The following is a 124,407-nucleotide window of genomic DNA, read 5'->3' on the forward strand; positions in this document are numbered from 1 at the left end:
TTATGTTGTAAAAACTATAGTGACAATAGCAATAGGCTACAAATACTGTGAAGTGAAGATTGTCATATGCTAATATTAATTAGTGAACTGTCATACATGGTCGCTTTATGTTCCCCTCTTAGTTATTAGGAAAAATGAGTATCACTTATTTATTATCGAGAGTGTAATTCACCTATGGTTTGAAAATGAACTATCACGTGTCGGGTAATGAACAAATGATAATTGTTTGATTTATATATCGATTTAGTGCGATTGAATGTTATTTAAATTTATTATAAATAAAATTATTATTTAGTTAATAAATAATTGGATGCTTTTTTAGTATGACGATCATGATTCAAGATTAAAAAAAAAAAGTGTGACATATTTTTTATTGTACCACATCTTTTTCCCTAAGATAATTCAAATTTATAGATTAAATCCTTTAATGCAATCACTAAATTTTTATTCCCTATCAAAAAAGGAAAAAAAAAAGGGAGAAAAGAAACATAAAACTCTAATTTACTTGACATAATCTACGGATGTGAAAAAAGAAAAGAAAGTACTTTTATACTGTTTACTTGTTTCATAGATATTCACATCTTCCAACAAATTGCATGCAAGAAATCAAATGAGCGAAAACAGTGGATTGGTTTTGGATGCTAAGAGATCAGAAAGGGGCTTTGCTCATTCATTCTTAGATCTTTGGCTGTCGGTGTGTTGCTCAGGCGGAGGGAGGTCAGCTTGATCACGGGACCCGAAGAGCAGCTCCTCCGCCGCTGCGATGTCGGCGTTTACTTGTGGCTCATATGTCCGGAGATTGATGGACCAGATGGTGACGGCAAGCACCCCGACGCCGAGCAGGAGGGGCACGAAGAACAGCAGAGTCCTCCGAAGAAGGATTACCAGAGATATCAGCCCTTCGAAAATAGCTGACAGAATCATCTCTGTGTCTGTACTCTCTCTCTCTCTTCTGTGAGGTGGGGATGGTGCAGGGAGACGACGGTGGTGGCTCGGCTGGGTTATGAACTGATCGAGGGAAGCTTTTGGTTTGCCTTTCTCGTGGGTTGCCGGTCATGGACTGCGTGACGTCACGAGAGTTGGAGGTGCAGTTTGTTTTTGGAGCAGTGCATGATCGGCACCCCACTGGAAAGGCAAAGCAAAAACTTCCCTTAGTCCGTTCATAACCCGGCTGAGCTACCACCGTTCCCATCCACCATCGTCTCTTTACACATTCCTCACCTCGTAAAACAGAGAAAGCAGAGTGAGTAAGAGACACACAGGCGTTGATATCTCTGGTAATTCATCTTCGGAGGATTTTGTTGTTGTTCGTGCCCCTCGGTGCTCGGTGTCGCTGTGCTTGCCGTCTGGGCCATCAATCGTCGGAACTATGAGCGACAAGTAAACTCTGACATCCAACGGCGTAGGAGCTGCTTTTTGGGTAACGTGATCGGGCTGAACTCCCTTTGCGTCCGAATGCATGTGCCCAATACCCAACCTGGTCGGCTGGTCGCGTTAGAATGGTTCATTGAAATTGCTGTGGCTCAACTTATGGAGAGCACCGGGATGCTTAGCCTAGAAGATTGAGCAAGAGATAGCTCACGTGAATCCTGAGAAGGAAGCTTGTGAGATGTGACTCGCTTGATTCAAAAGTGGATGGGATGTGACTCTCAAGTGGAAAGCTAATGGAATTTATGGGAAGGGAAACGTAATAGCGGTGATGCCCACCAATGCCCTCTTTGTTTTTACCTAATTTTTAATCTCTCATATTTTTCTTTTGAGTAAAAAATGATAGTATAAATATTGGTAATTCTAGATCAACTTGATTTGATTTAAAATTACCTACGTAAGAAATCCAATTTAGCCAAAAGAGAGGCTCGACGCTTGCTCAAAGGGTTGAGATCGACTCGACGCTTGCTCAAAGGGTCAGACCTATGTACAAATTAAAATCAAATAGATTTTTTTGACGTGATCACGTAAGTCAGTAGCCAACAAGGATAGTATAAATATATTGAACAATAATTGATCTTGTTTATCATAATCCAAGTATTTTTTTATCTAGAGTTAATAAGAAGATTATTATACAATATAGATAAAATATTCCAAGAGTATCAATGGTATGCAAATTGCTTGATTGTTGACGATGCTACCACACTTCAAGCTATCAACTTGATGTATTGGAAATTGCTCTAGCTCAACTCGAGGAGAATGCATCAGTCACTTTTGCAATGCTTAGATTGAGAATGACACATTAGACTCTCTTTGAATGTTTAACCCATATTGAATGTATTGGACGCTTTTGGTATGCTTAACTTGAAAAGAGCACATTGGACACTTTTATGATGCTTAGCTGAACAAGGGTCTATTAGATATTTCTTGGATGCTTAGCGTGAGAAGGGCATATCAAGTGCTTTTGGGATGCTTAGCCCAAAAGAGATGCATTAGATACTTTTGTAATACTTAGCTCAATAAAAGCATATTAGATGCTCTTGCGATACTTAGTTCGAGAAAGGTACATGATGTGCTTTTGCGTTGCTTAGCTCAAGAAAGATGTATCAGACACTTTTGTGATACTTAGCTCAAGAAGGGTGCATCGAGCGCTTTTGTAATTCTTAGTTCAAGAATATTAAGTGAGAGACAACTCACGTGACTCTTGCGTAGGATTTGCTAGGACATGACTCATGAATAGGAGGCTGATGTGATATAACTCATGAGCAAGAAGTTGATGAGACATGACTCCTGAACGAGAAGCTGATGGCATGTATGAGAGTTAAGGCGATGGCTCCATGTTGTATATTATGTCTTTGTGATGGTGAGACTTACTTTTCACCTTGAGCCCCTTTTAAGTGCCTTCTCTTTTTATCCCTATTTTCCAACTTCTCATATCTCTAAATTATATTCTCTTTCTTTTAATACCAAACTGATGGTATGAATATCAAGAATACCTAGATCAACCTGAATCGATTTAAGGTCACGTACGTGAGAAGTCTAATGTGACAAAAAGAGAGACTCAAACACTCACTCTAAGGTTAAGGTGGACTCGGGTGCTATTCCATGGCCAACCTGCACAAAGATTTAGGTCAAGTGAGTTTTCCAAAGTAATCTCTTTAACTTTCAAGTTACTAATAAATAAGAATGGAGTATTTTAGTGAATAGCGATCGACCTTGATTACTATGCCTAAGGTTACTTTTTATAGTGGGTCAATTAGGAAGAATATTCTATGGTGCAAATGAAATATTTTATAAATTATTATTTTAGATTGGCGTCTACATCGCCTGATTGTTGATCCGAGTCTTGCTAATAATACTACCATGTGTTGAATTATGATTAGAGGAGAATATTTCTCTTATCAAAATCTTTTATTTATCATATGACATCACATATTTGTATTATTTCAATACAAACATGTGATATCATGGATGGAGAGTTTGAAGAGCGCAAACGTTGGTTTTGGAGACGATAAGCCTTGAACCTAATCCTATGGATGTAGAGTTTTCAAACCCTCTTAGAGGTTGTCAGTCGTTCCCATCTTGGTATAATTACTTGGGCTTTCCCATTGAATTTAGGAAGCCTGGTATCCTATTCCAAATCGCTGTCATTGAATTTAGGAGGATCTGCACGAACCATGGATAATAGTCTAGAAAAGAAGTAAGCCCAAGATCAAGGTGCCTAATCCTAGCCCAACCTAAGCCAAGGTGACTAATTCTAAAGTAGCTTAGACTAAGATGACCCTAACCCCTAATGATCATGATGAAACCATACTTAATCCACCCTTATGCATTGGATCGAAGGGAATGGATTGCACTTGACCTAGCAAAGGTCAAAATTTGCATGCCAAGACTAGAAGCAAAGGAATGCAAGCTGCAATTAATGCTTGATGGGCTAACAGCCCATGGTGGGCTTTATCAGCCCACAGCCCACAACCCACACCTCTTTGACTTAACCCTAGATCAATATTAGGGGGGGTGTGGTGGTTGCGTTTTGAGACAAGGTGGTTGCATTTTTTGGGGAGAAAAACTACAGTAACGTTAAGAGATTGCAGTAGCAACTTGATTCCAAAATTAAGAGAAAAGGGTAGGAAAACAAGAAAAAGAAGGGGAAGAAAATAAGGACAACGTAGAGAGATTGTTCTCGCAGTGTTCTCATCTCAAGTTAGATCACATCTGCAGTATATTCTTGCTGTGATTACTTGAGGAGAATTTAGATATTGTGCACAGTGGCATGATCCTTGTATCCTAGTTCTTTTCTTATGATTGTTGCTAGGGTTTTGGGCAAGAGATTGAGATTTATATATTCATTATTCTTATAGTGGATTATCTCTAGTTTGCCCCATGGTTTTTACCCTTCACATTAGAGGGATTTTCTACGTATATCTTGGTATTTTATTTGATTGTGATTTTATTTAATTCCGCTTCGTGTTATGGCCTGCTAGTATTTGTTCATATACAAAAGTTATTTCTCTTTATATGCTAACTAGGTTTCAATGTCCTTTAAGGTGATGAAAATTATAATATGACTAAAGACCAACATGCAAGCTATCCCCGAATTAATTGTGCGATAGACTCACACCTTGAGTTCGAGTCGCACTCAAAACAATGGGTATGACAAAAGCTTGGCCTAGATAGGTACACAGTTAAGTTTTTTCGTCCAATTCTAGGAGCATTTTAAGCTTCCTATCGTGTTATTTTTTTAGTGAGTTTCATATATTGATTGTGATTCTTGATAGTTGGGAGGAAACTAATTTGGTGTTCATTTTAAAGGATAGCCATATCAAAATCAATTATTTTCATCTTACAACCTAATGTAATATTTTATGTAATGTCACTAATTAGGAGCAATCTATTTTTATCCTTAGTAGATGTATTCATGATAATATTATTATTACCCAGAGCTAACTCATTCTATGTTTAACTCTCATGGTAAAAATCCCATTATCTTGATCAAGATCGATTTGCAAAAATACTTTGATTCTCTTTCTTAGTCTGCTTTATCTAGAATCCTTAGCAAAATAAATTTTCTCAAACTTTATTGATTTGATATTAACTTGTGTTGCTTCTGCCAAGTTTAATTATATAGTAAACAATTACAACTCTAGTTGGTTTAGAAGTCATTGAGGCATCCATCAAGGGGATCCGATATCTCCTTTCTTGTTTGACATCATTTAACAGCTTCTATATACCCTTTTGAATGTTAATGTTGAGTACAATATAATCAAGTTGTTTACTATTATAAGCATCAAGATTTCCCATCTTATCTTTGCGGATGATATCTTAATTTTTATAGGAGCTACCCCAACTCTTGTAAGCATTTGTTTAATACCTTGAAACTATATTCTTCCTTAACCAACCTCAATATTAATAGAAATAAATCTATTGTGTTCTTCCTTAAATATTGTCTATCAGATGTCAAGCTTCCTTGATATCAATCACTAAAGTCACTTGGCCTATTCCCTATTTCTATTATACAATAGGATACCACCCATTGTCCCAAATCAAATCAGATCCCTCGATAGAATCAATTGCTAGCAATAGCATTTTTTGTCTAAAGCTGAAAAAGCGACTGATAACTCTATTCTCAAATCTATCCCCTTCATTCCATTGTTAATTTTTGGACCACTAACAAATTTACATATTTTCAAACATAGCAAATCGTTTTCTTATGATGTAACTTTTTTTTTTCATAAAAAGACTAAACTATTCATTTGAGACCATATCACTATATTAAAAGAATACGATGAGCTAGGTTGTATGATATTAGCCTAATCAAGTATGATATAAATGTTTTGACATATTTAGATTATTCTTAACAACTCTAATTCATTTTGGGTTTGAATCTCAATTGCCAAGTATGTCAACCCTGACACCCTAGGTCCTAGGCTATAGAAAGATTTTTTCAATTTAGAAAGATATCACGGGCGCTATACACTATATTAGAGAGGGACTTAGGAGGATCATCAAGTCTAAGTAGCACATTAGGTTATTAGATGATCCTTAGCTTTCCAACTTACCCCTAAGCAAATGGCCCACTTTCTTCAATCGTGACAAGGTTACTGACTTACTAAAGACGAACTTGTGAATAGTACTTGAAATCTTTAGCTTTCATAGGATATCTTTCATCCCTTCTTGGTCGGTAATATTCACTTAGCTCTTGGGTCCTACGATGACAGCTAGGTTTAGAGTTATCACCCCTAGGGGTTTGGATTTCTAAGAGCATTTACATATTCTTGAGGGATAGATAGGGAGGGATTGGGATGATCGTAAGATTATCTGGAGTCTAAATGTTTTTCCTTTTAAAAATCATTTTGTGGAAACTTGTCAAATGTCATTCATGGTTAAATCAATCAACATTATATTTGCAATAATGGGATTGACTTAGCTAAGCATATTCTCTTTTCTTGTAGCTTTGCTAGATCCTATTGAGATCTGCACCAATCAAAACTGGGTTTCAATTTCTCTTGCATGAATGAGTGGCCTAATGGTGATTGGTTATAGGAAGGGGAACACCAGGGTGGATCAACTTCATCAAGTATTGTTTCTGCTAGTTCCCTCTGGTTTATTTAGAAGAAGAGGAATGATTCAAGTTCAGTTGATTACCAATTCTAGCTACCCAAGGACATGTTCCTCTTAAACCCTCATCTCTTCAACACATATGTGCTCCTAACTCTAGAACTGCTCTATGTATAGAACCTGCTCCTAACTTGGTCCTTAATGCAGGTGAAGGCAGCTACTATACTGATGGGGATGGCATCAATGTGGCTGATTTAAACTTCAAGCTGAGTGTTTTTACAACTCTTAGACAGTTTTTTGTGATGGCTCCTTCTCAAGTTTGGATGCAAATGTAGAAATTATTTTTTTACTTTGTGGATGTGAATGATACTATTACCATTGAAGAAATCAATACACATCAAGCCGAATGTTGGTATATTTTGAGATGCTCTTTCTAAATACCACTATTAAGTCTGATTCTTTAGAGGCTGTGATAATTGAAATATCTGTAAAGATATTCTTACGCTGGTGGATTTTGTGGATGTCTTATATGTTAACAGGATGGATAATTTTGTACTCCATACCTTAAGGTAATTGGAATTTGATGATCGAGTTCTTTAAGGGAGAGGAATTCAATCTCCAGACTTTTATTACATACTTTCTAAATTTAAAATTTTATATTTAAAGTTTTATTCGTTACATGTATGACCTAACTAGCAAATTTGACTTGCCTTATATGTTCGGCATTTCAAGAGTAAGATAAAAATTATTTATTAACTATTACTTCTAAGAATTAAAATTATTTTTTTCTTTCCAATCATCCCTCCTCTCCTATTTAAAGTTTAATACATCCCCTCTCCCGTTCATCAAGAGTGGTCTTGAAGGGCCTATTAGCAATAGATATCGAGTGGGAGAAGGATAGTCCTTCTTTAAATTCAGATTTATGATATTTCATCATATATTGTAGATTTAGAATTTATATTTTGTGTTTTAAAACAATTGTATTGTTCTTAGTTTGAATCTTACATTTAGATATTGTATTTCCTATTTATAATTGCATATCTTAAATTTCTAAAGTAATTCAATTTAACATTTCTTTTAAAATATATTGAAATTGACTTGAGGGAGATTGAGTCTTACCCGAGTCATATCGATTGTGGTGCAACCAACCTCTTGTGGTGCATCCACCGACATGATCCTTCGTAACCTGACCATACGAAGATGACTTTGGTCAATTCAGATTGGTCAAAGATGACTTTGGATGGACTCCAATTGGTTCAAGTCGATTTAGGCAACTTTGAACTATTTCACATCCAATTAGGCTAGTTTTGAGTGATTTCATGAGTGTTTTAAACCAATTTAAATTTGGCTCAAATGATTTTTAGTTGAGAGGAAGATTAATTTAGCATATATTAGATTAGAGATTAATTTAACTAAAAGCTTAAGCTTTTAGATTATGATTCAAAACCTATTATATACAATATGACTTTTTCAAGTGATATGAGACTATCCTCCTAGTCTTCATATGTTATTTATTTATTTTCTCATTATTTTTTCGTTCTGAGATTATCCTCTTAGTCTATTTATTTTCTCTTCATATTCTCTTAGTCTATTGTATCTTTTCTCATGATCTCGTTCTGAGATCATGGCTCAATTTTTTTTTCAATTCATTCATAACTCAATCTTATTTTTTGAAAATTTTGACATTTAATTCAAATTTTATCTACTTAGCTCTCATACCACATTACAAATTAATCAATAATGAGTCTAAGTCAAATTGGTAAATGTTAATATATATTTGATTAGACACCAATTTAATTTAAAATATCATATATATATATATATATATATATATATATATATATATATATATATATAATGTAATCATGTAACATCATCAAAATGATCATGCCTTCAAAATTGTCAAAACGTCAAGATGATTATATCATTTCAAGATGATTGTTTCCGAACTTCAAGACTATCACATCCTTATGATGACCACTACATCATTAAAATAATTGTGCTTTCAAGATAAACAAATCATTCCCACTTAAGTCGATTATATTGTCAAGGCTATAGTGGCAATAGAAATAAGCTACAAGTACCGTGAAGGGAGGATTGTCACAAAGCATGCCAATATTAAATAACGAATTATCATACATGGTCGCTCGATGATTCCTCTTTTCATTATTAGGAAAAAGGAGTACTACTCTTATATTATCGAGAGTGCAAGAGTTCTCTTCATCTATTATTAGGAGAACAAAGAACCCATATCCTAAATTCACATTGCATCAAGTCTCAATCCACCTATGGTTTGAAAATGAATTATCATGTGTGATTTATACATCGATTTAATGTGATTTTATGTTATTTAAATTTATTATAAATAAAACTATCATTTAGTTAATAAATAATTGGATGCTTATTAGTATGACGAACATGATTTAGGATTACAAAAAACAAAAAAGTGCGACATATTTTTTATTGTATTTGGCTAACTAGAAAATATAAGGATCAGTACCACATCTTTTTCCCTAAGATAATTCAAATTTATAGATTAAATCCTTTAATGCAATCACTAAATTTTTATTCCCTATCAAAAAAGGAAAAAAAAGGGAGAAAAGAAACATAAAACTCTAATTTACTTGACATAATCTACGGATGTGAAAAAAGAAAAGAAAGTACTTTTATACTGTATGCTTGTTTCATAGATATTCACATCTTCCAACAAATTGCATGCAAGAAATCAAATGAGTGAAAACAGTGGATTGGTTTTGGATGCTAAGAGATCAGAAAGAGGCTTTGCTCATTCATTCTTAGATCTTTGGCTGTCGGTGCGTTGCTCAGGCGGAGGGAGGTCAGCCTGATCACGAGACCCGAAGAGCAGCTCCTCTGCCGCTGTGATGTCGGCGTTTACTTGTGGCTCATATTTCCGGAGATTGATGGAGTAGATGGTGACGGCAAGCACCCCGACGCCGAGCAGGAGGGGCACGAAGAACAGCAGAATCCTCCGAAGAAGGATTACCAGAGATAACAGCCCGTCGAAAATAGCCGACAGAATCATCTCTGTGTCTGTTACTCTCTCTCTCTTTCTTTGTCTCTTCTGTGAGGTGGGGATGGTGCAGGGAGACGACGGTGGTGGCTCGGCTGCGGGGTTATGAACTGATCGAGGGAAGCTTTTGGTTTGTCTTTCTCGTGGGTTGCCGGTCATGCACTGCGTGACGCCACGAGAGTTGGAGGTGCAGTTTCTTTTTTGAACAGTGCATGATCGGCATCCCACGGGAAAGGCAAAGCAAAAGCTTCCCTTGGTCAGTTCACAACCCGGCTGAGCCACCACCGTTCCCATCCACCATCGTCTCTCTACACATTCCTCACCTCGCAAAAGAGAGAAAGCAGAGAGAGTAAGAGAAACATAAATGGTTCTGTCAGCTATTTTTGAGGGGTTGACATCTCTGGTAATTCTTCTTTGGAGGATTTTGTTGTTAGTGAGATGTGACTCATGAGTGAGAAGTGGCTGGGATGTGACTCACTTTTCACCTTGAGCCCCTATTTTCTAACCTTCTCTCTTTGTCCCTATTTTCTAACCTCTCAGATCTCATAATTTCATTCTCCTTCTTCTAATATCAAAACGATAGTATGAATAACAAGAATGCCTGGATTAGCCTAAATCGATTTAAGGTCACGTATATGAGAAGTGAGATTCAAACACTCACTCTAGGGTTAAGGTGGACTTGGGTGCTATTCCACGATATTTAGGTCAAGTGAGTTTTCCAAAGTAATCATTTTGACTTTTAAGTTAGTAATCGATAAGAGTAGAGTATTTTAGTGAATAGTGATCAACCTTGATTACTATGCCTAAGGTGACTTTTTATAGTAGGTTAACGAGGAAGAATATTCTACGGTGCAAATAAAATATTTTAAATTTTTTTTATTTTGGACTGGCGTCTACGAGAATATTTCTCTTATCAATATCTTTTGTTTACCGTATGATATCACATATTTGTATTATTTCAATATAAATATGTGATATCATGGATAAAGAGTTTGGAGAGGGCAGGCCTTGGTTTTGGAGAGGGTAGGCCTTGAACCTAATCTCATGGATGGGGAGTTTTCAAACCCTCTCAGAGGTTGTTTTGTTTCTATCTAGGTATAATTACTTGGGGTTTCTCTTTGAATTCATGAAGCCTAACATCATATTCCAAATCATTGTCATGATCAATAAACTTCAAAAAGTGGATGAAATCACATCTAATGGAGAGGGGAAAGATCACCATAGTTGTTAATTTTTCCTCTCCTCTCCCTCAAGATGTGTGGATTATAGTGAAAAATATTTTTTTTCTCCTAGAATGTTGCTTATGGAAACTTGTCTAGTTTTGTGTTTTCTGAGTAGGGCATAAGAACGAGGGTTGTCTTGAAAAATCGTTGACAATGTAATCTGGTGAAAAACCGATGCCTAAATCTAGTAAGCTTTTGGTGAGTGGTCTCAATCCACAAGTGAGAGGAGGAGGAGGATATGTACAAACCATGGATAATAGTCTAGAAAAGAAGTAAGCCCAAGATCAAGGTGCCTAATCCCAAGCCAAGGTGACTAATTCTAAAGCAACCTAAACTAAGGTGACCCTAACCCCTAATGACTATGATGAAACCAGACATAATCCATCCTTATGCATTGGATCAGAGGGAACGGATTCTTCTTGACCTAGCAAAGGTCAAAATTTGCATGTCAAGACTAGAAGCAAAGGAATGGTGGTTGCAATTAATGCTAACTAGGTTTCAAGATCCTCTAAGGTGGTGAAAATTACAATGTGCCTAAAGATCAACATGCAAGCTATCATCTAAGGTGGTGAACTCACACCTTGAGTTCGAGTCGCACTCAAAACAATGGATATGGGCAAAAGCCCTAAGCCTAGATGAGTGCACAATTGAGTTTTTTCATCCGCTTTTAGGAGCTTTTTAAGCTTCATATCGTGTCATCCTTTAGTGAGTTCCATATATTAATTATGATTCTTGATAGTTGGGAGGAGGAAACTAATTTGGTGTTCATTCTAAATGATAGCCATCTTAAAATCAATGATTTTCGTCCTATAACCTTATGTAATGTCATATACAAAATTTTCTCGAGAGTACTTGTTAATCGTCGGGTCTAGGTAGCACATTAGGTTATTAGATGATCCTTACCTTTCCAACTTACCCCTAAGCAAATGGCCCACTTTCTTCAATTGTGACGAGGTTAATGACTTACATTGTGTTAAAGACCAACTTATGAATAGTGCTTGGAATCTAAAACTTTTGTAGGATATCTTGCTAGTCATATGTACCCTGCAAGGCAATCACGTGTGACTTGACACGGAGTATTTTTGTTTATTATATTTTTGTATTTATCACTTTATATTACTTGTTGCATATATATATATATATATATATATATATATATTGTGATGTCCTTGGATCTGTGCAATAAGAATCGGATTGTGATGAGATCATGATAATGAAACCGATTCGCCTTTAAACATAGATATTAAATAATCCCGATCATAGGTTACTCGAGAGGGACATCGAGATAACCGGACAGACTGATATATTATATATCCATCCATATAATGGATATAGCTAGTCTCATAGCTACTCGTGTGGGGACACTAGGGATACAATACAGGTGCTCATTGGATGAGTTCATTGATTGATCCGTTTACGAAATGCTGAATGGTTGATGATGTCTTATTGTCGGACAACGATTCTGTAGTCCTAGTGGTGTATCTAGTTCTTAGACTTGAGATACAAATGATGTCTTGTATGAGTGCTTCATTCTTTGATACCGGACTTATAGGTTTGGATGTCCTAGATCTAACACAACCAGTCATCGGAGTGGTAGTCAATCTTACGAGGGCTATTGAGTATCGATAGAGGGTCATCCACTCTCGGTGTCATGAAAGGAATATCTCATATATTCTTACTTAGATAAATCTCTGTTAGGGTCATTCAGATTGAGAGAGAAATAGTACTATAGGAGAATCCGATTAGAGCGAGACTCGAGTAGAAACCGTATAGATTTAACAACACCATACCCGGTATACGATCTCTGAGATATTAGATAGATAAGGGACTATAGGTATATGGTAACTGAGGACAGACATGTCCAATAAATTGGATTCCCTTGTATCGTTTGAGGACCACGACAATTGATAATAATTCACTGAGCTAGAAGGAGTTTCGATAGATATGACTTACGACCAGCTCGATATTGGACCAAGAGGGTCATACACATATGGTAGGCATTGCGATGAGTAGAGGTTCGGATATGAGATATCCGTCGGAGCTCCTATCTTATTAGATATCCAATAAGCCTCTGAATTATTGTATCATATATATGAGATCTAATAAGAGCCCATGAGATATTATTCGATAGAGATTCACTAATCTAAGAGGTTTGGGTAGTTGGATGGAGATCCAATACCCAATAGGGGAGGATCGATTAAGGTTAAGTTAACAAGGGAAAGGGATTCGGTGGTTCATAGGCTAGAGTCTTTTTTGCTTCCTCTCCTATTTTCCTCCCCCTCTCTATCTCAAAGTAGGCTTGAAGTTTTGAGGAGCATCGTCGTAGCCCTGCTATATGAATTATCGCTAGAGAGGAGGGCACTTGACCTCCTTCACCCTCTCCTAAAGATCTGTAGGGATTCTGGGATATACGATCTCCCTAGGTAAAACAATCTATCTCACACGTGATTTTTTGTTTTATGGATTTTGCGTACGAATCTTCGCATGACGACGAACATATATTTGGGAATTGAAGATTTTATTTTTCCGCTGCGCATATGATGTCATGATGTTGCCCCCAAAAATTTTCAACATATCTTTCATCCCTTCTTCTTGGTCGATAATATTCACTTAGCCCTTAGGTCCTATGATGACAGCTTGGTTTAGAGTCACCACCCCTAGGTGTTTGGACTTCTAAGAGCATTTTACATATTCTCGAGGGATAGATAGATTAACTATGGGAGGGATTGGGATGATTATAAGATTATCTGGAATCTTATGGAATGTCATTTGTCGTTAAGTCGACCAACGTTGTATTTGCAAGCTTTGCTGGATCCTATTGAGATCTGCACCAATCAAAACTGGGTTTCAATTTCTCTTACATGAATGAGTGGCCTAATGGTGATTGGTTACAGAAAGGGGAACACCAGGGTGGATTAGCTTCTTCCGGTATTGCTACTTCTCTCTAGTTTATTTGGAAGAAGAGGAATTGATTACCAATTCCAGCTATCCGAGGACATGTTCCTCTTAAACCCTCATCTCTTCAACACAGATGTGATCCTAACTCTGGAACTGCTCTATGTATAGAACCTGCTCCTAACTTGGTCCTTAATACAGGTAAAGGCAGCTACTCTACTAATTGGGATGGCATCAATGTGGCTGATTTAAAACTTCAAGCTGAGTGCATTCACAACTCTTAGACAGTTTTTTGTGATGGCTCCTTCTCAAGTTCAGATGCAAATGTAGGAACTGTTTTTCGACTTTGTGGATGGGAATGACACTATTACATTGAAGAAATCAATACACATCAAGCCTCATCCCCACTCCAAGCTGAATGTTGGTATATTTTGAGATGCTCTTTCTAAATACCACTGTTATGTCTGATTCTTTAGAGGCTATGATAATTGAAATATCTTTAAAGATATTCTTATGCTGGTAGATTTTGTGGATGTCTTACATGTTAACAGGATGGATAATTTTGTACTTGATACCTAAGGTAATTGGAATTTGATGATTGAGTTCTTTAAGGGAGAGGAATTCAATCTCTATAATTTTATTAAATATTTCCTGAATTAAAAATTTTATATTTAAAGTTTTATTCGTTGCATGTATGACCTAACTAGTGAATCTAACTTGCCTTATATGTTCGGGCATCTTAGGAGTAAGATAAAAATTATTTATTAACTATTACTCCTAAGAATCAAAATTATTTTTTCACACTCCCTCCTCTCCTATTTAAAGTTTAATACACCCCTTCTCCCGTTCATCAAGAGTGGCCTCGAAGAGCTTGTTAGCAATAGATATTGATCACACTCCCTCCTCTTCTATTTAAAGTTTAATACATCCCTTCTCCCGCTCATCAAGAGTAGCCTCGAAGAGCTTGTTAGCTCGACGAAAAGAATAGAAGATAAGAATAATTATTGAAGAAGCTTTATTGAAGAAGAGAAGAAGCTTTATTGAAGAAATAAAAGTGTTTCGATGCTCTTATCTTCTATCATGCCCCCCCGCAAGATGATGCTCCTAATAAAGATACCAATCTTGGATCGATGCAAAGAATGGTTTATAAGCGAGAGACTTCGTGAGTAGGGCAAGAGCAGATCGCTGCTATTGTTGCGATTGCTGTTGCTGTGAGAGCACAGGCGTTCCCTTCGTTCTCCTTAAGTTCGCCCTTCATTCTCCTTAAGTTCGCCTTTCGTTCTCCTTAAATTCGCCCTTCGTTCTCCTTAAGTCCGCCGACTATTGGCAGATTAGCAAAGATAGCAAAAGCTACCGCAATGAGGAAGATGATGATTGGTTATGGAGCCTCTTAGGAATGTGGCTGCAGCGGCGTTGGTCGCTCGCTGGCCGAAGACAAGGGCGAAGCTTCACTTTTCTTAACGACGTTGGTCGTTGGCCAAAGGCAAGAGCGAAACTTCGCTTTTCTCATTGCTCTGGCTCTGATACTATGATGAAAAGAATAGAATGTAAGAATAATTATTGAAGAAGCTTTATTGAAGAAGAGAAAAAGCTTTATTGAAGAAATGAAAATATTTCAGTAGGGAAATCTTATCTTCCTTTCTCTTAGCAAGAGGTAGAAGATTCTCCGTTAAATTCATATTTATGATATTTCATCATATATTATAGATTTAGAATTTCTATTTTGTGTTTTAAAATGATTGCATTATTCTTAGTTTGATTCTTACATTTAGATATTGTATTTCCTGTTTATAACTGCATGTCTTAAATTTCTAAGATAATTTAATTTAAGATATCTTTAAAAAATATATTGAAATTGACTTGAGGGAGTCATTCGATTGTTAGAGTTGCGTAGCTCATGATGTTTTCAGCTTATGATGTTTAGATTGAAAAGACATTTGAAGTTCTAATTATTGAATAAGATGTATCAGTTGTTATCTTTGTTGAATGTCTTGAAAGATGATCACATATTTTTATGTGTGGCTTGAGTAAGGAAAGATTACTCATGGACTTGTGTAGAAAGCCATCCTCAAATGAGAGAGATGGCACATTTACATGTTCTAAATTCGATTAATAGATCATCTGATCTTTCTTTAATCTCTAGTATGAATCAAAGAGAAAAAGGAAGGCTTTGTTAGTGTTCCATTCGGAGAAGGTAGAAAAAGTGGCTTTTGTTCCTTACAAACGTTTCTTGGAATCCATTTACTCGTTTCTTTTCAGCCGATCGAACAGTCTCCCTGCGCAGGTACACCGGAAGCTTTTGGTTTGCCTTTCTCGTGGGTCGCCGGTCATGCACTGCGTGACGCCACGAGAGTAGGAGGTGCAATCTTCCTTTCGGAGCGCAGTCTCGTGTCCCTGCAGAAGACAACCGAAAGGTTCAGACGTAATGTTTCTTGGAATCCATTAACGTTTCTGAGCCTTTTGGTTGTCTTCTGCAGGGACACGAGACTGCGCTCCACAGAGAAGATTGTACCTCCTACTCTCGTGGCGTCACGCAGTGCATGACCGGCAACCCACGAGAAAGGCAAACCAAAAGCTTCCCTTGATCCGTTCATAACCCAGCTGAGCCACCACCGTCGTCTCTCTACACCACCTTCACCTCACAGAAGCGAGAAAGAGAGAGAGAAAGGGACACAGAGATGGATCTGTCGGCTATTTTTGAGGGGCTTGTACCTCTGGTAATCCTTCTTTGGAGGATTCTGCTCTTCTTCGTGCCCCTCCTGCTCGGCGTGGGGGTGCTTGCCGTCACCATCTGGTCCATCAATCTCCGGAAATATGAGCCACAAGTGAACGCCGACATCGCAACGGCGGCGGAACTGCTCTTCTTTGGGTCCCGTGATCTGGCCGACCTGCCTCCGCCTGGGCAACACACTGACGGCCAAAAATCCAAGAATGACTGACCAATGCCTCTTTCCGATCTCTTGGCATCCAAAACCAATCAACTGTTATCACTCATTCGATTTCTTGCATTGGAAGAACTCAGATGATGGGGATGCCAATATGTATGAAACAAGCATATAGTGAAACAGCACTTTCTTTTCTATTTCAAGTAAATTAGAGCTTTTATGTTTCTTTTCTCCTTCTTTTTTTTTCCTTTTTTTTTCTTTTTTTTGGAATCCTTTATATGTGTCATATACTATGATGTTATGAGGCAAAGTTGTAAGCATCAATTTATCCAAAAAAAATTTAGAGCATATAATGTAATTTCATGAATTTAAGAACTTGATAAATTTCATAAAATACTTTATTTGTGGAATATTTCCTAACATACGTGAGAGTTGGGGATTTGTCTATGATTTTTTATGATCATAGCTGATGCGGACTGCACCTGTTTAAGCCGTGGCCTTGGGGGCCGACGCGGCTTGGTTCGGGTCCGGAAGGCGGGGATCTCCCTAGGGGCGCTCCTCGGAGTCTCCCGGCGGTCGTGCACGGTGGTTCGAGTCGGCAGCTCGGGTCGGCAGGTCGGTTCGGCAGGTCGGGTTGGGAGGAAACTCCGCCGTAGCGCCGGGAAGAGGCGACACCGTCTCGCACCTGCACACAGGTCGGGCCGAGGCGCTCGGCCCGACCCCTCCGACGGCCAAGTGACGCGGACCGCACCTGTGTAAGCCGTGGCCTTGGGGGCCGACGCGGCTCATATTAGTAAGTGCTCGGTTCATAAGCCCGAGTCGCTCCAGTTCGACCAACCGACTTGCGACTCGCCGGCTCGGCCCATCACCCGAGACACGCCTACGCGGCCTACCCGCTTGATCGTGCTCCTTGCCCGCACGTTGTCCAAGGCCACGACCTCTGCTCGGCTTCCCGATTGAGATGTGCTCATCGGTCGCACGTCGCCCATAACCCGAGACACGCCCACGCGGCCTGCCTGCCTGTCGTGCTCGGTTCATAAGCCCGAGTCGCTCCAGTTTGACCACCGACTTGCGACTCGTCGGCTTGGCTCATAGCCCGAGTCACTCCAGTTCGACCTCCGACTTGCGACTCGCCGGCTCGGCCCATCACCCGAGACACGCCTACGCGGCCTGCCCGCTTGATCGTGCTCCTCGCCCACACGTTGTCCAAGACCATGACCTCTGCTCGGCTTCCCGATTGAGATGTGCTCATCGGTCGCACGTCGCCCATAACCCGAGACACACCCGCGCGGCCTCCCCGCCTGCGTCGTGCTACTCGGCCGCATGGCCCTCGCGAACACGCCCACGCGGCCTGCCCGCCTGCGCCGTGTTCCTTGGCCCCATGTTCCCGAGACAGACCTGCGCGGCCTGCCCGCCTGCGTCGTGTTCCTTGGCCCCATGTTCCCGAGACATACCTGCGCGGCCTGCCCGCCTGCGTCGTGCTCATTAGCACCATGTTCCCGAGACGCGCCTGTGCGGTCGGCCCTCCTGCGCCGAACCCCTCGGCCACACGATGTCGAGCTCCCCTCAGAACGGCCTGCCCGCCTGAGCGGTGTCACTCAGTCGCAGCCTACCTGCGCCGAGCTTCTCGGCCCCACACCGCCGAGTTCACCTCAGCGTGGCCTGCCCGCCAGAATCGAGTTGCCGTCCCAGTTCATTTCCCGACTTGCGGCTCGACGATCTAGTCATATTACGAGTCGCTCCAGTTCGGTCTCTGACTTGCGGCTCGTCAGTTCGATCATATCCCGAGCCACCCCAGTTCATTTCCCGACTTGCGGCTCGGCGATCCAGTCATGTTACGAGTCGCTCCAGTTCGGTCTCCGACTTGCAGCTCGTCAGTTCGATCATATCCCGAGCCGCCCCAGTTCATTTCCCGACTTCCGGCTCGGGGATCCAGTCATATTACGAGTCGCTCCAGTTCGGTCTCCGACTTGCGGCTCGTCAGTTCGATCATATCCCGAGCCGCCCCAGTTCATTTCCCGACTTGCGGCTCGGTCTATGGTCGAACTGACGAGCCGCAAGTCGGAGACTAGGCTGGTATTAATGGTGCCTCGGTCAGCGTGTTGGCCAGTTTGACCAGGTGCTGAGGCGTGATGGGATAGGTGACGTCAGCCAGTCTTGTTGCCATTATTTCCCTCAGCATATTCCCTCTCGCTCATTAGAAGAGCGGAAACTCACATTAGTATGAGCCGACGCTGCTCATATCCCGAGCCGCCCCAGTTCATTTCCCGACTTGCGGCTCGACGATCCAGTCATATTACGAGTCGCTCCAGTTCGGTCTCCGACTTGCGGCTCGTCAGTTCGATCATATCCCGAGCCGCCCTAGTTCATTTCCCGACTTGCGGCTCAACGATCCAGTCATGTTACGAGTTGCTCCAGTTCGGTCTCCGACTTGCGGCTCGTCAGTTCGATCATATCCCGAGCCGCCCCAGTTCATTTCCCGACTTGCGGCTCGACGATCCAATCATGATTACGAGTCGCTCCAGTTCGGTCTCCGACTTGCGGCTCGTCAGTTCGACCATAGCTCGAGTCGCTCCAGTTCGATCTCCGACTTGCGACTCGCCGGCCCAACCTGTCCAACAGCCTTATGCTCCTCGGCTCCATTCTCCCCGAAATTGCGTCTGCACGGCCAGCCCACTTGAAGACAGAAGCCATGCATCAAACTCCCCTTGCGTGACAACCGACGCATAGCTCCTTTCGGAGGGGGGGAATATGATGAGGAAAATAATGGCAACAAGACTGGCTGACGTCACCTGTCCCGTCACGCCTCAGCACCTGGTCAAACTGGCCAACACGCTGACCGAGGCACCATTAATACCAGCCTGTCCCCTGCCAAAAGTCAAGTCTAACACGTTGACCGAGGCACATTAATGCCGACCTGCCCCCTACAAGTGGGCAGCTTAGGAAGCAGATTGCTTCCCTATAAATACCCTCTCGCTCATTAGAAGAGCGGAAACTCACACAGAAACACTTCCTCTTCAACCACCCTCTCATTCATGGGAGACCTATAGGAGGCACACTCACACTCCATACTTGTATGGAGGCATCTCCTCCTCCAAAACCCCCTCCACATCGCTAACTTGGCCATCGGAGGGGTCGGGCCGAGCGCCTCAGCCCGACCTGTGTGCAGGTGCGAGACGGTGTCACCTCTTCCCGACGCTGCGGTGGAGTTTCCTCCCGACCCGACCTGCCGAACCGAGCTGCCGACCCGAACCACCGTGCACGGCCACCGGGAGAATCCGAGGAGCGCCCCCAAGGAGATCCCCGCCTTCCGGACCCGAACCAAGTCGCGTCGGCCCCCAAGGCCACGGCTTAAACAGGTGCGGTCCGCATCAATAGCTTGGAGCTATTAACTATACATTGTATTCTTTTTTTATAAAAAAAATTCTCATAGATCGAAGAAAAATGGAGTATGAGGTGAAAAGTAAAATGGATTTTATATAAAAAAATGAAATAAAGAAAAAGTTAAGTAAAAGAACATAAAGGACTTTGTTTTAAGGTTCTCTCTCTAGTGCTATTTGTATCATGATATTTACTACATGGACACAAGTCCAAAATAGTGATATAGGGAAATATCCTGCCCATATCGTGAAAATGACAAACGCGTGAAACATTTCACGTGTACAATAAAATATTTTCCCTAGTTTATCGATTATTAAAATTTATTTGGAACATAATGATCGAGGTTAGTTATGAATTTGCTAAAATTATTTCTCTTTCGTCGATTAATGATTTTAGCATAGGAGAGATCAGGTCGAGAAATCGATATTAATATTCGTGTAGGTCAACTATGGAGCAAGCATTGAGTCCATCCTTATCACCACTGTGTATTCAATCTTTTGACCACACCAAGCTTCCTACTTCCTATGCAAGTTGGCCTAAACCAAATCAAGTTAATCCAAGCATCATCAATATCATCACTATTCTTTTGGCGCTAAGAGGGTTTCATGTTGTAGGAATATGATCATATTGACCACTCAAGTGAGGTTGTTTTGCCCCAACCCGTAATACTTTCACCCATGATAAACAATAGTTGGCATTTCCCACCCATATGATAGTCCTTGTGGAGTCTTCTTGAACCTCACTCGGTAGGTTTAAAGACCGACTAAAATGATGTAGTCCGTCATCCCCTTCTCCTTAAATTAGCCTGATTGATGATGATGGACCTGACACCACAATAGTCAGCAACTCTACCAATGTTTGTCAAGGTCCCTCGATCGGTCGTGATGCCTATTGCCCCAAAAAGCGCCTAGTCAATCAATCATTTGACAACTGAAGTGTCATAATACTCAAGTTTGAGGTTTAATAAGTGGATTTCACATAATATGCTATTCGGGTGCAATTGTAATAGATGGACAAATACTTGGAAGACATACACCGAGAGTTCTACTTAGCAAAGAGAGATTCAATTGATATTGCTTGAAATACAGACCCTAGAAAGCTTATAATCAATCAATCATATGGCAGATAGAGTGCCACAATGCTCAAGTTCGAGATCCATATTTCACATAATATACTCTTCAAGTATAGTTGTAATAGATGGACCGAGCTTGGAAGACATACACTGAGAGTTTCATTTGGGAGAGGAGGATTCAACCGATGTCACTTTAATCCTCCATCTAGAGGGGGAACCTAAGCCCTATCTCTAGGTTATTGGTGTATATACAAAGGTACCTACACATCAAGTTGATGAGGTATTATTTGGGCCGAGGTACTTCCATCTCATACTCAACTAAAATGAAGTATCAAACATACAAGCGGTTTGGATTCTCTAGGGTTAAAATAGAATCGTAATTATAGAAAATCTACATGGTATAAAGGTCACTTAGGATCTTAGGATCTATTGTTGCTAGCCCCCTTGAGTAGAAAGTTAAGACCCCTCCCAACCTTAGACTATTCGAGGATAGGATTTTAATTCCCTCAACTATTACTTGGCTAATGGATTGGGATTTAAAAAACAACGAGGATGATATTTTTCTCAACTAAGGTTTGAGGTGAAATAAAAAAAATGCTTTAGAGGTATGAGATGCTAAAAGTTTGGGAAGGGCTTAAGATGTAAAGTGAGTCCTACCATCATAAAGATAAGATTAATATCTTGGGACCACCTCTTTAACTTCCAAAAGTCCCATCAATAGTTTTTCACTCAACAGTATGTTAATTATCTCTTGCTCAACCTTCCCGCTCAATCGATGAGACTTTTTCACTCATCAAATGTTGAGCCAAACTATGATGTGTCCATCTTAGGTTAAGCATCTAAGTGCAGATGTGTTAGTCTTAGGCTAAGCATCTAAAAGCACTCAATGCATCCTTCTCGGGTTAAGTATTCAAAAGCACTAAATGTGTCTTTCTTGAGCTAAGTATCCAAGAACGACTATTGTGTTCTTTTTGGGCTAAGCATATAAGAGTGCTTGTTGCACCATTTTTAAATGAGGTATTTATGATTGCCCAGTTAGGCACCAAGGGCTCCTCTGTGCAACTTCCTCAAATCGAGACACTCATTCCTAACACACCAATGTTGATGTGTGTGTTGAGTCACCACTTGGGTTGCACTTCATAAGTATTCTATAATAGTTCTCGAAGTATGCCTTTAGACAAATGATGAGAGAAATATTAATTCCTACTTATAACTTACCACATGGTAACACAATCAATAGTAGAAAGATATGATCCGGTCAACAAATGGACCACATGGACACCTGTCTAAAATAGCAGTCCGGGAGAATATATTGCTTGTATTATAGAATTTTTTCTGATTTATCCACTATAAAAATTTATCTAAGGCACAATAATGGAGGTCAGTTACGATTTGTTAAAATTACTCCGTTTTTTCGATCATAGATTTAAACATTAAAGAGATTATATATATATATATATATATATATATATATATATATATATATATATATATATATATATACTAGCCAAAGATAATGATCATATAAAGTGCGGAAAGATTGTCTTTTTTCCGGCACAAATAAAGCAATGAGAAAACAAGGAAAATAAAATCTTGTAATCGATAAAAAAAGAAAACAAAATTAGTCGACTTAATATTTTTAAAAAGACTATGGTTTTCTTTGAAACATAGTCACGTAAGTAATTGTTTTATCCCGTTAGTTGTCCAAAACTTTTATTACCAATAAATAAATAATGATAAAAAATGATTAACCTATTAAAAATAGCATGGATAAAAGATAAAATACAATGAACCAAAAACAATTATTTAAGAACTAATCAATGGAAGAAAATAAAGAGGAAAAGAAAAAGGAAATGGGAAAAAGTATGACGCAAAATATTATGTGATTTCTCTCTTTGGCACATCAAAGCAACAATAAAACGAGGAAAATAATTTTCAAAATTGGTTAAGAAAATAAGAAAGAAATAGTCGTTTTAGTATTTTTAAGGAGACGAAGATCTCTTTATTAATTAATTGCTTAGTAGCCAAAAAAAATTTATTGCCAATATACCAATAAATAAAAAATTAGCCTTTTAAAATTAGCCATCAAAATGATCAAATACAATAAACAAAAAAAAAACAACTATGTTGAAAACACATAAATGTAAGAAATAACAAGGAAAAAAGAAAAAAAAAATCTAAAGAATTTGTTCTTCTCTCTTTCTCTCTCTCTCTCTCTCTCTCTCTCTCTCTCTCTCTCTCTCTCTCTAACACATGCAATTTACACTGAATCAGTGTGTAATAGAAGACATATACAAATGAGTTCTACAACAATAAAAGTCTCTCACGAAGTTACCAATTCAACCCAACGAGTAAAGCATTTCACTATGATATCATCTTATATTTTTTTGTTGTTATTAGATAAGACATCATCTTAATTTCTATTTGATATGAGAGACATATCATCTCCACCTAATCGATTACGATCTCATTTAATCGGCACATCATATAGGGGTCTGACCCTACATGACGATGACATGACGCCGGATGTTGACTTGGTGAGATCATCACGTAGCATCACATCGTATGTATCAACGTGTTGTCTGTGCAAGTATGTGCAGCTATTGATCTCAGATTTGTCCATCCCTTACATAGCTTCTGCGCAGACTGGTAGCATGAAGGCGACGCACAAAGATGATCCTTCCTGACACAACCATCGACGACGAGGACCTCAAGGTGTTTGCTTGTATGCGTCGCGTTGCATCGCCTTCCGAAGGATGATGAGCCGCAGAAAGGCGACGCACAAAGATGATCCTTCCGCGACACAACCATCGACGACGACGACCTCAAGGTGTTTGCTTGTATGCGTCGCGTTGCATCGCCTTCCGAAGGATGATGAGCCGCAGAAAGGCGACGCACAAAGATGATCCTTCCGCGACACAACCATCGACGACGACGACCTCAAGGTGTTTGCTTGTATGCGTCGCGTTGCATCGCCTTCCGAAGGATGATGAGCCGCAGAAAGGCGACGCACAAAGATGATCCTTCCGCGACACAACAACCATCGACGGCGAGGACCTCAAGGTGTTTGCTTGTATGTGTCGCGTTGCATCGCCTTCCGAAGGATGAGCCGCAGATAACGGAGCCATGTGCACGCAATAACTCGGCTCCCGGTGGTTCGTAGAACGCTGTCTGTACTTCGCGGGGCAGACGATAAGTCCCCGCCGCGTTCATGTTGCAGACAAAGCATTTGTTGCACTCAATGATCCACCGATGATGTCGTGCTTGCGTGAGATAGATCACATCATGAGCTCATCTAATTCTATCAACCGATTGGATTCATTTGTCAGAATCCGATCCGATAACATATTTAATTAAAATAATAATTATTTTAATTCTGACTTACCGATGTCGAAAGACACATGGCTTGCACCCTGGAAACTGTTCGTGCATGAGGTACCACGTGGCACAGCGTTAATGGGCCCAAATAGTCGCGCTGGGACCCATGAGATAGACCGATCGCCGGGGCAGCTCGATGCATTTACTACCTCACGCGACATGCGCACGCGGAGGGGGAAAACAAGGGGGCGGTATGGGGATGCCGATCGGGCGGCGAGAGAAGAGAAGGGGGAAGAGGAAAAGGACAAGACCTTGTGGAGGAGAGAGACCGTGGGCAAGATGAAAGAGCGGGGCGTCGCGCTTGTGGTCGGCAGCGAGTCGCCCGTCCTCTCACGCCATTAAATGCTGGGGTGTGCAGCCAACCGATCTCCATCGAGGAGGAGTGTTGCCACTACGCCTATGGCAGCAGCGGCGGTGCCATAAAGATCACGCGGAAGGGAACAAGAAAAAAAGCCGGAGCTTTAGTTGTTTTTTGTTGTTGCCGTGACTTCGTGCTTTCTTGAGATATATTCTGGTCTCTTTTTTCACACATTTCATCGAACTTTTGGTTGGCGACGGTGGGAGAGAAGGGGATGGAAGGCAGCGCGATGTCGATGGAAGAGGAAGGGAGCGGGGGAGAGGTCGCCGCGCCAGCTCGCGAGGTCCTCCTCATCTCCGCCGGCGCCAGCCATTCCGTCGCTCTTCTCTGTGAGTTGAAATCTCTTTTCTTGATGTCGATTATGTCGCTGTCGCTCAGCTATAACTTGTACGGATTTTGAGTTTTTCTATCGATTTGGGGCTGGGTTGCGTTGAATTGCTTGCGTTTTTGGGTGATCGGGAAGAAGCAGTTTCCGCTGTTTGATTTGAGTTGTAGACATAGTTGTTCATGCAAGGCTATCGGATTTGTGAGACGCTATAACTAGCGGAACCCGCTATCGGGTACATCATGTCACAAAATGCTGCTAAAAAAATCTTCCATCAAATGCTATTGCCGTTGTGTTGAAAGTTCGCCTTTACTTGGAAAGATCGCACTTAGTTGAGTGCTGCTGAATGTGCACAACACACTATTGGAGCATTTGAGGCTGACATTTTGGCAGCATAGCTTGCATGCTGTTTTTCTTCTTAATTTAGTTTTTTTTTTTCTGATTTGTGGGATTTGTTTCGGCCATGGTTTTTTACTGTTTTCTCTGATAAATTTATATTTCTGCAACATTATTCATTTTCTCACTTCCATGAAAATATGGTCATAATCATGATCTAGCACAATAATTTTACCCTAAATTGTTCATTCTACCATGGAAATGCCTGACAGTTTCAAGTTTTTGACACATGACCTATGATCAAACTCAAGTTGAGTGCTTACAAACAGCAGGCAGTATAGATTCAGCTGGAAAGTTTGTTTGAACAACGAAATAGTTGCTGACTGTCTGGATCTTTTAGTCGTCGAATAGTGACATCATTATGACATCACTACTCTAACTTTTTGTTATTTTTTAAAAGCTGGCAATGCTATGTGCTCCTGGGGAAGGGGTGAAGATGGACAGCTGGGCCATGGAGATGCTGAAGACCGGCTTTTTCCAACGATACTGAGTGCGCTGGACAGCCAAGGCATAGTGTCTGTCACTTGTGGAGCTGATCATACGACAGCATATTCTCAATCAGATGATCAAGTTTATAGTTGGGGATGGTATGCTTGGTCTCCATTTTATTCTGTCATTGTACTTCTACATCTTCCTGTCAATTTGATGTAGGACAAGTCGGAAAAATATATTTTATTTATTTGGGATTAGAGTTAAAGAACAAGAGAGAAGAAAAGGATAATAATAATAATAATGAAGATAATAAAAAAAATGTTATTCTTTGACAATTTTCAACAGAGCCGAGCATACTTGTTTGTCCTTCATATGTTCTTTGTGGACTATTACTTTCCAATACATGTCTTAATTTTGAAGGAGACTGTGCTTACTCTCTTTCAGATATATCCACTGGATATCATTACTCATTAGTTTGACTGTTTTTGGAATTCAGGGGTGACTTTGGAAGGTTGGGCCATGGAAACTCTAGTGATGTATTCAGTCCGCAGTCAATTAAGGCACTGCAAGGCTTGAAGATTAAACAAATTGCTTGTGGGGATAGCCACTGTTTGGCTGTGACTATGGACGGAGAAGTACAAAGGTTAGTCATATCTTGAGTTGATTCTGCAGATCTTATAATGTTTCTCCTTTGCTGATTTAGACTTTAGCTTTAGCTGTCTGCTACATTTTGACTGTTGATGATTTTAGTTATTATTTGACTTGTTTGTTTCTAAAAGCTTGATTAATGACATTTTGAAAATGATATTATAGAATTTGCAAGATTAAGTGGTTCCCAATTTGGTCCTAAAACTACAAAAGAACCATGGGGACCATAACTTATGATTTTGGCTGGGATCGAATGAATACTCAAGAAACTATGTCTTAGTAATACAAAGAATCCTCCAAAATTTTTTATGAATGCATAATTATTTTTCAGACTTCTGTGACCTGAATAAATTACATTTACCAATAACTATGAAATATTCACAAACAATTTATTTGCGAACTTTTGTTACCAGAACGAGTTACATTTACCACGTGTAAAAGATATGCAGACAAGTTATGTGGGCTTTCAAAAGTTTACCTTTAAGATATTGTGAAATGAAGTAGACTGGATATGTAAGGAGATGCAATAGCCTCATGCAAGAGATTATAATTTCTGGCATTATCTATATCCAAGATTCATATGTTTGTTGATCATATTTTAATCTCTCCAGAGAAGGCAGTTGTCATGAAGCACTGCCCCAGCAAGGACTACATCTTAATAAACCATTTCCCTTATTTTCAAACTAAGCCCTTTAACTTTTAAGGAGTAAGCTACCGTAGTTATCACTGTATTCTGCTTTCTTGATTTGACATAAAATATGCAGCTCTTCTTTTTTCTACTGAGACAGCTTAGTTAACCTCTACCCATTTGTTTTGAAAGGTAGACTTGATGTGAAAGGAGCAATTGAGAAACAACTACTTCATGTGTATTACCAAGTAAAGCATAGGAAATAGACAGCAAGGATATTAATTTCGAATAATACCGCCCGTACCGGATGGTACCATCGATTGGGGCTGCTTTCGCTCCGTTACCACCCTAAATCGGTCAGTGATGGTCGATTTTGACCGTCGTTGCCCGCTATCGGGTGGTATTAGCTAAGGGAGAGCTGAGGGAGAAGAAAGAAGAGGGAGAAGAAAAGGGAGAACCTAGAGATCCGACGCCGCTCTCCCTCGACGATCTTGATCTGTCACCGCCCTCTCTCGCCGGATGCCACAGATGAGATGTCGCCTCCTCGTCTGAGGCGATGAGGCTTCGGTGTCGTCGGCGCTTCTCCTCATCCGTGTGGGGAGAAGAAGCCTCGACGACGTCGCGAGAAGAAACGAAGCATCGTCGAGGTGACGTTTCTTCTCCCCACGCGAGCAGAAGAAACGGGGCGATGAGGCGGCAATGTTGTCTTGTTGCCTCTTTTTTTTAACACACACACACACACACACACACACACACAGACATATATATATATATATATATATATATATATATATCGAGCTACTCTTGAAACTCCGATACGGTACGAAATTACGATCCTTGATAGATAGAAGCCCTGATATCAAACAATCCAACCGAATTAGCATGCAGTATAACTCAAATTCAGGTGCAAATCCATTAACCTTTATAAGAAAATAATACCAGTCTAATATTTACAGCACTTCTTTTCGTCTCTATCTTTAGTTGATTTTCCTAAATTTCAATTATTCTATCATTGCCATAAATAGCTAAGTAGCAATCACCAAGCCTAGTTATTCCCGATTCTAGTTTTACACATTGCCTTAAAGCTTTTGTACTGGCTTGGATTTATACCTAGTTAGAACTTACTCTAGTTCTGTTTTTAAAATTAAATCAAGCAGTTTAGTTTAGGTGTATTTTGGTTTTAATTATTTTCTCGGGTTTCAATTGGTTTGAAGTGATCTTGTAAACAAAAAGTAACTTAGTAGCCAATTTAGGACAGATGTACATGGTTTTGGCAAGTTATGCCAGTTTCAGCTGAAATGAAGTGATGTTGGCAGTAAACACCAAAATGGGAACTCTGGTTCAATCTAAACCAAATATAGATCCAATTTTGTTTTTCATCACTAGTTTAGACAGGTGTAGATTGTTTTTTGGCTAGTTTTGCTGGTTTCAGACAGTTTGAGGTGATTTTGGCAGAAAAGCCCAAAGAGGAACTCAGTGGTCTAATCTAAACTAAATCTGGATCCATGTCATGAAGCAATATCTAGAATATTGTCATTATCTCATCATACTGATTGAGTATAGGAGATATAGAAGTTAGAAACTTAGTTGATGGTATGTTTCACATTTTGAAAACCTGAACTTGAACCACTTCGATGGTGTGAATGGACATCGGTCATTGCTGAGCGTCATGATAACTTATAATATGCATCTTTTCCTATACATCCTAATAATCTTGCTATCGATGTCAGTTTCTTTTCTTTGTATGTGTTTTTTGTTATGTTTTGTACCATGTTGTGGAGTATGAAATTTTATTAAATTGATATGGATTTTCTACAATTTTTGCAACCCTGGTCTCTTGTTTTGAAATAGATCTTTTTTATCATCTTTATAAGACAGTAATCTAATAATATTTTATTTCTTGTATTCTCTAAAGTTGGGGTCGGAACCAAAACGGACAACTTGGTCTTGGCACAACAGAGGACTCTCTTATACCACAAAAGATTCAAGCATTTCTGGTACATCGAGAAGTTTGTAATTCTTATTGTAAGATACAATTACTTCTATATGATTGAATTCCAGAAAAACAAATTTCTCCAAGTAATTGAGACCATAAGATTATCTGACTGTCTGGACAGGTCTGTTTCCATGGAGACTATTAAATTATCTAACTAAATAAATAGTTCATTTTAATTTGCTACTTCTTTTTGCATTGTATAACATGATGATAATACACACTGAAATTTGTGTGCTGTGTCTCAGAAATTCAAATTTTCTCGCTGATTATATTTCCTGTGGTGATTCACTTGCACATAGTCGTAGGTGTTTTATCTCACATTAATAACATCTTGGCTTCTTATGGTCTCAGTTGCAAATATGAATCCTATTGTTTGTGGTATCAGCCAATTCCAGTTCAGTTTTTGTCAGATCCATATATGTATTGTCTAAGGCCGATCCAATTTTGGCTGATTTCTCAGCCTTATAGTTAGAAATCAGTTGTAGTTGGCTTGATCAATCAAATACTAGCAAAATAGACCAATTCCAGCCAATTTGATATATACAAAAGAAAAGAAAAAGGAGAGGAGCAAAGGAGAATAGGGGAGTGGAAATGAAAGAAATATAAATAAGCAACCTGTGATTATGTCTGTGAAATAGAGGAGAAGATGCTGCAACTATTGCGTTTGTGCTTTCTATCAATGGTACCTAATGTGTCTGTGCTTTCTATGAATGACAGTGAAGATCTCAGGTTGATACAATGAATGCTCACTTTATCTGTTGTGATAGCTTTTCGAGAACACTGCTTTAGTTGTCCTTTAGTTATCTTTGTCTTATTCCTTATTGTTGATTGAGCTACTGTCTGAAATTTATGTGCAATTCCTATATTTCATATATGTATTTATCCAGAAACCTTGGAGGACTGCTTCCTTGCTGCATCAGTTAAAACTTAAATAATTAAAACAATGATTTTTTTCTCTTCACATTAGACCAGCTTATGGAGACTGCCTTTCTTACCTAGATATTTAACCTGTGATTGAGTATCACTGAGCATGGGTTGATGTCTATTCAAATTTTATTAAATTGAAACAGGTAAGATGATAACTTTCTAATGGTCGAGGCATATCACAAATATGCATCATTGTGCTTCATTCTGATTTCTGAAAAGTATATTCCATTATGATGATATTTATGATCATGGATGAACTGAAGGCATATTAATTATTGACAAATTAATCCACTATTAGTTTATTTTCATTACTGATAAAATATATATGTATCTAGTTTCTGAATTTCGATTATCTTCTTTGGAGGTGTATGATGCTCCTGTATGGATGTTTTAATCTTTTTACACTGTTGGATAATCATCAGGGTATATGTGTCAAAATGATTGCTGCGGGTGCTGAACATACCGCTGCAGTTACAGAAGATGGTGATCTCTATGGTTGGGGTTGGGGTCGTTATGGAAATTTGGGTTTGGGTGACCGTAATGATCGCTTGATTCCAGAAAAGGTTGCTTCTATCAAGGTATAGTGTGCTTTCTTTAATGTTTGCTTTTTTGGAGGAAAAGAGATGTTTTACACTCTGAAATATGGTTACCTGAATTACAATTCAGTCCAATGTGAAAACTACCTTCACCATACAGTTTAATTTGTTAGTGTCTCACTTCTCAATGATAACTTCCCACCCAGGATTTTTCCTTTTCAGTCTGTACTGAGTTGTGGCTGATTGGCAATCAATATGATACATTGGCAGAGAACGAATTTTTTATCGGATATGAACATTGATGTGATTTTTAGGGTTAATGAGCAAAATTTTTAATTCTGAGGATCAGTTAAATATAAAAAGATGTAGATATAGATGGAATATTATGTAAAATCTCTGAAAGAAAATTGATTAATTAATGAATTGTGTGGTAAAGAGACTAGGTTGCATTTATTATGTTTTACTATATCTTTTTTCCAATCTCGGACCAAAGGTGTCAAAGACACTGATTTTCTGATTCAGATTCCAATGAAATACCAAAAGCCATTTCCCTTTTTAGTCATGAAATTCTCTTATGGTCTTCATAAGGATCATATTAAGCCTTTAACACATATAATTCATAAGGATCGTGAAATTCTCTTATCGTGAAAATTTTATATAATCTTATTAATTTAATACTTATGGTGATCCATTGTCACAGGTTCTCGGTATTGTACTTCTTATCTGGGAAATTGAATCTACTTTCAGAGAGACTGTCAATTAACCTTTATATTCATGTGATCTTTAGAGGTATTTGATATTCTCTTGTACTTCAATGACTATATGCAGGGAGAAAAGATGGTCCTCGTTGCATGTGGATGGCGTCATACTATTACTGTCTCATCCTCTGGGAATTTGTACACATATGGTTGGAGCAAATATGGTCAATTAGGACATGGAGACTTTGAGGATCACCTCAGTCCGCATTGGTTGGAAGCCCTAAAAGATAGTTGCATATCTCAGGTTCTAATAAGCATTTTTCCTAACATCATATATGTATCCCTTTGCAGAAGTGAATATCTTTTCTTTTTGCCTCTCAGTTATTGTTTCATTTATTTCATCATTCTTACCATTTATGTCTGAATTACCTTCTTCACTTAATGCTATGCTTGTGCTGAAAGGTTTTATACTGAAAGTTCTACAACATTGATAGTATGGCATAGATCTTATTCTTCTTCCGTAAAACATAAGGTCCTACATTTTGTTGAAAGCCTTGTCAATATCCTCTGGGCAGTTTTATTCAAGCTTCTTTTGGTCAGCTGAGTATCTTCATTGTGTTCTCAATCAAAACTGATAGACTGGAACTATTGCCATCTAGTCAGGGTAATGTGGAGTTGCCTAGTATCATTATAGGCAGTCTTTTCCTGATTGCTGATGATTTTAAGGTTGAACTATGTTGCATTATTCTGCTTTTTTTATAGTGCAATAAGTAGTCCATTTAACATAGCAACCAGGAATTTTGGATCTTCTGGAGCTTTATACTCCAACAATGATGATTCCATTTATTAGTGTTGGGTAACATACTTTAGCTTAGTTTAATAGTTCATTTCTCTATTTGCATAGTAGTCAATTTTATTAGCTTGCATTTACAAATTTGTCTTTTTCTTTTTCTTCAGATTTCAGGTGGCTGGAGACATACTATGGCACTCACATCTGATGGGAGACTATATGGTTGGGGGTGGAACAAGGTTTGCTTCTTTATTCTCAATCTCGAGCGCATTAAATTCCGTAATCATATGCTACTTCATATGTCATTCTTCATTTTGTTACTTTTTTAGTGAACTACCATAGCCAGAACAAGGTTTGTTATTTCAAGCCTATGTAAATGCCTATTAATCCATCTTGAAAGGGTAAGGAAGTCGTCTGTAATCTAATCTACAAAGTTAATCTCATCATACATACATACATACATACATTTGTGTGTGTGTATATCAGCTGATATTGGACAAAGCCTTAGTTGATATTAGACAGATACCTATCAAGTTTATTTCTATTCTACAGTTTCCATATTGCCAGGCAATTATGTGGAGATAACAGCATTGAATAGGTGCACCCTAGTCATTGTGATCTTCCAGGTTTCATATGAACCAGGTTGGATGCTGTAAGCCAGAGAGTTTAAAATTTGAAATCTTTGTTTTTTGGGGAAAATACTAAAAGGGATATAAAATTCTTCCATTATGGATACAAATGAATGTCAGAGTTAAAAGACACAATGCTGACTGGATCCAGAGGCAGCTTATATAACTCATCAATATTGAGGCAGCATGATGCCTACACTATCATATAATAATTTGCTAGTAAAGTAACAACTACCCCATCTTGTATCCATTGGATTCATATCTATCTCATTGTATTTTGAACTTTTTTAGCAACAATCATGTATTAGCAGCATTCTAAATCATGCTAAGTAAAAATGACAGAGCTATTCAGGAATTCATGAGATTGATGGTTAACTACATGTGTTTTGCTTCTTGTTGGTTCTAAAAATGCAATATGTGAAATTCCCGTATAACCTAATGTGTAAAAGAGATGCAGTTATAAATTGAGGTTTATCTTTGATCTAGAAGTTCTTGAACAGCTTAGATGTTGAATGGTTTTATTACAACATTCCAATTATTATGGTTCATGCTGTAGTGGAATAATTTTTCCTGTTCTTGCTGTGGTTCTTACATAATGTCTTTTATCTAGTTTGGTCAAGTTGGTATTGGCGATAATGATGATCACTGTTCTCCAGTACAAGTTAATTTTCCGGAGGAACAGGTACATCACTACTTTATATTTTCTTAAACGGCTAAACTTTGATAGTTGATGGATCATTGAACTCCTGGGAATGCTATCACCTTTTTCCTTGCATAACAAGACTGCAGCAGAAAAGGCTTTACAGATGCTGACTCATTCATCACAATTACAATCATCAGTTGTGGTTATATTTTGATAGAAATTATGCAGCATTGATCTCTATATCTTCTGATATATCTCTCAAATCAATTCACAGAAGGTGAAGCAAATTTCCTGTGGATGGAGACACACCCTTGCTCTTACAGAAAGAGGAAATGTTTTCTCTTGGGGCAGGGGCACAAGCGGACAGCTTGGCCATGGTGATATTGTTGACCGGTATGCTTGAAACTTGGCAAATTTAATCTGTTGATATGAATATAATTCTCTTAACAATATCAATCTTTTAACAATATAGGACTTTTTCCCTTCAGTTATGTCACCACATTTTCTGTACAATATGTTATTTTGTACAATAAGGACCTAATATACAAAAACCTTGTAGGAATGGCAAGTATTATCATCTGACATGGTTTGGCCAAGGCTTTAAATTTCGAAACGCAGTAGGGGGCGGAGGGATCGTGGCCACTGTGGTCAAGGAAGTCGCGGTCGACAAAGAAGGAAGGGATCTTGGCCTAAGTAGGACTGTTGCTTTCTCTTCTCGTTCTCACCGTCATCTTGGTCTTCTTCCTCACAGTCGCTGAGGGCGGCAGTAGTGGGGGAGCGGGAGATGAGCTCTCCTTGGGCCAGATCCTCACCGGATCTGGCTATCGCGAGAGCATTGCGGAGTGCCTCACGGGGGATGAGTTCAAGCTGGGGATAAAAGTGACGAGTTGCATCCTCGCTCGCTCCGCCATCACCCCCTTTCCGTCTCTCGAGATGGAAAGGGGATATTTTTGTAAATAATTTTTATAGTAATTATTACTCAATATATGTATATAAAAATACATATGTTTATGAGTAAACACACGTATATAAACATATTTTTATGTACATATGTATTTAAAAATATTTATATCGAGCGGTACACCAAGGCATACTGCTCAGTACGCTATACCATACTGTACCGAGCAAAACTCGATATATTGGTATGGTACGAAATTAAAAATCTTGGTTTAGACGTATGTGAATATAAATGTAGATCGTAAAAGATACTGTTGTGGTAACAGTGAATACAATTAAAAGAAAAAAGTGAAATATCTGGAAGATTTGAATCTGGATTTGAACAATATATTGTCATGGTCAAACCTTTTTACTGACTGGTGTCCTTGATGATGACAGCTTGTCTTTGTTCACTTCTATACAAACTGTTATAAGAATGCCTACATACGTATGTTTGTTTTCTGTGTGATTTCATGTGACTGTTAGGTTGCATCTTCCTTTTTCTGGCTCGTTGTTTTCAAAGAGGGAGGGAAGATTACAAATAGCTTGTTTTATGTCTATCAACCATGAACCACAACATATTACAAATAGCTTGTTTTCAAATAGATTTCATGTGATTTCATGTGACTAAATGTGTTTGCTAACTTCCTAAGGAATATTCCCAAGATGATAGAGGTGATAAGCAAGGATGGATTAGGCTGCAAGCAGATAGAATCCTCTAAATTTTTGCCTTCATCAGGTAACTATGCTTTATGAAACATGATTCTACAGATAACCTATGGCTACAGACTCTCATGCTGCTTTCTTATATTTCACAGGCAAAATCTGGGTTTCACCATCAGAAAGATACGCCATTGTTCCTGATGAGAATGTAAGTCTTGGAATATCTCGAAAAGAATTCATTAAATACTAATTATTTGGTCGGTTAATGATTCTGGGTTTTCTTTACAGATTGCAAAGCATTCGACAAACCCAATTAAGGGCAATGGAAGTGATGGAAACGTACCAGAGAATGATGTCAAGAGGATGCGAGTGTAGCTCTTCACTGTGCCCCATTGTGCTGAATATTATGCAGATGTAAAGCACCCTACCTTATTTTCCTTTCCTTGAATTCTAGGCGATCTTAATTACATTAAGATCTTACTATATGTCCATACTTATCTGTAAAATCTAGATCTCTAATTGCCCTTGTGGCAGTAGCACTCGTTATGTTCTTGAGATAAGTCCGATGAACAGATCGTGTTTGACCTTTGCTAATTTTTCATCTTTTCAGTACACAAACGTCAAAAATCTATTTTCACAAATACTACGATATGCACATTGACACCATTTAAAATATTATTTATGTAATTATTTTATATAATTATATTATTTAAGATTTATAATTTTGTATTGTACAGGAGTATTCAGCTCAGTACGGTGTGATATGAGTATATCGAACGATATATATATATATATATATTAAGTTATTTTTTAAGATGCAATTGACTGAAAAATAAAAAATATTATTTAAGAAAATCCAGGTGAAATTGGAAAGTTTCCAGGGGTGAATCAGCTAGGCTAAACAAAACGGTGTTCCTCGGCCACTAGGTCATCGCGGATCCTAATACCGGAGCTTATCGGGCCTACGACAACGGAGCTTGAGCCGACCCGTTATTTTGGCCCCCTGGCGCTTATACCAACAGATAACGACAGATTGCCGATTTCGATCGAATTAGGGTTTCGAGGAGAAAAAGAACGGCGAAAAAGAAAGGATTCGCTCCGTCACTCTTTCGTTCTCTTCCTTAGCGGTTGGAATCGCAGCAATGGCGGCAGAGAGCAGGAAAGAGCGCCTAGATCAGCCCTTGAAGCCCTCCTTCCCCGAGAGCCTTCTCGTGGACGGCAAGCCGACCGCGCGCGGGACACGAGGCCGCAAAGCCGCCGCCGCCACGAACGGAGACTCGGTAGTAAAACCCGTCATGGCTGCGGTCCCGCGAAGCCAAGTTCTCGGCAAAGTGAAGGACTTTTTGGGAGTGATCGCTGAGGCCAACGAGAAACTGGAGGTTGACGTGGGCGCGAGTTCTCGCGCGGACTATAACGTAGAAGTGCTCACTGGGAACGAGGAAGAGTACATCGAGATGGATTTGCTCCTGGGCATCACCGACCTGCACACTGCCGAAGCCGTGGAAGCAGCCGAGGCTGCCATGAGCGGCTTCCGGCCGTCGGCACCCTCCACTAGCAGCATCTCCTCTGACTCAGATGACGACAGTGATGACGACGCAGAGAAGCCTAAGGTGGGGAGCGATGAGTCTGTGCGCAGTGACACGCGAAGTAAGCGTCCAAAAATTGTTGTGCTTGATTCAAGTACGGATTAGAGTTGGTCAAGAGACAAACACTGCAGTGGTAATGGCCAAGAATCAGCATTATTTACATTATCTTTTATTGTTACTGGTCTCGTCATGTTCCTAATCACGCTTACAACCATTTGTTGCAGAAGATGGATCTTGGTGCATGTCGGGTTCGAACAATTATTCCTGGGGATCTTTTTACTTCATAGTGCAGCTGTTGGATGCAAGTGAGTATGTTTCTGCTCCCAACTTGCTGCATTACCCTAAGAGCCATTGTGTTTCAGATATCTAATTTTCTCTTCTGTCATTAAAAATTATCACTTGTAGACCATGCGAGTAGAGTTGAAGAATGATGTTTCGAATCGAATGTCATTGCTGGATAACTTTGCCTTGTCCTTTTCTTTAATATTGATAAGAAATGATGCAATCTCATGTATATAGAAAATTCACAGTGCCTTGATGTTGTCATTTGATATGATGCACAAGCAGCAATCTGTCGAACTTGTCTATGTAGAAATCATTTACTTGCATGAATTTTTGCACTAAGCTAAGTACAAATCATTAAAATGGCATTGGATCTCACTGGCTATTTTTTCTTTCCATTACACTGTCCTATATATTTTCGTTAGTGGCAATTTCATGCAAGCATCAACAAAGGAATACTAAGGCTTTAGTTTAATTGCTGATTTTATCTCAACTGATAGTTTACCCTACGATGATTCTGAAAAATGTAAGTAGGGCTGGATTCTTTAAGTTCATGTGGTCTTGACATGACTTGATCCTATAAGCATGAGATCCATTATGGAAACAAAATTCTTGCAGGGATAGAAGATTGAATGACTAACCAGAGGACACTGTTAATGGAAAATCTTTAGATAGTCTTCAAGATCATGTGGTATGCCAAGCCTAATAACCTGTTCTTGTGCATGAGATCCATGTTGATATCAAAATTTTGCAGTCTCATAGGGGTTGAATCTTAGAATGACTAATTACAGGACAGTGAGAAATTTTCTACAAGAAACTGTACCTTGTAAGTCTGCAAACTACATCATATAGTCCAGTGAATAACCTTGGTGTGTCCAATGAGTTTTAAGCCTGCATCTCAAATCTTGTATTTTCCCTTTCTGTCTAGCGCAAAACTCCCTTCTCCATCCCTCTGGTCTTTTTGCCACAAATAAGTGGAATTATTTTGTTACTTCTTAGGCAACCTACCTTGTGCTGCTTCTTTTGTTTATCTTTTCTACCCAGAAGATCTTGGTTTCACATCTTTCATCTATGTTATTGTCAACTGGAATGATAATAAATGAGGACATCAATGTCAGGATTAGATAGAATTCCACTTTTTAGTCGTAACAAGTTACACAGACAGCATGCTGATTTAATTTTTTTTTAGTATTACATAACATTGACAGAGACTTAGGGGACTCTTTCCGTTTCACATAGCTGTACCTGTTTGAAAGTATGATTTCCCCCTTTATGATCAACCCCCTGCATCACATCCTCCCTCTGATGACCTCCTCAAACACCTAATCCATCTGTGTCAAACCTTTGAAAACCTTGGTTTTGCTCAAATGACCTAGTCTTTGACTTCATCAAACCTCTCAGGAAACTCTGGTTGCTCTGTTTTTTTTTTTTACTACCCTGCCGCCTCACTCACCATTTCATGTGCAACCAGAGAAACTCCCAATGATCACTGAGCTGGAAGTCTGCTCATAATTAAAGGCGACTGACTGATTATGTAAGCATCTCGGTGAACAACCGCGGCATTGGCTGAAATAGGGGAGAGAATATTACTGAAACAAGGAGTAGTGACAAGATTTTGACAGTAGTTTTAGCAGCCAATATCACAATAGGCATACTCTTCTCAGCTCTTCCATTGCCTGTGTCTAAATCTTTCATTCAATACATTCAAAATTTCCTTGGATGCTTTCTGTCATCTTCCGAAATCAAATTTTGTTGTAGAAGTGTCATCTTCTCACGGTTAGTCTACTGCAAGGTCTACTCCACAGAAATCTAATAAATATGCATACTTATATATATATATATATATATATATATATATATATATATATAGAGAGAGAGAGAGAGAGAGAGAGAGGTGATGAATTGAAACTTGTGGATAGTGATGGTACGTAGTCTTAAATTGTGATGCAAAGAAAGGTGGGAGTGCTGTTGATGCCTAGTTCTAACTGAGAAAAGAAATGAGAAACAAACGAGAAGAAGACACCAAAACACTTGTTCAAGGACTTGTTGCATATTGCTCGCAATCCCAAGAGAGCATTGTTTATCCTGCTTTCTTGGTCGACCATTTTTTCCTCGTTCATCGTTCAAGGATATATTATAAGGATGAGATAACAAGAGCTGCACTATGATGGCCAAGAAACAATCTCGTTGGTTGGTCTCTGAGGAAAACATCCGTGATTTCTTAGAACAACAATATCATGACAGCAAATGAGTCATTTGTACTGTATTGCATTCATTGGATCATATGCAGTAACTTAAACAGTGGTAATGTCAAATATAATTCGTGTAATAAAACCAAGGCTGTTTGCTGCTGTTGCAACAAGTTCATGCCTAACCTTTAAGCAAAATCGCCCCCCACCCCCCAAACGATCCCGACAACGAGCTGGTAGAAATTGAATCACCTGCTTCTGTGGTTTTTGTTAGTGCTTTACAACATCAAAATTCTTGAAAACAAGCCCTGCAATCGGTGTGTTACTACTACTTTCCGTTGTTAACACCATCACCAGCCAATCAATGAACCAATCAATGAAATCTGTACATCTGTATACCGTTAACTATCCCGCAAGGTGATTCTTTGCAGTGCAGTGCAGTGCAGTTGATGATAGAGGCCTCAGTTGAAACAGGATAACACGGCCAGACAAATTCTTTGTTATGCCCCTCCGCTGTTGCTTGTTCTGATTTCACTGTAAACATGCAGTGTCTCTGCCGTAAAAGTTTCCAATTCTTGGACAATTGGAAGTAAACCACTTGGCAAAATGCTGGAAGCAGCATCTTGAAGTCGTCTTAACGTTTCCTTCTGAGTCGATCTCTTCTCATCCAATCTCTGTCTCGAGGTGTACAATGCCATTGAGGAATCATCTCCGTGCTTCGGACGGCCCTCATGGCGTGACAGAATCTCTAGATGCCCATTTGTCTGGTTTGCCTGCCTAGATCTTAGCCTTCTATCATAAACTTGCGACAGCCGCTCTTCTTCAAGTCTTTGCCGTCGTTCCTCCTCTTGACTCTTCCGTATCACGTGGATGATTTCTGCAAAAGCACGCATCCTATCAACAACCTTTTCCTCCGAGATACTCGCAATTGCATGGTGCCAATCGTTAGAGATGATAAATGCAGATGGAGCCCCGAGTCTGGTTGGGGAGAAAGGTGCGAGTCCATCAGGGGTTTGCTCTTGTTCCTGAGGAAGCCATTTCATTAGCCATTCATTGAGGACTTCAACGTAAGCTCTCTGGATTCTTATCCACTCGTCGAAACAGTTACACCAGTTTAGCAGCTCCAGCTCCAATTTCTTTGTCGCCTTTGCAGCAGTGCCTCTTGGGCTCGTGGTTTTCATCATCAAGCTATGGCTTTTGCACTTAGACACTGCACGCAACTGCTTCTGATGGCAATCCAGCAGAGACTTCCACATTCTTATAAATCTGCATGAAAGGAGATGGAAACTATGATCGTGTACTATAACATATATGACTAGCCAAAAAAAAAGAAGGGGAGATTGCAAAGGAATATATAATTAATCAAGTTTGTTTAATAATTAGATTTACAAGAATTGATATGCTAATAATATCCAAAAATTAACAGATCAGTCTCACAGTATTGAAGTTAATGTACCGGTAAATAATTATGCAAAATGCTCGCTTCTGTAGCACCAGATGACTAAATTTCTACTGACAATACCAAGTGATTTTGGGATATTTGCATTGTGGAACTGTGGTGTGTTCTTTAAATGTCTCGTTCATCAGATTACTGGATATCAACTACTTGATCCGAGAAACAATAAGCTTACACACTTCTATCTGAGTAAATACTAAGATATCAAATATCCAGTATACAATGAGGTTGGAACTTTCATACCCTTGGATGAGTTCGATAAGCAGGGGCTGCAACTCTTCATCTCGTATCTTGTGCATCCTGCTTGAGATAGCATTAGCTGATTTAATGATAATGCTTATTTTTGTACACAGCTTTCTTACGGATGCCCAGGTCAAGTCAATCTTGGAGTTCTCTGCCCCTCTATCGTCTAAAGCTTTGAGCCACTTGTGCTTCTTGTCATAGCTGACTCGTAGTTTTTCTTCATCCTAGAACAAGCACCTAAGCCATTTAACATACATGTCGATTCTTCAAAGAATTCAAGTACAAAGCAGTTATAAAATAACAAATCATGATCTTATGTTCTACTGTCACTCAATTTATCATAAAAATGCAATCACAAAAGCCTTAGAGTTAAGACCATGATCAACATTATGCGTTCAGCATCTGTAACCTAAGGTCAATAGATGGGTTTCAAATTTTACATATCAATACCTGGCACTTCTGATGTTGCAAAATTGTTGACAAGTCCAAATGATATCGCACAGAACCAACATAGCAGCTTGTAGTATGTCATCTTGAAACTACAAGCACAACTTTAGATATCCCCATTACAGTCCTTTAACCAAAAAAAGAAAAAAAAGAAGACGTGAACCAAATATATATGACGCAATAGCATTTTATTATTCACTATGAAGATCATTCAGTACTTGATGGTTTTGATTTGAAATATCTATGCAAGACTATCAAGAAATTCACATAAGCAACAGTCTAACGACATGGCTTTTTAATTCCACAAGCACTATGGAATTATTCCATCTGGTTATCTCAAATTTCATCCTGCTGTACATTCTATAAAGTAGATCCATACCTTTTCTTTTCCTTTCTCATGTCACACGGAAATTAAGTTTCAGTAGTTTTTCTATATCCACATGTATTTGTGATTGCATTGGAGTGGGATAGATACAAAGACTAAGTAGCATCCCTTCTCCTTTGGCCAGTCAATTGCAGAAGAGCTTTAATCCCTATATTATGAAAGCAGCCTGATTCCATGCTTAACAGTTTGGGAGAGTACAGAGATGATAACACTCATGTCATCTTTGTGACACTAGATAAGTCAGACCCTTGGCCATCAGCTCCCAATCATCCAATGAGGAAGCATATAAACCAGTTTGAACTGACCTCGATAATGTATGTGTGCAGCAGTTCGTATGACTATTACATTTATCTTAGTGAAGGCTGGTTTGGCATAACTGGATAAAAACACACATCCTTTTCCTTTACATAGAGACAAACAATTCGAGCTTTTGGCCCATAAATCCCAAACACATTTTATAAACTTAATATTTAAACATTATATACATCCCCCTTTTTGTTTTTCAGTAAGAGAACTTAATTTACATTCACAATTTTTATCTATGAATTGGACTAGTGAACTAAGCAACCTTATTCTATTCTAATAGCAATAAATTGCAGTCAGAAAATAGTTTAGGTTCGTTCTTGTAGATTAAGCATGTTCCAAAATGATACAACAAAGCAAAAAGGCTACCATATGAGATAATGACTAAATTTCTAATGCAAAACCGGAGAGCAGTATTTAGGTGGATTCTTGTAATAAGAGCTCTACCTTGACTTCGCTGTAGAGTTTCTTCTCCCATACATACAACTTCTCCAATGTTGATGAAAGGCTGCCAGACCTTGCAACAGTGCTGTTTCGAGCAACTGCATTGCCAGCTTTTCTCCTTATTGTGCTCTTACTTGAATGCCGTGACGGAGAAAGGCGTGAACGTATCAACAAAGGCAGAGCCATGCGATCCCAAATCCTGGAAGAGATGACTGGAACGAGATTTATAAGATTTACAAACTGTGTTCATTCTAGATTAATCAACCTCCCCAAACTAGAGATATTCTTCCATAGTTGTGTTACAATGATCATGCACTAAAATTTAGCTTCTTTAGAGTGCCAGTCTTGCAGAAAACAATTAAAGCACCTATATAATAAGGAAACAATGAGTGAAGAATATTATAAGAAATTTTAGAGTGCTCAGTACCACTATGGCATAATGTGATGCTTGAAACGAAAAAAAAAATTGATGAAAGCATGAAGATAGAAGTTGGCTCCAGCATCTGCAAAGAATTTTCCTAAAGATTCTAATGATCAAGAGCACAGCTGAAATCGGAGGATGAAGGTTAATTTATATTGAATTAACATAGGATCAACTAACAAAGGCATAAAAGTGGTGCGCTTCACACCAAAAAAACTCAAGTACTACAAAGTAGATAGCAGAGCAACTAGGAAAATGCAGTTGTTAAACATGCATATGGTTGAATGTATGTAATAATATGCTTTTCATAGTTTCTTTCAAGTTCAGTGGCAACAAAAGGCATCCAATGAAGTAAAACATAGGAGCCAAATTTGAACTCATGCCTCAAAAAATTAATATGTTCATTATGGAAACCAAAGAATTCAAACAGTGACTGCAAATAACAGGACAATTTAGATAAGCAAATAAGATATGAGATAATGTAAATGTAGAAAATTTCCTTTTTCTTAACTTGGATCCCTCATGCCTTTAGTAAGTGCACAACCCTGGTCCAGATAATGTAAATGTAGAAGTAACCCCACCCATCTAACCCTATGGCATCTCTTTCTCAGCTTCAGTTTGCAAACTTCTTCGACATGACTAGCACAGAACATGAAACCAGAAACAGATGAACCAAGCTAAATCTTACCTCTATGCATTTTACTTCTTGATCGGTATGGCAACTTGCCCAGCTCAAGCATCTGTGATATGTCTTCACCACAACCAGCAGCTGAACTGAAATGCGCCTCAATCTCCTGCACAACCTCCATCACATCCCTGGTACCTTGAACAGGCAATGGCTGATCATCATCACTGTAAGCAGACAACGGTTTCTCACTGCTGCGCACGCTCTCCTCAGTAACATATGAAACATCCTCAAATGTCACCCCTTTCTTCTTCCCATTGGATCCTGCATCCTCCCCACCACTTATCGTTTTACTCCCTGCTGAACTGCTCCTTCTCTCTTTCTCTTCCAACTCAATGCCAACCTTCTCATGCTTTCCTCCAATTTCACGACTGGGACCTGAATTTGAGCTTCTAGAGAAAGAATCCTTCTGTCTCAAATCATCATCAACTACGTTATTCTCAGTCATTTCCACATCTGCTTCCTCTTCAAGATCAGGAATTCCTTCCCGCTTACGCACCTCGCTCAAATCAGGACTGCTTATGGAGGAGCGTGAACCATACTTTCCTCCGGAATAATAGGGCAAGAACTCCTCGTAGTAATTGAAGGGGTCTAAGAAGTCCCAAGAAGAGGCTTCGTTAGGTGGTGGTTGAGGTGGAGTACCAGGGGCAACAGCCCGTGCCGAAGGACCTGCCCAATCCTCTCTTTCCTGCGGCGGAGATCCAATTGGAACACCATAGAAAGGATACCCATATCCATCATACGCAGAATTCGGCCAAGATGATGCGAACGGATCCTGGGAGACCATTGTGGGGATCGCCGTCGATGACCTGATGAACGAAGAATTAGGGCTGGTAGGCGAAAAGCGATGATGAGGGGAAGGTGGAATCTCTCCACCACTACTCCCGACCCTGCTGGCCTTTCCGTCGGCGAACGAAGTGGAGCCGCCTGCACCCCGCGGGCTCGCCTCGGACTCCGACCCCGAGGACAGAGGCAGGTGGGAGCCCTCCGGCGACAGGGAGTGCGAGAGTGGCGTCACAGAAGAGGAAGTTGACGAGGCAGCGGCGGCGGTAATGGCACTGCCTCGACCAGTCATGGCCTTCCTTTTGCCCTCGGATGAGGGGAGGACGAGGACGGAGGACCCCGGCGCCAGCTCCTCGTGGACGAAGTGGTGGAACGCGTCCCCGACGGCGGCGAGCGCCTGGAAGTAGGCCGCGTGGGCGGCAGCGAGGGCGTACCGAAGGTCTCTCGCCGCGCGGATCAGCTCCGTCCTCTCCCGGCAGAGTGCGACCAGCTTGGACTCCTCCGCCTTAGAGCTCCCGCATCCCATCTCCCACCGCCGCCGAGGAGGATAAGAACCTTAACCGCTCCGTCGCCAACCGTCATCGCGCTCCGACATATACGAAGGCCGGAGAACACGCACCCTAAACCCAGGTGGACCGGTTCCACACCGCCGCTTCGTCTCCATCCATGAGCGCGTGCGAACTCCTAAATAACGTAACGACTCGCTTGTAACAGTCCGATCGCGGGGTGAAGTCTACACGAGGCGGTCAACCGCTCCGTCGCCAACCGCCATCGCGCTCCGACATGGACGAAGGCCGGCGATCGCGAAACCCTAAACCCAGGTGGACCGCTTCCACACCGCCTCCTCGTCTCCATCCATGACCGCGTGCGAACTCCTAAATAACGTAACGACTCGCTTGTAGCATTCCAATCGCGGGATGAAGTCTACCCGAGGCGGAAGAGGAGGCGTCGGAATCGTGATCCCAGACGGAATCGGAAACGGCGAAGTGACAGCAGTTGCGATGAACAGCGAGGGTGGCAGGCGCGAACGGGGACACGCGAAGACGAGAGCGCCTGAAGAGCTCCGCTCCTCGATGAGACGCATGTGAACGTGTCACATCGGGGCGTTACACCCGGGAGCAAAAGTTTTCGGCCGTTATACCTGATCGCCAGCTCAACCGCGACTGGTCAGAGTTGGATGGTCCCATTCGATGTTCATCCAGTGACATCGAGGGTAGGGAAATTGAGTGAACGCGACGGGGAGGAATAAATCGTTCAGGCTGGCGAATTTTCCTAGAATTAACGAGTAGAAAGAGGCTTGACTATTGGAATGGTGACAATAGTCAAACTTGATGAGGTTAGATGTTTGACTGCACCGTTCAAGGTTTTATGACCACGTAATATAATATAAAATGCCGCGGCTTTGATCATTGAATACGGTCGACGCCATTTCCGCGTTGATAACATTTTGATTGGGTGATTGTTAATCCAAAATTTTAAGATTTCTTTAAATAATTTATACTAAATATATGTGAAATTAAACCCACATGGACTCAAATATAGTGCAACTTAATGAGTTTTAGGTTTTTAGATTCTGATATTATAATATCTCCATGTATAATAATATCAAATTAGCTAAAAACGAAAGATACTGATGAAAAAAAATCATATCTTAACAAAATGTTCAAGAGCTACATGACCTAATCAATTCATATTCCTACTGAGTTTTGTTTGATCGTTCTATAGTGATATCCAACCAAGAAAATGAATAGTTCATTATGTCTTGTCCAAATGTGTATCGTCTCTAAGATAACTAAATATGAAAGCTCTTATGCTGTTAGGATAGCCTGGCAAATCGAGTTAGACCAACCTCGTGTCCACCTGCACTGCTAGAACGCACGGGAAGGAGTTGGAGAGCTACGAATCGCCCTTTTGATGCACGCACATCGACGTAAATGCAAGTAGATCATCATGGGGAGGAAGAAGTTCCAGACTTGGGAGGCCTATCACAAGCCGCACGGACCCATCCGATCTGCTGCCTCTCGTTGTCGTAAACCACCGTGAGGTCTTGCAGAGAGATGTCTGCGAACACCCAACAAGCTCATCAAAGTCAATCGGACGAAGAACGTGGAGCTCATGATGGCATCCATGTTTACGAGTCATGTACCTCCGATGACATTGAGATTTCCGAGTCCGACTTCGGTGCCGTCGAGAATTCCCAAGCACGCATTGCCATGTTTCTGCGATCAAGAACAACAGAGTCCCGCAATTCAACCTTTCCTGTCTCGATTGTCCGGTTACAGAGAGAGGGTGAGAGAGGGTTGTGATGCTCACTGTGATGATGAGGTAGTTCTCTGGAGGTACTTCGAGCAACGTTCTCTTCGCATTCACAAAGCTCAGAGCTAATGTCTTGAAGTACTGCTTGACATCATTCACAGACTTGAATGGCTTCTGCCCTTTCCAGCACACCGAAAGAGATGGGTCGTCGGACACCTCCTTCAGCGGCGTCTTCGACAGGTCACTCTTCACCTGCAAGAGCTCAAACAGTTGATTTCCGGAACAACTTAGCCAAAGAACTGAAACGAGTTCCTACTTACAGCTGAGAGGAATGCTTGGTATGGCTGAAACCCAAAGTAGGTGTAGGTACTCCCGGTATCGAAAACCACCTCCTTTTGCTTCACTCCGAGAGATCGAGTCCCCCATTGGAGGTTTGCTGGCCCGGGCGAGTAATAATTCCTAATGCAAAACGAAGTTAGAGGACGGCAGATGAAATCCAAGAACTCCAGCAGAATGCAGCTCACCGGGATCCAATCCGAGACATGGGCGCCCAGGTCATCCGAGAGCTGGGCACCAAATCATCGCCGAAGAAAAGATAGCCGCCTCCCTTGGCGCTGAGACAGTGGCCGACGACGTTCTTGGTCACCCCTTGATCGCTTAGCTGAGACAGAACGCTAACCTTCCCGGTGCCGAGCCCGAGAACTCCGTCGGTGAGCGCTGGGGTGTTGGGGCTCGTAAGCTGCTGATTGTACCCACACCTGGACATGTCTCCATGACATTTTACTGAGCAGTCTACAGATCGGAAAGATGGAAGTTTTATGGAAACAACAGGGTGAGGTTGCTTACCCGAAGGCGAGGATGGGGCGGGCGAGGGTACGGCCGAGGGAGAAGGCGTCGGCGACGAGGACGCCGAGAGAGGAGCCGCTGTCTGCGTATTCGATCTCGTAGTCACATTGGCCGCAGTTCTGATCCTGGGCGGTGCCGGAGTGGAGGGCGGCGCAGAAGGGGTTTCTGCAGGGTACAAGATTGGTGCGCTTGGGCCGGTACCACGGGTGAGGTCCCTGAAGTTGACGAATCCAAAGGAAAAGGATCGGATTTTACTTGAGAAACTTACGAAGATTTTTGGGAAATTAGAGAGGAATTTGGGAACAAAGATTCGACCTTGGAACAGCGAACGCAGGGGGCGTCGCATTGGATCCAGGTGAGGTCGCTGCCGGTGTCAACGTCCAAGAAGTAGGGCTTCGGCGGATCGCCAATGTTCATCTCCACGTAGTACAGCCTGCGAATTCGACAAAGAATCAGGTACAATAATGCATAAATCTGCATAAACCCAGTTCTTGACATGTACCCGCGCGGGTAGACGTCGCCGTGGATAGGGAAGACAGCGGAGGAAGCGTCTAACGCCTTCGCCTTCTTCGGCGAGGGGGTAGTGACCGCGGCGGAGACGGAGGCGATCACAGCGGTGACGACCAACGAGGCGAATAGGAGCCCTCTTCGGGCGGCCTTCCAGCCACCCATCCTCCGCCGATTGAGATCGTGGAACGAATCGGAGATGAAGAAAGCGGCGTCGGATGGTCGAGTCCAATTCTCCGCCGTCGGCTCTGACGCAAAAGAGCGAATGGAGAGAGGTGGACGGGGAGGCTTCCGACGACTAGACTGCCAACTTGTACGCCTTCGCCTGGCGTGAGCATTGATCATACCTCAAATTGACCTTTTTTTGTTATTGTTATCTGCATCTATAATCCACATATTTGATCCTAATTATTATAATTATAACTATTTTATTTATTATAATTATCATTAACAAAACTAATCCATTTTTTCCCCTCAGCTTCGTCTGTGACTCAATCCGCGTAAAACGCGATGTGGGTCCCACATCCGACAGGGAAACCAACCCGACAAAGTGGTCGCTGGGGCCCACATGAAGCTCGCGGGAAAGCCCGCGTAACAGGAGTCAGTTCAAGGGAGGAGGTTTTGACTGGGACGCAAAACAACATTTTCCTGGAAGAACACAGACTATCGGAATAAAGAACGACGAGGAAGAAGACGAAACTAACGATGGTGTTGTTGACCAGAAGACTTGACCACTAAGTTGTGTTTAAGATGTGTCTGAAATAGAAGCGCATGATCAAGTTCTTCCTTGTTTTTGTTGTTGATCTTAATGTGCAGATATAAACCCTATTTCCAGATGTAAGACTATGTATATTATCAAATGCTTAGCTTGCATTGGATCAAGAAGGTTTGATCATAACATACACTACAGATGACAGAAAATGCAAGGGGGTTAAGCCTGCAAACCTGTTGCTACTGCAAAACCCAGAGGTTTGATGGCCTTAAGCACATCAGTGTATCCATGGCTACAACCACCAACTATTCAAGCAAAATTAAGTTCCTAAAAAGTTCATGATGTTACACGGTGTAGCAAAACGTAATTAATCAAAGCGCAACTCCTCTGGCATGTCGCAAAGAGCTCGTATCGTGTGACTGGCCACAGCCATTAGCTGCAGATACTCGTCCGCCCCATCGATTAAGCACTGCAAAGGTGTTAATTGTAATTAAATAATTATGAGTAATCAAGCATTTTAATCCTTCCATTTTATATCTATCCTATTATTATAGATCACTATGAGGGCCTATTTGAAGCTGGAGACGACAGAACTGCACGAAAGAACATTTATAACATGTAGAAAACTACTCGGATGATTACAAGAAAGAAACATATGATTAACTCTTGAGTCGGGCTGTGACTTTATGATCTATGGGGATGCCTGGAGGTTTTCCATAATTAGCTAGGTTATGACGTGGGTTTATATATGTGCAAAAACAACTGGTACACGACTAAGATTTATATAAACAAGACACTCAAAAGTTCCGTGTATCTACACATACTGTGTGAACAAGTATAGCCATTAAGCACTAGCACTCACATTGTATGCCTATATTCATTGAGGTCAAGTCATCATATAAGACCAATAGAACAGATGATTAGACAGAAGCATTAACGCTAACCTTGTCTGCTTCACCCAACTTCTTGCAGATTCTTGCCTTCTGTTCATCTGATATGTCATCGTTATTAACTATCACCTCTAGGAACTGGTAAACCATCTTGAATCAGTACCATATACAATAAGAATTATGATTGTACAGTGAAAGTAAGTTGTAGGCGAGATATAACCTGATATAACAGTTGAGAGACTGGATATCCCTCAGCAATTACATTATTAACCTCCTTGTTTGCAACATCAAAATCGCCAGATTTGCAAGCTGTGAATACTGCCTGAACTACTTCTTGAGGGATCACCTAAACAATCATGGTAGAAACAGTGGTCATAACAGAAGCACAAAAGATAAGCTACTAGTCAAACAAAAAAAATATTCTGCTTTAGGCATCCATCACATATTGTTGCTTTAAGACTCATGTAATAGTTGCATGGACAAGAACCAGTGTTCATATGAATAAAACAGTAATGTATAACGGTGCCCATAACCAAAAAGAGTTGGAAAAAATCAAGAGTGAGCTCGCCAATAGACCATTACAATCATCCACTAAACAATAATATATACAGCAACAAATCATCAAAGTCCTTTAACATAACCTACAAGCCTTATCCAGATACACCATCTGTCTCGAAGAACTTCATCCATCAAGGTTAGTATTTGAAAATACTTTAATAAACTATCCAACCAAACATTTGACCTAGAAGTGAGAGTCATGAAGTTTATGAACTAAAGGAAGACCTAGGACAACATTTAGTTCAAGAGAATGTTTGTTGGTCAAAACTCAAAAGTCAACCGTTGTCACTCTACCATTGAAGTTTTAGAGAATGACCTGGAATTTGGTTGTGATCAATTTTAACCAAGCTTAACCAACCAACATATTCATGGCACATTCACCTTGTTTGTACAACTAGATATTCATCATCAACTATTGAACCATAAAGGTTTAAGGATCGGGTTACTCGGTTTCAATCACATGAAATGAAATTGAATTCTATAAGTGAAAAGTGTTTGGTGTGCAAACCATTCTATATTTATTTGCCTTTTTAACATTTTCTCCGTTTGAAGGTTATCTGAAAGATGTAACAGTTACCATATACTTTATGTGTGGCTATGAAAAATAATTTGAAAATGATCCCTAAAGAGAGAAACTAATCCCAATCAAAGATTTGCTGATAGGAAGATTGTCTCACAAAATATAAATGAAAATAAAGATTCTCAAAATTGAAAAATCGGATGTGTCTGACCGGATTAATAATTGATTTGAGATCATTATTTATTTATTTGATCATTTGTTTAGCTTTTCTTCTACTTGTAATTGATAGACTATTAAAGGGGAAAAATTGGAAGCGATGGGAAGGTAGATCAGTGGAATGTATAAACAAAGAAGTCAGGCTCTCCCTGCTGGTGTAAGATCATTGACCATGGGAGGTGTGTCTAGTATGAGACTACGAATACCTAGGTCGATGACTGGGAATTGGAAAACATCTAAAAATCATGGATTATTTCTTCTCTTATTTCCTTCTGCATAATTTCTCTGTTTTCCACTCGTGCTTTTCTTTCTTTTTTAATAACCCATAGTTGCTTCCAATATAGAACAAAATGAATTGCCAATTTATGTCAATCCTGGTAAAATTACTTGGTTATAACTAGGATCACAAAAGTTTTTTTTTCTTTGACACACTGACTGAAAAACAGAGAGCTGCCAGATGCAATTTTCTAGAAGATACATGAAATAAAATGTTAAAAACAAGTGGGAGTAAAAGTACCCCAGAAACACTAATGAGGTCCTTGGATGTAATGGATGATCCAAACAAGCGAGCTGCACTCTGAAAAGAATTGAACAGAAAAATGGTTTTGAGACATCATAAAGTGTTGGTCTGTCGCTAAATTTCTGCATGACCAACTCCTCCAATCTTTCCTTCTCCTCAAAAGAGAAAAGTTACAACAAGAGTAGTAGATTAGGAGAACTTTAATGCCAAGATAAGCTTTATCAGTATGATCAAAGCAAGCAGAAAGTAAAGAAAAAAAAACCTGCAGGTATGTAATAGCACGGCGAAGATCTCCCTGAGAGATTGAGCTCAAAGTAGAAAGAGCCTAGTTGGTTTTTATAAACAAAAGTTAGTATTCAATCACAATTTGTGCATTGTGCAAATATCCTTACTTCCAAGGGAACTACTAGGTAACTGAAAAACACAATTCAATGGTCTGCATACCTCAGAATCCAGAGTCAGGCCTTCTTCACTACAAATGTGCAAGATGCGACTACTCATTATACCCTCAGAAAGAGGTTTAAACCTGAACTTCGCACACCTGGAAGCAAGTGGTTCTATGATCCTATACTCAGAAAAAGGATAAAACCGAAGGAAATTAGATTATCAACTATTTAAATGAAGAGGAAACAATTGTTATTTTACTGCAAAAATGAAATAAAATGAAGGGAAAATACCTGCTGATATAATTACATATAAAGAAGAACCTAGTTACTTTGGAGTAAGTCTCCATGGTACGTCTTAATGCATTCTGTTAGGATAACTTACATCAATTCAAGAACTCAAATGCGAGGTTTTATTGATATCAGAGGAAACCCAAGATAAAGAAAACTAATAAAATCATGGACCTGAGCATCTTCTGTCATTGAATCAGCTTCATCTAGAATGATGATCTTGTAAGGTGGACATGGATATCTGTTAGAACACAGTAAAGGATGAAGAAAATGGAAAAAGGGAGAATTTACAAAGTAAACAGACATTGTCCTTTTTTATCTTAATAAGCAGAAAGAATACAAACCCTTGACGAGATCCTGAACCCACAGCAACAGCTGCAAAATCTTTGATCTTTGTTCGCACAACATTAATCCCTCGATCATCACTAGCATTAAGTTCTAAAACTCTTGATCTATAGAGTTCTGGCCTGTTGACAAGGTGAAGGCAAAATAAATGACACTTTAAATAATTCATGTGATTGGAAGTTTATCAGATAGTGGTACTAAGGAATAAATAGACCTTAGAGCTTCAGATATAAATATTATTAAAACTAGAGAATAAACATTATATAGCCACATCTATTGGTCCAAAATCTTGCAACGTTTCAAATGATGGATCATGTAAAACAGTTGTGGATTAGATTCCCTAACTGATCTTTCTCTAGTTTAATGAAGAGAATAAGATTTTAGATAACATGTTAAGTATATGCATATTAGAACAAGCCTTTAGATAAGATGTTAAATATACACATATATCCACATTTTTATAATAAAAAATTATTAAAATGCTTTCAACAAATTACAGGTCACAGAAATTATTAAAATTTCTGGTTTTGACATGCTATCTTTTGACTCTTTTTTGATGCCTCTCCCTTCCTCCCTCCACCATGTTTCATGCCGCCTGTTGGTCACCACCACCAACCATAGCTAGCTGTTTGTACAGGTTTCGCATCAAAATTTTAAACCATAGCCATCATATGCAATTAGCATTCATTATAAGCATTACGCTCCTGACTAAATCCAAATTGCAACTTGACACAAAGAAAAAGAAGCTAGAATCTCAGTTCCACTTTGGTCACCCTGAGTAATTGATTAATCTCTTTACTAAATTCCTATGGAACTTTAGTATCTAAGACTAATACCTTGTCAATCATATCTTGGTGACTAGAATAACTCCCAGATGTGGATGAGAATAATTAAATATAGGGGGCAAGCCTTGGCATCATGGTGAGGTTGCTCCTTTTTGGGGGTAAGGCTGTGTAAATCAACCCTACCTAGACCACATTAAGAGCTCATGTGCTAATTCATTCTTTTTCAATCAGTCATAAATGTATCTCATACAGAAAATTGTAGTTGCCACTTTTTAGTTAAGTATAAATGTATCTCATTAGTAACAATAGAACTATGTTAGGACAGCATCTCCAACATGACAAGCAACAAGCAATAGCTAAATGGTTGTCCTATAATTAATTTATCTAATACAGAAGCATATAGCTTTAATAGGGCACCATCTCCTACGCAACAAGCAACAAGCATCGGATAAAAGGATAAATCAAGAAGTAATATTTCAAAATCGTTTTATAAACCTAGTGTCAATATAAAATATGAAGTCTAAACATTTTCTCCTCAGCACAGACTTACATGATGAGCATTACAGCGATATTAGACCAGCGAAATCAAGCAAGAAGCCACATCCATTCAGACACAAGTTGTTTGAAGTAAAGCAAGAAGAAAAGTTAATTAAACTCGGAGGCGATTAGTAACTACCCAAAGAGTTGGTGAGCAATGGCAAGGGCGGTCGTAGTCTTCCCTGTTCCGGGCGGCCCGTAAAAAAGCATGTGAGGGCACTGTAGAAACATCTCCAAATAAAAAAGAAAAGCCAAAAAACCTCTTTTTTTTTCCGATGAGAGACAAAAACAAAGAATAAATGGGAAGGAGAGGGAACTCTCACGTTGGCGGTCTCAAGGGTGTTGGTGAGGACTCGGATGACCTCGTCCTGGTGCGCCACATCCTTCACCTGCCTTGGTCGGCTGCGCCGTCGTCGTCGTAATGTTCCCAGAAGAGCCGACGAGGGATCAAAAACGGGACAGAGTTACCACCAAACCGAAAGAAATACCAGAATAGAAAGAGAGAGGAGCGACGAGAAAAGGAGAGGGAAATCGTACTATTTCTCCACCCACGGCTGGGAGCTCTGAACTACGGGCGCCATTGCCCTCTCGGCGGGGGCAATCGACGCAGCGCGGCGGAGGACGGGGAGCGGCCCGGGGGGGAGGGGTGGGGAGACGAGGTGATGGAATTTGAGGGCTTCAAGCAACAACAGGGCGCGACGAGCTTACCACATCACGGACCTAATTGGCTGGACCGGCCCATATGGATTCAATTTACGGCCCAACCAAACCGGACCGGTTCAAAACATTCCACCACACCAAATCATCTCTACGGTGATTCACTCAGCCTATAAAGCATTTTTCATATCGTACATTAGATTTAGGTGGAGAAATTTATGATTCGGGTGGATTCGGATGCATTCTAAAAGTGGCAATTAGAAAGAGGATTTTGTTATTTTTGTCATATTCTCGAGATATTACTTCTATCCAAAATCGATATGATAAAAGAATAAATTAATTAAGATGAGAAAAGCATGGAAGGAGAGAGTAGAAGACAAAAAAACATGACAATAGATTATATGATATTAAGTAGTGAGAAATCATGTTATATATTACATTATGAAATGTATCGTTTAAAGACCTATACCTAATTATCTCGTTGCCTATGATTCAAAGAAAAATTGAAATTTTCTAAAGCACCCAAAAAACACATTGAAGAATACACTAATGAAAAAAAAAATTATTTTTAAATTATTTATTTCATTATCCTACAATCATATAATAATATCGGATTAGTATCCATATTCAAATGCAGCTGTATCACTAAGTTCCTGTTTGATGTCCGCATCAAAATAAATATCACCAATTATTAATTGATATAAATACAAACCGTACCACTTTCTTTAAATAAACAACTTTCTTAAAATAAATTATTTATATATTCTCATTAATGGTATATATATATATATATATATATATATAAGAAAGGCGAAGCACAACCTGAGATATGCCATGCGACGCCGCTTTCCACTTTTCTTCAAACATGTATCTCGTTCACGAGTGCCACGTGGAAATATGAGAAAGGCCAAAATAATAACTCTGCCCGAACGACCACTACCCCGCAGACCGACCTGCGTCGTAATCGGATAAACGGCTAGCGCTTGGCGGGTCCCAAGCCAATTCTCTAATGGTAAGGCAGGTAGTTTCCGAGTAAGAAAAAATATGACTCCATAAAAGTAACACAACCGGTATAGTACACCAAGAAAGACGTTGAGCTAATGGTCCACGCTCAGTTCCCTCCTCGCCACGTTTCCAGCGAGGACACCACAAATGGGGATATACACAAAAAGTACAGACGGTACAGATGAAAGGTGAGAGTTTGATGGACGGTTTTCAAGAGCCTTTCATCAGCTTCCCATGCAATGCACCCCGCACGTGTTCGCGGTCGCATGACGTGTAAATTCCAAATTTACCCCTGTACAACTACATCCGGCGGGGGACATTGGGGCAAGGGTGGGCCCTGATAATAGTGTGGTGAAACGTCGGGTGCGTGGGGTGGGTACAAACAGCGTTTCTCCAGGCCACCAATTACGAGCCATGCCAGCGTGACGTCAGGTACGCGGAGCACCACACCGCAGCCGAGAAATTATAAGAATTAATAGACGCCCACCCGTCCCCCGAACGGCACCTCATTATCGCTTGATTCAGTCCCGTCTCTCTCGCGCTCTCTCTCGCTCGCCCCGAAAGAGGATTTCTGTGTCTCTTTCTTCGAGGGTTTTGCGCTGTCGGCTCTTATGATCTCTGCCAGTCGTATCGGGTAAGAGCAAAAAGCACCGGTCTCTTCAGATCGTGTGCCACAAGTCCGATTTCTTGTTTTCCTCATGTAATATCTCTAAGATTAGATTGTGTAATGGATTCTACTCTCGGAGTAGGGGATTTTGGACCTTACGATTGGAAGTTTGGTTGTGGGACTTTCGACATCGATTATTTCCTCGATTCGTAAGATCGTTCTTGTGAACGGTCGGGATTAGATGGGCTTTGGGTGGCAGGTGCATTGCCCGGGGAGCTAGTCGGGCGTGTGATTCCCTTTAGGTCGGCAATTAGATCGAATCGCCTTTGGTTTTATGATAGATCTCCTGCACCGCCTCTAAGTTAGAGTTTGTGTTAGTATCAGATATTGGAGCCTCTTTTTTGGCTCTATGCATACGGGAAGTGATCTAATCCGTCAGAAACTAGGGCTTCTGCTTCAGTTGAAGTATGACTCGATTTATGAAAATAAGGAACTTTATGCATTTATACCAATATACTATAGATCCTAACTAAAATTAACGTTAAAAATATGTTCTTGATACAAGGTAGCCTGTCTCAAATTTTAAGCAAGTACCTACTATATAATGGTTAAGCTTCTAGTGCTTCAAGTTTATACTGCATTTTGTGCTAGTCTGGATGGGCAATAAGATGAATTGTGATGTCAATCTCAAAGCTTGTGGTCCCGGGATGTAGTATCTGTATGTGCCTCCTATTGATGCATCACCAGAACATATAAGAATATTATTGTTTCACTTGTGGCATGCTTACTGGGTGGTAATTATTTTAACCTTGAATGGCAAATTTTTTCTTATCCTGGAAGTTTTTTCACGGCGTTGGAAGGTTTACCATTTTGATAATTTTGTTCTTTCTTTAAAACTGCTGGATTGATAATTTATTCTTTCTCCTTATTTGCTTAAGTTTTGATTGTTGTCTTGACTCTTGTTACATATCATGCATCGGACAGGTCTCTTGTAACATGACGTAACAAATTATGTGGGTAACCTAATTAAGACAATTGCCAACAGAATCATGAACATAATAGGAAAAGATGCAAGGGAGCATGCTACGAGTAGCCGAAACTTTCTTTTTATTGATGATCAGCATACTAGGACAACACAGGTACTGGTACCTCAGGTTGGTATTTCTTATTAAAAATGTACAGTATATGATGATTCATATAGAAAGTTTCTTTTTCTTTAAGCTGGAACCTCCAATAAAATAAACAAAATGAGCATGAAAATTTACTATCAATATTCGTGTTTTACTATCTATGCTATTTTCATTTGAGAAAGGTGGCCTTTAACTGATAGTCAAAGTGAAAACCAGTTTTGTAATTAACTAGATTAATAATTCATAAATGTAGAGCTTTTTTGACAAAGGGTGTGAACACAGCTGTAAAATTGCTTCATTACATCATTGAAGTCATAGTCTATGGGTTTGAATTAAGGAAGTAACCTCTTGAAATGTTGTGGTTGTGTTCTCTACATCTAACTTTAAATGGGTATCAGAATGGTGGAATCTCTTGCATTCCGCTTCCCCTTTGTTTAGTTAGCAATGATCAAAAGTATGTGCTTGACTCATTTCTATCCTAAATATAAAACATAAGACCATAAGGCAGAAACTTCATCCGAAGCTTTATGTGTTGTTGTCACTTAAGTAATTAATTTTTGGCTAAATGGTTGGTGTTACTTTTCCTCTACAAGTGATTCTGATCTGGGGGTTTGTTTCCTCAAGTATTTGGCGATGGTTGTTTTATTCAGGTGGGCTTTCTTTTTATGTCTCTCTCAAGAAAAAATATTTTTTTTTGTTATGACATTGTGTTTTTACTCAAAATCCTTTTGTTCTATTAAGCACTCAAATCTATTAGCTTGAAAAGATATTTATAATTTTTTTCTTTCTTGGTGTAACAGTGTCAAACCTTCGGTCAAAAGCCCAGTGATTTCTGTATATTGTTGCATTATTCCTTCGCAAGTTAGAAGAAGTTTCTCCATTCGTTTAGCATAGATTTGTTTCGGAGATCTTCAGAAAATGCCTTCTCTGCAGTTATTGCCATTAACTGAGCATGGGCGTAGCCTTTTGGCATCTAGGAGGTACGTTAAGATATTTTGCTTTTCTGTCATATTCTTTTTGTTGATGTTCTTGTTCACATGTCTTGATCAAATATAATATTGCTGAAGTCAGAGCATTCTGGTTCACATGTAACATACAGCTCTTATTAAAATGCTCCATAACTCAAAGAAAGATAACTGAGCGAAGATGAAAAGAAAGCATTGATGAACATAATACTGCTGCAATGCTACTTTCCTAAATAATGTGATATTTGTAGGCCTGGTTAATTGTTTAACCTTTGGTGGTTGTTGCAACTTTAAATTCTTTATGTTAGTATCATCAAGACCGTGACCTTGGTTTAAATGGAAATACATTATAGATGTTGAAGAGAAATTTGATCTTTTGATTGACAACTGCAGATAGTCTGATTCATGTCTTTCAGATTTGCTCTGTGAAACCTTGTTTGCTTCCCACTTTTGACCTTGTCTGTGAGAGATTAATTATAATCATTTTATTATTTGTTCTCGGAATTTAGGTATGAGAAGATATCATTATCTCTTTGCACTTTTCTCATATCCATCTTAGCACAATGGATATGGAGTCTAGTTGGCCTGCGTATATGCCATCTGTGCGTCACATCAACACCACAGTATCATGATTCGAGTTTTATGTCTATGATGTTAGAAAACATGGATTATTAACATGAGGTAAGTGACAAGTGCTAAATGTGACAGAGAAAACACAGGTGATCAAGTGACTGCTCTAAACCATGGACGGGTGAGTTAAAATTAGGACAAACAATAGTTGGGTAAAATGTAATTGACCCTCTTTTTTGGATATTGCTCTGTTCCAGTTTTTCTTTTACTACTGTGATTTGATTAAGACTACAAAGTGTAGCAGCAACCGCATAGGGGCAGGTATTTGACCAAAACTGACTTGAAATAAATTGTTATTTGTCATTTTAACAGAAGTGGTTGTAACTTGAGGAATTCCTATTTGCTGTTATCACACTGATTAGGCAACAGAACTCTGTTATGATTTGTCCCTGGTCAATTACAATTCATTGTGTTATCTAGGTTTAAGAAAGTCTATAGCAACATAAGAGCAGCGACCGGTATCATATTTGATAAAAAACTACCTATTATCTTTCAAAACGCCTTACTTTTATCACACTGATTAGGCTACAGAACTCTGTTATGATTTGTCCCTGGTAAATTACAATTCATTGTGTTATCTAGGTTTAAGAAAGTCTATAGCAACACAAGAGCAGCGACCGGTATCATATTTGATAAAAAACTACCTATTATCTTTCAAAACGCCTTACTTTTAGTGCTAGTAATAAGCTTTTAAATATTGATCGGGTACTGGTTTTTTTAATTACCAAACCGTGTACCAAGTGGTATACCAACTTGTACTGCCTGCTGTCGTGCAGGTTGGTACCTGTCAGAAATAGCAATAAAAAAATAATACTGACTGGTACCAGCCCATATGGTCCTGTATTTATCCTTTGTTGGACCAGTAAATATCAGCCAGTACTCACCAGTATTTGAAACCATGGCTAGTAATATAGTGAAACTTGGAAGATGCAAACGGCTGTTTGTGCTTTTTGACATGCAATGTGTTCCATCTTCACTTGTATAATGATGCTTATCTACGGATTTGTTTGGTTCAAGAAGAAGTGATGGATCCTATCGTGTCATAACTTGCCAAAAGAGCTTTATGGGATATTTCCCAACTAGTTAAAGGGATTTACTTAGCCATTTTACAGTTGTAACCTAACCATTGAAACGGTTGATTTGAACAAAATAGCAGTTATCTATCCTCTACATTCATACCACTAATTTGTCTGGTTGGGGGCAAGAAATTTATAAATCTTCCTATTTGTTATTCTTAATAGAACCGATCAGTTTATATTTACTTTCGACTAATTCTTTACCTATATAAGAATGATATAAGTAACTTATTGTGCACTTTACTATTGAATTACTTCACTTATTCACTTGAGATTTATGCTTGCACCAAATGGACCCTAATTGTTTACAGTCATACAATTCTACTCTCATGATAATATTTGAATTTTACTACTATGGCCTATTTTTCAACAGTATATACTTCATTATCACTGAGTACAAAGGTAATGTGATTTCACCTTGAATCATCTTTTGTAAAGAATTGTGTATGAAATATGACTATCTTCACCAATATTCGGCTGTGGTATTAAGCAGGAGGACATTGGCAGCAGTGTCAGCTGTCTTAGTGGCTGGTGGAACTGTTGCATACATACAGTCGCATCGCCGTAGAAAAATCCCCAAATCAGAAGAATCTTCAAATCACACCATATCAAGAGAGAATGGAGAAAGCTTGAGCCGAAATGGTGTTAGTGATCATCCAGTTCGGGTGGCAAGGCCAGGAAGAAAGGGATTGAGATCCCTACACGTTTTAGCTGCAATCTTGCTCTCCCGGATGGGCGCAAATGGCATATGGAATCTTATGGCCTTAGTGACTACAGCTGTGAGTTTCTTTTGCTATGTATTTGTTGCAGATTGTTTGTTATGTTTTTCTTGCACCATTGGTCCGCTATCGTGTGGATTTTCACCGTCATCACTCAGATACATATTTTTGCGTTATATATGTGTGTGTGTGAGAGAGAGAGAAGAGAGAGAGAGAGAGAGTTGGATATTTGTCAATTTCTTTGGATTGTTAATTTATGACTACACAGCGTGACATGAATTAAGCACATCAAACATTGGCAGGATGAAAAATGTGACAGTTGATGCATGTCACCAGTGGTGTGGTAGCATCTATATAGGATCCTTTCTCTTGATGTTCTTTCTTATTGCATTCTGTTATTTGCTCTTTTATTAGCATGAATCAATCTTTAACAACATGGTCTTATTCTAGAAGCTAATAACTGCAGATAGCCATCACTTCTTTCCTGTTGATCGTTCAATTTTTAACACTTTTTTTTATCTTTCTTTATCTAGAAAAAGGGTGCAATGTTAATAGATTTAATCTCGGTGAAGTAAAAAGGAGGACCTCTTATGACAGCTGTTAATGAAAAATGCAAGGAGTGAAAATTTAACATTTTCCTAAAACATACACAAGATGCCTACACCTACTTTGCAAAGTTGCCATTGTGAATCGCCATGCTGAACCACTTTGAATGCATAGTTCTTGGGAAGCTGATGCCTGAAGGCTGAAGCACCATTTTGTTCAAGGCACTAGAGCAGCCTTATTCACACCAAGGAATCTCAGTCAAGGACTTAAATTCTTGCAGCACTAGGGATGCCAGATGGACACTGGAAGGTCCAAATGAGAAAAACTTAAAAATAAACCCAATATACTTGTGATCCTTCTCATCTCCTCTAGCATTTCTTTCCTATGCTTGGCTTTCCTCTCTAGATCTGACTGCAAAATGTTTGATGAGAGTTTGTTTGTGAAAGGGTCTGAAAGAGGTGCAAGCAAGAGGGCTCGGGTTTGAGAGTGGTGGCAAGTTGCAAGGTTCTTCGAGGGATTATCTCATGACTGAACACCTTGACCTGAATCGGTATTTATATTTTTTTTCAAATAGGACCAATCCATGTTAAAGTTTAATGAATGGCTCAGCCCAAAATAATTAAGAAATAAGGGCATTTAATTCAAATGGGCTTGTTGGGCCCTATTCAGAGGTTCCAATTTTACCAAGAACCAAGTGTTAGGTATCAGTAGTGACTCAGTTTGACATGTTTCCTGATTTGGGTGATCTCGGGTGGAACTATCGGGCCAAAAGAATGTCCTTTTCCAAATATTCACACTTTAATAGTTATATGTTCTTCATTCAATCATTTATATCTCAAGGCTTCTTTTTCTACAAAATATGTTAGTTTTGTAATTGAAATTTTAGGACTCTAAGCTTGATTTGTGTTTTAAAGTCAGGAATTATGGGATTGGAGGGAATTCATTTGTGGAGTAGGCAATAGGTGAAAGATTTTCTACTTGGCTGATTATAGGACACCACTTATGCTATATCCCAATTTCACTTGTCACGTGACAAACAATAGGATCTCATTCCATGCATGTCATTACTGTTGGAAATGGCATCATGCTATTCGAAATTATGCTAAAGCTAAGGTATGTTTTTGGAGAATTGTGTCTGTAATCCTATATAGTTTTATTGAAACATATAATACTAATGATCTATTTTCTATTGAAATGCATTTTACTGCTAAGAAATCGTGACTAATTGTATTGAAGTGTACTAAAGCTATTTAATTATATTTATCATTCAAATAGAGGGTAAACATTTTAGTTTTGACATGCAGCAATAGTTACTCATCCCAACCACTGGCAATTTGATACTTTTGTTGACCTTCTTCTAACCACCTGCTATATGTCTTGAAGAATTAGATGCTGAAACTTTTTTGCTGATACCATGTAGAATTAAAGCACTTGTTTTTACATGTGATATTGAAATTATAACTTTTCTTTTTCAAACTTAAATTAGGCTCACTCTAATATGCATATTGTTTGTTGAGAGACAGTGGGATGTGACAATGGAATACAATAAACTTGCACAATTAGATTTAACGTTCAACTAAATAGAAAACCCTTTTAGTTTATACAAGAAGCTAGAAAAGTCTTTTTTAGCCCAACCATTGGCATTTTGAATCTTTATGTAATCATCCTCTAATTGCTTTCTCATGCATTGGAGAAATAGACACTGTTCTCTTTTTGGTAATTTCTTATTGAGACTGCACTTATGATGTTCAATACTTCAATTGATTCCCCCTGTTTACAGGTTTGTGTACATGCAAGATGTTAACAGATTGCTGGTATCATTTTCTTGGATATGTAGGTTGTATTCACTAAGTTGCTTAGCGTCAAACTTCATTTTTTTTGCAGGTTTTAAGAACTGCCTTGAGTCACAGATTGGCAAAAGTTCAAGGATTCTTGTTTCGAGCTGCTTTTCTTCGGCGTGTACCCAATTTTTTGCGCCTAATTGTCGAGAATCTTACATTATGTTTTCTCCAGTCCACCTTATATTCAACATCGAAGTACTTGACGGGGTCCTTAGGTTTGAGATTCAGAAAAAAATTGACGGACCTCATACATGCAGATTATTTCGAGGTCAGAACAGCTGTTTTCTAAGTGAGGCTTTTGAAGCATATTTACTAATTCTTTATACAAACTGAATTATATTGCAGCATCAGCCCTATAAACAAACTAACTAGATATGTGAACTTTTTCCAGGGATCTTGTGACAGTAAATTGAGTTACTCTCTATGTTATTTTAGTCATGCATCTAATAGTTAGGGTACTTTTAGTTTTAGGCATGGTTCTAAATTTTGAATACTGGTAGTACCAGTCCCTTTCTGGACTAGAACTGGTTTGAAATGCACTGTCATGCCAACACATGATACGACCACCATATCGGAAGTGTGGAGGAGGAGGTGAAGGAGGAGAGGAGGACCCATCAGGCTGGTGGCAGTAAAGAACTAAAGATAATAAAAACCGTAAACAAATTTACATATGCCACTGCCGATGACATTGATTAGGAAAAGCCAGGTTAACTACTTCTGACTATTGTTAACAATAGTTTGTTGGAGTTGAAGAAGTATATAATCAAATTAACTAACTACCCCTAACGTTTTAAACATCATAATAAGCTTGTAAGGGTAATAATGTAAATTAGAGTTTCAACTAACATAACTTACAGGAGCCAATGGAGATTAATTACAATGGTGGATGTGCAAGTTTTTAAGTTTTGGAGGGATATATATTGCTAAACTTAATGTAGAAGGATACATATGAAAATTATTGACTTGGGAGGGATATATATGCAATTTTTCCATAAATAATTTAGAAACTAATTTAAGTCTATTAATCATGTTTCTTATGTTAGAAAATTGAAAGCCAATCTGAATTAAAAGAAGCATGAGAAAAAATTAATTATTGTACATAACAAAAATAATCAAATCATAACTTTCCTTTGGTTTAATATAGGTAAATTTAGCACTTCTGATCAGATTTATGATTTTTGAATTCTGTTGGAACTCAACCTGTATCTGTTCATATAAAAAAATCTGGATAGTCAATATAAATATGTATACAAATATTCAACAGAAACAATAAAGCCCATTTCAGGGTTTTCTATCTCATTCAAAGGTTTATGGATAATTTTTATTTTAAGTCAGTGAAGACTTTTATTTAGCACACAACATATACTCACGATCATTTGCTTTATTTATTTTTTTGGTTGAATATGACTATAATTTGAGGCAAGATAATTAAGTTCATTTTTTGCATCTTTTTTTGTGCTTTTAGCATCGGCATATAAACATATGCTTATTTTGTTTTTAAGATGCACTTATTTTTATATCAAGTTATGTTGTGAAATGCAGAATATGGTGTACTACAAAATCTCGCACGTTGATGATCGGATCAATAACCCGGAGCAGCAGATTGCCAGTGATATACCCAAATTTTGTTCTGAATTGAGTGACCTTATACAAGAAGATCTTGCTGCAGTTGCTGATGGCATAATTTATACCTGGCGCCTCTGTTCCTATGCAAGTCCAAAATATGTGCTCTGGATACTGGTAGCATCTCTTTCTTTGCTGCAATTATTTTATGAATTAGTTCTTATTTCAAGTCATTTCCCGACTTTATGTCCTTTTTAGCTTGTATCATTTATTATTGGTATATATTGATAACTTTTAATGCAAGTTATTTGTTGGATTTCAGGCATATGTCATAGGGGTGGGTGCTGCTATTAGGAACTTCTCTCCTGCTTTTGGAAAACTTATGTCCAAGGAGCAACAACTGGAAGGGGATTATCGGCAACTTCACTCACGATTAAGGACTAATGCCGAAAGTGTAGCTTTCTATGGGGGAGAGAATAGAGAAGCATCTCACATCAGGGAGAAGTTTAAGACTCTTATAAAACACATGAATAATGTACATCATGATCACTGGTGGTTTGGAATGATTCAAGACTTTCTCTTGAAGTACCTTGGTGCTACTGTTGCAGTGGTTCTGATTATTGAGCCATTTTTTGCTGGTAGTCTTAGACCTGATGCTTCAACACTAGGAAGAGCAGAAATGTTGAGTAATCTTCGTTATCATACAAGTGTGATAATATCACTTTTTCAATCACTTGGGACTCTCTCTATCAGTTCTAGGCGGCTGAATCGTCTCAGGTTATTGCCTAATAAATTCTATTAATACTGCACAAGGTCATGCCATTTGTGTGCAAATATAATATCTAATATATCTTTTGAACTTATAAAAATGTCAATTTGGCTATAAGGAATGGATATTTTGTCTGTACTCTACGTGCATGATTTTAGTGAACTTGTCAAAGTGATTAGTAGGCCATATATTTACATATATCTTTCCCATTTCTATATAAGTTTCCTACCTTCCACCTCCTATGAAATGCTGTAGTTATTTTGAACGTTGCAGCTTGCAACATCTTGAAGAACAATAATTTTGACCATGAGTAGTTGGGACATTACGGTTTTGTTGTTGGTGGTGGTGGTGTTGTTGAAGAGTCATTAGCTTTGACTAATTTTAGTTAGGCTGATTCTATTCTCTTAATTTTTATAGTACTATTCAAAGTTCATCGTACTGTGGCATGTCACTCGGTATAGGCAGTACGTGTCCGTCCAACAGAAGATCGGTATGGGCGATACATTGGTACGCCTCCCATGTACCATGTGTCGGTATGTTTGATGTGACCTGGTATAGCTTGGTACATACCGTACCGATAACTGGTCGGTACACTAGTACGGACTGATAAGACGAACCATGGTACTACTTCTCTATATTTGAAGGCTAAGTTCTTTTTCTAAATTTTTTCCAAGGTCCATTATGTGAATCATGTATAGGTCAGCAGGTGAATGAAAAAGTTAATGGAATTTTGCCAAGAATTCAGCATACTGTGACTGTAATTGTTGCAATAAGAAAAATCAAAGATGCAAAAGTTGTTGTTTATTTAAGATAATATATTGGGAGGAATTCTGATGGAAATGTTATGGGAAAACCTCAGGTACAATATCTCATATGAATTTTTTGATGAAATAAGGGAAGCTTGTTGAACTCTTAAAGAAGATTTTTCTGAATTTAAAAAGTAATCAGCAAGTGCAAAAAATATATATTCAATATTATAGAAGTTATTAGTTGAAATATTATGGTCCAAGGAAGTTGAAAGCCAAGATAAATGTGCACTTAAATATACAAAGAATTTGCAGAGTAAATAGCACCAGCAGCCGCAATGTCCTTTTGGTGACAACCTCTATGATCATTGTATAATTTCCAGTTCTCAAATATCTTGTTATTCACTTTTTTTGGTCTTATTGGGACTAAAATTTTGCTTTCGATGTTTTTTACTGCTAGCCGTACATAACTAACATTTGATGCTTCATTTTTTAATAATTCTTCATAGTTTAGCCTTGATGAGTTACTTCTAGACATCTTAGTTTGGTGTATAGGCAGTTGAATGTTTATGGATGGGATTGAAATAATCTTTGGTTGTTTCCAGGTTTTCTTTGTTGTAATTGTGAGCAAATTTTGCAGCATTTTCTAAAGCAATTGAATTAATTTTTGATATTTTTTCCTGCTGTTCTCTAATTTTGATATTTTTTATTGTTTACCTTTGCATATGTTTATGAGCAATTGAATTTCAATAGTTATTCATGACTTTTATACACCATTATTCTGAGCAAAGCGACAATTCATAATTTTCCTTGCTATGCTTTGTGTGATCATCCTTATATCTACTTTATGTAGCAGCACATGACCTAGTACTTACCTTTCTTGAGCATTAAAATTGAATTATCATTGTTTGTTAGTACTTCTTCAGTATATCAACCGGTAGAGAGGCATAAAAAAATAGTGCTGGCATGAATGACAAGCCCAAGAAAAACAGGAGAGCTGTAATTCATACTTGAGTTCAGTGACAAGGGCCAATAGCAAAGAACAGATGTTAGTAGTTGAAGAAGTAGAAAGCTTTTGAACTTTTCACACAAAGTGAATCAATGATTGTCATTTTGTCTTAGTGTGGTAAAGAAGACCTATTAATATTGTATTATACTACACAAGCTAAGGATGTGAATCTCTATATTATACCAATTTTAGTAACTAGTCAGACTGCCACGGTATATCATGCATATACTGACCCGTGGTGCTCCATGCCACTGGGAAAATAATCAAAAAATTAAAATACTGACCGGAACCAACCAATATGGTCCACTACCAGTCCTTGGTTGGACAGTTAAATACTAGTCTGTACTCTGTACAGATCATGTACAACTGAAATTTGATTCCTTGACCAAAGCCCTGGAGGGTCAAAACCAGTCATCCTGCAAAGTTTTGTTTCATCTTCCAACTGAGGGAGCTTAGGTTTCATTTGGTTGCAAAGAAATTGAGGGAAAGTGTTTTCCACTAGAAATCCTTTATGATGGATGACAAATGCAAGTTGTTTGGATATGGAAAAGGGAAATGAAAAACTATTCATTTTTATTTTCTTTACATTGGAAACGAAGATTCCCATGAACTATTTTGTGCAATGAAACACGTTTAAGTTGTATTAAGAGCTCAATTTTTTTTTCCATTAATGCCTTAAAATTCTTAAGCATGCCATCCTTAGGAAGACTTTTTGAATTTGTATACTTCTCTAGGTTCATGTATTGTAGGCTTGCGAGTTGTTTTGCTCATAAGATTGTTGTTTAGTTTCATATCTGGAGTTTGTAATGATCTTTTATGCTTGTTACTGTTTGTTCTCTTCAAATTATACTTTCTATGCATTACGCACTTTGTCTTGAGAATAACAGATGGGATGATCTCCCACCAGGAGTCCTGGTGTGCATTGTGGTTTTGTTTACTTACCTTTATGAATAATCTACTGAGTTTATGAGTAATTAACATGAAATTCGGCACATTTTATTGTGTTGCTGTATTTAAATTTCTTGAGATAAGTATTCCATATGAATTTCTTTGTGCAGTGGTTATGCTGACCGCATTCATGAACTAATGATTGTTGCAAAGGAGCTATCCGCTGTTTATGACAAATCATCGGTTCAGAGAAGTTCCAGTAGAAATTATATCAGTGAAGCAAATTATATTGAGTTTGCAGGTGTTAAGGTTGTTCCTAACTGGAACATTGTCCATTTTTTCTTAATTTTTCTTGTCCTATTTACTAATGTTGAATGTTTCTAGGTAGTTACACCAACAGGAAATGTGTTGGTGGATGATTTGAGCCTCAAGGTAGAATCCGGTTCAAATCTTTTGATCACCGGTAAGTATCTTTTCCTTAATTTCTTGTTAATGTTTAATCTCAGTCTGCTCAATGATATAAAGTTTTCACCACAACCTTTCAGATTAAGGTCTAAGTTCAATCTCTCATTGACAATGTGTTTCGTTGCAAAATATTTATATTGTTTAGAAGTTAGAATGCCACACAATAATTGTTACAAGTTCTTGTTTTCTTTAATTGTTACATTTAGTTTTCAGAATTTGGATATATGTACATAAATAAATGTATGTATCTATAATTTACTTGGCCATTTAACTATGTATACTCTCTATAAATAAGTCTCTTGTTGTAAAGTGCATTTATGTGGCATCTGTGCTTTGGAGGCCATATTTTTATCTTAAAAAGCATTGTTCATACTTCATAGCATAAATGTTAGCGGTCTCTTGCAGTGAAATGTTGTTTGAGATTAATTAGAATTTCATATTTTAAAGGTTTTGCTTATGAAGCCAACAAGGATCTCATTTCAACTCATATTGCCCCTCAGAAAGGCCTAAGCAAGAATTCATCATTCTAAGTAACAAAGTACCCAAGTACAATAGCTTCTGGATATTGTCCAAATATTGAAAACCTTTCATTGGTAAAAATCCCATATGACCAAGGACAGAGGGGGTTGTTTAATATCATTCTTGTTAGTGTTTTTAATTAACAATAATACAAATTTAGAAATGTAGGGATGAATGTATGGTAATGGTGATTTTATTTGGTTCTTTTGAAAATTATTCTACACTTTGTTTATCTTGTAGAAAATTTCTTCTACAAGATACTTTGCTTTTAGTATTCTACACTATGGTAATGCTCGATGACTTGTGGAGATTAGAGGTTCACCTTATCACTGAAATTGAGTGACTGATGCTTTTAGTTTTTGGGACTGGTACCTTTCCCCCTTTCTGCCCCAGTCTAGGATACACAATGTGATAAATTGCCTTCTGAGATTCCAACTGAATTATTAATTAATTCTGTTTAATATTCATGCTTCCATTATCCTTAGATCTCTTCCATTATCTGAGATGCAAACTGAATTATTAATTAATGCAAACTGTGTTCCACTCTTTATCTGTTTTTCTCTCCATGCCATAGCCAGCATTTTTAACCTTTTATTGGTCTAGAAATGACATTTGAGTGATATCAAAAAATATTTTAGAAAAAAAAGAAACAGAAACTACGGAAAATAGTTTAATGTTCCTACTTCCACAATATGAAAGGAAACAGTTCTGTACACCCAAACAAATTGTTATTTATGATCTTACATATTGTTCTATATACTTTTTGGGCAAAGCTGCATGCTTAGATTTTTGTTCATGATTCTGCTTTGGCTGGAATTAATGGTCCTTTTAAATAGATGGTTTGTGTTTCTTCTCTTTTTGGTTTTCAGTTGTAAGAAACTTCAACCAGTCCCTTTTGTTGCATGGATTACCTATCTAGGGTAAAATAACATTACTTGAACTCCAGACACATTTTTGAATAATTCTTGATTATGTTGTTGGTTTTAGTACAAACGAAATCTAACTTTTGTTGAATATAATAAAAAAAACTATGAGCTGGATTTTACAAAGCAGATCTTCTATGCTTCAAACATCTAAAGCTTTCTGATAGTCGTAATCCTTTCCGTTTTCTTTTTCTTGATTAGGTCCCAATGGAAGTGGGAAAAGTTCTCTCTTCAGGGTTCTTGGAGGTCTTTGGCCGCTGGTTTCTGGCTACATTGTAAAACCTGGGATTGGTTCGGATCTCAACAAGGAGATCTTCTATGTCCCACAACGACCATATACTGCAGTTGGGACACTTCGTGACCAATTGATCTATCCTCTTACAGCAGATCAGGAGACTGAACCACTCACTCATGAGGGCATGATTGAGTTATTAAAAAATGTAATATTTTCTCACTCTTCTTAATTTGCCTATCTTTTCCCTCACAATTTGCCTTTCATTTATAATTGTTAAAGTGTATATTACTGTGGCTTCTTATTGATTTACATACTATTGGATCTGAGTTGTTGAAGGTAAAATAGTGAGTCCAAAGTACAAACTTTCATTTGGCAGGTTGATCTTGAGTATTTGCTGGATCGTTACCCCCTGGAAAAGGAAATTAACTGGGGAGATGAGCTTTCTCTTGGTGAACAACAGAGACTCGGAATGGCCAGGTTATTTTATCATAAGCCTAAGTTTGCCATTCTTGATGAGTGTACAAGTGCAGTCACAACCAACATGGAGGAACGCTTCTGTGAGAAGGTTCGAGCAATGGGCACATCATGTATCACAATTTCACACCGACCTGCTTTAGTTGCATTTCATGACATAGTTTTGTCTTTGGATGGTGAAGGAGGGTGGACAGTCCAGTACAAGAGGTTAGAGTTAATGATTTGTTTGACCCTTTTGGTTCTGCACAAACAACAGATAACGGGTATTCGGAATATATTGAATTTGCAGGGATGGTTTGTCTCTCCCTTCTGAGGCAAGTCCTGGTTCAGTAAATTCATCGGAAATAAAGCGCCGGGATGACACATTAGCTGTTCAAAAAGCTTTTTTTACCAGTGGAAAGGTTTAAGATTAAGCCAAATACCTTCATTTGTTTTGTACACGCAACATAAGGAAATCTTCTGATGTTCTATTTCTGCAGGGAAAAACATCATCGAAGTCAGAGGTGCATTCATATTTAGCCCGGGTCATTGCATCATCACCTGACATTGACAAGGATGTTTCAGTTCCTATTGTTCCACAACTCCAGAAGGCTCCAAGGACATTGCCTCATAGAGTTGCTTCAATGTTTAAAGTACTGGTATGCATCTGTGTGTGTCTAGTGCCTCCCTTTCCTATATTTGCTCTCACGGCAGCTTTGCTCATAGTAAATTTGGGAAAAATAATTGTCATTATATGATTGGTAAAAGACCTCAAGTGAAAACCTGATAATGAAATTATTTTATTGCGTGAAAATGTTGCAGATTCCCTCCCTTTTTGATAGACAGGGTGCAAAGTTGTTTGCAGTTGCTTTACTTGTTGTGTCTAGAACATGGATCTCTGATCGCATTGCTTCTTTGAATGGTATGTGAGTACGAGTCTTATGTTATGGATCCAGAAGGAAATCTGTTTTCTTCATGTGTATTTGACTTTTACAGGAACCAGTGTGAAGTTTGTCTTAGAACAGGACAAAGCAGCTTTTATTAGATTGACTGGTATAAGCATTCTTCAAAGTGCTGCAAACTCTTTTGTTGCACCAACATTGAGGTATTAATTTTTTTAGTTTGTTGTGACTACCAGTTATGTAGTATAAATATTCTTACTGAAGAAGCCAGAACAGACCTGTTTTGCTCTAAACCCTTTATGTCAATGTCTCATTGCTTTTCTTGTCTAATTTAACTTAGAAACTCATTGATATGACAGTTGAAGATAGCCCCAAAATTTACATGATTTGTTTAGCTAATAATGGTTTCAAAGAACCTTTTGCTACTAATGTGAGAAGTCTGTATTAGGATTGCTAATAGTGCACATTAAGAAGTCTGTATTAGGATTGGTGCTTAACGAGAGAATGAGAGGTCAAGGGGAAGGTAATTAAACCAGGGTAGTTTGTTATTAAGCAATTTGGAAGATGTCTAAATCATATCTTTTGGGCTTGGGTGGTGAATGTGAATCTCATCACCCAATAAAATCCTACTAAAAGAGACATCAAATATTACCCATGATAGCAAACAGCATGCCTAGACTTTCCGACAATCATATTAGGATTCACAGACACCAAATAGAGTTAATAAGATTCTACAAACCAAGGCCTACCGTACCAAAGCATACCGCCCATATCGGGCGGTACGTACCGGTCCGACAGGTTATCGGTACGCGGATCACCCGATACCACTACAGTGCTACAGTATAAAAATAAAAAAAATATTCGGTACACCAGGGCGTATCACTCGGTATGCCCTGATGTACCGCCCGGTACACTAGTACCGTACCGTACCAAGCTCGGGTCGAAACGCCGGTACGGTACGGTACAACGAACCTCGCTACAAACAACCTAAAATAGCGACTAAAAATAACGATAAAAATTAAATAATATTACTACCAAGGTTCGCAATACCGTACCATACCGGAGTTTCGATCTGGGCTCGGTACCGGTACGGTACGGTATACCGCTCGGTACACCTAGGTGTACCGAGCGGTATATTCAGGCGTGCCGAGTACTGTAGCAGTGCTACATTGCTACAGTGTCGGAACGGTAACATATGGTCCACGTACCGAAAGTCTGTCGGACCGGTACGTACCGCCCGTACCGGGTGGTACGGACCGGTACTGCAAACCATGATTACTACAATAAGTTGTCACACTTCTTTTTAAGTTGGGCATTTATGATTCATCAAACTTCCTAGAACTGCGGTCTTTAGTTTATTAAGGTCCTCTTGTCGTGCGCTATGTCTCAGTGATATTTGAGCTGCAAGATATGACCAAATTAATCAACCAACAAGAGGAACAAAGGAACAGAATTCATACTGGGTGTTCTTAAACAAAAATCTTAATCTTTGATCAGCTATAATTTGAAGTTTAAAAGTCACTTATTATACTTAGCATAGACCTTATACATGTTGCTGAATCAAGGGTGAGCATACTCTGCTTTGATTATTATGGAACATGGGCTATCTAACTTAACATATAGCCAGAAAAACCTTTGACAAAGTCTTCAGATTGTTATAATGTTTAGTTGTCTGACTCTCTCCATCTCCTCTTTCTCTTGTCTACGTCCATGCATACACACGACACATGCAATCCTGTCTTTGAAACCCTAGCTCATTGAATGTGCCACCCTTTATTGTGAGTGGACCATCAAGACTTGATGGGTGATGGTGCTGAAGAGGATGGGTATATCGAGTACCTTGCCCTTGTGGCCTTCTCTGGGAGGGTCTTGAAAATCTAATATATGACAATAGCCAAGTCTAGTTAACACTAACTGAGCATACAGCACCAAGTTAATCGTGTGGGTTTTTACTTGTTTAGTGTTTTTTTATAAAATCAGTGCATATGTTTTTTAAATTGAAAATTCACGATTATCAAGATTAAAAATTGTTGCCATTTTCCTTAGTGATCTTCCTTCAGACTAGCAAACTTGTCCAAGTTTTCCAATATTTGTCCTGTACAGTATTAACCTAAAGTTATATGCCTTAGAGGAGTAGTTGTGGCTTTTTTCTATTGCACATGTAACAACTAAAATCTAGTTGTACTACAATTAACTTTTTTGAGACCTTAATTTTGCTTTTGCTGTTTCAGGCATCTCACAGCCAGGCTTGCCCTTGGATGGCGAATTCGATTGACTCGACATTTACTGAAAAATTATTTGAAAAGAAATGCTTTTTACAAGGTAATTCTATCTCTTTGAACTTAACTCTTCACATTAATATATATGATTTTTAATTTTTATATTTTTTAAATTAAAGCAGGTTTTTTTGCTGAAGTAATTTTTTAATCATGCATTAAGTGTTGATCATGTCATGGCAAATTGAAAATGGAAGGATTTTACGGTAGATGAAACTCTTATGTTAAAGGCTCAACTCACAGGCTGCTAGAATTTAGAGCACTGAGGTGAAATTAGTCAAACCTAAAAATACAACAATGATTTGCTGTTAAATTTTGTTTGACTATAATGTGGTTGTTATGATGAAAGGTTCATCTTTTTGTTTGTTGATATTGTCTCGACATGCATGTTCATGATAGTGAGTGATGATGAAGGTGAGGATGCCACACCAATTTGGGCATAAGGTGGATTTTGGAGGGTGGGAGAGTTGTTATGGAGCATATTTACACCTTGCATGCCCACATCATTAAATTTCTCATTTAATCGAATCAGTTTGAAATGACTGGCCAAATTGTTCAAAACTGTTTCTTTGATAAGATTTTTTCCTGTCAGCGTTTTTCCTAAGGTTGTGGGCTCATATTCTTTTCAGCATGCCACACTTGTCGTTAAAATTTCTAAGCAGACTTATTGCATGGATCAAGAAAAATAGTTAGTAGTACAGACATGAAGAATGTCTGTCTTCTTTTTCATAATTTACATTGAGTTATGTGCCTGTGTTAGTTAATGGGTAGCTTCCTTGAATAGCCCATACCTTATTTACGACCATTTCTTGAGCTGACCTCTTTTCTTCCCCTATGAAAGTCATGCATGGGTTAAATTTAAAGTGTTCAAGTACTTGAGATAGAGGAACCACTTCTGTGTTCGCTGATGAGAAGTTTCCATGCTGACTCTTTGATTCCACTGAGAATAAATGGAACTTTTGTTTACACCTTCTCTGTGTTGATAGTTGATAATCTTGAACAATAGATCACAACTTACATATGACATTCGCCTCTTGTGTCAATGCTTATGCTGTGAAATTTCATCTGGTTGTGTTTATTCCAGGTGTTCAACATGTCAGGAAAGCATGTTGATGCAGATCAGAGAATAACGCATGATGTTGAGAAGTTGACTTCTGATCTCTCAGGATTGGTTACTGGAATGGTAAAGCCCTCTGTAGACATTCTTTGGTGAGTCATTTGGTTGTTTGATAATTGGTCAAACTCAAACTTTTTTTTTGCTCTAGGAAACCATTAAAAAAAATTTGATTCTAACTACTACTTGTTTCTCTGAACAAATACAGGTTTACATGGAGGATGAAACTCCTAAGTGGACGTAGAGGAGTCGGTATTTTGTATGCCTATATGTTACTTGGTTTGGGCTTTCTGAGAAGTGTCGCTCCTGAATTTGGTGATCTAGCAAGCAGGGAGCAACAGCTTGAGGGGACCTTTAGGTATTTGTTTTTTCATTCTCTTGTTCCATGATCCTTGCAGTTCTGCTGTTAGACTTGTTTCCCTTTTGTTTGTATTTATGTTTATTGTTCCTTATTAAGCATTTATGATATTGTTCACTAGGTATATGCACTCGAGACTCCGCACACATGCTGAATCTATTGCTTTCTTTGGTGGTGGTTCTCGGGAAAAAACTGTAAGTTCATTGCATTTCTTGTATCAGGTTCATGTCAAGATGCCAGTCTTGTGTTTTCATTTCACCTTGTTGATTTAGTTATATCAATTTTAGTTTTTAAAAGATGGTTTATGATGCCCTTTATGCCACTGCTTCTCCGTATGGTTCATATGACCAAATTGCATTAAGGCCTATGTGGTTTGATTGTGTTGTAACCATATATGCAAGTTATGCAGCTACAGATATGGTTGTGGACATGTATGCCAGTCTTATGTGATCTACGTATGAAAATTTGATCACATTTGTGGTTTATTGTTCTGTTAATGTGGTTGATGGTAAAATGTAGTGAAGCACAGTTGAATATGTTTGTTCTAACTTATTGCTAATATAATTTCATAAGTTTGTAAACTGGTCATTGAATATATCTGTGTTTTTAAATACATTTTCTATTTGTACATGATTAAGTTAGTAATTATATTTATATGAACTGCATATGCACTCAAATCTAGGTTCGCATACCACATATGTGCTCTTGTTACCTTGATTGCCTGCATATGGAAATCACTTTTCTAGAACATTGCTCTCTCCCATATTTGCTTTAATCTGCCTGCAGACTAGAATGACCATTTGATAACTTTTTTTTGTTTTACCAAATGACTGAAACTACTGGTACATTGCTCTGTTTATATGTATGTCAATCTCCATCCATAATTTTGTTTTGACAACCTATTTACAAAAAACCTTTAAGACTCAATTAAAAACTTAAATTTAGAGTTTATGGAATTCTACCTGATACAGTTCTTGAACCTCAAATTTTAGGTTTATCAATCTAATGGTAAACCTTCTTGTTCACCCATTTCTTTATCTATGGCTCAAATCACAATGAGAAGACTCCATTTCATGGGGCATGCTGTTTCTTTTGTATTTCAGTATATGAACTATTGTTTCGCGGCAGGCAATGTTAGTACCTTTCTGGTACTACACAACTGTATGCTCGTGTCAAATCTTGCCCAGCCGACATGCAATGTTTTGGCAAATTTAATCCTATGCTGATTACAACTGTTTTTGTTTTAATGCATTTGCAGAATCATTCACTCAAGGTTTTTTAATCTTTCTATGTGACTTTTAAGGGAATATTCATTATCTTAAAATCTAGATGGCTTGATAATGGACTATGTTTTCACATGGACTTTTCTCTACATCAAATACAGTTTGACCTAATATTTTATGATGCCAAACTTATGCTGGGGACTAAGTTGATGTTGTTCTTCATCTTTAAATTGTCATTATTGAACAGATGGTTGATTCAAGATTTAGGCAATTGCTTGAGCACTGTGAAGTCCACCTGAGAAATAAATGGCTCTATGGTATACTCGATGAATTCATCACGAAACAACTCCCGCACAATGTGACATGGGTACTCAGTCTTCTGTATGCTTTGGAGCATAAAGGCGACCGTGCATTGACTTCTACTCAAGGTTGAAAACAATGATATGGTTATTTTGGTTAATATAGTAACTATACTTGTCTATTTTTAACTACTATAAATTCTTTCTCAGGTGAACTTGCACATGCACTACGGTTCTTGGCATCTGTTGTGTCACAAAGCTTCTTAGCATTCGGGGATATTCTTGAGTTGCATAAGAAGTTTCTTGAACTCTCTGGTGGTATAAATAGGATTTTTGAACTAGAAGAACTGCTTGATGCTGCACAAAATGGTAGGTAGTGTACAGTTATTACAGCTATATATATTCTCTTTAGCAACTTCATGTTGAAGTTCTCCTATTCATATTTACATCTCTGGCACGTGGCATGCCGGTGTCAGATTTAACCCTTTTTTTTTTCCTGTCATGGTCAGAAGATATCTGCACTTCTAAGCATAAATATAGGTGCTATTCAAAAAAGCTGGGCACATCTGATTCACATCCTGATATCACTAAAAGTTCAACTAGCAAATCAGAGTTCATGACAATATGTGATCACTATGATTTATTGGATGTTTATCATGTAACATATGCCATTGCAATTTCGGATATTATGTATGCCTAAATTTTATATTAAGCAAATTAATTTAAACTAGCTGAATATGCATGCATGCATGTTGGACCACGACTCTATGTTTTGTCTGGACCTGTACATATCAAGTGGTATGTACCGATTTGATGGTCTGTTGGGTTGGTGGGACAGACCGCAGTGCATGTCTCCTAAAATGTGTATGCTCAAGAGATTTTTTGAGGCACATGCCGACATATCATGTATCAGTACGCTGGCACATACCAGACAATGGGAACCGACATGGGTCTGGTATCGGAACTTGAACCATGTGTTGGACTATTGTGGTATAAATGTGGGGTACACAGGCAAATTATTCTGCTGTTGAGCTTTTTATTGTTATGTTTTGGTCAATTTTATTGAGTATTGCATAATTTATTTTCCTCTGTTTGTTTAATTTACCTCTGTCAGGAAAATTATATGCCCACTTTTAATAATTAAGAAGATACAACATTTACAAGCAGCTCTTTCTCTGTTTTTTTTTTTTTTTTTTTTTTTGTTCTTTCTTGGGGAGTTGGTGTCATTAAATTTTGCCTTTTGTTCCATGATTGTGTGTTTTTTTTTAAAAAAAGTTGAATATATCTAATCCAACCATTCTGTGCTAAATTGTGCAAACATGCAGAGGCTTCTTTAGCTGATCCTTCTGTGTGCTCCGATACAAATGGTGTGCCTGCTCAAAACATTATTTCATTCTGCAAGGTGGATATTATTACTCCATCACAAAAGCTACTGGCTAGGCAGTTGACTTGTGATATTGTACCTGGGAAAAGTTTGCTTGTTACTGGTAAGTGTAAAGTATTTCATGAATTTGTTTTTTTTAATCAATAACTTTTTTTTCTGAACTTTTGAAGGTCCAAATGGAAGTGGAAAGAGTTCCATTTTTAGAGTTCTTCAAGGCTTATGGCCAATTGCATCTGGAAGACTTGTGAAACCCAGCGATGCTGTATTTTATGTACCACAGAGACCATATACAAGTCTAGGGACTTTGAGGGATCAAGTCATATATCCTCTTTCACGTGAAGAGGCTGAACTGAGGATGATTACTATGGTGAAAACTGGTAACTCGCTGATTTCGCCCCAACCTACATTATATATATTTAATTGAACTAGCAACCTCAGTATAGTATTAAGAAAAAGTTGCAGACTTGATCTGGCTAAAAAGAAAGTATAGGGACAAAGAAATTAGCTTTTTGCATGCGTGACTTCAATGATGTATTACAGAAAAGATTCATTTGCTGATTGACATGGTTCGAACATATGAGTGAGAAAGTAAACATGCACCATTTCAACCTATTCCACAGGTGCCGACATGTGACTAGTTTTAAACTATGTTGACCAATATAAAGCATGCCTATAGGCATGACACGGTTTTATGTTGTGCCGAAAGGGTGAATCCTTGTGTGGACCTTTGAGTTTTGCTTCTTTCATTCATCTTGCAATAGCACTAACTTGCTTCTATTTGACTGAGAACGTCTGGCTCATTTTCTCAATGTGAATAGTGGAAAAGACTCATTTGACTGTTTTAGTTTAGGAGATATCTCGTTATTCTCCATTTAATGCCAACCAGGGTTCGTCATTTCATGTACCGGACCCATTTCAGTGATTTATTGGTATGGTACATATCAGTCTGTACCACTGTAATCACACACGGTATGCCGGGGCATGTCGATGGGGACTCGAGCGAGCCGCATGTCGGTGGCAAGTCGGACCGGTACGTATTGCCTATACCATACCGACTTGGGCGGTACAGCAAACCTTGATGTCAACTATTCGAGTACTGCATTATCTTACCAAACTGTAGAAGAGTATGACTACAAAAACTCATAATGTCCCAATTTTTGGGGTTCTCTTTCTGATGTAGAAAACAAGACAAGATCCAATAACACATGAATGAGGTATCATGTGGACGGTAATTCTCTGACTTGACATGTCATCGGCACAGTTGAGACAGTCCAACAAAACTATGTTTCACCTCAACAAATTACATTGAACCTCAGTTGTGAAACTTTCTGCAAGTAAAACTCTTCCTGTATTATCTCGTTGGAATAAATTCTCTTGCTTTTTCAGAAGAGAGTTCATGTTGTTTTTACGAGTCATACTCCAATTTCAGACCCTTCTTTGGTAAACCTTTCTCTCTACTATAAATAAAGATGCACTGTCTGAAACAAAACTATTCTTAGTTTCTGTTTCTTTTTCTACCCTTATCATCTGCAAGGTGGCATGGAATCAAGCTATTTGATCATCACGTCGTCTTTTGGCTAATTGTACCAGTAAGGCTACAGAAGGGGCTTGTAGAAGATAATCTAACTAATCCTTGGGAATGGTTCCTTTTTTTATTTTTAGAACAGTATTGACATCATGGTTAATATTTCAGATGCTTGAGTAGACTTAGTGGTTGTTCGAGTTTTCCTGGAATAAGTTATAGGGCTTTCTTTATACCATGCCTTTTGAACCGCTGCTTTCTTGAATAATCCGATCTCTTAACATCATCTTTAAGAATGATGTCTTTCTTTTGTTATGTTCATGAATATGTAGGTGACAACTCTGATGCAACTCGTCTTCTGGATGCCCGCCTAAAAACTATTCTAGAGGGTGTTAGATTAGTTTATCTTCTTGAACGGGAAGGCTGGGATGCTACTGCTAACTGGGAAGATGTTCTCTCTTTAGGAGAACAACAGAGGCTGGGAATGGTGAATTTATTGATCTCATCATGTTGAACATTCTTATTATGTTTGCAACCATTGTTCAGTTACTTGCCTGTATACTAATTTTGTATCTTACACATACCTTGTCTATTCTTTCCAGGCCCGCTTATTTTTTCACCACCCTAAATTTGGTGTCCTGGATGAATGTACGAAGTATGAATCAGTCACCTTGCTGAAATTTAAATCTATTTTTATTGGTTTCTATTGAAACTTCAGGTTCCTTAGTTCCTTTTCCTTGTTACAGCGCCACTAGTGTTGATGTCGAAGAACACCTCTATAGACTAGCAAATGATATGGGAATTACAGTTATCACATCATCTCAGGTAAGGACTGGTAGTAGAATGATTGTGATTTATTTCATGACAGATTTTAGCATCCTTATACTTGTCTAATTATCTCAATTTTTTTTTTATAGCGACCTGCCCTCATACCATTCCATGCAACAGAGTTGAAACTTATTGACGGTGAGGGCAAGTGGGAGTTGTGTGCAATCAACCAGTGATAATTTCTATATGTTAAAATCTTCAGTTGTCAGTGCATTGCTAATTTTGGCAATTCACGGCAATAATACATCAGTGAAGATGCCAAAGCTTCCCAGACCACATACCTCAGCTAGTTGCCATTAAGTGTTAGCCCAATTGAAGTCATGAATAAATTGATCCAGATCGACACAACGTGTGAGTATTCTCAAAGTTCCAGGGATAAGATCATTGTCATTTTAGGTATGTTTGAGCGAGAAGGCAGCTGTGACTTGGATATGTAAACTGGATCTGGCAATATGCCCCCTAAAGGAATGCATGTGCCTGGAATGTGCTAGAGTCAATTGAGGTGGTGTACATATACAGTTAAACTGGGATTTGCATTTTATCTGCAGGAATATTAATATCGACATGGATGCCGATGATGACTCCATGCTCACACAACAACTTTGTTTAACAATAAAATGTCATTCCTTTGACAGACTGGAATTTGTTCTCAACGTCAGCTCCCATTACCAAACATGAAAGGTTATTAATGCGAGTATAGGTGGAAAACCAATCTGTGAAGTCATGCCACCAATACTACTCCATGGATTAAATTTTTATTTTCCTTCACATTCTGTTGTTTCTTGGAGTATTTGTGTATCTTTAGCTGGGATGTCTTAGAACTTATGCTCTTTGCTTTCAGTAGCAACAAAAATTATTTGTCTGTCAGACTTCTTGGTAGTGTTTCTCTCTCATGACACAAGATGTAAAGTTTACGGTCTGCACCACTGATATTCTTTTGCTTTTATGGTTTCTTCAGTGCATTAAACCTGAGTGACTGATTGATTGCAGAATTGTAACCTGGCGTTAGTGTGACTGTTACTACTGGACGCAGGAAAATATTTGCAATCCTTTCTTATGCTATCGTTTTCTTTGAATTATCATGTGCTGATATAGTTTCTAACGCATCAACTTTTTCTTTGCTGCAGGAATGCGGTGTACTTTGACGTGGTTGCCGTCATTGTTTGCCTCCTGTAGCGGAAGGTGAGGTCTTTCTTCCATGGTCATTCGACAAGCGCATTGAATGTTCATGTTCATGTTCCTGGATGTGGACAATGCAAGCATGAGTGTTGTCTTTATGCACAACTTGGTCGAACACTAATGAATTTAATTACTGTAGCTGAAAAGGTGTACTTGAGGAGTTGGTGTCAATCTCACTTCCATGATAGCACTTTATATGATTCGTAGGCACACCATTTAGGTCTAGGCTATGACTTTAGACTCACATGGGTGTCTTAGAAGCAGCATTGTTCGATCATCCATGGCACATTACTTTAGCATATCTCTGAAACTTGGTGTTTTGTGAGCCTGGGCAGGATCAATCTGGTTGGCATTCATGTGAAGAGGACGACAACTGAGAAATCTGCCTCTGGTGTCTCCCTGTTGCAAGCTTCGGCTCCAAGTAATCTAAGGTAAGAAGTCTCTCTCCAATTGGTTGATGGAATCAGATCCCAAGTTGAGCATTATTAGCCATTTCCAATTTCACTAAGCTTATTGCCTTTCCATCGGTGACTCCATCCAAGCGCTTAAGAAATATTCGTCGTCATGCTACGTGAGGTATTGAAATTTTTTTATAATAAAGAATTAAAAAATGGACACATTTCCTAATTTATTGATTTAAAGTGTTAGTTAATTAAGAGGATGATAAAATAATATTATTATTTATTGATTCTTTTTTAATCTATTCCACTCACTTTTGCTTAAAAAGATTTTTTTTTTCTATATTCGACTATAAGAAATATAGTTGGGGAAAAGATATGACATTTAAAAGTGACATCCAAAGTCAAAACTCTTTACTTGAAAATTGGAATCTTAGATGTGATTGATTCTATTATTTCCATTTTCTTTCCATCTCACTTTGAGTCACTTTACCTCCATATAGCTTGAGAGGATGGTGCCAACCTCCTAAAACATGTTGCATTCTGAGCCTCATAGCTAATAATAATACACTATGATGGTTCGCTAGATTTCGCAACCACAAATGGAAGGCTCTCTCTATCTCTATTCTCAAAATCCGTCTTCTTTACACGATGTAAATTACCTCATCGGTCTGAGGAACATTTGGTGTCTTCTCCTACCTCATCAACTCTCTACCATACACATAAGTCACCCTAACATTATTACTATTTTAGAATGTGATGCTTCTTTCGATCTTAGATATGGCTGGCAACAACTGGATTCGTCTTCAAATCTCCGTACACTGACATCATGTCTCTCCATTTTGCCAAATCTCTTTCACTTCACTGCACCATCTGATTATTATTTATTTGGATGCTCTCAACATCATCAAGTACATCAATCTTCAAGAAGAAAAAGATTCCATGGCAACTAAAGTCCATTATCCTCGACATTCAGCATCGATTTAGGATGCTTAAACGCCCAGTATCTCTTATATTCCTATATATCTAAATGTAAATGCCCACTTGTTATTTATTTATTTATTTTTATGGAAAAATCCACTGAGTCTCCTGTTTTTGGAGGACAAATTCCCCTCCTCCTCCTTACTCTTTTCATGTACTTCCATTTCCTAATTAATTTATATTTTTCTTTTAAAATTATCTGTATTCAAATAAAAAAATAAACTAAATCGGTTTTGCATCGTCAAAATCTCTCTTTATTTGTGCTCATATCATCAATTAATATTTCATATCATAGTCCTTTTGTAATCTAGACACACATTAATGGTTAATTATCATCACAAACAAACAATATTCTCATGATCACCAAATCAAAATTCATTTTTCACTTGCTGCTTAATTTAAAAATTATATAATGCTCGTTCTTCATTTGGTTCTATTCTTTTCACACGTTAAACCTAAACAAACAAACACATAAAAAAAAATCTTCCCTAATAGTTTGACTATGGCACAGAAATCTTTTTCATACCATCCATACATCTTATTTATATATATATATATATATATAATCATTTAGTCCTGTATTGATTGAGGAGTATGGGAAACAAGGACTCGTAAGTCCATGGTCTTCTTTACTTTTAAATATGTCTTTATGTTCCGAAAGGATCAAACCATGTGGGTACGTCGAAAACAGATAATTTCTCGTAAGCCTACAGGTTATATCAATGGTCGATCGATCAAATGATCTTTTATAAGATTCGAGCCCTTAGTTCCTAACAAATGAAATTTTTTTTTATTAGTCATCATTTTCCTAACCCAAATCCTGATCTAACCGTCTTCTCAGCAAAGACTCGTCCTCTTTCTTTCTTTAAGCTTTGCAAGGCACTTGGTGACTGTTGTCGAAGGGCATTGAGAGAATGATGTCCAAAGCTGGGGGTATATTCCATCTTGATAAGAAGAAATAATCCTCACAAGTACCACCTTTTGGCAACACATGCATGTATGCTTAAGAAACTCTCAGAAATATGCTGCATAGCTAATGAAAAGAACCCCTACCTCCCTTTCACCCCATCACCTTGCGTGAATATTTTTACTCAATATTAAATAAATAAATAAATAAATATTTTAATAAGAGATTAAAACCCTTATATTAATCTCTTATTTAATTATAAATTTTTAATCCGATATTTCAACTCTCCTACCATTATTTCCAACTGGCTTCGCTCGTACCATTATGACAGTCTCTACAGCGATGCCGAGAGCCAATTCTGTCCATGAAATCTAGCGTCGAACCGAGGTAGCGTGGCAGTATGTGATCATCATTATAGCATGTCATGATGGCCTCCCGAAATGATGATGCTCACATGGGCTGAAGGTGACGACAGAAATGCCACTGTTGGCTTCTTGAGCTTCCACCATCCGTTCGACGAAATGTCCAGACATCAGCACGCTCCTCTTGCCACAGAGTCACCAAACCACAACCGCCACGCTTGCTTCCAAGATCTGTTCGACGAAATGTCCAGACATCAGCACCGACGCACCGACCCGCAAATGCCACGGTTAGCTTCCACGATCTGTTCGTCGAGATGTCCGGGCATCGGCGCGCTCTTCTCGCCGCAGAATCGTCGAGCGGTGCCTGCTTCTTGATGTTTCGGGCTTTTGCATCAGAAGGAATGCCAGACGATCCAGCAGCAGCGGGTGGACCGGTCCGGGCGGGGGGGGGCACATATATAAACAAGTGGCAGCAGCCAAAACACACACGCAGCCCCCCCTCCCCACATCATTAGCAAGCGGACAAATAAAAAGGGCTTTCTTTTCCCACCATGCACAGGTCGCCATCTCCCAATCTCCTCGCGCACATTCCCATACCCACTAAAGTAATCCAAGCAAGTGCACATCACGCTCGTAAGTAAAGGAGAGGAGAATTAGGGGCTCATAGTACTAATCTTAAAGCCATCGTACCGTAGAGACATAGCTCGCTAATCTTCTGTTATTACCGCTAGAGACGTACATCATATGAAAGGATCTGATTAGGCGTGGATGGGAGGGGCGGAGGCGGAGGCGGAGGCGGAGGCGGCGTCGCGGGTGGCGGGGTCGGCGGTGGCGGAGTGGGAGGCGGAGGAGGAGGATGAGGAGGAGGAGAGGTGGCTCTTGTTGTTGTGCATCCAGACCTTGAGGACGTGCCGCTTGACGCCGATCTGGAGGCAGAACTCGTCGAGCGCGACGTCGTCTTGCTTCTGGACACGCCACCCCAGCTTCTCCGCGAAGGCCTGCATCTTCTCCTTCTGCTCCGCCGTGAACCTGGTGCGGAACCGCTTGCGGGACCCGGACGCCTCGGCGGCCGCCTCCTCGCGCCGCGGCGGCGTCTCCGACCCCACACGGCAAGCCCGATCCGGCCCCGCCTCCTGGCACGGCGGCAGAGGCAGCGCCGCGGCCAGCGGCGGGGGCTGCATCGCGTGGTACGGAAGCGGCATCGGGGCCGGGAGGAAGGCCGGGAACTGCGGCGGCGGCGGTTGCTGACCTAATTTGCTGTGATCCCACGCGGCGGCGGCGGCGGCGGAGGCGCCGGGTCCGTAGAGGAGGAGAGGCGGCCGGGGGCCAGCGACGGACAGGCCCTCCCGGCGGTGAAAGTTGCGGTGGCAGCCACACGCCGCGCACTTGAGGGCGTCCAGGCTGTCCTCCTCCCCGGCCGGCATGAACTCGCCGCACCCGTCGTAGGCCTGTCCCCCCATCGCCGCCGCATGGTTACGGAGGCACTCCCGGTACCTCGCGCCGCCGCCGCCGCCGCCGCCCGCTCCCTCCGCTTCCTCCTCCCTCCCCCCTGTGTAGGGTACCACGCTTAAGTCCATCACCTGTCGCTTTCTTGTTAAGCGGAAGACAACCCCAAAGCAAGGGTTTTCGCCGCACTCCCCGACGCCGAAATTAACCTTTTATAATGGTGGAAACAGGCCTTCCAGCTTCGAATTTTCCACGCCAATCGGGATCCGATGGCTTAATCCCCTCGCTCAAACCTCCCCCACCAACTGTTCGGCAATAGTCCCCTCACTATTTACCCTTTCATCGCGGAGTAAAACCCCCTGCTCGATCTTCATCGGCCGCTGCAGCACGCGACGAGGGGCTGATGCGTATTAAAGACCACCCACCGATGGGATCCCCTGCCACGGGACACGTGGATGAAGCTGGTCGGCCGCCGCGTGCCCGACGGGCAGACCCCCCCGGCGGGTGCGAGGGGATGCCAGTACGTGTCATCCTCTGATTCGAAGAGGAGCTTCTCTTCTCGGGAGGCCGGACCCACCACGTGGGAGAGTGTCAGCTTGCGCGGGGTGGGCTACGCACCGTCCGACGGACCTATCCAACGGCCGGGCACGCGGCAGTCTGAGCTCCGCGGGTCCCACTGGGTTCCGCCTGACGCGGGCCAATGATCGGGCGATTCGGGCCCCACCGTTTCGTCCTCTGTCCTCACCCCGATGCCCATGCCGCGTTGCGGTGTCGCGGCGGGGCAAGTTGGCGCAGGATAACGCCGAAGCGCACGCGGCTTATGATTCGCCGCGGTAGTGGGCCCCATCACGTTGACGTCCGTCACGGGCGGTCGATCGGACGCCCCCCCCCCCCCGACCCCATACGCGTTTCTATCTAGATTTATTACCGCGGTCACGTCGGCTCATCCTGACGGGTAAACGCGGCCGGATTACGCGATCGGGACCGACGGTGAAAGGACCGGAGACGACGGGACCCACGCGGAGCCATCAATCGCATGGGCGAAAACAATGCCATGCCCCTTTCGCGTGCGCCTTTATTCCGTTGGGTTTGTTTGTTTCCTTTGGACGGGCGCGGAGGCGAGCATTGACCCAGCCGTAGTGAGGTTCGCGTGCGTGCGTGCGCAAGAGTCCAATCTTGGGTTCGACTCTCTGATTGCAGCTGATTTGACCCGATGTCTCGATTCCGTGGTTGGAACGGTCCGGCGGAGATGAGCCGATTCGACACCCAAGGTTGTTGTATGGTAATTAATGCTTCTCCTTTTCGATACGACTGCGATTAGTGCATCAAAAAGCAGAGCACATGAACCGTCTATTTTAATATAAGTTCGATTAATAAATATTATAAATCCGATTTAAATAGACCTCGGTCGTTGACCTCCCGGTGCAGCAGCTGCGATGGAGGTCAAAGCAATGACGATGTCCGAAAAAGACACAAGAGTGTGGGTATCTTTTTCCAGCCACATGACAGGTCGGAGTCGTGGTGGGCCAGGATGGGTGTGGTCGGTGGAGCGATGAATGGGTCAGGCCGAGGAGGGTGGTCATGTCATGGCCCGAAAGCACAGGGTTCGTCAACTGCGGGTGCGACCGAAAGCAAATGATCGATCGCATCGCATATGGTGGCCAGCTATCGAAGCTTATCTTGAAGAGCCAACTGAGGTTGACTTGGTTTGACCCAACCATGATGAGAGATTAAGCTACTCCGAAGCTAAACATGGAACACACATCACTGGGATCGATGACATCAGATCCGACACAGCAGGAAGTACTCAATGTTGCTGCACTGCTGGACTAAGCCAGAAGCCAGAAGTTCTTCTGCCATCGGGTGCTGACGAGGTACCCCCCGACGCCATGGCTCTGCTTCCTCACCGCCATCGTCTGGCACTCGGCCCTGTCGATGCACTGCTCCACGAACTCCTCGTGGCTGCTCGTCATCATGCTGCAGTTGGAGGGGTGAGCAGAGTCAGACAAAGAGGTAATGGTCTCGACCGAAGAGCTCATGAAGTTACCAGCAGAGCGGAGATGGCTTGCTTTGATTTAGCACCAGAACAGAGACGTCGAGCTTCTTGACCTGGCCGAGAACCGTGGCCAGCTTGGGTCCTTGGATCACCAACACCTCCACTCTCACCTGAACACAGGCATGTATGGAAACCAGATAAAGCTACTGCGAGATGATGAAGAAGAACGTGAAGGGGAGGGGAGGAGATTGCCTGGGGACGAATGGCCTTGCAGATCGACCCGAGGGAGTCGATGAGGCGGGAGGTCTCCTCCTCCAGGTGAGCAGAGCCGGAGCAGTGGGGAGGGAGGACGTGGAGGAGGGTGACGAGGTCCCCCTTGTTCGCCACATGGGTCAAGGCCCACACCATGGCCTGCTCGGCGCGAGCAGTGCCGTCTATCAGCACCATCACCCTCTTCTTCTTGCTGCTGCACTCTCCACCTCTCTCCCAGCTCATCCTTCTCTTCTTCTTCTTCTTCTTCTTCTTCTTCTTCTTCTTCTTCTTCTTCCTCGCTCTTCCACCAATGGTGATGATGAGTGAATGGCTTGAAGCATATATCGCCTTCTCTTCGGTCATCAATATTCCCTTCACTCGGTTTCACTGCGAGCTGGAAAAGATTCTCTGGCATCATCAACTCCGTACTGCGTACAATGGCAGGAGCAAAGAGTCGGCAGCTGGGGGAGTAGGAAGGACACAGGCCTATCTCCTTCAAATCCATTAATTGATGACAGCTTAGACACACTTAACAGATAGCAGCAGAAGACACATCTGTCACGAGATCGAAACAGTAAGTTCAGCAACAGGGTGAGTTAGAAGCTCACGTAGTCCGGTGCACCGACCCCAACCCCACACCGTAGTTGTTGACCATGATCAGCTCTCCGAATGAGTGAAAGAAGAGCAAGCAATGTTCCACCCGCAGCTTCCTGCACAATGACAGTGAACAGTGATCGAAGCATGCTGGGTTTGCCGTACTTTTCTCTGTGACATGCCAGCATGAGCTCAGGCTATGGGCAAGGCCAACAGTGGAAGATGACGGAGAGGATAGGGTCCTCATTGAGCCAAGAGAAGGCTTTCGAGAGGCTCTTTCATGTCCTTGTGTCAGTCTGGCCGCATTCAAGTGTGTTGGGAATTGTGGAGGAGGAAAACTAGTTGATCAGTGCAGAATATTCTTTGGTGTTGCTGCATCACACGGACACGCAATGGGTAGTACAAACCCTTGTCAGGGCCATGTGAGGGGGAATGATTCCTACAATTAACCATTGTTCCGTAGGATGACTCCTCGGGGTTGGATACATTCTTGATCAGAGCTCGGAATGAATTCTTAGTGAGATGAGAGAAGGGATTGAGAGATGCTCGCCTCTTTGGCATTTCTCTCACTAACCTCTTCGTTGTTAACGCATTATATGGAGGATTAAAAATGAAACCACTTTGGGTCTTCAATGGTTTGAGAAACCAACTAATAAATCATTTTTATTAATAAAAAATATATGATACTATTATCTTGAGAGTTAATTATGGGGTTCAAAGTGAACCAACCTAATCGAATCGAATCGATTCAAAATAGGCTTGATCTAAATGGACTCACTAATGGTTCGATTTTGAAGACTATAAACTGTTTCAATTCGAGAGTATACTTTTAATCGATTTAAATTGATCAAAGCAATCCAAACTTCTAATTTTATAAATGATATGAGCTTAATTTCATAAATCTTATTATGTCGTCTAATTTTCAGTTCAATTTAATTGAACAAATTCATTTCAAGAATTATTTTTAAAAACTTAATTGAAATTATAAATCAATTAAATTGTTATCTGAATTAGACTAACTAATTTTCAATCGATTCAATTAAGTAAATTAAAATTAGTTTCTATTTACTTACTTAATTATTTTATTTTAATTAAACTAAATTAAAAAAATCGATTCGATCCTTAACGGTTTGATTCAAACCTAATTGAATAACACTACAGTTAATCATGTTCACATAATAAACCTTAATTGAAAATTAACTAAACTTTCTAATAGAAAATTCAGATTTATCTCCATTACCCACTTTATATACATGTAGAGAGAGGATCAGAGACTAAATTTATAGTTACAGAAAGAATATTTTATATCAAGACATCAATTTTGAATATATATATATATATATATATATATATATATATATATATATATATATATATATATATATATATATATATATATATATATATATATATATATATATATATATATATAGTTAATTTCACATCCTTAATCATTTTGTTAGTATTTTTCATTAACAATAAATTTTAAGACATTTATGAAATTATCATTAAATATGAAATGAAAAATTAAAGATTGTGGGTCATATTAATTCTACCATTTGAATTCCAAATAGAATTGGAATTATAATTATAACTAAAATCAAAATATTAATGAATAAGATTGCAACGGGCCTTAAAAGTCAAGGTTTTGGATCGAGGGTAGACTCCCACGCGACTCGACCACAAATATGTGGAGAGATTGTTTTAGCCCACATCGTTCTATCTTGAGCCCAATCTATGGAGGGAAGTCAATACAAGGAAGAGGAAGAAAAATCTGTGAAAAAGGTTTTCTTCCCTTCGTTAAATCTTAATATATCTTTTTCTCATCTTAAGAGCGAAAACATCCATCTTAATAGATTCGTTCCGAATCTAAGCTCAAATCTTATCTTTGTTGTTTATCATTTACACCAAAAAAACTCAAAAGTCACCGAAACTATTTTATGACATTGCATCTGCATCAGGAATTGGACAATGTTTTCTACATATAATAGGGAGGGAGAAGTAAGAGGAAGGCAGACGAAAGGATGGTGAACGAGAAGAGAAATGAGTTCATCTTCTTCTTCTTCTTCTTCTGCACTTGACCATGGATCATGCCACGGAGGGTTTCTACTGGTGAAGACAGCATCTCCTAAGCTGGTTTGAGATAGACCTAAACTATGTATCGATGCACATCGGAGTTCATCTCATCATATAATATGATGCATCCATAGATGTACCAACTTAGGGTGCTGCCTTCCACCTCATGAGATCTTATCGCCAGCACACAAGTGTTTCCTCTCTTTCTCTCTCTCTCTCTCCCTCTGATGCTTTCTCCAGTTGTGAGGTGATAGATAATAGTCCATATGGATTCAACAACGTACAGAATGAAATTTACGAGTACTCTACTCACAAAAATACAACTTGTCACTGACAGGAATGTAAATCCACATCGTCAAAGAGCGCAAGAGATCCAAGTATTGGTGGAACGAAATGGTCAACCCACGAAACGAGAACGACTAAGAGAAGCAAGCATATAATATAAGCCTTGGGAGCTACAGATCGGCTGCATGCAGCGACGGTGAGTGGGCCAAACTAATAATTGCAACACGATGAATCCTTTAACATGGGATTCGGTATCATATCGTCTTCCTCAAGCAACCGACAGCGAAATCTACATCGATCGAGGGCTGATCTCGATAAAAAGTCAACACTGTTCGCATCAGCGATTGACAGTCCCGTCTCGTTGCCGTCGTCGTCACTGGTCACGCTGCATCCGGCGATGGCGAAAGGTCGAGATGGACACTCGACGAATCGGATCGGATCCTCGCCGGAACCCGCCACCGACGGAGACCAGATGGCCACAAAGATTCGATCCGACACTGGGAAGGGCGCGGCCGGACTCGTGAAAGATTCACACGGGCGCAAGCGTCTAGCGAAAGGTCAACGCCCACAGTCGAGTCAACAAGGTCGTTCCCTCACTCCACTCTGTAAGCATGACACGAGGCCCGAGGGAGGAAAGGAAGGAGGATGTGGAGCCCGCCACAGTGGTGTGTAGCGGAACAGCTACAAGGAGTTACCGTAAGTCAACCATGCCATTGTGAAGGCCGCGGTAGATCTCATGCACTCACTCTAACACGGTCCGACTAATAATTAATTAGATGCTGCTTATTAATGGTCGATATTAGTGCATATAAAGCGATTACGATTTGACAGTTTGGATAGACGACAAGCAGGGCGACTAAATTAATACACACGACAAATAACAGTATTATTCGGCGTCTAATTTGGGACGTGTTTGTATGCCAATCTCGAACCGGCGATGGTGGTTGAACCGGGCCGGCGGGCGAGCGAACCGAAGGAGCGAGCCCGGGGGAGACGCACCGTCGCCTCCACGACGGAGCACGTGGCCTTGCAGGAGCCGTACAAGTCGAAGAGCCGGAAGCGGTCGGTCATGGACGCCACCCTGCGCGGGGCGTCGGTGGCCCCCCAGAGCTCCTCCATCTCGTCGCCGACGTCGGGAAGGCCCTTGGCGCACAGGGCGAGGGCGGCCGCGAACGGGTCGGGGGAGGCGGGGGCCCGCGGCGAGGGGCGCTTCTTGCGCGGGGTGGAGAGGTCGGACTGGGACCGGGCCGGGGGAGGGAGGGGGAGGAGAAGGTGGGCGTCGGTGTCGGCGGCGGCGGGGGCGGGGGGGAGTGGGGGCGCTTTGGGGATGCCCGGGCGCTGCTCCCAGGAGAATGGGACGGAGGAGGAGCGGGGGGAGGGGGATGCGGAGGGGGAGGTGGCGGCGGAAGAGGAGGACAGGGAGGAAGCGGAGCCGGAGAGGGAACTGGTCCTGGACCGGGTCCGGACACGGTGGCGTGTGGCACGGGGCTCCGCCGGGGATCTGGCGAGGATGTTGGAAGATGGCGGCGTCTCCTCCATCGGCTGACAAGAGAAGAGATGCGCTTGGGACGGGGAAGTGTTATTTTTACTCCCTCTTTGGCGTTCGTGTCATGAAGTGGGAAGGAAGGGATGGCATTCTTAAGGAAGGTTATATGCTGAACGTGGACCGGCAAATAGCATACGATTGACTGCTTGGAGGGTGCATCGCGGCCGTCGGGATGATGATAGTGAGCGAATCTTGAAGCGAAGAGGAGAGTGCCGCGCATGAGAAGCGTGGGTAAATGGTTGTTATCGGGAAGGGTTGGTAATGACGATGAAATGACGAGGGTGGAGACAGGCAGTATGTCATTTTCATTTTTCTTTTACGTGGGAGATGAGTCAGATGACTTTTCTATAGGCTATACAATACCATTATGCTTTATTTACATCTTTCCTTTAATCGAGTTTAAAATAATATCCTAAATCAGTTCTCGGAAAGCTTAATGTCATGATTGAAATCAAGTATAATAAATATAATATAAAATATATTTATTTTTTTGAATATGATAATCAATAGAATAACTTGAAACTCACAAACTAACGTATTATTTCCAAGATATCTACTTATCGTATAATTTTTAAACGATCATATATACTTATATGTAGATGAAAATAGAAAATATATAAATAATAATAATTACGAGTCTCTTTTTAAATCATCTTCTATCGGTGTGTGTGTGTGATTAGTGCAGTGAATAAAAATATTAGTTTTAAAAATCTCGTTCTATAAAATCGTTTCGACGGAATGAGTACAAAAAATTAAAATAAAAAATAAGATAGTTTACGAACCAGATTTTACGAAAGAGTGTAGCAAGTAAGGCAGTTTATAATTAAAATAAAAAATTTAAAGTAAATACAAACCAGATTTTTATAGTAGTTCAATTGTCATGACCTACATCCACTCTCGATTCTTCTTCTGTCAAGACCATCGACATCCACTAATGGTCTTTCTTCAATAGGCGAATACCAACTATCTTCTTGCAACTCAATTCTTCTTTAGACAGGCTTAGGAGAGAACATTTACACCCTCACTACCTCCTCTCTTAAATTTTACTAACACTTAGAGTTTGAGAGAAGTTCTCATAAGATTACAACAGAGTTTTTTTTTCTTTTTTACTCTCAATTCTTGCATTTTTTAACTAGGGATGAGAGAAGTATTTATAAACCTCAAATGGATTCAAACTTAGAGCCTCAAAGTGTCTCATCCCCAATTTTCGGGATACTAGTAGTACCATCGCTTGGGAGACTGTGTCTAGGCGGTACCATCGCTTGACACCCTATCACTAGGCGGTACCATCGCCTGACACTATCTCGGAGATTGTGCCATCGATGGTTCCACATGTTTGATCATTGTTTGGGCTTTTCACTTGACCCAACACAATCCAAACTTGGGCTCAATTGGCCCCTAATTGAGTTGACCAAATTACATTCTAAACTGTCTCAATTAGACTCTAAACTAACTCAATCTAGACATAATCAATTACAATCAAATCCTTTGTTTTCTAACATGTCATTGGTTCTTTCAACACTTCGTCCAATCCTTTGGCGCATCTTCCTCTCCTTCGTTGTATTACCCAATCAGCTTATTATCTTCTCACAACATTCGATCTCCTTAGCGCAATGCCCGATCTTCTTAACCCGATGCCTAAATTCACAGACCAAAGCCTTCTACCAACACATCGATCATCCTCTGGTCGGACGTCTAATCTTCTGATATGTTTGCTTTGACTCAACGTTTGATTCCTCTTGCTTTAATTGATTCATCTTTTTTTATTGAAGCTAGTCCTGCATCACTTAAATACATATTAGATAACATACATATCAATTGATTTCATCATCAAAATCTAAGATTCAACAATCACCTCCTTTTTTATGATGACAACCGACGGAGTTAACCTTAACTCCCCCTATCAATATGTCATATTGATATAACCTTAAATTCAAATTGAATTCAAGTCAAAGAAAATTTAATCATGAATATTTGTAACACATTATATGCATATTATTGCATTTCATACATCATTATTATATGTTTTGCATGTATCATCATAAATATTTTAAATCATCGTGGTATCAAAATATCAAAATATATTATATCCTACCATGTATGATTCTCATATCATCATACATTCTCCCTTTTGTCATCAACAAAAAAGAGAAGTGTAACTATCAAATTTTAGAGATATTAAAGTTTAGCTATTTAGTAAATTTCTTATTACTTTAGAATATTCAAGCTAGTGAATTTCTTTCTTCTTTTTTAGAAGTAGAAGATAGCTTATTTTTGTATTTTCTTGAAGTGTACAAGCTAGCAAGTTTTTCTTCCTTTTACAATTTGTAAGTTTCCAAATTTTACATCTTAAGATAGCAATTTTTGAAATATGTATAAGATAGCATGTTTTTGCATCTTGTGTAACTTAGCAAATATTGTTTCTCTTGATATTTGTAAGATAGCACTTCTTACTTCTTTTTTTATACGAACAACCTAGTAAGTTTTTCTTCCCCTTTGTCATTGGTAAAAAGAGGGGAATAACAATATAATAGTGTAATTCATTTCCCTGTACATCAATTTTCAAATCATCACATAAAGGATAACAAGAAAAGTTTAGTGTTGAGATATACTTGTAAAGTAAAATTCATGAAAGATAAGATCATATGAATATCAAAAGATATGATTCATTTTGATAAATATTCTCTTTCATAAAATGCAAGAAATCATTTGAGAATAAAAAGTGAGGAATCTTGATTCATATAAAGAAATTATCAAATTTTGATTCCAAGAATTCAAGACCGATCATGATATAGATTAAACTCATTCAAATTGTCAAATTATCAAAATTAATTTCAAAAGATTCTGAATGACTTACATAGATTTATTATTTTCTTGTTGAAAAGAAAAAGATAAGATAGAGACAGAGGACTTTTCAAAATGCATTCCCTTTTTAGTTGCTTTAATTTATATGATTAATTTCATGCCCAAGTTTTTTTATGTAAAATAAAAATATGCATCAACGTTTAACACCGAAAAAAAACTTTCATTACGGTAAAGATTACAAATATCATCATGCATAATTTCAAAATATAAACTCATTAATCATGATTTCAAATTACTATATATCATTAAATCATCAAGATACACATTATTTTTTCTTAAAAACATTCATAGGATTTATCTTAAGCATCAGATTTAAGTTTAATATTTTGTTCCTTTATTATAAAACATCCAATTTTTACGATCATTTTCAAAATTACTAGAAGGATAAGCATGATTCCAATTTTTTTAATAATTTACATATAATTTTTCTAAACTAATTTAAAAACAACTCATGAAATACATCAAGTTATTTCAAAATAAAGCAAAAGTGTTTTGGTTACCTTATCGTCGAAGCTGTTAAGGCATAATTTACCACCTTGCCTTTGTTGGTTTGTCCTTCATCTTCGGATGAACTTGATTCATCCCAAGCCGCCTTGAGTATTTTCTTCTTTTTTTAGGTTCATTTTTTTTCTTTGATTCTTATTTTAAGAAATTTTTAAGCTTTATTACGAGGAGTTCAAGGTCATCATCATCATCACTTGAGTCATCCCTTAAGTGGTATTCTATTATTCGAAATACTAAATCCTTTCTATTCTTTAGAAAATAGTTCTCATGTTCAATATAAGTCATTTCATAGGTCATCAAAGAACATATAAGTTCTTCAATCGAAAATTGGTTCAAGTCTTTTGATTATTGTATTGTCATTACTTTCAAATCTCAATTTAAAAAAAGAGATGGTAAAACTTTATTAACAAGTTCAAGATTTGAAAAACTTTTACCAAATACTTTTAAACCATTAACGACATCCATAAAACAAGTATACATGTTTATAATGGTTTCGCTTGGTTTCATACAAAATAATTCAAAATAATTCTTGGTTATTAAACCAAACAAGAAAAAATATGGCTTTAATACCAACCGTTAGGATCGAGTTGGCACTAAGAGGGAGGGGGGGGGTGTAGGGGGTAAATTAGTGCAGTGGATAAAAATATCAATTTTAAAGCATATGGAAGAGTGTAGCAAGCAAGATAGTTTGTAATTAAAATGAAAAGCTTAAAGTAATTTTAAATTAGATTTTTATACTGGTTCGGTCATCGTGACCTATATCCACTATCAATTCCTCTTCCGTCGAGGCCACCGACATTCACTAGCGATCTTCCATCAATAGACGAAGACTAACCACCTTCTTACAATTCTATTCTCCCTTTTATAAGCTCTTTTATAAGCTCATGAGAGAACTTTTACACCTCCACTACCTCCTCTCTTAAACTTTACCAACACTTAGAGTTTGAGAAGAGTTCTCATAATATTACAATAATGTTTTCTTCCTTTTTTGCTCTTAATTCTTATGTTTTTAACCACGGATGAGAGAGATATTTATAGGCCTCAAGTGGATTCAAATTTGGAGTTTAAAAATGTCTTATCCTCGGTTTTCAGGGTACTGATAGTACCATCGCCTGTAGTATTGACACTGGGCGGTACCACCGCCCAATCTGGTAGTGTCATCTCTTGGGAGACTGTGTCTGGGTGGTACCACTACCCAAACTAGAGGTACCACCGCCTGACATAGTCTTGGAGATTGTGGCACCGATGATTCCACCTGTTTAGTCACTATTTGGATCTTTCACTTGACTTAATATAGCTCAAACTTGGGCCCAACTGGCCCCTAATTGAGTGGCCTAATTATATTCTAAATTGACTCAATTAGACTCGAAGCTAACTAGATCTAGACATAATTGATTACAAGCGAATCCAATGTTGTCTAGCATGTCATTGGTTCTTCCGGAGCTTCGTTCGATCCTTCGACACATCATTCTCTCTTTCAGTGTATTATCCAATCAATATATTGTCTTCTCACAACATCCAATCTTCTTGACTCGATGCCCGAATTAACAAACCGAAGCCTTCTACCGACACGTTAACCGATCCTCCGGCCCGATGTCCACTCTTCTGACATATTTGCTCCGGCTCAACGTTTGATTCCTCCTACTTTAATTGATTTATCTTTTTTAATCAAAGTCAATCGTATGTCACTTAAACGTACAAGAAACATATCAATTAATTTCATTATCAAAATTCAAGATTTAATAATACATGCTTAATTCATATTAAAAAATATTTACATGTATGCTTTATAGTGAGATATTTACATGTTTACTAGTTCTAAAGAGATCATCTACAGTGTTCTTGTATTTTTAGAAATCGAAACTGATGATTCTTGGGCTAGACGTTATGGTTTCAATTCATACGCGATCAAATATGATTTGATCGATCTTTTTTTTTTTTACGTGAAATATATTTTTTAAACTTAAAATAAAAACTATATATTTTATTTTAAAAATATTTTTATTAGAAAAATCGCCAATCGATTCGGAATCAGAATCATCGATGTCTAGTGACATTATTATTATTATTATTATTATTATTATTATTATTATTATTATTATTATTATTGTTATTATTATTATTATTATTATTATTATTATTTATTTGAATTTTCTTAATGGATTTTTAAGTAATCCATTTCTTTTATTTATGTTAATGTTGATAATTCTCATGTAGATGTCAATTTGATACTGATGCATCCTCATTGTGCCATTTGCCCTTGTCCTTCTTTGTTCCCCTCTGTCCCCCAACTAATAGGAAAAACCTTGTCTTTCTCTACCCATACAAATGATTATATCTTCCAAATCAAAGAAAGAGTAACCATCACAATCAAACAATAATAGTACCTTATCTTAATCATAAAAATCAGTGAGAACTATATTTTTTATCATATGAAATAAAATGTATTATGATTGGGGGCTAAATTAACATTAGGAGATTTTTCCCTTTTTTTCCTCGCAAAAAGTATAAATTCAAACCGGGATCTTACAATCAATAATTGAGTCATATTAGCTAAACTAGCTGACATATTAAAAAATATAATATTTACTCTTGATAAAATTTTAATATATTTTTAATCATAAAAAAAAATATAATTAAGAAGTATATTTTTTTCACAAATGATAATGAGATACAAAATCATGATTTTACTATCAATAGTTAAGGGTTATTTTAGGTAGCTGATATTTAAAAAAATAAACCATAGCAATTGATCTTGACATAGTGTCTTTATTTTATTATTATTATTATTATTATTTTCACATAAGATAATAAGCTATGAATGCAGAATAGGTTCTAACTCTCAACATAAGTTAAGGTGAGCGAAGTACACGGCCATCATTCTAACATTGTAGATGTAAATTTTATCGAATGAGATATTACTAAAAGTAATATTTTTAATGTATTACTAGTGGAAATCATTTAAGTTAAGATACAAAATCTTACATTTTGACATTATTAGTTGACACTTGCACTATAGCGATATCTAGTGGATTTTTTAGGTTATTTATGATACAATGATATCAAAATAATTACTTCTCATACAAATATATGTTTATGTGCCTAATGAATGATTAGTGAGCGTGTTTTTATTTTTTATTATTTTTTTAACAGTGTATGTTTTTATTAAAGTATTATTTTTATTATAAAAATCTGAACAAATATGAACATACACACACACACACATATATATATATATATATATATATATATATATATATATATATATATATATATATATATATATATATATATATATATATGTATATATATATATATGTATATATGTATATATGTATATATATATATATATATGTATATATGTATATGTATATATGTATATATATATGTATATATGTATATATCCTAAAAATGTTCCTAATCTATTCTAAATAACATTTTTATCATGGGAATTTGATTAATTATTATTTTATTATGATAATATGATCAAATATGTATATGTTTTCTTAATACTTTATTGAAAATATCAATTAGCTTATTTAATAAAGAGTTTTGATATGACATATTCTTGTATCGCCCCCGTGGCCACGGTCAGCGAACACATCTGCACGGACAAGGAGCCTCGAGGTTGAGATGGTGCGTCGTGTTGACGTGGTACCTCGGACTCGGGTGGACGGCTGCCCCTTCTCATATCGTCTGAAGTCGTACGAGATAATAACGTATAGTATAAAGCCATTTCGGAAAGCTTAAAATGATGTCGCACGATGCAAATCCGTGCGGGTCGATCGACGCTCACATGGAGGTATAAGCCAACCGCTTGAGGAGTCGGTTGCTATCATCAGATCGTGTACGACCAACCCTCATTCGTAGATATAAAAACTAAGTCCCTGATCGGCACTAAAGAAGAAGAAAATTTTCAAAACTCCACTAAATACTTACTTGACCTTCGGATGGGTCGAGTCGGGAAAACCCTCTCCTGACTCGACTTGTGTTTAGGAACCCAACGATAATGAAGTGAACTACTTGCTGAGACGGAGGACCACGTTCGAAGATGACTCTCAACCTCAACTTAACCCGATGGACATTTTAACCAATTGACTACTCGCTTCGATGCCTTTATGCATCTGAGACTAGAACGATCCATGTTGATACCTTGCCATAGCGTAAGGGTTCGCTAACAAGTTTGATGTTTGTCTTTGTCAATCATCTTTAAAAATAAAAAATCTAAATATTAAAAATTTTGAGGACAAAATTCAAATTTATTTATTTTTATATTTTATTGATTTTTCTGGTTCCACAAATATTAAATAACTGTTAGTATAAAATATTTTAAGATTTTTTAATATAAATAAGAGAAAACGATTACACGATAAGAGTCGTCGGGTTGGCAATCAACCCAATCTCTCTCACGCGACTCACCGAACCCGCGGACTCCACCAAATAAAGCACAAACGGGAGCGCGCGGTCTCGATCCACGCCGGCCGTTTCTTCGGGCTTCACACGCCCCGCGGACGAGGAGCGAAGCGAAGGCGATGGCCACGACGAAGCGCCGCCTCCTGCTACGGCTGATCTCGGTTTGCGCTTCCCTTGTGTGTCTAACCGTCGCGGTGACGACGGTGGCGGCGGCCCACGAGCTCCCGAGGGACGGCACCGTCATCGAGCTCGACGAGGGAAACTTCGACTCTGCGATCGCCTCTTTCGACCACATCCTCGTCGATTTCTACGCGCCGTGGTGCGGCCACTGCAAGCGGCTCGCCCCTGAGGTCAAGCACCCTTGCCAGGGTTATTCTGCCCCTTTCATCCCATGATGTTATTCGAGTTTAGCTGGGCAATGGATCCGAGATCCAAAGATCAGAAAACCCTCGTTACTCAAATCTCCCTTTTGGTTCAACTGTATGCACAATGGATTTGGCCCGGACATGTTCGGCTTGCGGCGATCTATGCAATAACCTAATGTGTGCGTTTGTTGAAATTGGATACCCAGTGGACGATATGTTTAGTGAAATATTCGTGAGTTTTCTTCAATCTTTATGCACCTTGAAGATTAAGGTGTCCATCTGGTCACACACGCATGGTTTGAGTAACTGACCACGATGATGGTACTATTATTCTTCGCCCATTGTGACTGCCGGATTGGCTAAAAGAAGGAATGTTTGATCTTCTTGGTCAATATCTAGTTTGTCGATGTTTCAAATCATTATGTATGAATAAAGAGACACAACTAGAACCCTTTGGTGGCCTATATGACCAAACAGGAGAATTTGATAGTAAAGTTTTTTTATTTGTTATTGAGGAACAAGGGATGATGACAGAAGTAACATATCTGTTTCTCACCGTCTAAGTGTGCTTAGCCATCAGTTGAAGTGGATATCTGGATCTGTAATTGTCAAGCGATTTCTTTGATTTGACTTTGATGGATTCATTGATTGGTTTAGTGAAGTGACAGAGAATGTGTGTGTGTGTGTGTGAGAGTGAGAGAGAGAGAGAGAGAGAGAGAGAGACTGAACCAAGGATTTTGTTCTTGTTAGTGAACCTTTACACCATGGCTGAGTCATCACGGTTCGGTCTAGACCCGGATGCGCAAGATCGGCCGCGTCGATACTCGGGCGGCGGAAGTCAGTGTTCGGTTGGGTCGAGCTCGAACCTCGCTTCCGGGGTGTGGGGGCTCCCCTTTGATCGGTCGCCTCCTTCCTTGTTGCCAACTCCTGCACACAGGTCGGGGTCGGGGGGGGGGGGGGGGATTTCTCAACTCGATCCCTCTGAAGATTTTATTAGAACTTAGTGGAAAACGAGTCCAAAAAGGAAAAAAACTACCCATGATGTTGGCCCGACGATGGGTTTTTATACTCTGCGCCTTAGGACTAGCCGTACTTGACATATTCATGGTTGCCGACCCATGAAGCGGCGAGCTTAATTCTCGTGCAGATATCGGGCATCCTTCGTGCCACGGTGCCGAACAGCTGTGTCGTTCTCGATCGGCGTCGTCCCGATCTTTGCGGGGCGGCGTGGTACTCGGACGGCGCTGTCCCGATCTTTGCGGGGTGGCGCGGTACTCGGGCGGCGCCGTCCCGATCTTTGTGGGGTGGCGTCGTACTCGAGGGGCATGGTGCTTACGTGGTCTGCTATGCTGACCTTGATGCTGATGTGGCTGTGAGCGGTTGTTAGAGGGCAGGTTACCAAACTATGCCCTATCAATTCTCAGTATCTGGTGGCCTAAGAAATGCGGAAGATAATTTATGTTGTTTCTAGTACTGCATTTCTGTAACACTTTAATAATACCAAAGTGAACAATCGTTAGTTTCAAGTTATCTCGGTTTGGGATTTCTGGATATGACACAGATATTTGGATTACAAATGAGGAGATCATGCATTCTTCTACTTTGCTATCTGTTCTTATAGTGATAAATTACTTTAATAGTGGAGATTGGTCCTGTCGCCTCGCCCTTATTTTTCTAACATACATTCAGTTAATATGTGTATCCACAGATATAGGTATGTAATATATAGTGTCAAAGTACGCTGCAGAAGTAATAAATTCACTTAATCTGCATGATCCTAAGTATAATAATCAGTTGTTAGGAAACAAAGTTCTTCATATTACTAATTTATATTCATAAAAGGTATAATATATTTGTTGTAAGTACATTTGTCACTATTCTGGTCCTTGGTAACAAACAATTGCCTTATGGAACTGTCTGAAGTGACATTAATGATGTCTTTGTTGTAATTTTGCAGTTGGATACAGCTGCTCCAGTGCTAGCTCAGCTGAGTGAACCCATTGTGATTGCTAAGGTTAATGCTGACAAGTACAGAAAGCTTGCTTCCAAATATGAAATTGAGTAAGTATTCTTCTGCCTATCACCTTTGAGTTTTTGAAGAACAATCCTGTTAGCTCCAACAATAACCCTACTATAGTGTATAAGGTTGTATTATTGGACTTATTAGTACAATTGTGATTCCAAGTAAGATGCTAAGCTTTAGATAGTGAGATAAGCTTCTGGATATTTTTGTGAGTTGTGATTCATTCACCTATCACACGATGCATAATATAAGTCATTTGGTTTTGACATTGAATCTAGTTTTTTCCATCATGTTAAATGCAGTGGGTTTCCAACAATGAAGCTTTTTATGCATGGAGTCCCTGTGGACTACACTGGTCCAAGGAAAGCTGAGTTGCTTGTACGTTTTCTAAAGAAGTTTGTTTCTCCTAATGTTTCACTACTGGAGACTGATTCTGTGATCCAGAACTTTGTTGAAATGGTTGGCACTGACTTCCCTGTGTTCATTGGCTTTGGCTTGGATGAATCTGTTATTCTTGATGTCGCTCGTAAGTACAAGAAAAAAGCCTGGTTTTCTGTAGCAAAAGATTTTTCAGAAGAGATGATGGTGGCATATGACTTTGACAAAGTTCCAGCATTGGTATCTCTTCATCCGAAATATAAGGAACAAAGCGTGTTCTATGGGCCTTTTGAAGGTGAGTTCAGATAAGTATTTTGTACATTTTGTGTATGACATTTCTTCATATTTCCTACAGAAGCTACCATTGCAGTTAAATCTAATCCTATAAAAAATAAATGAATAGCAGAGAAGCAATGCATGACTACCTAACATCACTGCCTCACTTGCTGCCTAGATAATTTAGTGTTCATGGTTGAGAGATCCCATTGTAGTCACAGATTAAGTACTCTTGTATTATTATCTTATTTTTGAATGTATTAGCTACTACTAATTCTTAAAATTCTTCGTGCAAAAGGAAAGATCATTTAGTTTTTATCTGTCTGCTGGTTTCTGGTTCTTCTGTTTCGAATTTTCAATTCATTAAGTCTTGATATTAATGCAGCTAATTTAATTTTCTTCTTCTTGGCATCGTTTTCCATTAATTCATAGGTGACACATCATCCTTAAAAGATTGTATTTGAGTTTTATAAGTTATTTTCACAGGGGATTTCTTGGAAGATTTTATAAGCCAAAACCAGTTGCCTCCTACCGTCCCCATTAGATTTGAAACATTAAAGCTGATGAATGATGACAAGAGGAAAATTGTTCTTACTATCATGGAGGATGAGTTAGATGAGAAATCACTCAAATTGGTTAAAATTTTGAGGTCTGCTGCAACTGCAAATCGGGACTTGATATTTGGGTATGTTGGGGTCAAGCAATGGGGAGATTTTGTTGATGCATTTGATATCACTAAGAGCTCAAAGCTACCAAAACTTCTTGTTTGGGATGGAAATGAGGAATACCATACAGTAAGTCCACGTTTACATATATCAAAGTTCATTTTCTGATGACCAATTTGATAAAATTTTGAGTTAAGGTTATATGCCTATAAATGATTCTCTATGTTTTGATTGGCTTTGGTTAAATTTTAGTTATGTTTTAACAAAACAATTGGATTAGTTAGTTATCTTCTTTCTTGCTGCAGTTGCCTCTTATCTGAATTTCCTTTAAGAAGCACTGTACATAATTACATTGTATAAATGTGTTTGGGTGCTTTATACTTCATCAAATTGATGACTGAAGAAATGAGCTATCCTTTAAGTTCTCTCTAATACTATGAAAGCAATCTGTTCATAAGCTGCTTATATATTATGAGCCAACATGCAGTGGTAGTGATATTAGAGCCTTCTGTATTCTGAACAGAGCTAATCTGTCTCTACACACAGAAGAATATTTAAGCACCCATTTAATTTGTCTTGATATACTTTTTAGTGGTTTCAAGTTTCATCACGCGTGTTGTTTTTTTATTGATTAGTTAAATGCTGTTCAAACTTTACAATAATTAAAGATATTGCTAACAAAATATTATATATGGCTTCGGCATGGTACATTAAGGCATAGGTCTGCCAATAAACTGCAAACTTGGATCTTTTGCTCCTATTTGCCTTAATACATATCATAATGCTAAGTTCATGCATCAGGGGAGCAGACATTGGTGTAACATTAGCTTAGCTTCTCCAGTTCTATTTGTGTTAACACAAATCAAAAGTATGCACGTCAGGAGGAGAGCATGCTTTGGCATATCAATATATTTTGGATCTGGGTTTGTTCTTTAAACATATTTTGGTTCAAAGCCTTCTCCATTTTCTTTCAATTTCAAGGTTCTTTATTTCTCTTGCCTTGCCTTGTTTAACCTAAATTTCTGGTTAACATATCGCTCAGAAGCAGTTAAAGTTCCAGTCTCATGTGTTGTTCTGACAGGAATCTTTTTTCCTTTTGTGAATGAAGGTTGTAGATTTAGAAGACCTAGATGATAATGATCAAGGAACCCAGATTAGTCGCTTTCTTGAAGGATATAGAGAGGGAAGAACCATAAAAAGGAAACTGAGCAGCCCTTCACCATTTGGCTTTATTAGCTCATTAACCGGCATAAGAACAGTCTACCTCATTGTCTTTGTGGTTGCTGTTGTAATGGTTATTGTGCTCCTAAGCACTCGAAGCGCAGATACTCCTCCAGTTACTCAAGATGGAGCCGAAGTCGCAGAAGCTAGCGTTTCACAGGCTAAAAGCAGCAGTAGTTATCAGCCAGGGGACAAGGAAGACTGAGATGTGACACTCTCAGATTGTATTGCTGCAGTTTTGTTTAGGTTAACTAAACTTTTGGTAATTAATATTACTTCAATCCAAGCATCCCATGTAAGAAATTCATCTTAGAAATTCCTAGTTGGTTGCATAATTTATTTAACTATTGGAACCAGGAATAAATCGTTTTTATCTGAAGTATTCATATTCTTTACTTTCTTGAAGAATATATGGAGCTCGTTTCGTCCGCATTATTTAGCCTATATGTTTTGCTTAATATATAGTCCAAGTATATTTTTTGTTCTTGTGGTTTTCCATTTAGGTCACCTCCACTGGTGTTTGTCCAAATTTTAGTTAATCACAATTAACTGTGGTTATTAGTAACTAATATGAGCTTAGATATATAAAAAAAGTTCACTCTAATCATTCTCATTGATTACTTATCGTAATAGATCTGTCTATACTCTCTTTTTCTTATATCAGGTTATGTTTTCTTTTCTCTCTCTTTTATTGCACATAAATAATATCCTTTCTTCTTTTTTTTTTTTCTTTCCATTTATCATAATAGGTTTTGTTTCTTTCTTTTTTTTTTCTTCTATTTATATGGGAGAAAAATAAATATTATGTCATATGTTGAAAGAAGGGTGATGACATGAAGGTGACATAGTTATATCACAAAAGAAGATTTGGGGTCTAGTTAGAGTATCATCATTATTATGTTAATCAAGGTATGCAATATCGTACCGTATCGATATTTCGAAGTTGGCTCGATATGGTACGATAACGATGTACCGAGTGGTACACCTGGATGTATATCTAGATGTACCGAACAATACACCAAGGCTTATCGATCAATTTCCTCTTACTGCAGCATTGTTACAGTGTAACATTGTAGCACTATAGCATTGCTCTAGCATATTATTGTAGCACGGTCCGTCTAGTAGCGGACGGTCCGCGTACTGATATACCATCGAACCGATACATACTGCCGATAGTACCATTTGAAATTGTATACAATGATGCTAATCATGATTAGTAAATACTAATCATGATGGCGTATATGTGTGTAAGTCTTTTTATTATATGATGACATTAGATAACTAAACTAAAATTTAGATGGATAAATGCACGAATCACCAACGTTGAAGGGATATAATTTATACATATTTAAGGATATTAAGAATCTTCTATAAGAGACAATCTCCAAATGCTACTATCATATGTCATCACAATCCACACATGAACTCTTCATATCTCCTTTTCCGTTTTCTTCCTGATGAGGGATGAGTCTTTGAACCGGGAACGCCATTTCCCCACGTGCTTCTTTACCGGCTACAACCGGTCACCTCTCAAACACGAAAGAAGTGGGTGACGGAGAGAGGCGACCATTTCGCCGCTCTCTTCCCCTCCTCGCTCGCTCTCTGCGTGTCCTCTCCTCTTCCCATCTGTCTCCTCCTACAGACGACTCCTTCCCTCCTCCAATGCTCTCTCTTTCCCCCCTCCTCCTCTTCCCCCTCCTCCACTGCACTCCCATCGATCTCCATCGCCCGCTCGTCATTCCTGCTGCCGTATTGCAGGTCTCCGAGGTTCATTCTCCCTCTCACTCCTCACGATTTCTGCCATCAATTTCATCGATTTATCTCGCATTTTATTCTACTCCTCTACGTAGATTCGTTTGCGCTTTCGAGGTTCACATTGATTTTGATTTCGTGATCCATTTCGAAGATGACGGATCTGTTCGTCTTTGTCATGAATCTGAAATCCCTAGTTTGCGGCCTGTTTATGAAGAAATGTGGCTCCTTTTTGGGTATTTTGCTAAAAACCGTGATTTTTCTGCTCTTCTGTATCTTGACGTGATGCAGATCGTTGAGGTTGAGTTCGAGAATGGTTGGAGGAATGGACCTGCGGAAGGTGGACTCGCTCTCTTCTATTGCGGAGGCCGAGGATCTCGATTTCTCACGGCTGCTCGACAGGCCGAGACTAAAGATCGAGCGGAAGAGGTCGTTCGACGAGCGATCAGTTAGCGAGCTCACCGTCTCGGGGAACCTCCGGCAGGTTGACAGCTACGATAGTATGTGCTCCCTTGGCACGATGAGGTCGGTGCTGGACACTCCGGTCTCGTCGGATCCAAACCCGTTCGATCCGCATCCGATGGTTGCGGAGGCGTGGGAAGCTCTCCGGAGGACGATAGTGTTCTTCCGGGGGCAGCCGGTGGGCACGATAGCCGCCTACGATCACGCCTCAGAAGAGGTTCTCAATTACGATCAGGTATATCATCCTCCATTATTCGTATCTCAGTTTCACCGATACATACTGATTGATAGGCAAATGGGTCATCGGAGATAACATCTTGCCTGTTGCTGTATTGAGTACATTTGAGGACAGCGTTCGTGTGCAGTAAGAATTGTCATTTTCATGTATTTGTATTACAATCAACGAGAATGTCAATTATTATATAAATTCACATCAAGTCGTTTACTTGCTGGTGCTCAGATAACCAAATTGCAATCAGATAGTTTATTTGATCTTGATTTCACTTTGCACGCAGGTGTTTGTCCGCGACTTCTTTCCAAGTGCTCTGGCTTTTCTAATGAATGGAGAGCCTGAGATAGTGAAAAATTTCCTCATGAAAACCCTCTACCTTCAAGGGTGGGAAAAGAGAATAGATCGTTTCAAGCTTGGGGAAGGAGTCATGCCGGCAAGTTTCAAGGTGAAGCATGATCCTACTAGGAAAACTGACAATCTAATAGCTGACTTTGGTGAGAGTGCAATCGGAAGGGTTGCACCTGTTGATTCTGGTTTTTGGTGGATTATTCTACTTCGGGCCTACACAAAGTCTACTGGGGATTTAGCTCTGGCAGATTCAGCAGAGTGTCAGAAAGGGATGAGGCTTATACTAGCTTTATGTTTGTCGGAAGGGTTCGATACATTCCCAACCTTGCTATGCACAGATGGATGCTCGATGATAGATCGTAGAATGGTAAGTTCATCAACATTGTGTTGAGGTACTCGTTAATTATGGTGCTTATACTTACTCAGGGTTATCCTTGATTTTTTTTCACTTGGTTGTGTTTCTTGAATTAGAAGCATATTTTGTTTCGTTCTTCTATCTCTTCAGATTAAGTTTTATATTATGTGGAAAGAAAAGTAATCAGAGACATATCTCTGATAAATTTCTGAACTGATTAATGTGCCCAAAGCTTTAATTGCATATTCCTTTTCCCATTGTCCAAATGAACAAATTTTGTTTTCGTTTTTCCGTTAATTATAATATATTTTCTAAGTCAGTGTAGCTTATCCAATTTGTCAAGTTCTTAAAATGTATTTTTTCTGTTGCATAATGAAATTTGAAATGGTTCTCTTCTTACTGCAGTCAAATGTAAATATGAAAGAAGACCATATTTACATGGTATGACTTTGAGAAGATTGCATTTTACTTCATTATAACCCTTTATGAGAAGTCTATAACAAGGCTACTAAAGGTCATTATTAGAAAATCTATCGGTAAAGTGAGTGTACGTGCAGCGATTTAGAATACTCAATAAACTTTCTTCTTCGTCAGATACATCCAATTTCACACACTCAATCTCTGACTATATCTTTCAAAAAAACACACTGCTTTAAGTTGGGGTTCTTAAGAAGAACACATATTCTTAAAAATAAATTTTGTTTAACTGAAAATCTTTGCACAACTTTCTCAAAATCTTTCAAGGTCATTTAATGATCTTTGTTCCTTGAGGCATTTGATTGACAATCTATTTATCATTTAAGTTGAAACCTCTGGGTCTTTTACTGTCCTCCATCATTCTAAAACTGATATTTGATTTATTATAAAGCTGGTCATACCCTAGAGTAGATAACTTGGACGGTGCATCTATATTCATTTATCTGCTGAAGTGCATTAACAATAACTTGCTTGAACACTAGAGAAATTTGATTCTGGAGTAGGTTTGTAAACGGCAGTTAAGAGATAAAACGATGCATGTTTTAATTGCTTTAGACGTTGTTTACTTTGTTTATGGAAATATGAGTTAATGTTCTATCCACTGTTATGTGCTTCTGAGGAACGAACAAACTTTGCAGGGTATCTATGGGTATCCTATGGAAATTCAAGCCCTTTTCTTTATGGCATTGAGATGTGCTTTGACGATGCTAAAACAAGATACAGAAGGGAAGGAGTTCATAGATAGGATAGTGAAACGCTTGCATGCCTTAAGCTATCACATCCGAAATTACTTCTGGCTTGACTTCCAGAAGCTAAATGTCATATATCGCTACAAGACAGAGGAGTATTCTCACACAGCAGTTAATAAGTTCAATGTTATTCCAGATTCCATCCCAGACTGGATATTTGATTTCATGCCTACTGGTGGTGGATATTTCATCGGAAATGTTAGTCCTGCGAGAATGGACTTCCGATGGTTTTCTCTTGGTAACTGCATTGCGATACTATCTTCTCTTGCTACCCCAGAGCAATCTGCGGCTATAATGGATCTGCTTGAAGCACGCTGGGAGGAACTGGTTGGTGAAATGCCCCTAAAGGTTGCATATCCTGCTCTAGAGAGCCATGAATGGCGTATTGTCACTGGTTGTGACCCCAAAAACACCAGATGGAGTTACCATAATGGAGGAACATGGCCTGGTTAGTGCTTTTGAGCTTGCTGAATTTTCTCATTGAATTGCATATTATGATGCCATTATATTAATTCAAAATCTAACTGGACAAAACTGATGGAAGAAATGTAGGTTTTTTGCCTTGGTAAATTGATGAGACGATCCTTTATCTCAATATACCATGTCCTAACTAAGGCTGGAGTCGATAATAACATTCAATAGCAGATTATATTTCATATGATGTGTTCTCCTTAACAGAAGTTACAATCTTTTCCTTGAAACATACAAGCAAGTTTTATATTGATAATCACTATACCGATCATGATGCACTTTCCTCTGTTAAATTACACTTAGAATTATGTCGAACATCCTTTCTAGCATCGATACTTTGACTGTCATGTGCCAACCTCAGTTCCATGTTTTACTTCATCCTTTCACTTGTATTACTTCAGATTGTTCCAGCACTACCTTATCCATCAAATTCCATTGTCTTCTTCAGTGACTCTGTGGCTGCTCACTGCGGCCTGTATAAAGACTGGTCGTCCGCAGATTGCAAGACGAGCGATCGATCTTGCTGAAAACAGGCTGTCCAAAGACAGTTGGCCAGAATATTATGACGGTAAGCTAGGACGGTACATTGGCAAGCAGGCAAGGAAGTTCCAGACATGGTCTATCGCAGGTTATTTAGTCGCTAAAATGATGCTCGAAGACCCTTCACATCTTGGTATGATCTCTCTCGAGGAGGACAAAGCGATGCTGAGGCCTCCAATAAAGAGATCAGCTTCATGGACTATTTGAAGGTGGCAAGCAGGCAAGGAAGTTCCGGACATGGTCTATCACAGTTTATTTAGTCGGTAAAATGATGCTCGAAGACCCTTCGCATCTTGTTATGATCTCTCTCGAGGAGGACAAAGCGATGCTGAGGTCTCCAATAAAGAGATCAGCTTCATGGACTATTTGAAGGTGGCAGCCGAAGAGACCTTATTCCCTTACACCATTCTTTGACAGTAATTCTTTGATCTTCTATTCTTTCTTTCTCAGTAGCAATTGTTTGTACAATATTATGATAACATATCACCAGTTTTAGTGCATTACAAATAAGGTTAGCTCTGTATTATTTTGTTCTCATGGTAGCAACAGATTCAGTTTTACATGATCTTGATCTAATTTAGTCTTTGATTCCTTCTCCATCACCTCTTGCATGTCGAAAGACATGCTGCATGTTACGTACAAAAGCAATTGTAATGCAAGTACATGATTTAAACAAGCAAGTTGCACATTCAAGTGTTGGATTATATATAGCATGGACAACTTTAGTAGCTTTTGGATTGTATAGGTGTTCTATATATATATATATATATATATATATATATATATATATATATATATATATATATATATATATATATATATATATGTGTATGTATATATATATATATATATATGTGTATGTATATATATATATATATATATGTATGTATGTATGTATGTATGTATGTATGTATGTATGTGTGTATGTGTGTGTGTGTGTGTGTGTGTGTGTGTGTGTGTGTGTGTATGTATGTATATATGTATATATATATGTATGTATATGTATGTATATATATGTATATATATGTACATATATGTATATGTATATATATATATGTATATATGTATACATATATGTACACATATATATATATATGTACACATATACATATATGTACACATATACATATATATACATATACATATATACATATACATATATACATACATATATATATATATATATATATATATATATATATATATATATATATATATATATATATATATATATATATATATATATATGATCCTGATCATAATTAAAGCTTATGGAAAAAACAGAACCTACAATGATATTGTAGGAATTAGAGAGATCATCCTTGTGGTTCTTCAAACACAAATCTAATCATAATTAGGAGCGGTTCTTCGAACACAAATCTAATCATAATTAGGAGCACTGGGAGGGAAAGAAGTTTGTTTAAATATGTTGGTGTTTCTAACAAGCAGATCATGTTGATAACTAAACTAAATATTTTTCATGATGGTTCTTGCATGATCTTTTAATGCCTTGTATAAAGAAATTATATGTCACATAGATAAGTTCATGACCTGTACTGAATAATGTTGACAAGTAGAAGATCATTTTGGCAAGTCAATGTAGGTCGATGTGATGTCAAGAACAGTGAGATGCCTGATAGAGTTCCATTACTCTTCTTTCCTAATCACATCAAGCATTATGGTTTATATATACATACATGTACATTTCTTGGTATGGTCTTCTTGTTTCTGCTGCAAGTCGCCTTAAACCAAGATCACGGGCCATCGGTGAAGGGAACTCCGGTGGCCGGCAACCAGCTACCTCCAGATAGCAAACCCCTCACAGTAAATCTCAGAGCAGTCGATGGATCGGTGATAACATGGTGGCCGCGCCACCTGACTCGCCTGGAAGTGTCAGACCCCGGCCCTGTGTTCTTATACTCCCCGTAGTATAACGTGTTGAGAGCGAACCCACCGCTCCATTCCAACCACCCAGCTGCGGAGATCAGATCATCCATGTACGTACCCATGAACACAGTTCGAGAGTAGGCCTGCCATGGCCTTCCCAGGTACGTCCGGAACTTCCCCTGAACCGGCCTCAGGTCCGGCGCGGCCGTCACCCTGCAGTGCTGGATAACGATGCCGGTGTTCTGGCTGGGATCGGTCCGCCCCTGCGCGGTTATCGTGTTCTGCTGCTTGCTCATGGGCCGCCTCACGTAGATGTTGCAGTCCTGGAGCACCGCGGCGGCGTTGCCGAAGATGAAGTCGACGGTGCCGTGGACGTCGCACTCGCGGTAGAATTGCCGGAGCGAGTGGGCGTAGAGCGTGTCCTGGTACCCCTCGAAGCTGCACCGGTAGAAGACGGCGAGGTCCGCGTTGCAGCGGAGCGCCACCGCCTGGCGCTTCGCGGGGCCGGCCGTGTTGCGGAACGTTATCCCCCGAGCGATGAATCCGTCCCCCATCACCGCTGCACGCCAACACACATCACCGATACGCACAAAGATCAATCTTTCCCATGAGAGAGAGAGAGAGAGAGAGAGAGAGCAGGAAGAGTTCATGCCACTGTACTCACCCACGGTGGCGGAATTGAAGGTGGTGGAACCTCCAGCAACACTCCGACTACCAGTGACCACTGTCTTGCCGATGCCATCCCCAACCAACATGAGGTCTCTCACCCCCACCTGCACGTTCTCCACGTAAACCCCTGCCTTCACATAGATCACAAATCTTCTGCTCTCCCTCCCTCTCCTCCTCGACGCCTCGTTGATAGCTTCCTTGATGCTCCCAAAGTCCCCACTGCCGTCCTTCGCCACCACCAAATCGGCCACCACGTCCCCCCGGCGCGCCCGGAGGAGCTCCCGGTCCTCGACCGACGACCACTCCGGGAACGCCCCACCACCCTTCCTCCCCTCTTCCTCCGCCCTCGTCTCCGTGATCGCCAACGCGTTCCTCACCAGCTCCGACGCATTGGTCAGCAGCGGCACGAACCAGGAGCTGGGCACGTGGAGCTCGGCGAGGCCGGCCCGACAGGTGTGCAGGTTGGTGAGAGCGGCGCTGAGCCAAGTCCGCACGTCGTAGCCCACGCGCAGCCGCGAGGGGCCCAGGGAGCGGTTGAGCTGGCGCACGGTGGAGTCGTGTAGGTCGAGGCAGTCGGACCACGCGACACCCTCGAGGCCGCCCATAAGGATCTGTTCCCGGGCGAGCATGGCGTGCTCCATGGCCGCGTGTATCGACATCTGCTGCATGCTTTGGCTCACGTAGTGTGTGCATGTGTCGGAGTACGGAACGACAGAGCACCAGCGGTGTCGCTTGGCCTCTGCATGAAAGGCCGAGGGGTGAAGAAAGAGACCGTAAGAGGTAGTAAACAGGCACAGTAGGAGTAACACGGTGGAGAGCTTCACCATTATGGAGTACGAGTGTCAAAGGTAGAGAGAGTTCTTCTCTATATATGGCTTGTGATGACCATGGAAGGAGGTGGCTTCGATTGCTTTTGCCAAGACGCAAGGGTTGATTGCTGCAACCTCAGGTCGAGTTGCTTGTGTACAAGATTTGCCCTTGTGGTGTTCGATAAAATTCTGCCAGTTTATATCAAAAAATATATCGTCTTTAAAAAGTCAAAATGCTCATTAAATGAAGACATTTCACCTCATATTAAAAATTGGGAGATATACACCAAAAATGTAATGCTTGAAAAAGGCAAGATGTGCATTTTATATTGAGATATGTAAATCATCAAGTAAAGCAAGTCTGAGGAGCTACTCATCCTACATTGATGACAAATTAGGAGATAAAAACTGTGGTCCTCTGTGGCTATAATAATAAATACAAGATTTTATCTCGGGAAGGAGTGGCAGCACTAAAGAGTAGACGTGCACGCAGGGAGGTGTGTGTGTGGATATAGAATGCCACATATACTGCATTAAATAAGTAGTTCATTGAATTACCTTTCCCCCTTTTTGTGACTATGTAGCAGCAAATTGTCTTCCAAGTCCATTGGCAGAAATGACTGCCCGTGGAGGAGAATTTTCATGTACTTCAGTGGGAAATGTCATGTAAGTGCAATGAATAATCCATATACATTAGCATTGAGCAGAGACTAAAGACAACATATATTTTCCTCATCAAGAGCAAACTGAATCAAATACCATGAGACCACAAACTAGTATGCATCCAGGAACTTCAACCACCTAACATGAAGAAAGCCAAGAAAAAAAGTCAGGTTTCAACTTCAAAACAGCAATCACAGCAACCACATGTCGGTACCGATGTAAGAATCATGTATGCCAAACAAAAAAACCTGTGTATGCCAAACAAAAAAACCTATGTGTATCACTTGTTTAGAACATAAGCATCTTGAATGCAGGAAACAGAAACAACTTGGGTGCAGGATTAGACAGTAAAAATGCTAAAGCATGAGTTCGACCATACCCTGGGCGACAAACTGTATTATGGAACCAATACTAATAGCTCTATGGATGCCAACTTCTGTCATGACAAATGTGATTTTAGTAATGATTACAGGACACTACCCAACTGCTGTTCTTATGATAACCTTCTGTGGTCATATAAGCAAAACAAAGCAACTGATGCTTGTCGACTACAAATGTAAAAAAATTTTATTTTCATGAAGACTCAGTGTAACCAATGAAAGCTGCCTCTCACAACATATGCAGGGAATTTGAAATTTTTCTTTACATGTAATTTTAATAATCTAAGACTGTCTTGACAGTTAGTTCTTTGTCTTTTTAACCACAACAAACACTAGCTGGTCCGAATGTATTAGATATGATTATTTGTAGAAAAGAAATTTTACATCTTGTACTGAAAGTATTTGCCCGCAACACAGTTAAATGGTTACAACATGTCCATAAAGCCAACCTCATTGATACATTACAGTTTCATGTTGTTGGGATTAAAAAGTTATCAGATTCCTAAAACAAAAAAAAATCACAAAATGGATTCCGTATATAAAGACATTGGCGTGACAGATATAAATAGACGATGTGAAATCCACAAAATAGATGATAGGTTACACAGTCAATGGCTCAATAAATGGCTCCATCGTAGTACCGAAAGATTAAAAAAAGATTTCACACTCAAATGAACAGATTGGAATTTCCAAATGATTCCAGGAGAAAGTGAGAAAGTTTCCTTTGGGCATATAAAGTACTGACAAAACTGGAGTTGATGAATGATCTATTACCAAAAAACTCAAATTAACAATTCTTCTCCAACAAAATAATATCTTAACAAAATTCGATGCACAATACCAGTAGCCTGTGCAAAGTAATGGAAATCCTTTTTTCACATTCATTCAGGCAAGATAGTACAAAATGAAATACCAAATAATTTTTTAATTAGAATACCTGGCTTACACAAAGTAGTCGTACAAAGTTGGGAGCACGTTTACAAGACAATGAAAACTTACCAATTCTATGACCCAGCCATAGAAAATGTTCTGTTCTATCATGGAGTCACATTATCCATTTTTCACGACGTATTATTTGTCAATAAGCAATTATAATTACACAAGCATTTTAATAGTTGAACACAAAAATGATATTTTTACACCAAGTAAGAATATTTAACATATTGACTGTGAAAGCAACAACTGCAAAAAAAAAAAAAGAAGCACCAACAAATAAATTATGATCAATGTTTCGATAAATCTGAATGAATAGCAAGTCCTAGAACCAGAGAACTGGATGTTCAAAAGATAAAATAGAAACTTTCATCTGTAAGTCTCCTCCAAGATGGGTTGATGCCATACATCAAATGACAATATTGCTAGCAGCTTGGCTTCCTAATTGGAACACATTACCTTCGGGTTAAGAACAGCTCACAGAATAAATAATAACTGCTACTTGCCTTACCAACATTCAACAACCACAATATGCAACATCAAGGCAAATCAGTGTACTTGAACCATGACAACCAACAAACCTTAACAGTAGTTCAGGGTGTCTTTAGGTCAGCCAGGTTACCTTGACAAATATGGTTCACAGCAATGGTACTGACTCTTTTTCCTTTTCTTTGATCATGGAGATCCTTTTTAGATTCTCATTGCCAAGCAATATACAGAACGGCCTGATGGTCTCCCTTGTCTAACCACTCCATTCTCATGTGACCATATGTGAGACTTCCACATCATACAGCTTTGTCCTGAACATCTTCCTGCTTGATCTTCACTCAAGTAGGACTGCTATTTGTCTGATTGGTTCAGAATCTAAATTTAGAAATATTATTTGAAAAACCCAAATTTGTTAATAAACTCATTTCATCAGCCTCAGCATCCTCAAAATTAAGCCAAGAAAAACATGCAGCATTTTTGCACAGTTGACTAGTCAGATGCCTACAATCTTTCTTGACACAACTTACATAGATGAAAACATCTGAGATAAACACACCTTCCCTAATCCATGAAATGAAGCAGCCTACTGCTTTCAAGGGCAGGTTTAACCATGCTTGAAAGTCAAAAAAGATGAAGGAGGCTGCTACTACAGGTTTGACCAACTTGGCATGTTCATGTGCCTTGGTGCCACCACTGAAAGTAGAATGTCTGCTACAAACGAAATTCTGAAATTAAATAGATGAAACAAATGCTGATTAGTATCATAAGTTCTAAAAAGACTTAGCCACGGGCCTTTATATATATATATATATATATATATGTATATATATATATATATGTATATATATATATATATGTATATATATATATATATGTATATATATATATATGTATATATATATATATGTATATGTATGTATGTATATGTATGTATGTATATATATATGTATATATGTATGTATATATGTATATATGTATGTATATATGTGTATGTATGTATATATATGTATGTATGTATATATACATATATATATATATACATATATACACTACTACTACCACTAGTACTGCTGCTGCTACTTCTAAAGCCACCATTCAGTGACTCCCTAAAAGAGAAGTAGAGTTCAAGTGACATATAGGGAGGCTTCAAAATAATGACTTGAGAACACTTGCTCAAACATTTGGTAGGCGTTTCCTTTGAACAAATTAAATCGATTTAAATATGAATAAAGAACTAGGATTTCCCAGGGAGAAAAAGCACAACGCAGTCGCGAAATCAAATATCGATAGCGCATTAAAAACAATAAAATGCCTAGATTAAACTACAAGAAAACAGGAAAAAAGAAGAAAATAATCCATCACGAGGAATCTCGAAGTCAAATCCGAAGAAGTTTCCATCTTTTCTTAGATCATAGGCAGAAACTTTTCGATTGATCTACAACAGAGTAGAAACTTCATTTAGGACAGAAGAGGAGAGACACCGAAATCAGATCAAAACAAAAACCTAGGTTTTCCAGGCAACGAACACAAGATCCAATCTCGATGGCAGGCAAGATATTGGCCTGCAGAGACGACTTCTTGGTCCATCACTACGCTGGAGAGACGGGGAGAGGGGGAAGGAGGACGCATGGCTCGAGCAACGGATCGCGGAGCTCGGATTGAAAACTACCGCAGGCATCACGGATGAATGAGTGAACATTAGATCAGAGTTCGCTTGGAGTACGGTTTTGCTCTCCTCACGGATCCATCCGCCGCTTCGAGAGCCGCCCCTCCCCACCCTAAACCCCATCTCTTCTACCGTTCGACGGACGGTGGGTCGCATCAAATTTAAGCTGTGGTTGACGGGAAAGAGGCAACCTAAACCTTCATATATATATACATATATATATATATATATACATATATGTATATGTATATATATATATATATATATATATATATATATGTATATGTACATATATATATATATATATATATATATATGTATATATATATAATGATCTAAATACCCCCAGCGAGGTAATTATAGCATAGGGGTGTTTTAGTAAAATTAACGACCACAGAACCGATCCTCCGGAGGTCTCGTCTGCCTCGGATCTCTTTCCTTCTCTCCTCGTTAGCGAAGGAATAGAACGAGGTCGAGGGAGGAATCGAGATCGGAGGATTGGTTCGAAGGATCTCCTGGGGCTTCTTTGATCCCTGCGACGATGTCGTCTTTCAGCGGCGATGAAACAGCCCCCTTCTTTGGCTTCCTCGGCGCCGCGGCCGCGCTCGTCTTCTCCTGTAATCCCTAGAATCCTCCCCTTTTTTTCTTGCATCCTGCGGAAATATTTACCGTTTTCATCTGGTGTACGTATAATTTTTGTGTTTTGATGGTCTTCTGGGGCCGTTTCCAGGTATGGGAGCGGCGTACGGGACGGCGAAGAGCGGCGTCGGGGTGGCGTCCATGGGGGTGATGCGGCCGGAGCTCGTGATGAAGTCGATCGTGCCTGTAGTTATGGCTGGAGTGCTCGGGATCTACGGATTGATTATTGCTGTGATCATAAGCACTGGGATTAATCCCAAGGCGAAATCGTATTACCTCTTTGATGGGTACGCTCATCTGTCCTCTGGGCTTGCTTGTGGCCTCGCCGGTTTATCTGCGGGTATGGCCATCGGGATCGTTGGTGATGCTGGTGTCCGGTAAATTTCTTTGCCTCTGTTTCTCTCTACGTATACAAGTTCTAATCTTGGTTATTGTCATGGTTCTCAGTGAAGGTTTGACTCTTCTATATATTGCTTCTTGCTAACTTCTCTGGTGAGTTGGATATCATGAGACATGCATCTGTAGAATCTGAATTGTCGTTTTTGTAGTTCTTGCTGAATGATTGATTGACTAATTTGCTATTGCAATCAAAATAGGCCATAATGAGCAACATCATCTGTGGGGTTCTTGGACTTAATGATTTTGAGAGAGAGAGAGAGAGAGAGAGAGAGAGAGAGAGAGGAAACTTGTTTAAAGTTAGCAAAGATAAGAATGATGTTTTAATTTTTTTTCACATTACAAAGCTTCAATCATGTCTATTGTGCTTAGGCATGCGTTTTATAGATCCATCTTGTCTCAACAACCTAGGGATAAAGAATGTAGGAATCAAGCTTATCAAGTCCTCTGATATAGACAAAAAGTTAGTGATTGTGTTTATTGGATGAATTGGATGGTTGTATCATGTATGTTCGGTCTTAGGTGGACCTTCAGCTCCTTTGGCGGGCTTGCAGGGAATTTTTTTTGGTTGAAAGAAAAAGTTGTGATTGTTGTCACATCAGAATAAACTGTAAGAGGGGAGTCCAAGGTGCACAAAACTAACAGGTTCGAGTAAAGAAAATATACTAAAGAAAGAATCGTCGACATTGAATTAAAGTGAACAGCAAAAGTATGGAACTAGATAGAATGAATACTAGGATACTATTGAGACTTGATACCTTTATATGTCTGGCTGTGTTATGCTTCACAAATCCTTGAAACCAAGATTGCACTTTCTGATTGTGTACAGACTCTATTCAGAGTTATATACTGAACAAACATTAGACCGGTGCATCAAACATATATGTGCAACAGAAGTAACATCTGGTACAATAACAAACCATACTTGAGTAAAATCCGAGAAAAAAAGATTCAGACATTTAGAGTTAAAGAGAGCACCTGTGTTTCTACTATCATAGTTTTTAAAACAGGAATTCTCAAAATTAAGAAGAAAAGGAAAAAAACTCAGTCCAAGCATGATACTCCTGAACAAATTCCGTTGCTCTGCTGACAACGACAAAAGGCACTTTACTCCATTCTACGAAAGAAACTGATTAAAAAAAACCTTAAAACTGTAAAAGCCCATGATGTTACAATAATCACATAAAAAATGAACTTGCAAATGGAGATAGAATTGTTAGAAATCTTTGATACTTTTGGGTGTATTTAATTCCTCAGGTGCAGTGCGATCTGCATTGTTAAATTGCTATATCTTGCATATGCTTTTAGTTTCATTGTTCAGCCTCATCATATGACGTTGGAACAAGTCAAAATGGAAGCGTAGAATAAATATTCTGTTCCTTTCATGGTTCTTTGTTTATCACTTGGTCATTAGGTTTATATGATTGAGAAATGTTTGTTCATACTGTGAATCCAGATACCTGCAAAATACTGGTCTTAATGAAACAATCTTTCTCTAGCTTTGGTTGATTGCATAAACAGGTTTAGATTGCTCTCTTTATGTTCGAGTTACTTTTCCATTAGTTAATATATATAAGGTGTTTCTTTATGGTAGCAATCATAATGTTTGTATTTTTTTATCCGTGGTTAAAATATTCATAAATTACTATCTTTTCCTCATCTTTGATTAGCAAAAATGCTTTCTTTCTCTTAAATTGGGCAAAAGACTTTCTTTTCCTTTGGATTGGGGAAAAACACATTCATTTTCTTAAGTAGAATTACACCTATCTTGGTGTTTTATGTACCTTTTCCTACTTATTATCAAGTAAGTAATCTTGTAGTTTAACCGCAGTTGCACTTGAACATAGACATGGTGCTGAGATTTGTAGAGGCTCAGTTCTTGTCCAATAAACACTTTAAGTAGGCATTTTAATGTTAAAGAATTTGCAATGAACTTTAGTAGACTGAGCTATTTCTTTGATGCCCTTACCCCACTATGGTGGTGAACGAGGAAGCAAGAGCTAGCTTAACTGACCTTATTCTCCTTTTATATTATACACATCTCTTTTGGCTAAAAGTTATTTACTACAACTGTCGCTCATCATGCATTTCATGACTGTCAGCAAAGTAGGCAGCCCCATAAAGTCAACGTGTGTATTACCTTTTTTCTTGTTTTGTTTTATTTATTTCATTTAATTATTGTATAACATGTGTACTGGATGCTTACACTGGCACTCGGATATCTGCACATAGACAAGTGTATTAACCTTGTTGATCACAGGGTGCAAACATGTTTTATGCAACATAACTTATTTGAGGCATACCATTGAATGTGATCATAGATTGCCGAAAAGTTAGACCTAATATGACACAGAAAATCAACAATTTTAACGGATTATGTTTATGTTGATTTCAGGGCCAACGCGCAGCAGCCGAAGCTCTTTGTGGGCATGATTCTTATTCTCATTTTTGCTGAAGCACTTGCACTTTATGGCCTTATTGTTGGCATCATTCTCTCTTCCCGGGCTGGTCAATCTAGGGCAGATTAAGAAGCATAAACATCTATAACTGGCAACCCCTTTTAAGTTCATAATTAACACACACGTGGCTTCTTACCGGTTTTGCACATCCATTCTGTTTGGTATATTTGTTTTAAGGAAAATTTCCCTACTGTATTTTCTGACATATATTTCTTGGGCTATCGTAAATTTATAATGCAAGTTGTCAGTTGCTTATGGTACTTCTGCACAGTCATTTATTAGTTTGGTAAAATGAAACATAATTGTGTTCATGTTCTTAGCATTGAAGTATGAGCTTCAAAATTCAGATTCACTTGAGTATTCAAAATCTCATAGAAAAATACACATTTAAATCATTGGCGAGTGTAGAATTACATGTTTCTGTCAACCCCTGCAGCATGGTTGTCTTTGTAATAAATACCCAGGAACTCAAACTACAGTATAGCTAGAGTTATGGCAAATCTTTCTCTAGCTTTTTATTATATCTTCTAGTGATTAGAGTGCTGCAATCAAGAACGAGAAGGCACGGACCGTCACTTGATTTTCTTGTTCTTTTCGTGCAATGTTATTCTCTGTGAAGATGATCAACTTCTGTAGGAAATGTATGAAAGCTTCCTATCAAAAGCAGCAATGTTCTTCAATTGAGAAAACGTGTCTGCTGCATTAAAAGAATGGGCAGCAGACAAGTCCCGGAATCTGTTCCTGCATTTTTAGACTTTTTGTTTTATGAACTCTTTAGGTGTAGGCTTTTCATATTGTTATTGCTTTTGGTCAGTTAGAATTTGATTTATGGAGCTAAGAGATGATAACGTGTTAATTGAATGCGTCATATCATTATGATATTTAAGGAGAATGTTTTTATTATTATTTTTGAATCGATTATGGTCATGTAAAATCGAATCGACATCTATCTCGAAGTATATTTTCGTTCAGAATTTATCAAATTGTCGGACGCACTCGATATAGATTTTTGTATGGAATGTATCAAATAGAATTAAGTATCCTCATTGACTTACACAAAAATTTCTGCTAAGGGCATTTCTTTCTCTCCTTCATGCTTGATAACACTAGAAAATTTGGATCAGGTCAGATCAATTACACCATCAGTTTGATTCCCAAGATTGATTGTATCATATTGGTCATCATATTGGTTGTAGAAAATTTGGATCAGGTTAGATCAATTACACCATATCAGTTTGATTCCCGAGATTGATTGTATCATATTGGTCATCATATTGGTTGTGGAAGAAGTGACTAGTTGCTTAATGTTCAATAAAAAAACCGGAGTTTGATCCAAAGCTGAACTCCATCGTGACTCAAGTCGATCGTGTCTTCGACTCAATCGTATCTCTTTTTGTGCTTTTCGATCGTGTCTTTGACTCAATCGTATCTCTTTTTGTGCTCGATGTATCCTAAATCATATTCTACGTCCAATGCGATTTTAGTAGTTAAAGCATCTCCCACACACTCGACATGTCCTATAATCAAATAAAAGTGTGCTCGATATGAGCTCAACACGACCTCCACGGTCAAAACATCTTCTCATACTCGATGCATCATAACAAGATATAAGTGTACGATGTGGTTGATGTGTCTCTCTTAGGCCGTCGTAGTTGAAGCATCTCCTCATGCTCGACATCGCCTAACCAAACAGAAGCATGTGCCGAAAACATCTCTTAGCGTTCGATGCATCCTAATCTAATAAAAACCACAACAACTCTTACTCTCTCCGAGGAGCCAAATGTATTCCTTACTGGTCCTTCTCTTGTGGCTCAGTCCGAATCCTTATTTTCCGGAGACTCTAATGGCTCTTTCCACACAAACTTGAAGATGAACGAACTAGTTTTATTATATGACCCCCGGAATTGTGTCATTGCTCTGCCTGTGTGCTCTTATAACATCTACATTGATTTCATTTCTCCACTTTAATTCTCCTTTACCATCTGAAGCACCAAATTATGCAAAAAAAAGATTTATCTCATTAAATCAAGTTATAATTCAGGTTCAATAGCAAACCATCTCGATGATAGGATTAAGAAAATTCAAGTTCGAATTCTATGATACCAACAAAGTACTGATTGAATGTCTTTACGTCCGTGATCTCAAATTTGTGATGCTCTTGGTTCCCTGTATGTGTGTAGTATTTTGCAACGATACAGTATGAAGTTTGATCAGAGAGCAATTCAGCGTGATTGGTGCAGACTATACAAGGCAATTAATCAAACAAAAATCCACTCGGAAGAGCTTCATCAAGTACAAATGAAGAAATGATACAGCATCGTATGGTCGATGGCACATAGCTTTGTACACGAGAACTAACATGAAACAACATATACAAACGGAGGCTCAACATTCATCTGAGCCACTTATCGACACAAAGAACAAGTGTGTATTGACAATTAGGTTTCTGAGATGTTGCTTGGTCTTGATACAAGAAAGACTGGGAGGCATTTCTGTATCATCAGAGAGATCTTTTCACCAGCGAGAATGTCTAACATCTTGTGCCACTCTCATTCCCGCTATTAGCACCTGATTCGGTGGTCACAGGCTGTTCCGGTAGTCTTTCTTTGTCTCGTGGACTTTCATGGCTTGTTTGCCTTGGATCCTTTCCTGCTCGACGATCCTGAAATCAAATATACAACAGAAGATAGAATGAAATATCAGAAAATTTCAGGATGAAAAGGAGTTTACTGCCAAAAAGGAACTCAAAATAGAGGTCATATGTAGAAGATACTCTTTACAAGACTGAAATAGAAAAGGCGTCTGAAGAGAAGATAATGGCACAATATGGCACTTAGTTTCTACTGGAAAAATAGGTAAATAGAGTACCAATTGTATTTTTCCATTGAAATCATGTTCTAATAACAAAAGAAAGTGCATTTCTTGAAATTCTAACTTTCGAGCCACAACCTAATCTTTACCGCATCAAATGAAAAAGAAAAAAATAAAGCGTTGCTAATCCAACAGGTATGATGATTACTAAAAGATCTAAGATACTTTTTTTGAGATGCTAATCTAAGCTGGTAACCTAATCTAACCGCCAAGATAACCAGAAGATAAAT

At 39.2% G+C, this 124,407-nt stretch overlaps 14 protein-coding genes across 26 annotated transcripts in view; 6 read left to right on the plus strand and 8 right to left on the minus strand.

Moving 5' to 3' along the window:
• Positions 1–24,542: 24,542 nt before the first annotated feature.
• On the plus strand, positions 24,543–35,550 carry LOC135633770 (ultraviolet-B receptor UVR8-like). Of its 3 annotated transcripts, XM_065143659.1 has the most exons (13): positions 24,545–24,815; positions 24,921–25,038; positions 25,831–26,017; positions 26,359–26,505; positions 29,054–29,135; positions 30,484–30,639; positions 31,426–31,599; positions 32,253–32,324; positions 33,325–33,396; positions 33,632–33,750; positions 34,947–35,032; positions 35,112–35,164; positions 35,245–35,550. In XM_065143659.1, exons 2-13 carry the CDS (start codon positions 24,924–24,926, stop codon positions 35,329–35,331), a joined length of 1,350 nt encoding a protein of 449 aa, XP_064999731.1. In that variant the 5' UTR covers positions 24,545–24,815; positions 24,921–24,923; the 3' UTR covers positions 35,332–35,550. The 3 variants fall into 3 exon arrangements, with proteins under 3 accessions (XP_064999732.1, XP_064999733.1, XP_064999731.1); XM_065143661.1 differs by lacking the exon at positions 33,325–33,396 and having other exon boundaries at positions 24,544–25,038; XM_065143660.1 differs by lacking the exons at positions 34,947–35,032; positions 35,112–35,164; positions 35,245–35,550 and adding an exon at positions 33,917–34,744 and having other exon boundaries at positions 24,543–25,038.
• Positions 35,551–35,989: 439 nt separating this feature from the next.
• On the plus strand, positions 35,990–37,003 carry LOC135633835 (uncharacterized). Of its 6 annotated transcripts, none has more exons than XR_010495166.1 (3): positions 35,990–36,675; positions 36,770–36,851; positions 36,948–37,003. XR_010495166.1 is itself a non-coding variant. In XM_065143774.1 (2 exons), the coding sequence occupies exon 1, from the start codon at positions 36,099–36,101 to the stop codon at positions 36,645–36,647; it is 549 nt and encodes a 182-aa protein (XP_064999846.1). In that variant the 5' UTR covers positions 35,990–36,098; the 3' UTR covers positions 36,648–36,675; positions 36,770–37,003. The 6 variants fall into 6 exon arrangements, 2 of the variants coding, with proteins under 2 accessions (XP_064999846.1, XP_064999845.1); XR_010495167.1 differs by having other exon boundaries at positions 36,770–36,847; XR_010495164.1 differs by having other exon boundaries at positions 35,991–36,675; positions 36,767–36,851.
• Positions 37,004–39,305: 2,302 nt separating this feature from the next.
• Positions 39,306–45,768, minus strand: LOC103979638 (protein ALTERED PHOSPHATE STARVATION RESPONSE 1). The gene is made up of 4 exons (XM_018823669.2): positions 43,401–45,768; positions 42,295–42,503; positions 40,713–40,936; positions 39,306–40,279 (listed from the first exon to the last, which is right to left on the minus strand). The coding sequence occupies exons 1-4, from the start codon at positions 44,704–44,706 to the stop codon at positions 39,514–39,516; spliced, it is 2,505 nt and encodes an 834-aa protein (XP_018679214.2). The 5' UTR covers positions 44,707–45,768; the 3' UTR covers positions 39,306–39,513.
• Positions 45,769–45,910: 142 nt separating this feature from the next.
• Positions 45,911–48,130, minus strand: LOC135633834 (aspartic proteinase Asp1-like). The gene is made up of 8 exons (XM_065143772.1): positions 47,785–48,130; positions 47,598–47,715; positions 47,283–47,497; positions 46,961–47,194; positions 46,757–46,895; positions 46,494–46,688; positions 46,327–46,399; positions 45,911–46,241 (listed from the first exon to the last, which is right to left on the minus strand). The coding sequence occupies exons 1-8, from the start codon at positions 47,952–47,954 to the stop codon at positions 46,129–46,131; spliced, it is 1,257 nt and encodes a 418-aa protein (XP_064999844.1). The 5' UTR covers positions 47,955–48,130; the 3' UTR covers positions 45,911–46,128.
• A 509-nt stretch (positions 48,131–48,639) lies between these two features.
• Positions 48,640–54,227, minus strand: LOC135633050 (replication factor C subunit 2). The gene is made up of 12 exons (XM_065142108.1): positions 54,084–54,227; positions 53,870–53,948; positions 53,686–53,765; positions 52,224–52,346; positions 52,054–52,120; positions 51,883–51,956; positions 51,650–51,770; positions 51,468–51,530; positions 51,203–51,262; positions 49,612–49,737; positions 49,446–49,529; positions 48,640–48,970 (listed from the first exon to the last, which is right to left on the minus strand). Exons 1-12 carry the CDS (start codon positions 54,125–54,127, stop codon positions 48,869–48,871), a joined length of 1,023 nt encoding a protein of 340 aa, XP_064998180.1. The 5' UTR covers positions 54,128–54,227; the 3' UTR covers positions 48,640–48,868.
• A 1,480-nt stretch (positions 54,228–55,707) lies between these two features.
• Positions 55,708–80,832, plus strand: LOC135584340 (ABC transporter D family member 1-like). 3 transcript variants are annotated; one of them, XM_065142063.1, is made up of 27 exons: positions 55,708–55,842; positions 56,800–56,969; positions 57,746–57,925; positions 60,110–60,395; positions 62,766–62,990; positions 64,265–64,462; positions 64,608–65,062; positions 67,868–68,006; positions 68,082–68,160; positions 69,806–70,044; positions 70,216–70,520; positions 70,603–70,714; positions 70,793–70,951; positions 71,115–71,214; positions 71,289–71,397; positions 73,426–73,516; positions 74,555–74,679; positions 74,793–74,942; positions 75,064–75,136; positions 76,413–76,593; positions 76,675–76,833; positions 77,790–77,951; positions 78,019–78,225; positions 79,703–79,857; positions 79,973–80,025; positions 80,117–80,195; positions 80,288–80,832. In XM_065142063.1, the coding sequence occupies exons 3-27, from the start codon at positions 57,864–57,866 to the stop codon at positions 80,372–80,374; spliced, it is 3,990 nt and encodes a 1,329-aa protein (XP_064998135.1). In that variant the 5' UTR covers positions 55,708–55,842; positions 56,800–56,969; positions 57,746–57,863; the 3' UTR covers positions 80,375–80,832. The 3 variants fall into 3 exon arrangements, with proteins under 3 accessions (XP_064998135.1, XP_064998134.1, XP_064998137.1); XM_065142062.1 differs by having other exon boundaries at positions 56,800–56,954; XM_065142065.1 differs by lacking the exons at positions 55,708–55,842; positions 56,800–56,969; positions 57,746–57,925; positions 60,110–60,395 and adding an exon at positions 61,854–61,994.
• Positions 80,833–84,663: 3,831 nt separating this feature from the next.
• LOC135632682 (zinc-finger homeodomain protein 8-like) lies at positions 84,664–85,848 on the minus strand. Its single transcript, XM_065141353.1, has one exon. The coding sequence runs from the start codon at positions 85,600–85,602 to the stop codon at positions 84,784–84,786; it is 819 nt and encodes a 272-aa protein (XP_064997425.1). The 5' UTR covers positions 85,603–85,848; the 3' UTR covers positions 84,664–84,783.
• A 585-nt stretch (positions 85,849–86,433) lies between these two features.
• On the minus strand, positions 86,434–88,230 carry LOC135632683 (uncharacterized). The gene is made up of 3 exons (XM_065141354.1): positions 87,720–88,230; positions 87,519–87,637; positions 86,434–87,448 (listed from the first exon to the last, which is right to left on the minus strand). The coding sequence occupies exons 1-3, from the start codon at positions 88,080–88,082 to the stop codon at positions 87,301–87,303; spliced, it is 630 nt and encodes a 209-aa protein (XP_064997426.1). The 5' UTR covers positions 88,083–88,230; the 3' UTR covers positions 86,434–87,300.
• A 3,283-nt stretch (positions 88,231–91,513) lies between these two features.
• On the minus strand, positions 91,514–92,277 carry LOC103979637 (uncharacterized). Its single transcript, XM_009395805.3, has one exon. The coding sequence runs from the start codon at positions 92,211–92,213 to the stop codon at positions 91,572–91,574; it is 642 nt and encodes a 213-aa protein (XP_009394080.2). The 5' UTR covers positions 92,214–92,277; the 3' UTR covers positions 91,514–91,571.
• A 7,703-nt stretch (positions 92,278–99,980) lies between these two features.
• Positions 99,981–105,309, plus strand: LOC103979399 (protein disulfide isomerase-like 5-2). The gene is made up of 5 exons (XM_009395534.3): positions 99,981–100,352; positions 102,325–102,428; positions 102,693–103,063; positions 103,531–103,838; positions 104,818–105,309. Exons 1-5 carry the CDS (start codon positions 100,122–100,124, stop codon positions 105,133–105,135), a joined length of 1,332 nt encoding a protein of 443 aa, XP_009393809.2. The 5' UTR covers positions 99,981–100,121; the 3' UTR covers positions 105,136–105,309.
• A 1,104-nt stretch (positions 105,310–106,413) lies between these two features.
• LOC135634058 (probable alkaline/neutral invertase D) lies at positions 106,414–110,839 on the plus strand. Of its 2 annotated transcripts, none has more exons than XM_065144209.1 (5): positions 106,414–106,697; positions 106,974–107,379; positions 107,660–108,091; positions 109,195–109,753; positions 110,225–110,839. In XM_065144209.1, the coding sequence occupies exons 2-5, from the start codon at positions 106,996–106,998 to the stop codon at positions 110,521–110,523; spliced, it is 1,674 nt and encodes a 557-aa protein (XP_065000281.1). In that variant the 5' UTR covers positions 106,414–106,697; positions 106,974–106,995; the 3' UTR covers positions 110,524–110,839. The 2 variants fall into 2 exon arrangements, with proteins under 2 accessions (XP_065000281.1, XP_065000280.1); XM_065144208.1 differs by having other exon boundaries at positions 106,572–106,688.
• A 1,042-nt stretch (positions 110,840–111,881) lies between these two features.
• On the minus strand, positions 111,882–116,960 carry LOC135633678 (pectinesterase-like). Of its 2 annotated transcripts, XM_065143437.1 has the most exons (4): positions 114,240–116,958; positions 113,697–113,870; positions 112,868–113,611; positions 111,883–112,762 (listed from the first exon to the last, which is right to left on the minus strand). In XM_065143437.1, exons 3-4 carry the CDS (start codon positions 113,538–113,540, stop codon positions 112,071–112,073), a joined length of 1,365 nt encoding a protein of 454 aa, XP_064999509.1. In that variant the 5' UTR covers positions 113,541–113,611; positions 113,697–113,870; positions 114,240–116,958; the 3' UTR covers positions 111,883–112,070. The 2 variants fall into 2 exon arrangements, with proteins under 2 accessions (XP_064999508.1, XP_064999509.1); XM_065143436.1 differs by having other exon boundaries at positions 111,882–112,762; positions 112,868–113,870; positions 114,240–116,960.
• Positions 116,961–118,187: 1,227 nt separating this feature from the next.
• LOC135632898 (V-type proton ATPase 16 kDa proteolipid subunit) lies at positions 118,188–121,561 on the plus strand. The gene is made up of 3 exons (XM_065141753.1): positions 118,188–118,429; positions 118,543–118,828; positions 121,243–121,561. The coding sequence occupies exons 1-3, from the start codon at positions 118,354–118,356 to the stop codon at positions 121,373–121,375; spliced, it is 495 nt and encodes a 164-aa protein (XP_064997825.1). The 5' UTR covers positions 118,188–118,353; the 3' UTR covers positions 121,376–121,561.
• Positions 121,562–123,560: 1,999 nt separating this feature from the next.
• LOC135633677 (probable serine/threonine-protein kinase At1g01540) overlaps positions 123,561–124,407 on the minus strand; it is a 6,040-nt gene continuing 5,193 nt past the window's right edge. For both annotated transcript variants that reach the window (XM_065143434.1, XM_065143435.1), the window contains one exon: positions 123,561–123,968. In XM_065143434.1, coding sequence (XP_064999506.1) covers positions 123,837–123,968 — 132 coding nt within the window. In that variant the 3' untranslated portion in view covers positions 123,561–123,836. The remainder of the gene's footprint in view (positions 123,969–124,407) is intronic.

This window comes from Musa acuminata, chromosome BXJ3-3, assembly GCF_036884655.1.
Source record: "Musa acuminata AAA Group cultivar baxijiao chromosome BXJ3-3, Cavendish_Baxijiao_AAA, whole genome shotgun sequence".
In the NCBI taxonomy this organism is placed as follows: Eukaryota; Viridiplantae; Streptophyta; class Magnoliopsida; order Zingiberales; family Musaceae; genus Musa; species Musa acuminata.

Bases quoted from the DNA above. Each gene is read 5' to 3' on its own strand.
- LOC103979637 (XM_009395805.3), bottom strand. From the start codon at position 92,213: ATGGAGGAGACGCCGCCATCTTCCAACATCCTCGCCAGATCCCCGGCG.
- LOC135633770 (XM_065143659.1), top strand. From the start codon at position 24,924: ATGGAAGGCAGCGCGATGTCGATGGAAGAGGAAGGGAGCGGGGGAGAG. The intron at 25,039-25,830 runs GTGAGTTGAAAT...ATTTTTTAAAAG, and splicing joins CCATTCCGTCGCTCTTCTCT to CTGGCAATGCTATGTGCTCC. The intron at 33,751-34,946 runs GTATGCTTGAAA...TAACTTCCTAAG, and splicing joins CATGGTGATATTGTTGACCG to GAATATTCCCAAGATGATAG.
- LOC103979399 (XM_009395534.3), top strand. From the start codon at position 100,122: ATGGCCACGACGAAGCGCCGCCTCCTGCTACGGCTGATCTCGGTTTGC. The intron at 103,064-103,530 runs GTGAGTTCAGAT...TTATTTTCACAG, and splicing joins GTTCTATGGGCCTTTTGAAG to GGGATTTCTTGGAAGATTTT. The intron at 103,839-104,817 runs GTAAGTCCACGT...TTGTGAATGAAG, and splicing joins GAAATGAGGAATACCATACA to GTTGTAGATTTAGAAGACCT.
- LOC135634058 (XM_065144209.1), top strand. From the start codon at position 106,996: ATGGTTGGAGGAATGGACCTGCGGAAGGTGGACTCGCTCTCTTCTATT. The intron at 107,380-107,659 runs GTATATCATCCT...CTTTGCACGCAG, and splicing joins AGGTTCTCAATTACGATCAG to GTGTTTGTCCGCGACTTCTT. The intron at 109,754-110,224 runs GTTAGTGCTTTT...TGTCTTCTTCAG, and splicing joins TAATGGAGGAACATGGCCTG to TGACTCTGTGGCTGCTCACT.
- LOC135633834 (XM_065143772.1), bottom strand. From the start codon at position 47,954: ATGGGTGGCTGGAAGGCCGCCCGAAGAGGGCTCCTATTCGCCTCGTTG. The intron at 47,716-47,784 runs GTACATGTCAAG...TCGAATTCGCAG, and splicing joins GGCGACGTCTACCCGCGCGG to GCTGTACTACGTGGAGATGA. The intron at 47,498-47,597 runs GTCGAATCTTTG...CGTCAACTTCAG, and splicing joins CCTGCGTTCGCTGTTCCAAG to GGACCTCACCCGTGGTACCG.
- LOC135633050 (XM_065142108.1), bottom strand. From the start codon at position 54,127: ATGGCGCCCGTAGTTCAGAGCTCCCAGCCGTGGGTGGAGAAATA. The intron at 53,949-54,083 runs GTACGATTTCCC...ACGACGGCGCAG, and splicing joins CAGCCGTGGGTGGAGAAATA to CCGACCAAGGCAGGTGAAGG. The intron at 52,347-53,685 runs GTAGTTACTAAT...CCTTGTCAACAG, and splicing joins ATTGCTCACCAACTCTTTGG to GCCAGAACTCTATAGATCAA.
- LOC135633678 (XM_065143436.1), bottom strand. From the start codon at position 113,699: ATGGTGAAGCTCTCCACCGTGTTACTCCTACTGTGCCTGTTTACTACC. The intron at 112,763-112,867 runs GTGAGTACAGTG...GTTGGCGTGCAG, and splicing joins CTTCAATTCCGCCACCGTGG to CGGTGATGGGGGACGGATTC.
- LOC135632683 (XM_065141354.1), bottom strand. From the start codon at position 88,082: ATGACCGAAGAGAAGGCGATATATGCTTCAAGCCATTCACTCATCATC. The intron at 87,638-87,719 runs GCAATCTCCTCC...GCCTGTGTTCAG, and splicing joins GCAAGGCCATTCGTCCCCAG to GTGAGAGTGGAGGTGTTGGT. The intron at 87,449-87,518 runs GTAACTTCATGA...CTCCAACTGCAG, and splicing joins AAGCCATCTCCGCTCTGCTG to CATGATGACGAGCAGCCACG.
- LOC135632682 (XM_065141353.1), bottom strand. From the start codon at position 85,602: ATGGACTTAAGCGTGGTACCCTACACAGGGGGGAGGGAGGAGGAAGCG.
- LOC135584340 (XM_065142063.1), top strand. From the start codon at position 57,864: ATGCCTTCTCTGCAGTTATTGCCATTAACTGAGCATGGGCGTAGCCTT. The intron at 60,396-62,765 runs GTGAGTTTCTTT...TTTTTTTTGCAG, and splicing joins TGGCCTTAGTGACTACAGCT to GTTTTAAGAACTGCCTTGAG. The intron at 73,517-74,554 runs GTAATTCTATCT...TGTTTATTCCAG, and splicing joins AAAGAAATGCTTTTTACAAG to GTGTTCAACATGTCAGGAAA.
- LOC103979638 (XM_018823669.2), bottom strand. From the start codon at position 44,706: ATGGGATGCGGGAGCTCTAAGGCGGAGGAGTCCAAGCTGGTCGCACTC. The intron at 42,504-43,400 runs GTAAGATTTAGC...ATCTCGTTCCAG, and splicing joins AAGAAGTAAAATGCATAGAG to TCATCTCTTCCAGGATTTGG. The intron at 40,280-40,712 runs GTATGAAAGTTC...CCTTTCATGCAG, and splicing joins CTTATCGAACTCATCCAAGG to ATTTATAAGAATGTGGAAGT.
- LOC135633835 (XM_065143774.1), top strand. From the start codon at position 36,099: ATGGCGGCAGAGAGCAGGAAAGAGCGCCTAGATCAGCCCTTGAAGCCC.
- LOC135632898 (XM_065141753.1), top strand. From the start codon at position 118,354: ATGTCGTCTTTCAGCGGCGATGAAACAGCCCCCTTCTTTGGCTTCCTC. The intron at 118,430-118,542 runs GTAATCCCTAGA...GGCCGTTTCCAG, and splicing joins GGCCGCGCTCGTCTTCTCCT to GTATGGGAGCGGCGTACGGG. The intron at 118,829-121,242 runs GTAAATTTCTTT...TGTTGATTTCAG, and splicing joins GTTGGTGATGCTGGTGTCCG to GGCCAACGCGCAGCAGCCGA.